The 144,179-nt window shown below is 40.6% G+C and overlaps 2 protein-coding genes across 8 annotated transcripts; both read right to left on the bottom strand.

The window, feature by feature from the left end:
* Positions 1–16,105: 16,105 nt before the first annotated feature.
* Positions 16,106–76,568, bottom strand: pcdh19 (protocadherin 19). 7 transcript variants are annotated; one of them, XM_020706432.2, is made up of 5 exons: positions 73,253–76,568; positions 70,979–71,093; positions 45,791–45,849; positions 43,863–44,035; positions 16,106–18,796 (listed from the first exon to the last, which is right to left on the bottom strand). In XM_020706432.2, exons 1-5 carry the CDS (start codon positions 75,397–75,399, stop codon positions 18,237–18,239), a joined length of 3,054 nt encoding a protein of 1,017 aa, XP_020562091.1. In that variant the 5' UTR covers positions 75,400–76,568; the 3' UTR covers positions 16,106–18,236. The 7 variants fall into 7 exon arrangements, with proteins under 7 accessions (XP_020562091.1, XP_011478205.1, XP_020562090.1 ...); XM_011479903.3 differs by having other exon boundaries at positions 43,863–44,047; positions 70,766–71,093; XM_020706431.2 differs by having other exon boundaries at positions 70,979–71,111.
* A 44,743-nt stretch (positions 76,569–121,311) lies between these two features.
* LOC111948065 (piggyBac transposable element-derived protein 2-like) lies at positions 121,312–122,928 on the bottom strand. Its single transcript, XM_023959452.1, has one exon. It carries the CDS (start codon positions 122,926–122,928, stop codon positions 121,312–121,314), a length of 1,617 nt encoding a protein of 538 aa, XP_023815220.1.
* Between the last annotated feature and the right edge of the window lie 21,251 nt (positions 122,929–144,179).

Raw genomic sequence — 144,179 nt, forward strand, 5'->3', positions numbered from 1 at the left:
GGGCTGGGGCGGCGCTCTCTTTCCCTCTGCGCCTCCCTGCTCTCTGGCTCTGGGGGCCTCGCGGCGGTCCGGCTGGCCCTGGCCTGGGTGGCGGTCTTGGTCGCCCGGGGGGCGGTTGTTCCCTGCCTGTTCCCGTGTGGCGTTGGGGGAATTCCGGCTGCCGCTGCTGCTGCGGCGGGGGTATGGGTGTGGGGGTGGCTGGGCGCTCCTCCTCCTTCTTTTCACATTCCACCATCCATTTTAGAAGAACATAAACACTCACCTGAGCACAGGTGTTAGCTCACCTTTGCACTAATAGTTTGCATGATTGAATGAATGAAAGATTTCACACTAGTTGGTTTAAAGGCATAGGTATGCGTTCGTGAACACTATCTGTTTTGTGTGCATGTTGACATGTGGACATTTTTGCGGCTAGCAGGTGTGTTGATAATATTTGAGTGTGTGTGAACAGGCCCCGCCCTTTTTGTACTACATTTGAACCGTACCGTAACGATAAACAACCAGTAAACCTGTCTGCTCTATGCTGCTTCATGGTCTTACCCCCCTTCCCCTCCTATTATCACCCTCCTACCCCCCCCCTCTCTCTAACGTCCCTCTCTCTTCTTCCCCTCTTTCCTTTTCCGTCCGGTCCAACACCAAAGATTTTCAAACATGATTGAAATTAATAAATTTTGGCCTCAATTACAAAAGGGGTTTATTCAGACATACCTTTGGTTTGTCTGAAGATGAATAACCCCTCTTGTTAAAATAAAATATGTCCAACACAAGAGGCCCTCAGCTCTCATCTGTTAGCCTAGCTGTTGGACAGGACAAGTTAAAAAAAAAAAAAAAAAAAAGATATGCTTGTTTAATAAATGTTTCTTTACTAAAATATTTTTCTGAGTGAAAGTTTTAAATGTGGGTTTAAAAAACATCTTCCCCTCCTAAAGTTACTTTTGATGTACAGTATACTCATTCATGGAACATTTTTTATTTTCCCAATATTACACTATTTTCATTTAGAAAGTGTAATTAGTTATTTTTGTTGTTGTTTTTGGATGTCCTTATTCACCCACACTGATCATTCTCCCAGCTGTCATGAAAAAAAAAAAAAAAAAAAACAGTTTTGCTGATCCACAGACTTCAGTACAGGAGGGCAGATGTTAAAACTAAAAGTGATTCTGAACACATATTTTGTTTTATCAATCTTTTATGACACATCTTTGGTATATTTACTCAGTGTGAGATTATTCTACAAATATCAAAAAAATAATTCAGCAGCTAACAATCAGGCAGAAAGTCAGGCACACTCAAAATCCTTAATTTAAAAAAAATTAAATAAATAAAATCGACAATGTATCTTGTAGTTTGTTGTGCCTTCTGTATGACATAACTGAACATAGAGCATTTATTGATGGTGCACCCTATAATGCAGAACATAAGGTGGTCTAAATTTAAGATTAAAGTAAAGAGGTAATGGTGTGTAAAAACCCATAACCCTTGTAATGTAGTTTCCTTAAAGTCAAACCTGCTCCTGAGAATCATTTATGCCACCAGTTGTTTAAATGACTCTGGTACCAGGCCACTGGTCTGTTTGATTTACTATCAGTGGAATAATAATAGTTGTATGACCACATTATCCAGGGGTCCTGTCATTACAGGAAGAGTTCAGTGATCTGCAGTCTACGAAAGAAGGCGTTCCTATCCAGGTTCATTCACCGATTGGGAGAGATGTATTGTGGGAGTGTAATTAAGGAAAATATTGCCTCAAATTATGCCTGACCTTTTGTCTCCTGGGTAATTTATTTGTGCACTCGCTTTTTGTTGTTTGAGTTAAACAGCAGAGTTTGTGGCTTTTCATGCAGAAGGAGCGATGATTAGTTTGTTGCCCATTCTTCAGGCTTCAGAGTGCAATTTCACACAGACAGACAGGTTGTTGCTTTATAAACAGAAAGAGAAAAGCTTTTATTGAACACCAGGGCAATAATTTGGTGATGTGGGGCAGTCATGGCAATACTTTCACACAATACCGCCTCAATTACTGTCCTTAAATGCTCTGAAAAATATTCAGTAGCATCTCCCTGTCATGCAGAAAATTGATGAAAGTCTGTCCCTTACAAAGGATGTAAAAACCCTGGTGTGAATGCTGTGGCTTAACCCATGAGTTCATTACTTTCAATGGAAATTAGGTTTACTCTCATTGCCAGGATCAGTTCCTGCTTCTTTCCAATATTTTTCTTGTATTTTACTCATCCAGGGACTAGATGAACAGCACCGCTAAAGATCTAATGCAGTTTTCACCAAATCCCTCAAGGAGCCTGCTGCGATGGTGATACATTGTTCAATGAAAAATGCTAGTTTGCTTTGGAAATTGAGGTGCCGGTTCATTAGAATGCAGCCTGTTGAATTTGAAATTAAGTTCCCATGTGTCTTGGGAGGAGGCCATGAGAACCTCTTAAGATGTTGGGGGGGGGGGGGGGGAGGGCTGCAGCTTTTCTCATTGAATAACTGCAAAGATTTCCGTCCCTCCCTCCCTGGCTGTGATGGTGGTATCACCCAGCTCTTCTTCTATTGTTCAGCTGCTTTTGAGGGGGAAACATCACACCAGGCCACTTATTCTTCATGAGGTCACATTAAACAAAGACACGCACTGCCATGGGGGTAACTAACCCTACCAAGTTTCTGGTTTTCAAGGCGAAAGCTACAAACTCAGCGGGCGTGTAATGCACCTTCAAGAACGTGCTAAACTGGCATTCTTGAATGCGCTTTTAGCATATGGTGCTCACACTGGACTTTCATCCCAATACTAGCGCATGTACTCACAGTTGGAAGAGGCTTGGTGAGAAATGTCCAAGTGGTGCAAATCTCATGAATCTCACTCCAGGCTTTTTCTTTCACAGCTCTATTCTTATATATGAAAGGCTTGGCAGAATCAGAATTCTTCCCTTACCCCTACAACTTCTCCCTACCCCTCCAATTGTAGGGGCAATTGAAGCTGTAGTGGTATCGGAACTGGTTTTTAAGGGGAAGCTTAATCTTAAGGGGAAGAAACGCATTTCTTCACATGGGTGTGCTCTTAACAAAGAAGTTTACATTTAAATGTAGGTAATTGCTTTTTGTTTTTGCATGACTTTTTAAAGTTATAAAACTGATGTAATGTATTATCAGAGACCTGGCAGCTACGTGTTAACGAAGATAACTGGCGGATATTGATTACGTCATTGAGTGGTAGTGTTGTTTGAATTTTAAGACACTATTTTTATATAACTCTCCACTTGGAGGGCTAAATGTAAGGTTCGAGAGAAGCCGTAGCGGAAGAATTTGGGTCCGGCCTTGATGTCACATAGATACAACTGGAACAGTGGCTGCACGTTTTGTATGTAGAGCCCAAAAACTGACATCAAAACATACATAGCGATGCACGAACACAATAGCTTTGAACGCAGAAGCCCAAAACACGCAATCATGCGCATTTTTATGGACTTTTCTTCGAAAGTGGTTGCTTGAACGCACCTTTCTGAGCCTGGTGTGAAAGTATCATAAAAGAAAAACAGGAGGCTTTTATAAAATTATCCATACAGAGTACAACAGCTTGATGACTTGGCTATGAATCTGACAAAAGTACTCTTACAAAAACTGATAACAGGCAGAAAAGGGTGGGGGTAGATGGGACAGACAAAAGGATGGACAGAAAAGTTTGCTAATCCATCCATGAGGTCCAGGAGAAGAAGGCAACGTCCATGGCTGAAAATTGGCAGAGAGAGGCAATTATAAGTGGTTCCATCTTTAAATCTTCGGAGAATACAATACAACCACATGGAGATGAACACAATGTTGGACTGGCTGTCCTGTTGTCTTGTAACAAATTACATAAACCACCCACAAGAAAGCTGTGAAGATGCATTTGTGAAGATACAGCTACTCGCTCAGATAGGCTACAATTTCTTCCGCCAGCTCCGCACAAGTTCCACACACCTGCAGACGGCACTCCATTCTCTTGTTCAGAGATTCAAATAGACGGAACAAGAGGAAAGAGGCACGTCAAAACAGTCCAGGTTTAGCTCCCTAATTTGTAATTTTTCTCAAAAATAGGCTTTATAAAATAGATTTAGCAGCACAGCTTTATTCTTTTATCATAATTTTCATTGTTGAAAAGGACTTTCTTACTAAACATAATGCATGTATGTAAAGATACATAAAGAGATTGTAGCTAACGCCAAGAAAAACGTAGTCTAGCTGGTTGTAAAAATGGATATTAGACTAGAATAAGTTTAAGCATCGGTATTGCATTGTACTGGAAAAGCAATCTGTTTCAAACAGATGTTTCTTAGTTTTGCTTTTTGCAGTGGCTCAGTAAAACATTGTCACAATGGGACATCAGAAGGAAATTAATTACCTGACCTTCTGATGAAAACAAGTGTTTGTTTCCACCTTCCAGCTTTTTATCTCTAATGTAGCTCAAATCACTTTGTTTCCTCTGACAGTCGGAAGAAACATTTTTTTCTTAAGAAATATAGGGATTTTCTATTTTTGTGCCAACGACTGTTTTCCTTCTCACAAAGCCACTCAAGAGTCAGATTGATGTGTACAAAAAGTTACAACAAACTGGTGTGCACACATCTCTGGAGCATATTTCACTTTTTGCCTTTCTTTGAACACATTGGAAGAGGAACAGCTGGTATGTCTAAATATCAAATCAAATGCCAGATTTTTTATTGGATTATTAACAAATTTGATATTCGTTAAGAGAGCGGGCTTTTTATTACTCGAAGAGGGATATAAATTCGGTAACGCTTCCTTTTACAGTACAGTACTTACAGTGTACTTAAGTGGTATTTACATGGTACTTATAGTGTAACTACTGGGTACTTTCAGGGTACTTACATGGTACCTTTTTATGGAATTTACTGGGTACTTACAGTGTGTTTACATGGTACTTTCTATGGGACTTTACTAGGTACTTACATGGTACTTTTTGTGTCTACTCTGTACTTACATGGTACATACTGTGTATTTATATGGTACTATTTGGTTCATACCTATGTGGTACATACTGGGTATTTATAATATTCTTACTGGGTATTTACATGTTGTGCAAAGGTGTCTTTTATGGTACTTACCACATGTAAGAACAAGGTAAGTACAAATAAAGTACTTTGACCTTTAGGTCTGCACTCGCTGCATGTTTCATGGTATTTACCATGAATTTACCACAGAAACTACCCCTTAAGTACACTGAAACTGTAACTGTAAAAGAAAGTCAGCCCTATTTCCACTCAGCTACATGGTACTTTCATTACTAAATACCGGGTATGTTCACTTGAATATTACTTGGTACTTACCCCTTAAGTACACTGAAACTGTAACTGTAAAAGAAAGTCAGCCCTATTTCCACTCAACTACATGGTACTTTCAGTAGTAAGTGCTGGGTATGTTCACTTGAATATTACTTGGTACTTACCCCTTAAGTACAATGAAACTGTAACTGTAAAAGAAAGTCAGCCCTATTTCCACTCTATTACATGGTACTTTCAGTAGTAAATGCTGGGTATGTTCACTTGAATATTACTTGGTACTTACCCCTTAAGTACAATGAAACTGTAACTGTAAAAGAAAGTCAGCCCTATTTCCACTCTATTACATGGTACTTTCAGTAGTAAATGCTGGGTATGTTCACTTGAATATTACTTGGTACTTACCCCTTAAGTACAATGAAACTGTAACTGTAAAAGAAAGTCAGCCCTATTTCCACTCTATTACATGGTACTTTCAGTAGTAAATGCTGGGTATGTACACGTATTACCTTCCCGTACAGTGTACATACACACTTGGTCTTCTGACCTCACCACATGAGACAATGCTAACCTGTTGGTAAGGGTAAAGTAACTACATTGTAAAAACATATTCTGGCCTGATTACTTCTTGTAACATGAGGCAAGTTTAAAGAGAAACAAGACAGCAGTGAAAACAACAATCTTTAATATGATACATGTCTGCAGCATACAAAGTGTCATCACAATGAAATAGGTTTTAAGTACAAAACAGTGCAAAGGAGAATTCTAAAAAACACACTATTGGCCTGAGGGTCGTGCTTTTTGTCCATCAAAATTCTTTCAGCAGAGTTTGGTAACGGTGCAGGACTTCTTCAGGGTTTGTAACTGCAAGAAAATTCACAATATGAGCTCAAGTGAACATAAAAAGCAGAACGACTTTGATGAAGTACAAAATATATTTTACTTATTTAATCATTTCTGTAATGAGTTTGATAAATCTCTATGATTTTTTTATCGCTTTGACTGTAATGCTTGAAATTAATCAATTATCCTCATTTAAAAACATGATAATAAATTATTCAAAACTTAACTTTTTTTTAAATATTGTTCTAAAAATGAACTTGTTTTAATATATATTATATAATGTCAGGAAAATATGTAAAACAACAAGGCTAAATATTTACTTTTAATACTAAAAACACCCCGAGTGTGTGTTTTTGTTAACTAGGTCGGGGCAAGTAACGTTGCAAATTCCCAGCGCACTTGAATGCAGCACAACTACCCCCAAAGTGAACGTGCAGATTAATCCGGAGAGCCTCGAGGCGCGCGCAACAGTTTGAATTTCTCTTCATCTGGCAGGTAAACCAGTGTTTTTGTTTTTTTAAAATATTGGATAAATTACATGTAAATATTTAAACTGATCAAACGTTATAAAGAAGCTAACCTCGTGATTTCAAGCCACTATCTCTGTGTTTGAAACGTGACGTAAGAGCATGTCTACCTTACTCCAATAATTTCAGTTATTTCATGTATACATTTTCAAAGTTTGTAATGAAAATCTACAAACATTGTTGTTACTTACCAGGAGAGAGGCACCTGTAAAACAAGCACGTAGCCTAAATGATAAAGTCTGTTGTTCTGTGCTCGTTGACTGAGCGCACGTCTTTCTGGGAAAATCAAAGAAAGGCGTTTATTTAAAATAATGATGACGTACTTCCGTCTTTTTACCGCTTTAGATCAGCTGTGGTGAAGAAGACATTCCAGACGAATCCACAGGAGAGTAAGCTAAAGTAAGTTAAATCCACCAAGTGGACATATTATTTACATTAATGAAGAGTTTAACTGCATTTTCCCCATTTTCTTTTCTTTCGCCGTTTTTATTTTATTTTTATTTATTTATTTTCAAATATGATAGAGACAACAATACCACCCAACACAGTGAATGTAACTGTTTGAAAATTAAAACATATTTTTGTGAATAACTGTGTTGAATTTGAAATTGCCTATTTATTTCTTTTTTCCTTTTCTTTTACACTGCAATGTTTTTCATGCTAATGCAAATTGTAGGTGCGGATAATATTTATAAAGAAGAAATACACACAGCAATTGGCAATTAAAACATTGCTTTTGTCATTCTTTGTCTAAACAAATTAGATTTTTTTATGGCAATTTTGATTTTTTTTCTTTGATTTCTTATTTGTTGTTCTTGTTTATGTAACTAAAATATAAAGTTGTGAATAATTTATTGTCATGTTCATAAATGAGGATAATTGATTAATTTCAAGCATTACAGTCAAAGCGAAAAATAATTCACAGAAATTTATCAAACTCATTACAGAAATGATTAAATAAGTAAAATATATTTTGTACTTCATCAAAGTCGTTCTGCTTTTTATGTTCACTTCAGCTCATATTGTGAATTTTCTTGCAGTTACAAACCCTGAAGAAGTCCTGCACCGTTACCAAACTCTGCTGAAAGAATTTTGATGGACAAAAAGCACGACCCTCAGGCCAATAATGTGTTTTTTAGAATTCTCCTTTGCACTGTTTTGTACTTAAAACCTATTTTATTGTGATGACACTTTGTATGCTGCAGACATGTATCATATTAAAGATTGTTGTTTTCACTGCTGTCTTGTTTCTCTTTAAACTTGCCTCATGTAACAAGAAGTAATCAGGCCAGAATATGTTTTTACAATGTAGTTACTTTACCCTTACCAACAGGTTAGCATTGTCTCATGTGGTGAGGTCAGAAGACCAAGTGTGTATGTACACTGTACGGGATGGTAATACGTGTACATACCCAGCATTTACTACTGAAAGTACCATGTAATAGAGTGGAAATAGGGCTGACTTTCTTTTACAGTTACAGTTTCATTGTACTTAAGGGGTATGTGCCAAGTAATATTCAAGTGAACATACCCAGCATTTACTACTGAAAGTACCATGTAATAGAGTGGAAATAGGGCTGACTTTCTTTTACAGTTACAGTTTCATTGTACTTAAGGGGTAAGTACCAAGTAATATTCAAGTGAACATACCCAGTATTTAGGAATGAAAGTACCATGTAGTTGAGTGGAAATAGGGCTGACTTTCTTTTACAGTTACAGTTTCAGTGTACTTAAGGGGTAGTTTCTGTGGTAAATTCATGGTAAATACCATGAAACATGCAGCGAGTGCAGACCTAAAGGTCAAAGTACTTTATTTGTACTTACCTTCTTCTTACATGTGGTAAGTACCATAAAAGACACCTTTGCACAACATGTAAATACCCAGTAAGAATATTATAAATACCCAGTATGTACCACATAGGTATGAACCAAATTGTACCATATAAATACACAGTAAGTACCATGTAAGTACAGAGTAGACACAAAAAGTACCATGTAAGTACCCAGTAAAGTCCCATAGAAAGTACCATGTAAACACACTGTAAGTACCCAGTAAATTCCATAAAAAGTACCATGTAAGTACCCTGAAAGTACCCAGTAGTTACACTATAAGTACCATGTAAATACCACTTAAGTACACTGTAAGTACTGTACTGTAAAAGGAAGCGTTACCATAAATTCTTAAGCAAAAATGCCAACATTGTCTATTAATTATTTTTTATCTTCCGTACTGAATATGTTTTGAATTTCTAACAGCACAGTTTTTTTCAAACAGGTTTGGAGGATCTAAATAAACCGTGGAAACTAATTCTCTATAAAAGCTTTATGATGCGTTCAGGTGGCTCACCATCTGAAGTTTGTTAAAACTGTGATGTTTTTTACTCCAGAAGGTCACACCTGTGTATGGGCATTACAAATCATAGGAAAGGAGAAACTTTAGGTCAGATAATCGCCCCTTGGTGCATATCCATAGAGAGGCCTCTTGGAATCATTGCTTCCTCTGACAATAATAGTGGCTTTGAAAAGCCACAGTCCTTAATTTTTAGTTCCTACTATCAGCATTTTATCCTCAGGAGAGAAGGGGGGAGGGGGTCAACTGGGCTTGTTTCATGGCCTCAAAGCCAGCATTCTGGACATTAAAGGCTGGGAGGGGTGACCGAGGTCAGGCAGTGATTGCTGCAGGAGATGGCAAGCTGACGGGTCCCGAGGCTCATCGGACAAAGAGGCTTTACAGAGCAGCTCCCAGGTCAGTTCTTATCAGGGCATCACTAATGGTTATGATATGATCTGTCTAGCATCACTTCCAATTAAAGCTTGTTGGGGAAATGTGGAAGACGCTGCCCCCTTTTCAGCAAGAGTTCATCAGTGTTCGCTGTGCCTGACCTATTGTTTGAGCTTCTCACGTCAATGGCGATCAATGTTCTATTGTGACTTCCACAAAGGGAAACGACTATTGGCCAGGCCTTTTAGATATGTAGACATGGACGGGAGATAGAAGAGGGTAATCAGTCATTTTGCTGATAGCAATGACCAATGTGACAGAGACTAACCTCTTCAACACAATATAAAGCTATAACAAAAGCTTATTTTTCTTGCTGAAACCGACAAGCCTTCAGACCTGAAAAAATAAGCTTTGAGAGTCCCAAAATTCTCTGTAAACTTTTACACACCTCACACAATAGTCTCTGAGCTAATATCCTGTTCTTGGAGCTTACCACTAAGAAATCTCAATAACTTCTGCTAAAATATAATGTTGGAAAGGTCCGGACCTGTCAGTCAAACTGCAACTTATTCCACCAAGAATTCAAATCGACAGCCAGACAGAGCTCTGTAACCGACAAAACTAGGAAAACATTCAAGATATAAAGTTGAACACCTGATGCCATTAGCAGAAATAGCAAATAAATGTTATGTAAAGTTGACTTCACTATTTAAAAACATGGAATGAAAAGGTTTTAGCTAAACACACTTCTCTGTCTGCTGATGTCTCTCTCGGTAGCACCAGAAAAAGGTTTAAGATTGAATATTTCATTATAAAAAAAGCATTATTGGTAGTTTAATGAATGTTTTTTAAAATAAATGTATTCTATAACCATCAAGAGAAGTCCTTATAAACCTGAATTGCACCCTTTCTTTGTGATGTTTAGGTTTTCTCTGTGTGTCTGGGTTTCCTCAGTCCAAACAAATGCATGTTAGCTTAATGGAGACTCTAATTTGACTGTGGGACTGAGTGTGAACATGGATGGTTGTTAGCCTCATTTGTCTCTGTGTCAGCTCAGTGACTGATTGGCGATCTGTCCAGAGCGTGCTCCGCCTCTCGCCTGTTGACAGCCGGGATGGATTCCAGCTGACCCCGAACCATAGAAGGTGGCACAAATGATGGATGTATGGATGAATTGAAATCAATCGGACTATATTTAATTTGACTGGTATTGACTTTGTTTAGTAAACGCGCTGGAAGGGATTTATTTGTGAGCCGGTGCAACATAAATAAGTTAAATTGAAGTGAACAGTGGTAAAGTGAGAGATTTGCCCAAACACCAGGGCAATAATTGCAGTTCTGTTTTGTGTATAAAACAAATTTTGGCCACAGCAGGACACTTTAACCTAACTGGGGAGTTCTCAGAAACAGTTGTGCTGTTTGTTTTATGGTTTTATAAAAAAGTCAAATCATGCATAGCAGCAGAAACTGCAGATAAAATAAGACAAGGGAACTTTTGTGCCTTGTGTGTCATAAACATGGTCCCAGTAGGCGTTCTTGTAGTATGGGATCAATTTTTTCCTCCAAATTTTTCATCTAGTGTAACATTTTAAATAAAATCAGTTTTATTAACCTTTCTGACACACTACTGATAGTCATCTGTGCAAAAAAAAAAGCTGCCCCATGATTCACTGAATAGTCTTAGACATTGTGCCTTTTTTCCTAATCCTGTGGTGAACTCTCAACTAGAGGTTGGTGAATGGAGTTGTTGGTCATAATGAGGCAACAGCAGCTGCAAGCCCTTTTGATAGAATGGGGTCACTCGAGCGAGAGCTATCAGTGCGCCTGATTGGGGGTTGGTTGAGGGTGGATCGCACTCAAAAGGACAGACGACAAACAATTTAGTATTGAAGGAATGTCAAGCTGCGGGGTCATCGTCCTGCTCTTCGTCAGCGCGAGCCGATGCTGCAAACACATCATTGGAATTGTTGCGTGTTGCCCCATGTCCCCATTTTACAATGGATAATTGAAACATTAATAGGATTATAATAGGATGCATGTCCTTTCAGCCTTTGATGTAAATCTTTCCATGTTGCAGTAGATGTTCTCCATGACCAGTGTGAATCGAAGGTAATTAAATGTGTGCACAACCTTCATTATGGGGGGGGGGTTGTTTGACCAAAAGGTTTGAGGATGGATGAGGGTAGATATGAAAGACAAAACTACTCACATGAATGTAACATAATGATTTTTTTTATTTCTTTATTTGGTTATTAGTTTAGTAGCAGCTGGGTTATTGGATGGGTGTAGGACTGGCACGCGAGAGTTCGCTTCCCAAGGGTGTTATGAGCTTCATCCAGTTTGGGTTCTTAGTCAAGACCCTTCACGCTACTGCCTAGCTATGTTGCCACAAGGGGGGCCCAAGTCTGTGTCCCCCTGTGCCGGTCCCTAGCCCAGATAAAAATACAGGGTTGCGTCAGGAAGTGCATCCACCGTAATACTATCAGCCAAACCCCTGTGGCGACTCCAACGGGATGTGCCAAAAGGTGAACAACAACTGTTATTCGTTTTGGGGTTTAATGGTTTGTTTGAGACCAGTTTTTAATGAATTTCCCTCATTTAAAGGCAAACCTGCACCTTTGGTTCAAGTAAGTCTGTTATGGAAGCCCAGGGGTCTAAACACCTCTGAAAGGGCATGAGTAATTTATATGAGTGGGGCAGGGCTAGAATAGTGGTATTGCCCATGAGAAGAAGAGTTAGCTGGAAGAAACAAGATCCTCCTTATAGACTAATGGATGTGTTAGCTAGTGCTCTTTCAGCTTTCATGTTGGTTCCACCAGAGGGTATAGAGGGAATGGCAAATTAATTATAGAAAGGAAGCCAGCCTTTTTTTTTTCTTATCGTAGGGCAGCTGTGTGTCAGCTGTGCGCTCCCCCTCTTTTTCTCTCTCTGTTTTTTTCTCTCCCTCCACCTCCTTATACTGATGCTGGAATGTGTCCTGCTCCACATCTTGTATGCTTTTATTCATCAATCCATACAAGCCAACTCATGAGAGATATCTGCTGGCTGTGGGGGAGGAGAAAGAAAGAGTTGTTATTGAGTAAAGATGTCATTAGAAAAAGGTTTTTTCTTTGACTCAGAGAAAGAATCAGGCTCTGTCTTGCTTTTCAACTTATTCCATAAATTTCAGCCCCTTCAGCTCATAGTTGACTAATAAATCAATACTTCAAGCTGGCTTTGGTGTTTTCATGTCATAGTATTGGCTGTGAAAGAACATTAACCAGCAGTGGAATGACAGCCCCTAATGACAGTCAACATGGTCCTGATCAGCAGCTGCATCATATCACATAAAGAAACATTGGGGGAGTTTAGATGTCTGGAAAAAAAAAACGCTATAGGAGATAGTCTCAGCAGATAAGAGGAGCTGTGCTGATGATAAAAAAAAAAAAACTCACTGTAACAGACACTCAACTCACTTGATTCTCAAACATCTGCTTTGGAATTAATGGAGGAGAAAAAAGGTAAGGTCTGTGTCTCATCGAAACACATGAGGTGTCTTTGACGTTGAAGACACTCAGGTTTGCACAGTGGATCGATCGCAGATGTGTTCAGCCAAAATATCTTTTAACATGCCAATTTATGTAGTAATTTATTTCTTTTTTACTTTTGCATGTTTTTATATCTTTACTGATGTTGTTTATGGTGACTTATCAACAGTTGCGACTCATTGTGAACTCAGTCTACATCCACCTGAATTTTTTTTTTCTCATTTCCAAAAAACACTTTTTGATAATCAACTCCACCACATAAAGGTCCATCTGTGATGTGTTTTTATTATTAAAAACAAAATGATCATTAATCAATAGGAAAGTTCACATTGCCTTTGTCATGTCTGGGTCTGACGTCCGTCCCAACTGAAAAGTTACGCAGGAGTTCAGCTTCCTGTCCAGTGAGGCATCAATTTGTGGCAAAAAAATGCAAAAATAGGAATAATTTGTCTGGGTTTTATAGTAAAACTTCTTTTGTACTTTTTGTAAAAAGTACCGGTAGTACTTTTCCCTTATATCAAAGTTGCCAATATGATAATGCTTGTTAACATCATCGATTACACTGGCGTCCATTTTTGCTATGGACAGTGCCGTCAGTGATATATAGATAGATTGAACATCTACAAGATCTGGTAGACCAAACCGATAGCAAGTGAAATAAATCCTTGGGTATGCAGGGTGTGTGCATGGATTTCAATTGGAAGCAGAAGATTGGCAGATTCTACTTTTGGTGACAGACATCTGACGGTTCATTTCAGGACATATTGCGACACATAAGACCCATTCTAAAGCTCTGAGGGTGTGCTCACACAAGACACAGTTACTCTGCAACGTAACTCAAGAGTGTGCTTCTCTCATTACCTGTTTCATCTTATTTTATTCACGGAAACAAGATATAGTGAGTGTACTTTTTTGTTTAGACCTGTATACACTTAAAAACTATGACCCAACTTTTACACACAGAAAAATCTTTCTCATAGAGAGCTAATTAGGCTCCTGATTCCCTGTGACCCTGCACAGGACAATTGAAGGGCAAAGAAGACGGATAAATGGATGGATATTTAGCTAGGTCAATGTGTAAGATGTTTTGAGGTGCAGAGGTAGAGCGATCAACCTCTCTTCTCAAAGTTGCAGGTCCAATTCCTGCCTTACCCCTCACACTCCTAAAGTACCTGTATGCAGGTACTTCAGGTGTGTGTGTGTGTGTGTGTGTGTGTGTGTGTGCGCGCATACATGAATGGAAATCAAACTAGATGAAACTTTTTCTGTGCCTAGCCCATCTTTTGAAGCATCCACTGAATGATATGGATGCTATAAAGTTAAAAAAATAGGTTATGTTGAGTTTTTGTTCTTCTATCACACAATAAACTGTGCTACAATTTGGCATATAACATATGATGTCAACTTGCATCCTTTAAACAAAGTAGAGCAGGAACAACTGGAATGCCAATGTTAGACATCACCCATTGGATTCTGAAAGGTATAACTTTAACGTTAATCCAAAAAATGGGCAATTGCGTAGTATAAAACACAAAAAGACTGACTCCACCCATTACTCCATGCACCTGTCAATTAACCAATCAAAAATAGTGTTGCTTATTGAAATTAAGCTCTTATAAAAAAAATAAAGATGACAAAAAATAGTATTCTAACTGTTGTCGAGAAAAGAAACATTTTTATTGGGAATCATTGCATCATCCCACAACCAGAGCTTAAAAAACTAATGCAAGTGAATGTATTAAGTTTAATAGCTTAGAAGCAGGGTGTATCACGCTTTTGCCCATACAGTATCTTGGTGGGTTTTTAGCATCTTCGTGACCCCACTGAGTACCAAGCAGTCTGGAAAATGAATGGATAGAATGAAATGAGAAATTTGGTTTTGTTCTTTTTAAATTTTTTTTTGCTTAGATGGCACAAATGGTATATATTTCAACTAGCTGTGCATTTTCCAGTACACCTTACTCCTTCCTGAAACAAATGATCCCGGCCACTCACCTCTGAGTTCCCAAGCAGGTCCTTAAATTAGAATGAACACAAACATACATACAGAAATGGCATACATAGAGGCATTGTCATTTGCCCTGTTAAATATGACATCAAGCAGAAAGGAAGACTTTGGTCCGCTGCACAGTAATAGCTGCACAACTGAGTCATTCATCTTTCATTGTGGAAAATCACCCATCGGCCCATTCCGAGCAATTACTGTTTAAGCGGGAGCTGCACGAGTGGCCTTTTAATGGAAAGCTGGAGACAGCCTCCACAGAAACAGTTCATTTGAATTTTATCATGGCATCAATTAGTGTGTTGTCACTGTGTTTTGGGGAAAAGTTTATATTTCCCTCATTTTATGGATAACTGTATCACTGCAAGGCCACATCTTTGTCTTTGTAGATACTTGTCTAATTTCTTAAATTAGGGTAATTCATTGTAGTTTTAATAATACACATTAGATTTACATGAAGAAAATGCAAAAATAAGAAATTTAGAGATGAATGTTTTGTTCTCTCACAACACTTGGTGATCTGAGGCATTAGACTGCACTCCACTGACACATTCACATTGTGTACATTATGCTTTTCAACCCAAAAGCTTCAAGACCCGCTCTGATAAAAATTACGTTTTTGGTGTTTTAAACATGTTCTTGAAGCATTTTTCTCATGTTAAAGAACAAATATAAAGAAAAATGCAACTTTAAATTGCATTTCCAAGTATTCTTTTTATTCAAATCATTGTGAATCAGAAGCAAACCAAAAATATGCAGGTGGAAAAGGCATATAACTGCGACATACATGTTACTAAGGCAGGTCACAAGCTCCCTGCTCTCCAGTTCATTCTAACGCATCCACTTGTAGAAGACTAGCTCCATATGTATTATTTTCCCTCATCCAAGCTGGCATCTGGCTTAAAACTTTACAGCGGTATAGCTCCAATATTGTTGCACTGGTAATGTTAGGTTGGGGTTGTCAGGGGCTGTTAGCTAGAGGGAGAGAGTGTGAAAAGATGGATGACTGGATGTGGCAAATTTTGAACTCTTGCCGTTTTGCAAAAACTATGCACAGAAAACACAGGTTTTGGGGTTTTAGCTAAAAACATCCTAATCATAATTAGAGGACCACTGGGAAGACCTTTACAATAGATCAAAAATTGATCAGAGTAGGATTTTAATTTAAGTTCAGGTTTCATTTGTGTCAAGTAAAGACAAGGAAACAAAGCTGAGAACATTTAATAGTTTAATTATAAGCTGCTGTATACATTCAGTGATTATTCCGATTTTCATGTTGCCAGAAGCCATGGGTGAGACCAGCAAAACATTCAGCTACAAGATCTAGTTTGTTGTATGCAAATTTTTCCATGTTCATTCATATATTTCCACATTGCACATAGTGTTTTTACTGCAAAAGCAACATCAAACCATATTGCAGATGTGCAACATGGTTCTTCTAGGACCTTAGTTTGTTCAAACATGATTCCACCCAGTCTGTTGTGAGGTGCTCGTAGGAGGGGAGAGCCCTGCTGCTACCACTGTGGGCTCTACCTCATCTTTGAGATCAGCTGAACACAGATGGCAGAGGGAGACAGCTGCAGTGAGCAAAGGCAGTACACATCAGGATAACCTCGTCTGAAGCTGAAGAAAATCTTGTTTGAACTTGACTCGGTCCAGTAGGAAAGCTGACCTGTAAGTGGTACATTGTTATAGCCTGAAGAACACTGGAAGCTGCTCTTTCTCCATTCACAGAGATCAAGCAACATCCTGCAGATCTGTACGGTTGTTTTTGCATCTTTTACTTTTTTTTTTGGTTTCTTTTTGCTATCTCACTCTAAGCTCACTGAACGGACACATTAATGTTGGTGCTGACTTTTTTTTTTTTGTTTTTTTTATTTTGTGTAGTTTTTTTGGGGGAGTTTTCTTTACATTTTTCTAGTAGCCCACACAGAAACTGGATGGCACAAGAACTGACCAATAAGAAACTCTTTACAACAAGTTAGACTGCAAGTCAACGGTTGCCAGGGATCACACAGTAAACAAACAAAAAAAAAATTATAATAAAAATCCAAATTCCTTCTTTAGATAAAAAAAAAGTTCAATATAAAAGCAAATGACAAATGAACTGAAGCAAGTTATAACTTACTGATAAAATAACTACACAGCATTAAATATTCTCATTATACACTTTAAATTATTTATAAAATATATTTTGGCATATATGTTTTTTCATTTTTGTGTTTGTGTAACAAACGCTACTGTAGCTTCAGTTGAACACCAATGTTTATTTATTTTTTCTCTTGAAACAAAACATTAAAGGGATTGTCACATAACAACAGGTTATTAAAAATCATAATCGTAAACCCTATACAGAGTTTTACATAGCCATAGACATGAGTGACGATCCCTTCTATCCTAGCCCCATAGTCAAAAGTCAAAAAAAGTACAAGACCAAAGCACAAAGCTCTAATTTGTGCTCCACAGGCTACAATCAAGGTTGGGCACAGGAGATTTCAAAAGCAGGAAGTCTTTTTTTTTTTTTCATACAACTCATTTTGAACACAAAGATTTGTCTGTCCCACTTCCAGTGTTCATAGCAGCTTGGCAGATAGTTCGTTTAGCTCCATCGGTGATGAAATATAAAAACTGAGGACCTTGCAGTCTCATAATGGCAGGATGTCCTCAGAGGAAAGCAGAGAAAAAGCTTCGCTTATTAGTCAGGAAGAGGAGCCAACATGACCGAGAGGCCTCTTCTGCTGCAGGAGTGAACTGACAGTAATTGTAGATGAATCCTGTGTATATCTGTGGTTGTTTCTTACAGTGACAGAGCTCACTATACATACAAAGGAACAAAGAGCCATTTTGACTGCTAAAACCAACTGCAAAACCAAAAAAAGGCAAAAAGTCAGATTCAGATATAAAAGTAGTTCAAAAGGCATAACTATGCGTCAGAATTGGCATTTCAGGTGTCCAAATATGCAGCATCCTGCTTTGGCTCCAAGTCTGAAGAGCTCTGCTGGTCGTGTCTATGCAGTCAACAGTAACCTGCCTGTTCACTCTTTGCAGACTGTTAAAACGAAAACCGAACAAAAGCAAACAAGGGAAAAGTACTGCGACTACAACAAAGCCACATCCACTACCTGGACTTGACCACACAACTTGCTGCAGCGTGCTCCAGTTCCCATCAGCCCAAGCTGATTCTGAGGTTTGCATTCTGCAAATGGGTGTGTCTCTACACGTCCACAGCTGGACTTTTCTGTGTACACACAGATATTGCGAGTGTATATATATATCTATATGTAAATATGTATGTGACTTTACACTGTATATGTGTATACATGTGTGCCATTGAAAAGCTTGCTAAAGCACTATGTCCTTGAGGCGCTTGCTGCTGGGGGATTCCTTGTCTCTGCCATCGTGGAGAAGAGTGTTGATTTCCCGGACAGCCGGCTCACTGTCTTTCCCCTCCGGCTGCCGCAGCAGGCTGTGGTTGGCGATTCGCTCTGCGTCGCGACATTTTAGTGTGTTGTAGGCAGATGATGGCTTAGAAAGGGGGCTCTTCAGGTGCACAGGGGATGTAATGGGACTGACAGCCTCACGCCCATTGCCAGCTTCACGGACTGCCCCTCCGTTGGCCTTGGGACTGCACACCTGAGACTCCTGAGTCCGGTTTCCCTTCATTTCTCCCCGTTCCACATCTTCAGGCCCATCCTTGCCAAAGGTGGCAAAAGTCCTTTTGATGGTGCCATCCTCGTAGTGTGGCACATCCACTGTGGTGGCCTCGATAGATAAAGCAATGACGTTGCGGGCATGCTCAGGCGACTTGGCACGAGCCGGCACTGGAACACGGGGCATCCAGCAGCGATCCGAGTGTCCCAGGATGCGGCATTCGTCCTGGCAGTGAAATCCCTCAGTGGTGTCTTAAAACAGAAAAAAAGAAAAACAAAACGTTAAATCTGCTCTCAGCACCATAATCATTTCCCGATATCCTGAATTCATAACATATGGCCTTCATTTGATTAGTGCACATCAGAACTGGAACATTAAATAATAAAAATAAACATAATTCAAATTTATTCCAATAAACAAGTCTTGACATTTCTAAATCATTTGCTTTTTGCACATTGAAGCCAATCTGCATCCATTCATGGCTGCAACCCCTTTACATCGCTCGCTGATAACTGAAGCTAGATGTTTGGGGCAAATCTAATGTAACAATTAAATTATGCATTGTTAAATCAAAAGTCCATTTGCAGCATTTGTATAAATGGGTTTTCTCGAGCAACATTAGATAAAAGGCAGGCTTAGACAGTGCAATAAGATATCTCAGAGAAAGACACCAGACAAGTTGCGGTGTTGCTGCCTGGTTCATATCTCGCTCCCTCTTTGTCTCTGTCATCTGGCGCCGAGTTATAAATATGTAATGATGTTTAACGCTGGAGTGAAAAAAAGATTTGTCTGAGTCCGTATAAATGTGCTGCACTTTGTTGTGCTGGCAAAGAAACTTTCATGAACATGTTTGCGTCATCATTTCCCAAAAAACAAAACACATTAGTCTCTTCATTTAATTTGGAGGCTGTAAGTTTTGTTTGTTCTTCATTCACATGTGCAAATCTAGACAGCGGCGCTGTGAGCTGAATGAATGAAGGCGCAGATTATTTCATCTGTCTTCTGACGACTTGATAGAAAACGTCGGCGATTTGCGGCACATCAAAAGATGTAATTTAAAAATGATTTCACATAAGAAAATAGAAGCGTTTTTTTCCCCAAAATCCCCTTTTCTGCAATTGTAGTTTTTTCTTCCGGCTTCATTTTGTCAGAGAACCTGCCACACACACATACACACAGACACACTATGACATATTTCGGTGCTCCCCACTGCTTGCTTCCTTCCCAGAAGCAGTTTTCCTCTATTCCAAAGACCCAAGATGACAAGAAGGGATTGTAAGAGGGACCAAGATCGACCCAAATGCATACGCTTACGACGAGCAATCACAGCTTGACAGATCACCTAATTAAAACCACTAATGATCTGTTTTCCTCCCCTCTTTCCTGTGCTTATGAGAGGCACCTCTGCTAAAGCCCTGGGGATCAATATTAAAAAGATTGGAGACAGGCTATGGAGGTTGTTGATATGAGCGAGCTGTCTTTCAAGTACAGTCTGATGAAACTGACCTATAACGTGGTCACTAAATGATGAAATGCGTGAGAAAATTGGATCGGTTTCAACCCACATACACAGTAGTATTTAGTGATAGCAAGTACGAACGGGACCATATCCGTCCCTTTATAACCACAGTGTACCATCTTCTGATGGCTACTTCCAGCAGGATAAGTTGCCATGTCATAGAGCTGGAGTCATCTCAGACTGATTTCTTGAACATAACAATGAGTTCTCTGGATTCAAAAGACCTCCATAGTCACCAGATCTCAATAGATCACCTTTGGGATGTGGTGGAACGGGAAATTGGCATCAAAGATGTGCAGCCTACAAATCTGCAGTAACTGCGTGCTGTCTTCATGTCAATATGGACCAAAATCTCTGAGCTTCCAGTATCTTGTGGAATTGATGCCACCAAGGATTAAGGCAGTTTCGATAGCAAAAAGGGGTCCAACCCGGTCCTAGCAAAGTGATTGGTGAGTGTATTTTGTATTAGTCACATAAGAATCACACCATTTTGGCCACAGAAGACCTTATTCAGCAGCTATAAAGTCATAATCACTTTCTGAACCTGGAAAAATAAATTGGAACAAAGAATCATTATTTTTTTACTTGGAGTGGTTGTACATGATGATGTGAATACTTGCTGATTGGTCCAAGTAACAGCAGTGGCAGCAATCAAGCAGACAAAGGGCATTAAGCCACAGGTTTTGTTTAAAGATATCCAATCAGACTGTGATGATGCTGGGAAATGGGGCTTTATATTATCAAGAATAAAATAAGGGAAAAAAATACTGTAACAAATAGAACCTTGATTAGATGAATCAAAGCAAAAGTACTTTTTATTCTATGCAGCATCATCATACCCTTTTTTCAAGTTTATATCACTATTCTTTATGTATTTTAGTCAGTTAGGGAACTGCTAAAATTTAGCATGTCACCTAAATTCAAATACAGTTATTATGTAATTTTCAACTTTTTTTATCAGGCTAAAAATAATTTCTAAATCATGTTTGACATACTTGACAAAGTGGATCTTTTTCCTCCACTGATTGAAAATTCATAGGTCTCCTGGTAATGAATGCAATTTCCTCTAAATGCTTTGGCATATTTCTACAGCCTAAAGCCCTCTCTGGGGCATGAACAGCCTCCAAGCACAAAGAAATATACACAAGTTGCATGCTCTGCTCTTAGCAGTGCATGCATGGGCTGAAAGGCATTTTCTCTTCTTTCCTTTAGGGGTCTATGGAAGAGCAACTGGGTTGAAAATGACATTGTTGCAAAAGCCAAGTGCTATTAACACGCACACATCCTGCCTCTGCTCAGAGCTTCATAAAAAGCAGATGTTGCTCGAAAAGACTCATAAAGACTGAGAGAATTTGGAAAAAAGGGGAGAAGAAGAAGACAGGCCATCGACCTCTGACTAAACCCGATCTCTTTCAATTTAACAGAAAAGACAACTGAAATGACATGAGATGAATGAGATGCTTTTACAGTACTACTTGGGATTAAAAGTCAAGAAGTACAGAGGAGAAAACAGTCAAGGCACCTCCCGCTGATGACATGCATTCAGAGTTCTCATGAAAACTCAGAAAGATAAGCTTGCCAGTCTTTCAAAGAGCAGAAGTGGAATGTCTTTGGGAACATTTCCGATCCACCGTTTAATAAATATCAATTACTAAAGGAGGTTCATGGGAGGCTGAGGCTGCCTGCGCCTTTGTGCTGTGCACCAGGAAAACAATACAATTTAATGGTGATCGAATCATAAAATTCCAAGCATCTTCAGCAAAACACCACCATCAAATAACACGGGCCGCACTTTAATACTGAAAAAAGGTCAAAAGGCTGCTTTAAAGCATGCTAGAGCACTTTCAATATGTCCATGGCAAAGGCAAATAATAAATATTGCCACTTCACAAGCACCAGCCAAATCCTGCTTACATGGGAGCCCATGTTTTTCTGTTTGTAGTTACCTGAAATAGCATCACTTTGCATCAGCACAGGCGGTGAACCCACACGCTCCGTTCCATTTCCACTTAAACGTGCAGCCTGACAGCAGCAGGTTCAATCCTCTTTCCCTCAATCAAATGAAGGCATCTGAACCTCAAGTTATAGCAGATGGATCTTTAGCCTCAGCGTGTGTATCCCACAAGCTGACCCGCTTTACTCAATTTACCCTGGTGTATTTGATTTAAGGAAGCTTCCATGTTATACAGCTCCGGGTGCTATTTGTTTGTTGCTAACGTCTGAAAGGAAAAGAGGAATCAGCCAGGGGTCTAAATCCTCTGACATAAAAGCAAAAGAAATGAAAAAAGAAGCCAATGTACTTCTCCTCGAGCTCTCAACAGACATTTTGAGTCCTGTTTGGCTAACATGTGAAGCCAGGCTTGGAAAACACAAATGTTTTTCCCTCCAACAGCAGCACATGCAGCCTCAACCTTGATGTAATTCTGGAAAATGAGTTTAAGCAGCCAGATTGGAGAAGAAGAGATGGGGCTGAGTTTAAAAATATATATATTTCTTAAAGTCTTATTTGAAACCACAAGTCTACGGGTGCTTGTGGTTTGACACAATTCAGTCAGTTTGGTTTTAAAGCAGATGAACTAGAGGAAAAAAAAGTGGAACAACAGGGTGGCATTATAAATCTTTCTACAAAGGACGTCTGCCACTTTTGGCTTAAACTACTTTAAATCCTCTATATGCTGACAGTTTTGTTGTAGGAGTAACAAGAAATGTCCCGATTCTTTTTGTCTGCAACTTCTCTGCAGAGAGCCAGACAACACAACGTGCATTTTGGGAAATAAATGCACGTTGTGCAGGGCGTGACTTGTATGCGATTTTTTTTATTTTTTTTTAATAAATAGCAACAATAGGCACTGTAGGTGTGTGCGTCACTATTTGCTACTGACAGTAATGAAGAAGAAGCACTGCTCAGTCTTATGCTACGTTCACACAAGGCTCGGAAGCACACGTTTAAGCGAACGCTGCGTAAATGCACGCATTGGGCTTCCGGCTTCAAAACTCTCTTGTTCATTCACAACTTATTTAGTCAGTTTCAGACTACACGCGGCCATCGAAATGTGCATTGAATGTAAAACCAGGTTAACTCTGACCATTAAAGGACTCGGATTTGGTAGTGATGTATGGGTAGCGTCCTTGTCAAAGCATGGAAGTGCCAACTGTTAGAAAATTGATCCCGAAGGAGAAGTGAATTATTATGGTTGGAATTCTGACTTTACGTCTTTCATACATCCGAATAGAGCTGTGAAAGAAAAAGCCTGAGACTCCAGATTTTCCCCGCTTCGACATTTTGCACCAAGCTCTGAGTACTCACTACACTTGCTAGAATCAGGTAGCGACAGTCCAGTATGAACACCACAATGTGCTGAAAGCACATTCAAAAAGCCACGTTCAGTGCATTCTCAAACTCGCCACATGTACCCGGTGTGTACGTAGCTTCACGCCGAGCTTGGGGGAAATGTTCCAAAGCGACAAAAAAGATTAAAAATTCAATGGATGAATTCAATGGATTTTAGAGATTTGAAGTTTTAAAAAAGAGCTTAGTGGACTTTTCCATTCTTGTTTCCACAATTTTTAAAATTATTTTCTACCAAAATTACGACTTATGTATAATGTTTTTTCTTCTTTATTATGCTTTTTTTTTGTTTTTTTTGGGTGTTGCGACTTCCATTTTCCAAAAAATAGGTATAACAATTTGAAACAAACTGATTCACTTTTTCCTTTCAAAGATTTCCCTGTTTTATACACCAAAACATTTTGCCAAAGAGAACTGACCAGTTCCTATAGAGCAAAATTGGAAAACTAACTCCTCCACTGTGCGGAAAGACATGTTTGAAAATCTGAAGAAACTTCATCCATGGAAAGCCAATATTATCCTGTTTACGTACAGTAAACATTCCCAGTTTCGCCTGGGTGCCCTGCAGAAATTTGTTCCTCTAATGTTGTCTTTCTTGCTTCCATCTCAGTCTTCCAGAGTATCTTTGACTGTGAGATGGCTGTTTTCTAATTGCTCTCCATATTAATTTTCCATCCTGGCAGTCACATGGCAAAGATTGATTAAATCTAAATTGTTGCTACAGAGACTTGATGGAGCTTGTGATGCAGGCGCTGATGAACGCATCACAGGGGAGGAAGGAGTAGAAAAAAAAAAAGGTCTTGAAAAGACAGTGTTTTGCAGAACGGCGTGTCTGTGGCTGATGGTTGGCTGGGCTCAAACACTCAAGGCCGAACATGAGATCCAGTGTGATCGTAACACTGCGAAGAGCGCTCAACATCTGTCCCATCTGAGGACAGCTCTGCGGACAGCTGAGGCTGAAGCCCGGCCAAGCAGCCTCCTACACTACTCACCAGGGAGAGTCCAAGCACTGCTGTCATCCCAGCCAGCCAATTCAGTCTGTGGGCCATAAATCAGCCTGGAGGCTTGGCTCCTGCGGGAGCCGCAAGATGGAGTGTGATGGTCTTGTTTTTACAAACAGTAGAGGGGCACCCTTACCGTGCCACGTAAGCCATCATTCTCTGTGCAGCATCGAGTCCTCTCCTTCTCCCTACAGCATCTGGCTCAGTCACATCACACTACACCCCGCTCTCAGAGACCCCCAGATTCATGCCTTACAGCTCCCTGCACAAGGCCATCCTTTATGCCTCTCCTCCTTCTGTCCTCCTCTCCCATCTCATCAGTGCTGCTGGCTCACGTAATGTATATTGATGTAATTAAACGAATCCCTTTCTCACAAAAAATCCCTTCCTCTCATTTTTGCCAATCTGACCAGAGTTTCTCAGTCTGGTATTACTTGTCAAGACTACTTGACTTGTCAGATCTGTTGCCGGGGGCGGGGTGCACTTTCTCTCTGCCCGACCTTTCCGTCGCTCTGCCTCACGTTTGTTGCCAACCTGACAAAAGCCGATGGTTTAGGAAAGCAGTTTTTGTCTTGTTCAAAGCCAGCAACAGTTGAGCCACGTTCTGCACATATTTACTTTTTTCATTCCCTCACTTGCTGCTTGCCCATCCAGCAGAGCCGCTGCATTCTGCAATGCGCTCCCGGTATAAAGAATGAATTCCCAAACTGCTGTTGACAAACAATGCACTCGCTTCTAAATTGGTACAAACAGCATCTGCTTAACAGCTGTGTAACAGCGGCGGGAGGAATGCTGTTTATAAATCACTGTGTCATCGCAGTGTACCGTTTTACTCGAGAGCAGGACCACTGGCCAATGGACTGTTTGATGCACTGGAAATAATGCAGGCGGCTTGTCCTGATGACATACGTGGGTGGTCTGGTTTCATCGCCCTGGCAACAAACACCATTTGGCTGAGAGGATTCTTTCACCCTGTGGTGCCCCCTTCCCCTTCAACGACTGGCTCCTTGGGGTCACAGTGTCCCAGTAAAGAATTACCCTTGACTCATATCCTGACATATGGGAGAGCTGAAGGGGCAAAGCTTCCACTGGTGATCTGTTGTTGTTTAGAACAGCCATTACCATAATTCATGCCCTGGTTTCCTTACATTACACGAGCCACTGACCGTTTAACTCTCCTAACTGGCACTCTGAACTGGATTTAACCCAGGCAGAAAGGCATGAAGGGATGAGCATGGCTGCACCAGGCTAAACTGTATAAAAGAGGAAAAGGGAGAATTTCTCAGCATAGGCTCAGACACAATACAGCAATGGAAGCACAGCCTGTGGGTCAGCCTGTTTCATCCCTGCTTCAAATGAGCCACGCCGCCGATCCAACAAGAGACTTGAGACACACTCCCAGCCTACATCAACACACCTTATCAGAATAACAAAACAACACCTACAAGTCACACAGATGATGACAAACTGTGGCTGTTTGTGTAAACTGGCTCCTAATTAAAGCTTCTTTTGCTAAAGTTGTTTCTCACGGATCCTGAAGCACATTTAGAAAAACAAAATGTATGACAAAATGGTTATTTAATGAATATTGGTCAGTTTGTAAAAGAAAAAGGATAAATCCCCGTACAATAGTTAAAAAGATCTGCTGCAATAATTCCTGAAATGTCAAAGAAAATGGGGGGGAAAAGAAATCATCCCAATGCATTATACATTTTTCTAGAAAATTGGAAAACTCTGGGGCCACAAATATATAACACTGGGGAGAAAAGCTAATCAGGGATTTAATTCTGTGATGCTTTCCATGAGAGAAACTTCATCTTTGGGCTTGGAGTGTTTTAAACAGATAATTATTTTAAAGCTTGAAAGAAAAAGAGGAAAGCGAATGCAATTATTGAGCAAATTAAACTGAAAGTTGAGTTCACCTTCTCATAATGTGATCCACATTCAGTATAAACTGAGAGGGAGACGTCTTGTAGAACAGACTATTTAGTGTATCTGATGTGTTTTTTTCTCAAAAGGTCGTTAACTAAATAACGACCTTTCCTTTCTTTTTTGCGTGTTACTAACAAGTTTGGGAGTTAGCGCAGTCACTGTAACATTTATTTTAGTGGGATCAGTCTGTTTTTTTACGTGCTGCAAACAAGGTTGGGAGTTACAGGTATTGTGAAAACGTGTAGCATGTTACAATTTCTAGAGTTACTGTTAGTTAGTCTGACTGACAAACTTATCTCTGACTCTCATCTCACTTAAAGCGCTTTATTGCTCAGTACGCCTTACATATTACATAAATGTTAAAAACAGACCATTCATTTATGGTGCCGTTTCTAATCTGGTGAGACCTGTAGAGTGGAAAACCCTGTATATTAGATTATCTCTGCACTTAACTTTTCTCATCTTTAACTTTTTTGACACATAAGATTGTGATGTAAAAAGAATTACCAATACAAATTTCAGACTCTCATATTTCCTGAAATTTGTATACACCTCTGGCCAACCTGCACAACTCCTACTGAACCAAAAGGCCTTCCTGCGTTTTTTTTTTACCCCATCTACAAATATCAGTAGAGGACATTTTTAAACACACTGAAACAAATGCTGTATTTCTGTGTTTAAGCCTGACCGAGCTGGTGAGTTAATTTGCTCCTAAACCCTTGAGTCTGGAAGAAGCAGTGGGGAAAAACATTCCCTTAAATTACATCCACGAGCAGAGCTGGGGAAGACTGAAAGTCTGCGCTGTGAGTCAGGGCGAGGTAGAAGCTTGATGATGGCAGCAGTGTAGATGGAGTTCACTCATTTTAAAAACAGTGAGGGAAAAAAGAAATCAACTGTCACTTCACTTTATTTTCAGGTGAGCTGACAGGTAAAATGAAACCTAAAGGTGGAAGGTGTGCAAATGTAATGCTTAGACTTACATGGGGAAAAGTGCAAATGTGAGTGAAATTTAACAGAGGGCTGCTTTGTGCTGTGTAGGCTTTTTTTTCTTTAAAGACACGTCACATCCACAGGATTTTGTTTTAAAGCAATGCAAAGCATGGCTAAAGCCGCATCCTATCAAACAGGAAGCTGATTCACTACGCGATTCCTGCGGCAAATTTGCATCCTCTGTCTCGGTTTACACATCGCTGCTGGACGCTTATCTAAAAATGTGTTCATAAACCTGCCACATGTGGGAGGAGCTTCTGCCCAAAGTTGTTAGCCTCTTCACTACATGGAAGCACTGACTGTTTATATCTCATTTACAATCCAGGGAAGACATGGATGATGGATGAGATCGGGAATATTTATTTTAAAGTGCACTTTGAAGACATCAGTAATTATGTTGCCATGTTTTTGATTCCTCCAGAGACTCTCCCAGTACGGTGAGCTTCGTCATCTACTGCAGGAGCTGCATCTGACTCCACCCACTGATGTCATCAACACACCAGCACAAGCTGAACTCCTGATTGGTTGAAGTGGAGCAAATTCTTCGCCAAAGTTCAGATATTTGAACTTATACGGCTAAATATTCGCCAGATGTCAGAATTTCTACCTGGTTGTCGTGCCCCCTAAACAATTCCTGATTTCCCACCAAATGAATTGCATTTGGTGTGAACGCAGTTTGAATCCACATTTCAACACTAGGAACTGAACTAAAGAAAAACATTTTATAATGGAAGTGTAGTTTTAATGCATCCTCCGCAAAATCTTAATGTAATTCCTCATTCCACTTTCTCTAACATTAGTTAAATGTTTCCTTAATTTGAGATATGTCTGTATAGCAACTGAACTGTTTCCAACAGACTTTTAGATTTCCCGCACCTTTTTATAGAAAGTTCTTTTTTTCTAGCTGCAAACTGGACCTTTTTTTTTTGCTAAAAGAGTAGTAATGTGTTATACTTTATGGCCTCTCATAGTGGCACTAAACACAAAAATCCAGCATCAACTGAAAATTGAAACCGGAAGTGAGTAGATTGACAGCAACAGTAGGATCTAAGCCAACATCAGGGAATAATGTCTTAAAACTTTCTGTAAAGACACAATTCTTCTTATGGACTTCTCCATATTGCTGAGTTTAAAAAGAAAATAAACGTTTTTTTCTCAAATCGATCTTCATTAATTTCTGTTAATAACCCTAAATCTCTTCTTAAGGATAAAGCCACTTCATTAAAAGAGGATTTGCTGTCACTGTTTTTTAAACCTTTGTTTGGCTTCAAACTTTTTCTTTGTCAAATCTCGAGCAAGGTTGATTTTAGAGTAAAAATTAGAAAAAATGAATCAATATCATACCATGAGCTCATAAACCAGAATCAAGGGGGTGAGCAGTAAAAATCTGCTTTGCTGGTTTACTTCTGAAGTCCACAAGAGTTGATTAACTGCAGATTTGAAGTTGTTGTTTTTTTTTAATAACTCAATCTCAAATATTTAGGCACCCCAATTCCCACCCTTATCTTGACATCACAGCTTGTTATTGACTAGATTGGATTTTCTTAAGACATAGGATCCATTTCTTTAGTTGCAAACTCTGAGACAAACACAGCCGATCTGCAAGTGATAGATTTTTTTGTCATAATTTCAGATCAACCTGCATTCCATTACTTTCTCAGGCCATAAAAAAGTACAATTCCGCTTAACCATCAGAATTAAGCGCTGCACTTCAGCACCCGTCACTGTGTCCAAGCGACTTGGGATGACACACTGTGCTGCAAACTAATGGCTCCCACTGTGAGCCGCTGCTTTGCCTCAAACGTTCGGCCTTACATAATTAATATAATATGGTGTCTTCTTCAGTCATGTTCATTTTGTGTAAGCCACGACTATGTGTTTTAAATTCCTTTTTATCTTGTCACAAAAGCACCAACAGGGAGCCTTCTGTCTCTCTTGTCCTTATTTTCCCTTTTTTTTCTTCCTCCTTTAAAAAGAAATAAAAAACCTCTCCTTTCTTTAAGAATCTCTAGAAATAGGACACTGTAACATGAAGATTGTGATAGCATGAGGAAAGAGGGACGGGTACAGTGAGAGGAAGTCAGCCTTGTTGGGAAACAGATCATGAAAAAAAAAGGCGCAGAGTTTCCGACTGAGACACATGGAAGGCACCACTTATGGATGAAAGGCATATAAAAGAAATAAGAAAAACACAGTGACCCCCTTTACCCGCCCTGTTGTGTGAAGATGCATTAGATTTACACCCACTGGGCCTAACGCGTCCTAACACACTTCCTATTGCCCTGTCACGAAGGCCAATCTGTTTGGCATCTGGGAGGCGTGCTGATTCCCTGCCAGGTTCTCCATTATCCACCACAGTGAGGTCTGTACCACGATACCACTTAATATAACACAGTCAGAACCAATGTGTGTTGCATTAGCCACCCACTAGCCAGTGCCACACTGTGTAGAGGATTGTCAGGGGCGAGTCAGTCCAGGAGAAAAGCTGCAAGCTTATAAAACACATAGATTAAAATGGAGGTGGGAGAGTTTTCCGAAGAAAGGAGAAGGAACTAATAGGGCACATCTTTTCTGATTTAAGGAACATGACTACAGCATGCATAAGGATAGCTGGGCTCTGATGCAGTGGTAGTAATTGGATTTCTCTGACCCTGTGCCCACTCATGATAACATGCTGAGCTGTGACATGAAAAGTCCTTATGCGCGGCGAGGGAGCAAGGTGCAGTCGAGTGGAAGTGACAGGTGTCAAAGATCCAATTCCCTTGCTCTTCTCGAGCCTCCAGTTCCTTTTTCTGGGGAGGCAGCCGAGGAACAACCTGCCCCGTGGTAAAGCCAAACACCAGGCTTGACATTCAGTTGCAAATCCAAGCTGGTTAAAGTCGTGTAGAGTGCAGAAGGGGGGTGGTGGAGGATGAGGTGAAGGAAGGGGGAGTCGGTAAGCACTGTGGACACAAGGGGTCCCGGCCCGATTGTCTGCTCTATTTACAGTATTTTCTGATGCTAATCCGGGCTGAATGCAGAGGGAGCACAGAAGACAACACAAAGAAGCTTGAGACCCCTGCTGAAGATCCTTGAGATAACGTGGGGGGTGGGTGTGCGGCGTCCCCATAGCCGAAGCCTCCCCCCCTGTCCTCTACGCGCATGCTAGCCTCCTCTTTAACAAGGTCTGCATGAGCAGAGGCATCCCATTAAGAAGAGTCATTCTGAGCTTTCCTGTCAGCCATTAAACTTAACAGTCTACATCTCTCATTGCCTTTCGTCCTCCTTTAAAAAAAAAAAAAAAAAAGTGGGTGGGGGACAGGCAGGTTGAAAAGTCCATTTGGTTTGCAAAATGCTACCAAGAATCAAATACAACCCAACTAAATACAAGGAGTCTATTAGTGGATAAAACCGTTTTTTTTTCCTTCGCCCTTTTATGAAACACAATATTATTGATATAATGCTACATAATATGGACATTTTGCTTTTGTGAGGTTAAAGCCCTACTACGATGAAAATCATGTTTTTGAAGTTTTTAACATGTTTTGAACTTGTGGGATTTTTCTCATGATAAAGGACATAAAAAGAAAATTCAACTTAAAATTGCATTTGTATTTCTTTATTCAAATTGTTGTTAATAATAGGCAGATTAAGAATTGGCATAGAAGCTACAATCGGCAGGCCACAAGCTTCCTGCTCCGCTCTGATGCATCCACTTTTAGAAGACTAGATCCATGTACGTCTTTGTTTTCCTCACTTGAGCTGAAGTATGACTACAACTGTACGGCTGGATAGCTCCAGTATTGCTCACCCTTTTTGTTTCACGGCTAATGTTAGGTTGGGGTTGTGAGAGGCTGTAAGCTAGCAGGAGAGCGTGTTAACAGATTGATTACGGGATGTGGGACGAAAACTCAGAGGTGAATTTCTGATGAACTACTGCTGGTCTGCAGAAACTATCTCCTAGAAAACGACACAGGTTCTATGATTTATCTCTAAAAACGACAATCTTAAGTAAAAGACGACTGGGAATGCTTTTACAGTAGATCAATAAAATGATAAGAGTGGGACTTTAAGTTCACAGAGGATCTGTTAACTCTTTTGTAAAGTTGAAATTTGGCAAGGAGGCTTGAAGAAAGTAGAGACTATTATTATATATACTATTATTACATCCATATAGTATGTGTCACACATCAAATCTTGTGATACTAAGTACTCCCTGGCTAAATAAACAACAAAAGCCATTTGAAAATGACTAAACTGTTTCTTTTTACTTCATACATGAAGCAATTCTTGAAGTATTAAAAGTTTTGAAACTTTATCTAATGCACTAATGTTGTGATATTGTAATTAAGTTATTGGCCAGAACAAAAAAGTGGTGGCCTGAAGGAAATATTTTATGAGCCGTAAAAAGTAAAAATTGAGCGCCTTTGTGACTGATTTTTAATGGTGACAAATTTGCTCTAATTTGATTATCCACCACCCCCAGCTATGACACAGTAGTGTCAAATCTTTTCTTTGAATCCTTTTTGGCCCTCGACCTCACAAACGATCCTGCTCCAGACATCATAGTACGTTTATGTGCTGATCAGGATGCGGCAGGTTTCTGATCTTTGAGCAACAAGAAAAATCCAGTTTAGCAGAAATATGGTCCATGCAGTGAAGGACGACACATAACTCATTGGCGAGGAATGAAAAGGAGTGCGGAGGAAGGAAAAAGAAAATAGAAGCTGCGTATGAGGACGCGATGAGAGACAAAATGCAGAGGTGCTGGCCAAGAAAGGGGTTGGGAGGAGGGCTCTGGGGGTCCTTTCATACCTCTGCAGGTCCCTCCTCTCAGTTACTGTGCCCTCACTCTCTCATCAATAGTTCATAATGTGGGTCACTGGCAGACATAAGGTGCCTCCCACTAGTGAGGCTGACTAAAAACAATGAATTACGACATACTGAGCTCATTTTTGCAAGGTCATGTAGGGGACAGTGAGGGGGAACGTTGACACTAATTGGTGAATGAAAGATAGTAATGATGGAGGTGGTTTGGATGACTTCTCTTTAACCCCTTTAACTTCTGCAGAGCACAAAGGCAGCGAGCGCACTCTGCTAGGTTCAGCTTCGCCGTATATTCTGGGGTATCTGGGAGAGAGACGTCCTGCATTTAAACAGCAATAAAATCTTACAGAATAAATCATTCCCACTGAATATACATGGGCTGAGGAAAATATGGAAATATTACAGTACTCTGCCTGAGGTAGTAACCTTTGTTGCCACAGCTGAGGAGGACGACATAGCTCTGCATACTCATGCTTCATATTTCATTTGAGTGATAATGTTGCAGAGATGGGAGAGCCAACGTGATGAGAGCTAATATATTTTTAAAAAGATGTGGATGACAAAAGAAATCTACAATTAGGTATTCTAAACTAATTTTTAAAGGTTTTTCCAAGTGAAATATTTTCTGACATAAACGGGGTGTATGGTGGCCCTGAGGTGCAAATCACACCAACGAATTACTCAACGCAAAAGGTTGCAACATCAATTAAAAAAGCAAAGCAGATCATGGAAATACATCACATATTAGAAATTAAAATGAAATTCCAAATAAGGACATGAAATTAAAACAACAGTAATTTCCAGAAATCAAAATGAAATGTTAAAAAATAAAACAAAATAAGAAACTGAAAAAGGTAGATATAATGAGACATTGCTGATTTGTTGATGACGTTTGTCTATCATTTCAACTGATTTGCCATAAAGCGATACTGGATATGCTCCGAACTAATCATCAAACTTTTCACATTAAAAATCAGACATCATCATCCAGTCAGTGATGTCCCAGAGCACCGTCCTTTTCCGGTTTCTTATTGTGTTTAGTTTTTTAAACTTTTTTGTAGAAATGACTTGTTTTACGAGAGGTTTCATTTTTGTGGAAATGTGTTTTTGTTTCTGTAATTTTGCTTTGATTTCTTTAATGTGATGATTTTTTTTTTTATCATCGGTTTAGCTTTTTTAAATGTTGTGATCTTCAATATGTCTTTGCGCTGAGTGATTTGTTGGTGGGATTTCAGGGCCACCGTAACTATGAAGGGATAAAAACATTTCAGCAGCAAAGGAGGATACCCCAACCCCCACCCCCACCATTCCTTTTTACTACAGCTGCAGTGATAAGTGTCTCTTTGTATTCTGATGGAAAACTGGGGGCTACAATGCACTCATCAGAAGACAGCTGATTTTTTCCCTTTTTAAACAAAGCAGAGTTTATTTTTAATCTCTCTGTTCACAGACATGAAGAAGATAAAACAAACAGCCGGTGCCAAGACCCATAATGCCTAGAAAATCACTCGTCATTCAGCGCAGGTTCGTGCGTTTGCGAATGTGGGTTTTCTGTTTGTGTCTGCAGCAGGTGCAGAAAAGCTGCTGTAACTACACCCTATTTGTACACTTCCTAAAATTTGAAGCCTATTTAATTCCCGCAGTGCACCTATAGTTCCACCATGAGGGCTTCTAAAGAGGCGTCAGTGCTACAGGTAATGGAGCTGCTTGTAGCTTTCTGGGCTGCAGGCCAGCTGCCAGAGTCTGGCCTGCCTGGAGGGAGCCCAGGCTGCCTGGTGTCTGATATCCCAGGATCTCTGTAATACAAGCCCTGCCTTGGCAGTCGCTCTGCAACCGTCCGGACCACCTCTAGCCACAAGTCCTTTAAGCAAGTCTATATGTATAGTGTGTCCTCATCAAGTTGTTTACTCCACATGGTATCAGTCCACAGTTATAGCATTTCATCAACAAAGCTGCAGTAAGTCGTTCTCTTGTAAAGGAGTGGAAAACTTTGAGAGGATCGGGAACTGCTCTGGAGATCTGAGGTGTTGTCTTTCCTCGTGCTGAGCGGTTATATCTTTAAACTGTTGCCACACACCTACACACACACACACAAACACTCTCCAATCCTGACAAAAAGGCCAAAATTAACTTAGTTTAGTGTTTTAAAATGTAAAATGAAATAGGGGTGTAAGGATTGAGATTATCAATACCATTATAAAATCATTTCTAAATGAAATAGTAATTAAATCAATATTGGGAAAAAAACATTTGGATTGTGGCACAGTAGGTGTATTTTACTATAGGGTTAAAAAAACGAGTGACATCACAACAGACAACACACATGTGATAGAAAATGATCAGTCCATCATTCCAGTCCAATGTGTGGAAAGGCTTTGAATTTAGCAAAGACATGCGACCAAACAGTGTTGTAGAATGTTCTAATAATGTTCCCTTTGCATCATTTTGATGTGAATCGATTTTAGGTCAGAAAACTGGATCATTCAAAATGAACCAATATCGACTACAAATTCTCATTGCAACCACAAATTATTATATGAATTGTTGTTAAAATGAATCATTACACCCCTAAAATGAAGATAACCTGATTTCGTCCAGATCCTGTAAGATGTTGCCGGTAAATCAAACCTATTTCAAATCTTTGTGCCAAACTGTAACTTGTAACACATTGGTATGCTATCTGAGAGAGATTGTACCCTTCTTTTAATAGATTGTATTTCAAAAAGTCTTTATACCAAGTCAGTTAAACACTTTGTCAAAAAAAAAAAGCACAAAGAAAGCCTTTCCAGCTCTGCTTTGAGACTGGCACTTAATTAAATGTGCTCTCCTCTCTCTGACAGGGTGTGCCTCTTTTGGAAATGATATTACAGCTTTGTGTTCATTTGTTTCCAAACTACAGCTTTAATGACATATTTTGAAACTGGATTAAAATCAATGCCAAATTACCTTCTTTTTCCTGTTTACACCTGGTCTCCAAATTTATTGAGCAACAACTCATGTAATCAGTTATCGGAACGTTTCTGTGGACAAGCCAAGCTGCAAGAACTGTGCTGCAGAAGAGTGAAGGGCACGGAGGAGAAATGAGTGAGACGTGCTGATGAATTCTTTACACGGTAAGACTTTTGAGTCTTATTTTTAAATCCCATTAAGTTTTAACTTGGCGAACTTCCGTATTCATGTCTGCTCCTTAAATGTAATATTTCCACTCCCTCCAAACCCGCATCTCATCATCTGTAGTTCCAAAAAAAAGATCTTTCATCATGAATATGAAATGTTGCATAATTTCAGATCTCAACCAATCTTCTAATGGGAAAAAGATAGCACGTAAAGTCTGGTTGGTTTAGAAGAAATCGATGTATTTTAGTTCTGGTAATTGAACGTTTGACAAATCCAGATGACTTTTAGCTACACTGACGTCACAGTACCTTGCAAAAATCCCACCACATATTTTGAGATGCAATTCTTATGCTATGTTCAAATCGGCCATGTGGCATGTTCCAACAGCGCTTGTTTAGCACATTCTTAAATGCACATTTAGCCCATGGCGTTCATCTGGACAAACAGGAAGGGACTTCTTTTTTTTTTTTTTCTACTCTTTATTAGCTCATGTGTGCCAGCAGTTGAAAGAGAGGCTAAGAGCAAAATGTCAAAGCGGTGCAAATCCAATTCCCTGATTGGTCAAAGTTCAGCTGGTTTAACTTTTGTTGCACACTCAATCCCAGTACATTTTGTAAGTAGAGCCTGAAAATAGAGCTAAAACCTTGCATATTTCAGGTAGAACCCGAATCCTAAAATTGCGTAGCTTCACAAGAGCTTTGAATGCAGAAGCCCGAAAACGCACATTTGCACACGTTTACATAAGCTTTTCACTGAAAATGGCCGCTTGAAGACGTGTTGCCGAGGGTGGTGTAAACGTATCTTCAAACAGAGGAACCTCCCATCCTTGTGTGACATCAGTCTTTTGGCACAACTCATCTCAAATCTGGAAGTCAGAAGAGCTCCTTTTCCTCACTATAACAGAACATCACTTTGTAAAGAAATATTTCAAGCATTAGATATTTCTGTAGCAGCATCTGAGATTGAAACAAAGTAAGTAAAACATTTCCTTAACCTGCTCAGAGACACTAAAATAAATACAGCACCAAAGGATGACGTAACCTCCAACAGCACCGTCCCCCAAGAACCAGTTTCCTTTGTTTTTTTTGTTTCACAGCCCAGCTAAAAATGAATAACGACACTCTCACCTCTGATTATGCTACCATTAAGGCTCATAAAGATTAGATTATTAAACTAGTTAAGTTAATAGCTTGTCCATGCCAGAACACCTGCATCAGACCGCTGTCGCACAAAAAGCAAGAATGGCAAACAGCTGCACACTGGTGGAACAGATTCAATCCTGCAGCTGCGTTTTCTGCATCGATGCAGCACCTCAACCAGCAAGTGTGTGTGCTGCAGGTCTTTTAAAGCTGTTTTTAAATTTCAGACGATACAGATGCAGCAAAGGATGCGTGGGGAATGTGAGGTAAAGTTGTTGCTTAAGGTGACTTACTGCCTTGTAAGTGACAGAGAAATGGACAACATGTGAAGTGTTTTTAGTTGAGGAACTAATGTTTCAGCAGCCCAATGCAGACCTCCGTTTGTCTTGACACAGTGCTTTGTGCTGCACAGGAAAATCAGGGGGGGTTCCAGCTGCTATCTCAAAGAATTAAAAAGACAATGGTGCGGTTAGAAAAATGGTTGCTGTCTCAGTTCCTCAGACAACGAGCAGAATCAATCAGAGCCACAAAAGAGGAGCAGGCTGGAGACAAAGCTCTAGCTCTAGCTCTTGAATTTCACTCCACCACCACCCCAACTCACAGTATTTCTCTCTCCTGATTCGTCTTTATCGCTCTCCCCGTCTCTTTCTTGCTCACTTCATTTTTGATTAACCTCTGTGAACACGCTCTTGTAAACCACACTCGAGCGCACACACTCCACATCGCGTGTACACACTCTCTGAGACTGATTTACAATTCAGGTACCCTCTCTTTAATACACACTCGGCCCCCATCAACTTCTGCACATTACCTGTTCTTAATCTGCCTCCCTCTGTCTCGGATCATCCTGATCCCCCTGTTTTCCCATCTGCTGCTGATTGGGGCCCAGATTGGCTAGGTGTTCAACAAACAACTGTGATTCTTTTGGTTTCTGAGGAGATTATTAACACACCTAGCATGCCACAGCATCATGAATAAGCAATGGAGATCCGGAGCCCTATTTTCTGCGTGCCTACGTGTTTCCTCCCTTTTTCTCTCTCCCTCTCAGTCGCTGTCTGTCTCTCGCCTTGCCGTGTTGTGAACTGAATGCCAGGATTGTCTGGAAAATGAGCTGTCAGAAGAGGGCCTGCAATGAGATACACCAGACTCATTGTGAGCCCCAGAAAATAATGAACTATTCCCATTTCTCTCTCTGATATGTTCAATGTACTATCCATGACAAGTGTAAAAAGATAAGCCGTCCCCTCTTGAGCTGATTAAATACACTGAGTATATTCAGAAGAGCTTTGGCATATGTGAGGGTTCAAGGGATACTATTATGGCATTATATCATTACTATGTTTTCCGTCTCCACTGGAAATGAAGACCCTTTTATCAAGTTCTGAATGAGCCTTTGTTGGAGCTTCCAGTTAAAGTGGAGGATCTCCTTAAAGATCCACTCTGATGAAAATCACATTTTTGATGCTTTAAACATGTTCTTGTGGCATTTTTCTGATGATGGAGGACACAGGGTTTACATTTCATAGTCATAATTACAAGACCACTGCGAATGATTTTGCGATAGATCAAAATATGAACGGAGTGGGACTTTAAATCTGTTCTTCAAAAGCTTAAATTTAAAGGAGTCTGCACTTTTTTTGTGGTGTTGGAAAAGAAAATTCAAGGAGGAAAAAAGTGGAAAATCTTTCCTTCCAGTGATACAAGCTCAGCTGGTGATACAAGCCTTTTTACTTTTACAAGGTGTGAAAATCAATATCAGTCAGCTCTGTTTTATCATATTACGCACAATTTCAATATAACAGAAGCAGACAGCTTGGAGTGCAACAAAGTCATTCAGAGTTGAGCACAACAAGAAAAGATGAGGCTGCATAATACACCTTGAAATGACATTTTCTTTCTTTCTTTTTTTTCGACATCTTGGAGGCAAAACTCTACATTTCCGGTTGTTTATTACCACTTCACCTTCGAGCAGGCGGTCTCTGAGCGCGGCTTGTGTTCAGCTCTTTGTCACTGTCAGCCATTTTACCTCCACTGATTCCCTATTAAATTAGGCAAATCAAAATCAAAATGGATGATCACTGTATGGAGATAAAAGTGGATCTAATCACAAAGTATCACAGTGCAACACGTGTTGTTACCAGCCAGAATCACAGCCGTTTTGAAGCTTAATTTGATCAAGTAGTGTTTGAGAATCAGTCACTTTCCTCTGGCAAATGCACAGATACTTTGGAGTGAGAGAAGAAGAAGAAGAAAAAAAAAACCTTCTACCTGTCAGAGAAATTGTTTCTTCTTGTCCTCTTTTTATTTTCCCTCGCTAAGACTGCTTACTCTGGGCTTATCTCTCAATCTCTGTCTTCCCTCACGCACAGCCTTCTCTCCTCCTCCCGTGTTGTCAGCACAGCCCCGCTTCTGTTCCTGATTCTGACACCTGTCAGCATTTTCCTCAGTAGATCAGAGAACTGCAAACTAGAAATGTTCCTGCTGTGAATTTAGGGCAGGTCTGTGGAAGAAACATGCAAAGATGCCTTTACGCTTTCTTTAATTCAACAAGGGGTGGGGGAGTGCTCGACTGGCAAAAAGTTGGGAGATGTGGGTTGGAGATGTTTGCATGGAGGAATGAAACAGAGGAGACGGATGGAAGGAAAAAAGAGAATAAGGTGGTAGGGTGGGAAGGGGGGGTATCAATTAGTAACAGTGAAACCCTGTGGATCAGTTGATGGCGGAAGGGAATATGGAGGAATTTGAGGCCCGTGGTGGTTGACTTCCATTCTTGTGCTCCTGCTTCAGGCACACACCCACAGGGAGCTAACAGATAGATGAGAGATATTCTCCAGAGGTGGAGGCCAAGGGATATGTCAGAAATAAAAGAGGACTGTTCCCCGCTCGGGCTAATTGAGCAATCTCAGATCCTTCTGAGCCTAACAGGCCAAAAAGCAGGGATTTCATTCAAGAGCACTTTCACAGTGACCCGGAAAGAATTGCAAAACCACAAACGCACGACAAACAAGCTACAAATTGGATGCCGTAAAATGACACGACGCTCTTCTTTCCCCTCTCACGGGTATATCTGGAGCCATTAACAATGCAAGAATCTTAATCCTGGAAGACCATGGCTCATCCATCTCATAGAGGAATTACAGCGTGAGCTATGACAAAGAAAACCAGGAAAAAAAGAAATAGATTAAAGTCTTTGTCACCCCCCCCCCCCCCCCCCCCCCCCCCCCCTTGGAGACTGCTCCTTTCCTTGTCCTCTGACATGGAGGGCGCCGAGTAACCAAAGCTGGAATGTCACACATTTCAACCAAAGCCCTCTAACTTCACAGACATGCCTGTAAAGATAAAAAAGGAATTTGCTTTATGTAGCTCCTTCACTCAGTTTAAAGCGACACCGATAATATCCATTTTTATTCCATTGGCAGATATGAAGAAGCCATTACATGCTAAAGATATCACTCCCTTTATAGATTTTAAGAGATTTGATATAATTTTGTTCTTCAGATACTTCCCTAATCTAATCCACCGGGCGAAGATGTTTAAGGTCAGGTTTTCAAACGGAGCACACGCCTCTTTAGATTCTTGGCAGGGATTCAACAAAGAGTTTATCCACTCAGATAGAACTTGAAAATCTCTTCCCAAGCTCTTTGCTCCAAGTTACTGTTGGTGGTAGAATAATGAAGAGGGCTGAGTAAACCAGATCACTAGGGAAAGATGTATAACCCGTGGACAGAAACCAAATATCACACTTTAAATTGCTTCAGAAAGAAAAGAAAAAAATTTCAGCTCTGATCTGGAGCTGGGATAGTTAGTGGCTGAATGTTGTCACACACACAGCTTTACCGCATGAAAGTCAACAATACGACGGGAAGGCAGGGTCTTTGTGTAAAGGTAACGACTTGTCTATTGGGCAAACAAAATCTTTACATGGCACTGGGAATGGTAAACATTTGCGCTATAAAGGCTGGAGTTTAACCCTTCCTGCCTTCCAGTTTCCTTTTGATCTCACCACTTCCCAACACAAGAAAGTGGAACAATAAAAGAAAATCACACAAAAACAGAGGCATGCCTACCCGCAGCCTAAACGTTGCTGTTGTCCTTTGGCAATTGCAAGTCTTTTAACTTGTTTTCTGCTTTAGCTGGCAGGACAGGCGCCGCAACAGCAGAGTTCCTCCCCGTAGACAGGTGAGCAGCAGGGTGTTAACATGCCTTTTTGTTTTCTGAAATTCTCCATCTGCTCTTTAGAACGGTGTCCATTGTCTCAAGATCTCTGGTGCTGAGTAAAGCTCATGCTACATTCACACCAGGCTCAGAAATGCACATTTGAAAGACCACTTCCAATAAAAAGTCTATGTAGACACGCATATATGCACCTTTTGGGCTTAAAAATGATTGTGTTCACATGTCGCTATGCAAGATTAAGCCCATTTTTGGGCTCCATGCACAAGACGCACGGCAATGGAACATGCGCTGAAAATTAAACAAATTGAACTTTGACCAATCAGGGACTCTGATAAGAGAGTGATGCATGAATAGCGACATGGAAATTGATTATGGAAGAGAAATTGCAAAAAATTGTGGTTTGTGCCACCAAGTCATTCATATATCCGAATAGAGCTGTGAAAGAAAAAGACTGGAGCAGGATTCGCGAGAATTGCGCCGCTTCCACATTTTGCACCTGTGTGAACACTAAATGCTAAAAGCACATTCAAAAACCCATGTTCAGCATGTTCTTGAATGCAGCAATATTGCATGGACCGAAAAACTTATGTCACTTATGTCATACTGTAATGGCAGGAGACACACACACACACACACACACACATATATATATTTACACATCATACGTCCATCAGTCCCATCCATTTGGGTCATTTTCAGCGTAATTAACCAGTTGGGATGGTTACAGGGCACAATTTCACTCTTGATCTTTGGTCAAATCATTTGAGAGCCACAAATAGCCTCTCTAGTGCGACCTCTGCAGCCGACTGACTTTCCAAACAATGGGAAAAAAGATTCCAGAGAGGCCATTTTGTCAAGTCTTTACTGAAGAAAATTGCTGGCCAAAAGGTGAGTCTGCAGCAGGTTGCCATGAAAAAGACAGAGAAGAAAAGCCAATAAGAAGCACACACATTGTAATTCCAAACAGACACTGTGTTATCATCAGTTTTGTTCCGGTCAAAAGAATGGACAACACTGCCAAACAGCCTCTTGTTCTGTTTACCAGCGGTGTCGAGCTGCATTACCCATTCAGGAAGCATGCATCCATTTTGCTGAAACAGATACAATCATTGGTGGTGTTAATGAAAAACGCACTGCCTCAGAGAGCTCTCCACTTGTAATATTCTTCATGTACATCATCCCTAATTGTCTCCAATAATGAGATCCCACTAGCAGAAGACCTGTCAGCATGCATTTTTTAGAGGCATAGGAATTTTTGTGAAGTAATTACAACTGGCAACCAATGGACAGCCAATTCACTTTTCATTGTTCATTATAGTCCGACGCCTCTGGGGGAACGCCAGGGACAAGTTGATTTTAATGGTCACCATTTTTCCTGACCCTCCACACCTCGATGTCTATCTCTAGACTGAGTCTTTAAAAAAAAAGAGAGCAGGTGTTCGGCAAAGCATTCCGGGGAGCTTGGTCTGCGTCGAACGTAAAATCCATACTATAATACTCCAGACAAACAACATAAAAAAAACGTAATAAATTGCTCCTGAGAGAAGCAGCTGGTTTGTTAAATACGACTCTACGACTATCTACCACTGCTTATTTGGCCCCGCCCACTCACTTCACAGCCTGCTGATAAAAATAGACAGCTGAATAATTTAAATAAATCTCCTAATCTTTATGCATTTTTATAACATAAGATTTTCTTTCTGTTATATCAGGCTCATTAAAATGTAACCCATACCAGCTCTAAAAGCAGGAGAAGTGAGAAAGCAGGCAGTTTTCTAGGGCACCGTTGGAAAGATTGGGGGGCGGGGGATTCTGTTGATTCCAAAGAAAAAACCCTAAATTTGGCAGTAGCTGCCAAAACTACTAAAAATCAAGCTTGGAGCAAATGTATAACTCAGATGGTGATTTTGTGTGAGTTTCCTGTGTAGAGGTGTAACAGTTAATCGATGAATCGATTTATATTCCAACGATCCAACCAGATCAATCTGTCTGAGCCAAGTTGTTAATCGTATCGACCTATACCATTATATAATCGTTTCAACATGAAATATCGATATTGGAAAACACCACTCGGATTGAGAGATGGTAGTTTATTTTACTAAAAGACCAAGTGCATCAACACACATGTGATGCAGCAAAAACTGATCGGTCCATCATTCCAGTCCAATGTGTAAAAATACTTTGAATTTAGCAAAGACATGTGACCATACAACGTGGTACAATGTTCTAATAATATTCCCTTTTGACCATTTTGATGTAGAAAAACAAATGGCTGAACTTGTGAACGGAATTACCATTAATTCTTGTTTACTTGTTTGTACACATTTTTAATAAACACCTAATTTTCTTGCTAGAAACACAAGGAATCTGGAAAACCTCATCTGCACTGTTCAGTACTTAAGTATTGATCTCTGAGTCACACTGGTTGAAGTTTTGACTGAATATGTCCTGGACCGTTTTTGGGTCATCAGATCATTCAAAATGAACCCACATCGACTATGAATTGAATCAGCAACCACACATTATGATGTGAATCAAATTTATAGTATAATAAAATGTTACACCGTTTTTCCAGTGTTTTCGGCAGCATAGTTAACTGCAATTATTCCAACAAGTATGGGATTCCCACACTTGCTGATTCTTGCAGTCCACTGAGCTGTGCACCTGTGCATGCGGTACTTCCTTTGAGCGCAGTAAATCCCCTCAGGTGCATCTAGTAAAGTCCCAGTCTTCTCCAGAAATCTATTCCTTGCTTCCATTCTCCTCTGCAGCCAGAGTAGCAGTGGCTACGAATGAGCATGACCCTTAACACTGACTTCAGCCAACTGACTTTTTGTATAAGGAGACTGAGAAATGAAACATCAACATTAATTCCCTGCTAAATGATCCCACTGAATAATGGATAAGGTCAAACAGAGATATGTAGATTTCCGCTCTTCTACCTCCACCAGGCCGACCGCTGCCATTCAGCACATCTGAAGTCAGCCCGACTTCAAGAGCCAACGCCGCTTCCAGCCATCAATAAAGTTACCTAAGCCAGAATCAAAGTAGCCCTAGCTGTCAGATATCTCTCACATTAGCTGAACAAGGAGGACATCAAAGACAAAAAAAGGTGCTGTCATTCTATTTGAGATCTACAATGGGCATAATGGATCTTAAAAGATGTTCCACGAGCATAAAAAAACATATTGGTTTTATCTTGAAACTGAAAAAAAAAAACACTTCAAAGACTGCAGGAGCCCTCTTAGCACAAACAGGCTAAAAACTCACACAAACAGGTTTCCTTACCTTGGTCTGGCAGCTGGCAAACATTAGGGGGGGCAGTCATGTTCAGCATGTCATTGACAGCCGTGTCAACATAGTGTCCTCTTTGGACATCGTGCTCGCTGTCGGTTTGGTCGCTCTCTTCGTGGCCGCTGTCCTTCAGACTGTTCCCCTCCAGGTCCTTGAATGTTGATGTGCTGCATGGGGGCCAGGAGGAAGCAAAGGGAAATGTTGATTAACCATCACAGTACCTTCTCTGACACGCTGTCCTTCACCTACACGCCTCTAATGGTTTGTGACAAGCTGTCTCTTTATATTCTGCATCCTAAAGATTTTTTTTTTTTGCCCTTTATCTCTGCCAGCCTGCGTGGATTTCCCACCAACTTAAATAGCTCTAATTTTTTAAGCGCTACACCTTCGAATGGAACAAGGACATTCTCCAGCATCTGTTTGTAGGAACCAGAGGTTGCCAAGGAAGTATAAATCCTTTCACAGCTTACTTGGATTAGGTAAACACTTTCAGCCCTCTAAAAGAGAAGCTGTGGGATTTTTCAGCCGGGGACATTTTGGATGGATGCACAGGCGTCAAGGACATCACAACGAACAAAGGGGGAACCACTCACTCACACCAATCAAACACGTAGTGTAGTAATCAGGAATTCCTGCAAGGAAGATGGATTAAAGAAGAGCTGGGAGCACACAAACTGAACATCTGTCTAGCCGGGGCTCACAGTCAATAAAAAGGGTGGGGTGTGTGGGTACAATCAACAGCTGCACAGTAACAGCGTGATTTTCCTTCGTTTGATTTCCATCCCACTGGAACAAACTCGACTTTACAAACAACATTTAATGGGGATGAACTGCTACTGCAACAGAAAAAAAAAGTGCTTTCTTGGATGGATTCATATAGGTAGGAATGGAGGGATGAAGAAAGTCATAAATAATGGTAAACAAAAGACGGCAAACAAGGTAAAGGCAGACGAAGAAGAAAGAGAAGAAGTGAAGGACAGCACAAGGTAGCTGCATTCCTCAACTCCAGACATGCATTCTGCTGCCTGGAAGACGGGACTGCAGAGGAGGCTGTGCCGGCACTCTGATCTTATCGCTGTGATTGCACCTGTCCCATCCCGACCGCAGCCCCCTGGCTCCTGAGGGGATTTCTTTGTATTATCCCATATAGGCCCACACTTGTTTACATTAATGCAAGGAATCTTTTCGGCTGGGAGGGGGGAATTACCATAATGGGTTTAAAAAAAGGCTGCAATAGCCTTAAACAAAGAAAAAGCTGGAATGTTGTACAACTGTGGCTGCAAGCTGAGTGGCGGATTACAAACAAACCTCTGTGGCTGGAGGGAATTACTAAATGACCCCCCCCCCCCCCCCCCATCGTAACCCCAGGCACTGAATTCCTGCAGCCCTATCAGGTAACCACGGTCAGGTGAGCCAGATAAAAACACACAGAAGAAAGAAATCCTTTGCCTAGTTTAACTTTCAACGCGCGTTCAATGGACAGGCTTTTTGTGTGCAGAGCCCATAGCCTGTAGTTTTGAACACAGAAACTCCAAACGTGCATTTACACGCAATTTCAGGAGACTTTTCCTTGGACGTAGCCGCTTTAACCCGCGTTGCAGAGGGTGGTGTGAACGTAGCTTTAAAGTACATGATGACTTTTGATCTTTTTATTGATGATTGGTTTCTCGTATTTTGAGCAACATCACGAAAAATCCATTTTTTTGCAGTTTTGCATAATTAGTATGACATCGTTTCAACCACATGGGCTGCAAAACGATCTTTATCGCCAAATCTTCTCCTCCTAACGCATTTCCTTTGAATGAAAAACATGCAGGTACACATGCAAACTGCAGCAACTGTGGATCTGCACTCATTAGATGAAACAATTACAGATAACAATGGTAATGAGCTGCTTGTAGCAGTTCCTAATAAAGACATACCTTTTAATCAGGTGGGCTCGGCTGTTCACATAACTGGAATCAATGGAATAATTCTCCGTCTGTAATAGAGAATGAAATGGGGGGGGGGCAGGTGGGTTGGGAGTGGGGTGGAATGGGAATGGGAAGGGGGTGGTGCAACAAAGAAAGATACTTTTAATAATGGAAGCAACCAAAATAATGTTAGCAGTAATTGGCTTTCAGTAGAAATGTTATTTTACACAAAAGCCCTGGTGAGCAGCCTCGGCTTTCAAAGGGCTGAATTCTATTCCCTTTTAAAGCACACACACAGAGAGGCTGACTGGGAGCTGAAGAGACTGCTGTTGCGAGCACAGCCTCTCTTCTCCTCCTCGCCCTCCCCACTCTCGATCCTGTGCTCCCTCCCTACGCCGCTGGTCAGCCCACTGTCTTTAAAATGGAGTCATTAGGGAAGACAGACATCATGCAGACGGCAAGAAGAAAAGTTTCCTTCCCCCACTTTGTTTTTCTCAACCCCCTCTGAACTCTTTACTTTGACCATGTTTGAGAAGACATGAATGTGGAGATATTAAATAAATAACTGCAAGAAAAGTAGAGGAAATTAAGAGTGCACCAGGGGAATCTTCACTCCGCAATTGCAGATGAAAAGCTTCTCAAAATATGCCTGCAAAAAGATCTCTGACCCACATTGGCGGAACGTATTTCAAAGGAAATCTCCAGTCATTTTTGTTCAACATTCACTTAGCAGGGAGGAGGGGGGGGGGGGGGGGGGTCTGACAAGATTAGCACACGGACAGAAAAGTCAGTGTTGACTGAGCAGGTAGCCCCTCCACATCTGCCGAGCATCTTCCTGCCCTGCGTGAAACATCAGAGAGCCACAACATATCAAAGCCTCCCCCCGGTCTGGAAAGAGGATATGTATGACCCTTTAGACAAAGTTTGATAAGATGCAGGTGTTTTTGCGGCAGAATCCTCACTTAAAATTCCCCACTGCAGACACAGTCTCCTGATAAAAGCTGCAAGTCAACGCCTGACTTCCCGAGAAAGCCTAGAGTACAAATATCAAAGCCCTGCAGGGGGGGAAAAAAAGAACAACTCAAAAAAATTCACCGTGATGTTAGGAAAGGTTATTGCTGCAGCTAGAAAAACAGTTGCTGATCATCAAATAGGCTAAACATGTGATGCAGCCATGCTGTTGAGGTAGCAGCGGCCCAGCTGTCACACTCTGACCAAACACAGTGTGACCGCACACACGGGCCTCATTAGATGTTAATGGGGTCGAGCATTTTGAACTTCTTTAGTCTGTGATTCGAAGGGAAAAAACCCTAGTCGCCAAATTCAGAAAAAATACATTTAAAATTTTTGTTTAAAGTTCCACTCTGATCATCTATTGTTTTATTTTTTAAAACAGTGGTCTTTTAATGCGATTTTTAGACAAAATGCAAAAAATATAGTTTCTGCAGAACGACGCTAATTCATTGGCCCTCGGCGCAGAAAAAACCCACCATTACTTCACATCATCCATGTGTTTACACTCTGTCCTGCTAGCTTACTGCCCCTCACATCCACAATCTAACATTACCGGTGAAACAAAAATGGTGACAAATATTGGAGCTATCCATCTGTTCAGTTTTGATCCAGATGCCAGCTCAGATGAGGAAAACCAAGATGTAAATGGATCTATTTGTCTGCAAGTGGATGAATCATAATGGAGCGGAGCAGGGAGCGTGTAGCCTGCCAGATAACTTCTATGTCACTAATGCAAGCTTTTCCAAACAACGTGTTTGCGTCTGTTCCTCTCTAAGAACAGTTTGAATAAAGAAATATGCAAAAACGCAATTCTTAAGATTAATTTCCTTTATATGTATCTTCCATCAAGAAAAAAAGAATGTTAAAAACACCAAAAACACCATTTTTTTTGGTCTTCAAATGCGCATGTTTTTGCGGGCTGATGCAAGAAAAATATGGTTATCTTTTCTGCTCACTTGCTAACATAGTTGTCTGTTATTATTCTCAAAAGGGTTTACTTAAAGTGATAAACTTATTTTTAATTCATTTTAGCAATATAATCTATAAATGAGAGCAAATCCCTTTTTTATTTAAAGCTAATGAAGCTTACAGTTAAACACTTGATAACACTATTAAGAAGGAATAAAATTAACATAAATACTGCACCATATTTAGATAAAACTTTTCTTTTTTCATTTTTTCATGAAATCCTGACATTTATGTGAAATAAATTGAACTTAGCAATTCCCCAATGGACAAGCCCACAGATCAACATTCCTATAATAAACACATTTGACTATAGATGGCATAATATTTACATAATCCATATATTAGGCTCTGCATATGCCTAATGTTTTGTGGTGCGTTTGTGCTCCACTTTGATTCTGGTGCACGCAAATTAAAACTGCCTCATCTGCCACAGAGGCTACGCATTCACAGAGACACTAATAGAAATCCAGTAACAAGAGGGAAACTTCATTTGAGAGAGCATTTCTTGTGAAAGTCACTCTGGCTGCAGCTTGTAATTGGTTTTGTTGGCATGTTCTGGGCGAATGTCACCTGCAGAGGAAGGTGGCATGGCCTGATCCCCACTTGCTTCTGAAATAAAAAGGCTCTTTAAGTATTTCTGAGAGTTTTATTTTTTTTTAAGAGGCTCTTTTACCTTTTGCTGCATTATCCTTCAGCTCCTCAGAAGTGCAGCGTTTTAAATAAAAATATATCTTTTTGTTGATTTTTGAAGGATACAAACAAGTCTTTTGGAGCAGTGAGTCACGTAACACTGCCTATTCAGATGAAGAATTGAATGCATTAAGTCAGGCTTCCTGTAAAGAAATGCAATGCCACCTCTCCCATTTTAAACCAACTTCAAACTGGAGGATGTGTCAATAAACCTTGCTGGAAGGTCAAGTTTCAGGCTAGAGGATGAGCGCTGCCTAACTACAGCAAGGATGCCACAAATGGCTCCTTAATCAGATTGGACAATGTGTTGTTGTGCTTTGAGCGGCCCGAGTTTGGTGGCCAGAGCCGCTCAATCCCCATAATCGTTGTTCCGTTTCATCTGGAAAACTGGAGGCAGGAATGTGGTCCCCAGTGTGGACGGGTGACGGATAGGTGCTGTCAGCAAAAGTGGAGGGAGCGTAGAGAGTGAGAGGCGGTGAGGATGGGAGGAAATGGGCGCGATTTTGACCTGGGAGAAAGTTGCGGTCCAGTTGCTGCAGCCCGGTAGCTATCCACTTTTCACCTTTTGCTTCTTTCTCTCCATTAAAACCTGAGGCAAAGGGACCCGTTCCCCCCACCACAGAAAAGAAAATGGTCTCCTTGCCTGCTTTCTGCTGTAAGATTTAAATTGCCTTCCTTCCAGAGAGAAAATTACTTCTGTAGTCTGGATGCAAGTGTATTCATTGTGTGGGGGCATAGAGGAGCACTGCAGAAGGGAAGAGTGTGGAGGGGGGCGGGGGGAGAGGACACCAGTTGTTACACCAGTAAACACCCGACAAGTTCACCAGATGTCACACAGATAGGAAAGAAAAGGAGAGAAAAGATGTCACACAGATGCCCTGCTGGGTGTATTATTTCATGGCTTGCACAGTAAAGAAGTACATTGGGAGGAGAAAAAAGCAAGCTGGGGGAAAAAAAAATGCATTAAGTATTGACAAATGATTTAGCAACATGCTACATAAAAATAAATGCAGCAACCAGCAATACATTTCTTAAGAGCTCAATTTATAGCCAGACTTTATTTTTCTTCTGTAGTCGTTTATTGATGTGCAGAAAATGCATCCATGCCAAAATTTAAAAAGCACATTATCAATCCTTCAACCAAAGTTAATATTTGAAAAGAATCGTATCTAATGCAGCGGGGGGGGGGGGGGCAGCTGGAAAGGAAAACTGATTAGAGGAGATGGTGGCTTGTGTCTGTCATGGGTGCAACTTTTCAGAGTCATCAATTCTGCTGACAGAAAACATCCAACCATGCGTCTTGTGGACAAAGGATGCCGAGCTAAAATCCACTGTTTAAGCACACAGAACAACAGACGAGACAGAATCAATTAAGACTGTCAGATCAAATTTGGCTGCTTCAGTTTGTGTTTGAGCAGCAAGAGAGTGTGCCTCGTGCCTGCAGAGCATGGACCCCCCCCCCAAACCCTCCATCTATGCATCCATCCATCCATCCAGGAAGGAAATGTTGCCCTAATGTTTCTTGTTATGGCTTAACAAGGGGATAAGGAGGAAGAGATCTGAGGGTTCACATGATAAAATCGGTTAAAAAAAAAGGATTCGGGGAAGCCTAGAAGGGGGAGCTGGATCAGAAAACAGCAGGAGAATATTACAGGAAAAAAGGAAATGTGTGCCTTTGTGTACTCCTTTTATCATTTGTTTTCAAACCGTTCCCAGTGGTCTTTTAATTAGAATTCTGTCCTTTTTAGCCAAAATCTGTCTGCACCAGCCAAAATCTAAAAACAAGGTTGTTTTCTAGCACATAGTTTCTGCAGAGCAGCAGTAATTCATTAAAAAAATCACCTCTGAGTGGTGGGTGGGACTGTTGGTGTGTGACCCGCCCACACTTCCCATCATCTCTGTTTACAGTCTCTTCCACCAGCTTACAGCCCCTCCCACCCCCAACCTAACAATACCGGTTCAGCAAAAATGGCGAGCAATATTGTAGCTATCCAACCGTACAGTTTTGAGTGAGACGCCAGCTCAGACGAGGAAAAAAAAGACGTACATGTCAGCGAGTGGATACATCAGAATGGAGAGGAGCAGGAAGCTTTTGGCCCGCCCAGCGTATTTCTACAGATCTTTCACCTTCTCCTGATTCACAACAACTTGAATAAAGAAACACAATCTTAATTTTCTTTATATATGTCCTCCATCGTTGGAAAAATGGTAAAATCACCCAAAACAGGATTTTCATCTAAGTGGGTCTTTAAGTGTCATTTCTTCAGCAAGATTGTGACTGACTGCAGCTATGAACTGAAATGCTTCCCTTTGAGCCTCCTGCACAGTCACGTGGCTCCACACACACATTTTCTCTTTCCTGCTTGCCACAACAATACACCTCTGACTATAAGCCTGCGCCGGCGCCTGGTGTCCTCGCCTCTGGGTCTGCATCCAGCGGCATCTCCGTGCAGCTCACATCATAACACCCACCACCAAGATGCATTTCATCTATCTGCCTAAGTGTTGGGCAGACTCATGCTTTTGTTCTTTTGCAGTTGATGACCACCATCACCACGTTCAAATTGATTAGTAGATTTCCCAAAGTCCTGCTGCCATCTGCTAGATTATAGATTTCCCTCTTCCCTTAGCAAGGGCGAAGTCCCAGAGGGAGGATCAGTGGTAAAAAGGGTGAAAGAGTGCCCGAGGCACAGCCGTAGTTGTGGATGGGATTACATTTTCTATTCCTGCCTCCCAAAAGAGCCCTGGTGTGATGAATAAAGAGAGTTGTTACCATTTAATATCAACCGGCTCCTCTACAAACTCAAATTATATCAATTATGGCAGAAGGCTATGAGTGACAAACAACCTGCCACTTTCTCCGCAATATGCCGCTTCATCACCCAAAAGCTCGGCCCAGTCACACATTTAGAAATCAACCATAGTGTGAATGTGAGGGATCCTGTGAGTCTTTAAAGTGCCACTCCTTTCTTTTGATCTATTGTAACAAGCGTTCCCAGTGGTCTTTTAATTTTGATGATACTGTTTTTAGGCAAAATCAAAAAACCTTTGTGGTTACTTTCTGCAGAGTGGCAAGAGTTTATTTGAAATTTGCGTGGGCGGGACCGTTGTTGTGGAGTAAGCCTGCCCCACTTCCTATGATCCATAAATTTAAAAGCTCTCCTGCCAGCATAAAGCCCTTCACAACCTTACATTAAACAACAAAATTAGCGAGCAATTTTGTAGCTAGCTGTACAGTTTTGAGCTAGACGCCAGCTCAGACGAGGAAAACAAAGACATACGTGGATCTACAGTAGCCATTGTATCAGCATTTAGCAGAGTAGGGAGCTTTTACCAACTCCATTTTTTTTGTCTGTTCTCTGATGATTTCTCTGATTCATGACTATTTGAACAAATAAGTCCCATGAATAATATTTTAATCTTTATTATCTTAAAAAATGTCCCCCATCATTAAAAAATGCCACAAAAACATGTTAAAAACAGCAAAAATATGATTTTCTTTGAAGTGGGTCTTTAAAAACAGATTTTACAGCTCTTTGTTTTCGTCCGACGTTTAAAGATGATCACAACTGGGGGGAAAATGCACTCTGTGAACTAAAAGCTGCTACGAGGTCTCTGGGGTCTCTGAGTACATGTGTTCAGTATTGTATGAGCGCTCTCATTGAGCGCTTTACTTAGATACAATGAAACAGATAAATGAAACTTAACTGCACTTCCTGCTTGCATTTCCTCTCCATTTTCCCTGCCTTCCTGTGTGAAACTGAGCAAAAGTCTTCCCATTCACACGAAAACAATCAGCCCTCCTTCAGTGGGGAGCGCAGCTGAGGTGTGACGTCCGCTCTTTTCGCTCCTCAACCCATGTAGAAATCTGCAGATCATGCTGCCGACTATTATTGTGAAGCCGAGACAACAAGGCAGACCAGTCTCCATGTCACTCAGGACTACAGGCTCCACAGAAGTCCTGTTAGTAGAGATGTGATTAATTATACATACATTGATAGAAACAGCTTTCATTATTCATGAGCTTCTCAACGTCAAAGCTATTTCCTTCTCTTTCAGCATGATGAAAAGATTTTAAATAATAGGGCCCGTTTGCAGACGTCTGCATTCCGCTGGAGACGGCTGACGCTACAGAAGCTTTAGTCTGAGCCGCTCAGGCCCAAACTGCTGTTGGCCACACTGCATTTAGTTTTTTTTGTTGTTGGTGTTTGCTTTGTCTTTGTCTACTGCTTTCAAGTCTTTCTCATACAGCTATAATATCAATCAGAGAAAAATAGTGCTTCAAGCGGAGAGGATAGGGTGTCATTAAACACCTGTTCCAGGTTCAGGCCTGCGCACGCCTTCAGACTGATTCTCACAGCAGATCAAACAGAAGACTTCTGTGTCTCCATGTCATTAGACTTTATGGTTTAACATATCCAAAAGAGGGGCGGGAAGGAAGAGATTTGATTATCCGCTCCGTTTCCTGAAAGAAATCAGCTTACCTTCCTTAAAGCCTGCGGAGCCCAATCAAACTCAAAAGCAGGAACTTCCCCCTCCAGGCGAGCCTTGAGGGATTTACTTTAATTTGGATGTCAGAGTCAAAAGTTTTCATGCTCCTCTCATCCCAAAATCCGTTAATGTGCATATGGCGCCACATGAGAGGTAGATGGTCAAATGCTTTTTTCTTGAAAAAAACTCTGAAATGCCAAGAAGAGAATCTAATCTAGGAAGGTTTTGTGGAGTAACACAGACGTTTTTAGCAACAGACAAAATTACTAGATAGTCATTTTTTTAATTTTAGTTGTGGCCTACATTAGCCAGTGTTGAGGGAGGGGGGTGTTAAATTGGAGCAGAAGATATTCCCAAAGGTTTCTCTTGGATCCCTTGGGCCGGGCCTTAAAAATAAACACTCCGAAACAGTGCAGATTATGTAAACACATTCCCCTTAAATTGCTTACACGAGAGCAGCGACTGAATAAACAGCATGACTTTCAGTTACTTTTGAAATCAGTAAGCAAGGAATTAATTTTTAATAAACTCGGCACACACCAGGAAAATAAAAATTAAAAAGGAGATGAAATAAGCCGTGCGGAGAGCTGATCTTCTCACCCTCTGCAGCACGGAGGAGTGCGGCTCTGTGAAATTTGTCTCAGCAGCTTAAAGGTGGCTGCCACTCACACCCGAGCAGCTGCAGTCTCTCCCCGTCGCCTGTCTCTGTTTTTCCTCTCCTACTCTCTGTGACAAGGCATCTTTCCAGACATTTTAGTTGGATGAAGATTTGCAGCAGCTCATTACAGACTAGGAAGCTCTGTGAACGGATGCAGTCACTCGGAGATGGATTGAGTGGGTCTGTTTATTGACATGCCTTAATCTGACACTGGGTAAAGGGAATGAGTCACCGCCTCCAGACACACAACCGCATCTCAGCCACTCCAGCAAATAGGGAGGCAGCACCTTGGATACGAGTGGAACTTCATCAGCGCTCATTAATCCAACAGCCCCAGGCCACTCGCTCAAACAAACCATGTTTGCACTGCGTGTTGACTGGATGGAGGGGTGATGGAGCTTTTCATAGGGCATGTGTGCAGGTGCTCACATCTGCAGCACACACATGCAAGGCTGGCCTGCAGGCCCGCAATCATCAAAAACTCCCCTGCAACCCCCTTAAACACAACAGCGGCTACTAATGCAAATCAAAGCTCGGTTTCAGGGCTGGATGATGTAGCTTGATGCCAAAGAATGCACCATAAATCAGTCCCTTTTGCTTAAGAGAGCCTCTAGCTTACATCACAAGACCCAGACTCAGAAACCTGGTGATTTGTTTTTTTTGTATCCTGTTTGCTGGTGCTTTCATGTGCAGCACATCTGCTGCTAGTATTTAGGACGAACCTTTCAGGCTGTTGTTGGTGGGATTGGCAGTAGAGTATTAGCTGCTCACAGATAACTACAGCATCTGTAAAGACGGCTTATTAACAGGAATGTGCCATCAAACAGCATTCACTGCTTTTGGAAGCAAAACAGATGCCACCACTGCTACCCGAATCCAAATTTACATGGAAAGAAGGCTAAAATGCAGTTTCAGAGAAAACGAAATTCACAGGGAGAGATTTTTTTTGCACACAGAGACGTTTGCGTGGTCACAGCGGGGCAGAAAGTCTGAGGGCGGCCGGCTGTTGTCTCGGTCAGGGACTGGGAGTCTGGCAGCTTGGGAGCAGGGCCAGTGGAGAGGAGAGGGGTCCAGATGCACTCATTCGTAAGGGAGGGTGGGGGGGTTTCAGCTGCTGAAACACACAGGGATTAACCGCTCTGACATTATTTAATTTAATTTGTTGTAGTAGGCCTGTCTTTAGGGGGGAAACATGGTTTTTCACTGCGGGGCGATAAGCAGGGTCACACAACAAAAAAAAAAAAAACACACAAATGAGGGATCTCTGTTTCTCCACAAGGGAGAACAAAGCACTGCACTTCTACATCTCATTCAACCAATGAAAACACTGACACAGACACACACACAAACACTCACTTGAGCAGATATCTTGTTTCTCCATAATTGCAGCCATATCATCAAGTCACATCCATCTAATTGACATTCATTTCAGATCCTGGATCCACCTTTTCACAACCTGATTTCTTGAAATGAAGACCCTGAATCCTTTTGTTCTGCCTCCATAAACAACATGTAGTAATTTCTGGTGCTTATCAAAGCTCTGCTCTGTGAGCTTGTCTGCCTGCACTGCTGTGTGCTGCTAACACTCACGCTAAGCTGTTATCTACCAAGAACATATCTCAGGGCTGGATGTTTATCTGTTCTGATGCAGATTGGTGGGGTTGTCTTTGTCTCAGTGCTGTGGTACATAATATTATTTGTCTTTAGTTATTTCATCATTTCTGTCTCAAAGCATGATGCAGTTTGATGTCTTACATTCGGAAAAATGCCTTTTTTCTCTGTGTAGCCCGAGGCATTTATTGTGCTTTTATAGTAATCTGGAAAAATTCAAAACACAATCCAATAATTTGGGTATTTCTAGAAAAAGGGTTTCCAGCAATCCTGCTTACATGACAGCCAAATATCAATCTTTATCTATTTTTGTTTGTTGTAACATGTTTTAAAGCACTGTGTAAACAAAATAACACAATCCACTAAGCCAGTAATGAGAAATAGAACAAACGTGTATCAGATTTTGCCTTAAAAACACAATATTTTTCTAACATATTTCATGTTCGTCTAAATGATTTATTATGGTTGAACATCTGCACATGTGTAAAGGTAATTTATGTAACAGAAGTCATGTAATCAAGGCGTGGGACCCAGGGGAGTGTGGGGTATTTAAGGAAATCCCCATTTCTTTTTTTTTCCAGAGTAAAATAGGGGAGGATCGTAACAAAAGTTAGTCTATTTTGGGAATACATTTTTAGATGGGTGCATTTGCAAAACTTGTGTCTAAGTTTGTGCTCTTCATCCAGCAAAGGCTTTAAAGTCCCACTACGACGATAGGAAAAGCGTTACAGTTGTCTTTTAAAATGTTTGTCATTTTTAGGCAAAATCCAAAAATATTTGTTGTTTTCAAGGTTAAAGTTTCTACAGTGCGGCTGTAGTCCATTGTGGGCGAGACTGTGGGCGTGGAGTAAGCCTGCCCCCACTTTCCATCATCTATCTGTTTACACTCTCTTCCGTTAGGTAACAGCCCCTCACAACCTCAACCTAACATTAGCAGTGCAACAAAAATGAACACTATAAGACTAATCCAACTGTACAGTTTAGAGCCAGATGCCAGCTTATACAAGGAAAACAAAGACATAGATGGATTTATTTGTCTGCAAGTAGATGAATCACATCTGCAAGCTTCTTCCAACTGCATGTTTTCATCTGCTCCTGATTCACAATTATTTGAATAAAGAAATTCTCAGAAATGCAATTTTAAGCCTAATTCTTTTTATACATGCCCTCCATCATCTGAAAAATGCCACAAGAACATGTTAATAACACGATTTTCATCAGAGTGGGGCTTTAAAGTACCATAACAGAAAGTAAGAGTTACATTCAAACACAAAGATCCATCATGATGATTGTAGTTTTAAAGTCAATTTACAATTTATCCTATTATACCTAGTCATTCGTTTATTTTATGGACAGGTAAACAGGTTTGATGCTGGATGGGGAAAAGGGGACTTTGAGTGAGTGCTTTCAGTCCATTTACTGCAGCTCTATGAAAAATATGTCAGCCATCAGGCGTCAAGTTTTTTAGCCAGAGCCTGCGGTCATGAGAAAGCGTCCTTCCTGTCTTGAGCAATTGGCATACTGTGAAAGAAGCATAATGCATCATTCACCGGAACAGGTACTTTTATTACGAAATACAAGCAAAGCACAGAAAGAGAAGAACAATAAAAATGTGAGTGAAAGCTTATGCTTGTGTCTGCGAGACAGAAACCACTGTACAGCTGCAGCCTGTTCAACACTATCAGGCTCTCGCTGGCAGTCGTTTTATTCCGTTCTCCCCCAGCCCCCTATCAAAAGATGTTACAGTATAAAATGTCAACGAAAAAAAAAGAAGAGGCAAGTGAAGTAATCTCCGTCTCCGTTTTGATCGCACGTGGAATAATTGGATACCTCTTAGGCTCATTACACGAGTTGCCTGCCAGCCAAAAGACGGCTCCAACTGCCCCTCTTTATTCATGCGGAAGCTTTGAAAATACTGTTTCCTCTCGTTACAACTCTTTATGAGATGCGATGACTAGAGGTTCTGGTCCCTACATTAATGGAAAGTACCACAATGCCTTTGAAAATCCAATCTTTTTCAGCCACCACTGTCAAACATCGATTGGCAACTGTGGCGAGGAAACAGCAACAATGTGGCCCGGTGATAATGTCATCATGCTTTATCTCTCACACTTTTCTGGCAAAGCCATTTCACTCAACTATTAAAGGTATGGCATATGTGCAACGGGTTCATTTGGATCACTATTACTAATGGGCTTGTCTTTATAGCTACTATGCCTGTAATTACCGAGACTCTAATTACAATTACCATATTACCCAAATTAACCTTATTCTTGGTTTAAATCACCCGCACTGACAGTAGCCAAGACACGCCTATGAAGAATGGCACCAATGTCCCTTCAGATAAATCCAGCATAATTAGCCGTGTGCCTTACAGGGCTTGTGTGATGGTAATAATTAGAACTGCTAAAGCAAAGGTCATGCAAAACAATTTATGGAGGATGCTGACTGCATGGATAATGGGAAAAGAAGAGAGGCAGGGCTCAGAGGAACATGACAAACCTTTTCCCTCTTAGAGATGGAAGATGTATAGCAGTTATTTCACCCTTACTTGGCTCATTTTTTACCTGATGCACTCAAAAATATTGGAAAATGAGAGCCCATCTCAGTGGCAAGTAGACTCCCCGCTAACGCAGTTTAAATGGATCCATGATTAGATTTGAGGAAAGTGCTACAGGGTTTATGTGTGAACTGGTATCAGCTGAAATCGATTCGCTGCCTTTGAGGTGCGATAGCTGCTGCATCGCTCCGCTCTTTCATGTGTTCATCCGCTGAAGTTCACTGCATTCGTTCAAACATTAGGCCATTGCCAATAATTGTGAAAAACATCGAGACGGAGCGCTTGAGATGGTTTGATCCACCCAGCTGCACAGGTTAATGAGCTGAGTCAAAAATGTTGACATGCAGGTAAACAAGTGCTCACACAAAGGTGCTTCTATTTCTAAGCTGGCCCCATGTGGCTCGACTCTATCTGCAACTCCCAGATTGCTCCTAAGCTGAGAGCTCAGGGTTTGCAGTCTGGTTCCACCAGGGATTGGCTGCGCTCCCTCACCTCACCACCATTGCACCCTGATGAGATAAGTAACAACCTCACACTCAAATATAGCATCTCCAACAACACATATTCTTATGTGAGCTTGTAGATTGTTCTTTGTTCCCCGCTGCAGCACAACACCGCTCCCAAACTCCCAGCACTCAATACAACACTTTTGCAGTGGTGACTGATACAAACAACTATAAACTGGTAGGATGAAGTCTCTCTGCAGCTCCCTAGCTGTTTTTTGTGTTATATATTTTCACTAATTTTTTTTAACTACAATTTTTATAAAATGTTTACATATCTAATGATTTTTTTGAGCATTTAAAGTCCCACTCCGATCATCTTTTGATCTATTTTCCAAGCGTTCCGAGTGGTCTTTTAATTATGATTTTGCCGTTTTAAGCCCAAATCAGAAAACCTGTGTCGTTTCTATAGCTTCTGCAGAGCTACAGGAATTCATAAGTAAATTCTCCTCTGAGTTGTGGGCAGAACTGTTGGCACAGAGTAAATCCGCCCCATTTCCCATCAGATGCATCAGAATGGAGTGGAGCAGGAAACATTATTTTTCGTCCGCTCCTAATTCACAAGGATTTGAATAAAGACATACTCAGATATGCAATTTTTAAGTTAAATTTTCTTTTTATACAGTATGTCCTGCATTGTTAGAAAAAAGACACAATTACATTTTAAAAACACTAAAAGCAGCATTTTCATTAGAGGGGGGTCTTTAAATCAAAGTTCGATAAATACAAGGTTTTTATTTCAATATTTGATTTGAGACAGGAAAAGAAAAAAAGAAGAGAAAAAATATGATTACATTTGTACAGTAATCTTTTAAATATGAATCTCTAACCACTAGACAGCTAGTTTTTAAAGATTGTTTTTCTTTTACTGCTAAAATCCTAGGAACAGGGGGTAAAATGTAGCCTGAATCTGTCAAAAAAAAGGAAAACATCCCCCATAGACTTTCCTAAATCTTCCTAATCCCATGTTATGCTTTTTTTTTTCTGCAAAAACGATGGGAGCGAGAAGATGCCACTGATCCTGGGCAGCTACAGATTATCAAAAACCCAAATAAAACCAACTCAAATATAAAATTCAGGAACAAAATGTAAAACCATTATTTCGACCTGCACTTAATTGTCACAGAGGGATTCCCTTGTTTTGAGTTGATTGCCTTTAAATAAGGTTAATATCATATTCGTGTTACTTTGATCACTTAATCTTGACTGGAGCTCAGATTTGGATGCTCTCGCAGCATTAAATGCACATTTTCCAATCGCCTTCAGCAGCAAAAGCCTCAGTGAAACAGCGGTTCACAAATGAAAGTGATTCTTGCAAACAAGAACCTCCTGTTTGTCACATAGTGCTGTTAATTTAGCTGTTCTCCTTCACTCATGCTCAGCCTGCTGACGGCATTCACCGGGTGGGGGCTGAGGCAAATGCAAGGATCCATATGTCTTTGTGACTGCCGGGTTCAAAAACCGTAAACTCTGATTATCACTGATCTACAGTCGTCAAATGCCTAATCTCCGTGACTCATAGCTGTTCACACTGGGTGATGGTGACGGACCGTCCTGCCCCCACATCTCTGAAGTCCCAAGCAAGTGTTGAGGGAAGCAGTTATAAGAAGGCCCTTATCCTTTTAAATACACTCCCATAATCCAACAGCTGGGGGAGGAGGAGGGAGGCTTCAACTTTAAGGGATTTAGTCTGGATTATAGCTAGCCCTCCAAATTAAACCAAAAGTCCGTTTTCTGCAGTTGCTCATGGAAGCTGACAACTGGCTTGTTACCAGCACTACAAACAAGGCGAACGCTAAAGGTCTATAATTAGAACGTTTTCAAATCCAGCCACCACACGATTGCTCAAAGGAGCCCACAGCTAAACCCGAGCAACACCTACACATATTCCATCATTCTCTCCCCTTTCACTTTCCAGCTGACCTCCTGTGATTACACTCAAACTGTCTTCCATGTTGTGTACCTGCGGTGCGCTGCCAACCAGCTTAGAGGCAGACAAGCTTCTCAGCCAGAGCAAGGCTGCTCTGTCCCTGTTGATGCTGCTTCCTGCAGCAAAACAAGGCCAAATCTGGGGCTTAGAGACTAAAATAATCATTACTGGGTAGGGAACAAATGAAAAGTCAGAATGTGACTCCCATGCAACCCCCTACCCCCTTACATTATTACTGCTTTGTCTGCGGTCCTCCTGCACACTTAACATTTACACACATAAAAAAAGTTTGGTTCAAGACTTACACTAAACAAAGAAAAAGAAAATCGGGTTATTTTCTGGAGAAATGAATGTGTCAGTGCTCAGTGTCAGACTTGCAACCTGTGCAGGGTATACCTCGCCTTTACTCAACAGTAGACAGGACAGGCTCCAGCAACCCTGCTGTGAGGGATGTAAGGTGTGCAGCGGGATTAGAAAATGGATGGTAAATGAAGGCATTTAGAAAATAATGAAATGAGGGAATTTGAGGTATTTTTTGGGGGGAAAGTGGTTTAATTATAAAGTCCCGCTCTTGTATCCGTGCTAGTGACTTTACCGACTTAAATTTTATGGTAAGGAATGACGAAAACACTTTTGCATGTGTTGATGAGTACAAACTCCAAAATCTCCCTTTTTTTCTACAATTTTTAAATAGACAAGAGAAAATGTAAACTAATAAGCTAAAACCATCCCTTTTGTGTGCAAGCATGTGCAATAAACGCGTGTATTACCGTACACATGCTGATACATTACAGCTCGTAGTGATGTAACAGTCCCTGAACGAGATAAAAGCATTATGAGCTCAGCTCCTTGGTGACCTTTCTGCTTTGCTCCCCAAAGGAGAAGTCAATCTATGTTATTAAAGCACAAAGATTACAAGAAATCTTCACTTTAACAAGCACAGACACAATGCCGTCCCCGCTCGCCTACAAACCTGTGCGGGGAACAGCTAATCTCGCACTGCAGAGGATGCTGGGGAATGTGCTGCTCAGAGGCCGAGCACTTTTCATTCATTAACATGGATCCCCGTGATTCGGTATGTCAAGACACAGACGTGAGGTGCAAGTCAAGGACTGATATCTTTTTGTGCACCGCAGACAGACAACCTCTGTTGTTTTCTGATCTTTCAAGGGGGCGCCGTGATACGGGTGAAGTCTTTATCAATCCGCTGGCAGAGCAATAATAAATCCTATCTCTTATAGTGTTTTTAGATTCCAAGCCCAATCCAGAGTACATGTAATCTATTCTCCAGCACGCGTTCTTGTCTTTCTATCTTGACCTGGTATTACAGAAGCAAAGAAATGCTTTCCCACCTCTCTGAAAACTAGAGATGAGTGTAAATAACATGCTTGCGTCCTCTGTGAAAAGCCGTAATCCCGGGAAACAAACCTGAGAAAAAAATACAGCCCTCCTGAATTGTTCCCAGGAAAACTACATAATCAAAATGCAAAATAGCCCTTGATAGAAAAATGAGCTAGGTTCCAACAACAAATCCCCCACAATGAACATCAGCAAATTTCTCCCCTGAACTTTTATTTGTATTCAGTGTTTTCAGGGTTTTAAACGCAATCACAGAGCAGCCGGGGTCCCATCAATGAGCTATTCTGATTCCTGTCAGGCCGAATCAGACTTACTGCTCAGAGGTTTACGGACATCATGAATGCCAAAAGGAGCCACACACTGAAGCCATTAAGGGGTCCCACCGTCTCCTCAGACAGGGGGACAATGGGGACGGGAGAGGAGATAAAGGGGGCCAATAACAGGGGTGAAGGAATGGCTGATGCTGATGGGGCAGAGAAGAATGGGATAAAAGTAGAAAGGAAAGGCTCAGGCCCAAGACACTGGCCACACAGGGGCACAGTGAACAGGAAGGGGGGGCTCGGAGAGGCCTCCACTCAGTCATAGCCCATTAGGCTGGCTGGGTGAAAATGCTACAGCTCATTACATGCTTGCCTCTGTTCTGTGGATGAACAATGCACAATTATGCTGCCCTGCTGCTCCACTAGCTATAGTGCTGCATGCGGCTGAGGCGGCAGATATCGCTGCCGGCCTGCCCGCCGTGCTCATCAAACAGAGCAGACATGCACTTCCTAATGCAAATCCAGGTTTATGTCTGGAAACAAAAGCACTGTATGAAAGCTGGAATGAAAGGTGAGGAGAAGCGGGGAGACTACCCTGCTGCTAGAGTGAAGAAAACAAAGGTATAATGCAGTATTTGGGCTATTCACACAATGACGTTTGCTCTCTTTTGTCTGCAGCGCTCTCTTTAGAAAAAGGTAGACACGGAACAAACAGAGGATTCTTTTGTTTTCCGGACGGATTAAATTTAACTCAACATTATAAACAGGTGCCGCCCAAATTTACAGATCTAAGCATAGCCAGCCTGAAAGCATGGAGCACAGTAGGATTCTGAACCCAGGATTCCTCAATCCTAAAGCAAACTGGTGCCCCTCCCTTGTTTTCCATACTTACACATGCAGAAGTTGACATTTATTCTGATGGGGGAAATGCTAACTAACATGCTCCTGCTCCCTCTTAGTTTTAAGCAAAAGGCAAGACACTTTGAAAGGTCACGGCTCCCCCGTGTCAGAGCAAGCTGCTTAAAAAAAGTTTCTGTTAACAACAAGGATTGTTAGCTCTCCGAGACTCCCTCCCCCATTGCTTTTGCAGAGAGCTCCCTCGGCTACAATGTGGTATGAAATTTGGCAACCCCATGTGCAGCTATGGCAGGACAGAGAAACATAATTATAGGCCTGATATCCACAGATTCTAATTAATACCTTTTCTCTCTGCACATTTGGATGAAATTAGTTTTCGGTGCACATTGTTGTCATCAAAAGAAAATTGTAATTACTTTTCTCTCATTTTGTTTGTTCTTCTTGCATGTGTGTGTTGGGGGGGGGGGGGGGGGGGGGCATAGATGCACACAAGGAAAAAAATAGTCCTCCCCAAAAAAAGGAGGTAATTCCCTTTCTTACAATTATCCACAAAAAGGGACAAACATACAGGAAAGGCAGCTATGTTTTCTTTTACTGCATGTCAGTGGAAATTATACAAATGCTCCTTTTGTAATTTTACAAAGCCACTGGAAGACAGGAGGGAACATTCCTCTTGACATCCGCTGACTGTACCACAGATACAAGCACTGTGAGCCTCCACTGCAAATAGATTTCACTCGCGGTCATAACAAGTCCCGGGTTTGAGTTTTGAAATGTGCAAGCTGACCTTTTCTTTTCTGCATTATTGTAAATACAGACATTTCCAGCACATGCGGGGGGGGGGGGGGGGGGGGGACCTGCATTAATGAAGGATGCTTTTTTCTTGGTTTTCATTTTTCCAAGGTTGCAATTTTTATATTGTCTACCCTTATTTTCCACCTCCTTTTCAATGTTAAAGAAACTTTTTAGCAAAATGTTTGAAGAGAACGTTTGTGTTAGCACTTATTCCTGAAAGAAACCTTTAAGGTCATACTCCAATCATCTTTTGATCTATTGTAAAAGCGTTCCAAGTGGTATTTCGACTATATTTATGCCATTTTAGCCCCCTAAAAAACAAACTCTTGTTTTCCAGGACAAACTTTGTGAAAAGGGCAGTAGTTCATTAGAAATTCACCTCTGAGTTGTATTTCTAGCAGCTCCGACCCCACATGCCCTTGCTTACACGCTGTACCTTACAGCCCCTCAACCCCCACCCTAACATTAGTGACGCAACAAAGATGGCGAGTAACATTGGACCTATGCAACCGTACAGTTTTGAGCCAAGTGCCAAGTTGATGCATCAGAATGGAGAAATGTAGGGTGTGGCCCATTCAGCGTATTATCACAAATAAACTCTTTTTCAGGTGGATTTTTTTATCTGTTCCTGATTCAGCACGATTTGAATGAAGAAACTCAGAAATGCAATTCTAAGCCTAAATTTCTAAATATTTTTCCTCTTTCATCAAAACGTTGCCATAAGAACATGTTAAAAATGCCAAAATCATCATTTTTATCAGAGTGACATATTTGTGTCAAAGAGTTTGATTAAGAGAGAAAGAAGTGGAAGGAAATCTAATTTAAATGGCTGATTATGGTCATGTAGTACTTCCACGGTTTAACAAGGTACGTAATGATGTTCCCTCATCCAGTGATAAGCATCATCACTGTGTCCATTTTCTTCAGTCCATTTAGCCTTTTCTCATTTACTGGTGGACCCATGATTCTGTCAGGCCGAAGCCATTACAGCCATTTCTAAACTGTGTTCAACATCGTGAGACCTTCATCATCGAGGAAAGTTCTCATTAGAGTTTTATAGTGGTTTTCTAAAAACTTTTTACTTCAGTTTCATTTTGTTTTGAAGTTTTCTTTTTTTATCTGTGCTTTCTTGTCATTTTAAAATCTTTAAAGTGTTATTGGACGTTTCCTAGCAATATTTGCGTAGCTTTTTGAACCCCTCTAGCAACTATTAAGAGGGCAGCTAGCAATAAAACAGCAAACGTTTTAAATTAGTTATTGGAAAATGATTAAAACATTTTGCACAGAGGAAAACTGGTCATAGAAAAGTTGTGGTCTTTACATCAATTTTTCACAGATGTATCACAAATGAACTACGTTAAAACCACAGAAGTATGAATAAACCACACAACAAACATGTAAAAACCAACATAAAAGCCAAAATTTGTGAGTCAATTATGTAATTTTAATGTGATACCTGTGCGCCATATACACAATTTAAAAATTAAACATTGATAAATTCATACGTGAAAAGTCCATTAGACATACATGGAATGGTCGTGGAAAGCCACAAACAAGGCATATTTGCAAGCCATAACTTTATATCAATATATATGAATATATATGGATCTGTTAAAGTACATGAAAATAATCTGATTTATTTTTTTGTGGATTTGAGCATCTTCCAAAAGCAATTTAATTGCGAGACAGCTGTTTCCCTTCGAGGTGAGCTTGATTTGTAGAAAGCCAACAAAGAAAAATATGTTTCAGGCAGAAGCCACACAGCTTGACTAAAAGTACTGACACTCTGTAAAGAAATCTTACCCCCCCCCACCCCACCCCCCCTCTCCAAATCTTCAACCATTACTCCCCCTGATTTGCCAATTTCCTACCACAATACTCCCAGTCTTACAACGCGTACAAGTCAAATGTGGTTAGAGACGCACACAGTGAGATGTGCATGTCAGACGCTGTCACTTGTGCGTTTTGTCCGTTAAGTGTTTTTGGCTGGGTGCTGCGATCCTAATGAGAAGGTGGCGCCCCAGCGGATGTGGGGGCTTCATGTCACTTTGTTCTCCCCCTGCAACATCAAGAATGACATGCAGTGATGGGGCGTTGCAGATTAGGGTCAAGGCCAAACAAATCAGAGTGTTAAACCAGCACCTGGATGAGCAGGAGCCGAAAACCATCTTGTTGAGTTATGTCAGTCCATCACTCACAGCCACACCAGCGTCGCGTGTTGAAGCTGATTGGTTGAGCCAACTAAGGGGTTTATCATTGTCACGCGGTTAATTTTCTTTTGACAGACACAGCTTTATTTCCCCGTCTGACACTTGAAAAGCGCAGCGATTCGGAAACCTTTGCCTCACAAATAACGTCTCTAAATAATTAAAAGGTTCATCTGCCACTCAATCAGTGCACATCTGAAGCTTTTAGAGACGAAGTGGTTCTCTTTGAAGTGCTCCAGAAAAGATTTCCAGCAAACACCTTCCCATGTTTTCGAAGAATAAATTAGAAAATAAAAAATAAAAAAAAACACTGACTTTACAAGATTAAGCACTCATGTCTTCTTGTGCAATATAAATGTTGTCAATATTTTCTTCCAACTAAGATTATTTTTACAAAATGTTAGGGGGTGAGGACATACATTTCAATGAAATCTTAAACTGTTCTCTTCCTTAAGCATTTGTTTATTTATTGTTTGTTTGTTTGTTTGTCACTTTAATGACCATTTGCAGTTACATTTTTTTTTGTTTTTCAAGATGAATTTATTAAAAATGAATACTTTTAACTTCACTTCATGCCAAAAAACTGTTTTTTTAATTCTCCTACATTGATCTTCTTGTACACTGTAGCAAATGATGACTCAGTGGACTTTCTAAAATGTCCAAGTCATTGATTTTCCTTACATCCAAGCTGATACAAAACTGAATAAAACACATTTATATTCATATTTTTGTAAAGAATTTCTCCAGTTGCCAAAACGTGTGCATCCAGCCACAACATTGGTGCTGATTCAAGAAAAAGGAAGAGGATTTGCGTTTTATTTGTGCCTAACTGCTATCGTTGCTGACTCTCAGTTACACTTTTCGCCAGCAGCGACGTCCTCAGCTTGCTGTCAGTTAGTTTTATTTGTTGGTTGTCCAGGGCAACAAACAAATGACGCTGATGTTTCCAGATGCAATCTGTAGAAATGTAATTTCTAATTTTCTGGCCTGTCCTTTTGACTTCTTTAGAATGCTAATTCATTATTTATAGAGACTGGGAATAGCTGCTGAAATAAGAGAAAAATGCTAACTTTTTTATACCAAGACCGTAACAGTGATTCAAACTGACATCTTTATTAACGGCAAAAATAAAAAAGCGGACATTTCAGCAGGATGCATGCAGCATCTCAAACCCAGTGCCAGCATCACTGCATCAAAGGTCCCACCAATGTTTGATTACTAAACGGGTTCGATTATGCTTCTCTATCTTGAAATGCTCGCTCATAATGATGTAAGTGGTTGTGTCCCAGCGCATATTTCAATTAAATGTGACAGTAAAAAAAGAAACAGTGTCTCCTCGTGTCTAAGGGGGAAGATTGGCATTTTCAGCAGACGTGTAAGATGCAGTGACAGCATGACATCTATTTTGCATGCTCAATATGACACGTTTGAATGCTCGCATGCGTATTGTCCTGATGTGAAGTGATAGAAAGGAATGTGCAGCCTCACTGGAACCACTCCCCGTTGCTTTTTCCTACATCAGCATCAAAAAAGACTTCCGAACCAGCAGAGAAAAACAGCTCGGCCGTTTCACAGAGATCTTCTGTCACTTTTTTATGTTTTCGTTTTTCATATTCAGTTCTCTTTGATTGGCTTGACGAGATGGACATTTTCCTTCTATCTTTATTTGTTTGTCAGGATTTGGAGCCGTCACTGCGGCGGAGAATGCGCTCCAGCATCATTAGGGCTTATGTAACACCAAGACACAGAAACTGGGAGCATATTGAGCATCTGGACGATGAATGCTGCAGTTATCAAATAGCTTTAGCCTGTGGGACACGCTAAGTTCGGCCTCCTTTTTTCATAATGTCACATCTTAAAGCGGATCAATAAAGTGAGATAACTCATTTTTCTGCTGTTCTCATTACACGGCACAGGTCTGAGAGGCACAATTTGAAAATCCAGAAATGCACTCCAGCCAAAGGCTACACCCTTACTGTATAATTATCTACCTCACCAATTAAACCATGGAAGACAGCTCCATTCTCCTGTAGGGATTTGTATTAGTGTGACCACAGACAGGCCTAACAAACACCCTTTCAAAACAACAGATAGCGATGTTCGAGGAGTTATATTCTTACGCACATTCACACCAGGGATGATCCAAAATACACAATGCAACTGTAAGCATGAGGCCTTTGGGGAGACCTGTCACCGTTATCTCGGTCGAGTCTGCTGCGTTTGCGTGCGTGTTTTATCTGCAGGAGACGCTCAACGCTCTGACATAAGCAGGATGCTCACTGCTGAACAGAAACCGACAACAGTAGACGCTCATTGATCAAAGAGGTAAAGTACAAATAAACACGAACTCATATCCTCCTTCATGATAGTAGCAAATCAAATCAGACGGCGGCGTGATGAACTTTTTTAAAGGCGGCGTTTTAGCAAACTCACAGGGAACTCAGTGGTGGAAAACAGCAAACGGCCACTCTGCTGAGGATAAATGAATAATGGATAGTTATGAGATTGTCCTCAGGATGAAAATAACTTTTGAGGAAACAGAGCAGCCTCAGTAATCACAACAGTGCAGCCACTCGTGTGTTCTAACAGTCAATGGGATTCGGGTGTGAGGACTTGTGGAGTCAAGTGGTTTCAAGCCCATGCTTGCTCATTGTAACCAAGCAATTATCAGTCGTTACACCATGGTTTGTTTGCGCTATAAATGGAATTATAATTAAAGCAAACACATTTTTTATTTAGGAACAACATCTGTATGCACTGGATAGCTTCTGTCTCTCGCAAATGTCACAATGGGAGGGAAAGAAAAACAAAGACAACTGTTGTGCTGGGTCGCTCTGCTGGAGGACCAGATACGTTCCTGCTGTGGTTTTTCCGTGAACTGCCAGTTGTAGCTCACACACACACAAAAACACACACACACACACGCGTGCGCTCGTTAGGTTTATCAGTCCAGCGAAGAAGAGCAAAGAGCGGGTCAAAGAGATGTTTGTCACCATCAAATGCAAGAAGAAGAGAGGTGGAGGTTGCATGCTAAGCAGCTCTGGCATCTATCAAGCCAATCTACTGCCTCCAAGAAAAAAAAAAAAGAAATAAGGAAATGCGGTCAGGGCTCAGACACCTGGCACCGAGATTCCAGATTCAACCTCCTTATCTGCCCTCACAACGCTCCATCAACTCTATAGTTGCATAGTGATTCCTCAAAATCAATCTGCCTCTTTTTCATTAGCTGAAACAAATAAAGGCTGTCCTAATCCAGCAGCTAAGGCACTTTTATTGGATGCTTCAGACACAGATGCTTCAGGAGCAGTGGCGGAGCTGGAACATTCTATATGGTGGGGGCGAATACTTTGGAAGGCTGGCAAATGAGATCAGTGGAGAAGAAGGTCATTACGGAAAGGATCAAAGGGGCAAAGCCAAAGATTTGAGAGGTTCAACGTTTTATTTACAAAAATACTGCTTTTGTTATTTTTGCAGTGCTTAAGGAAGCTTGTAGTTATTATTTCTTAATTGTTGTCAATAACTATTCTAATATTGACTCAATATTGGCGTTTTGTTAAGGGGGTAGCTGCCCCCCCTAGACCCCCAGTAGCTTTGCCCCTGCTCAAGAGATTTTCTTCTTTTTTTTTTACTTTTTTTTTTCATATCTGCAATTCTCTGTGACTGAGAGAGTGGTAGTGACCTGCAAAGCACCACCTATAGCAGTAATCCCAGCACATGGGTCACTGCGTGTTCCTGCTGAACCTCCCACATCTGAGAGCGTACCACCACAAGGCATTTCCCTTTCTTTCCACTGGTGTTTTTTTTCCTCATACACTCTTTCATCAAGCAGCGAGGATGGGTCCGGTAAATCAGCATGCCTGTAAGTGGGTCTCATTGACCCCTCAGTATCCAGTTGTGCCCGGCTCTCTCTGAATCATCCAGTCAATATATCAATACCCATCTTGCGTTTTGCGTTTCAAGACCTTCAACCCCTCCCCAGAGCCTGCACCCCCATCTTGTCCTCTCTGAATGTCAAGCAGACATGGGACTCATCAATTACAAGAGAGTGTTTGGACCTCTGCTTTATTTTGCTGCTTTTACGAGCGAGCGCCACACACATTCTCACGCAAATACACACAACTCCCGCCATCTCTCTCTGTCTGTGTCACACGCAAACATAAATGTCCCTTTCTCCCATGAGGGAAGTGGGTCGTGAACAAAAAAGAGAGGGGTTTTCAGAAGAATCCAAAAGAAGGGTGAATCCAAAAGAAGGGTTCATGCGCAAAAAAAAAATCTATAAACTAAAGATCAGCAGGTGGGCATACACCTGTCAGCTCAAATAGTCCTTCAAGTCAAACCCTCATGGCTCCACTGGAGCCACGCATGGCATGTCAGGATAACTCAGCAGCTGGCTGAGCAGAGTGGCCACGCAGCAGCGCTGCAGCCAAATGGACGACATACAGATTTAAGCAATGATTATTCTTTCTGTTAGCGCCTGCAATGATGTGTGGTGCAGCTGATTAGCCGAGTCAATACATCTGGCAGGTGCACAAGCTCCTGTTCATTTTGCAGTGCACACACACACACACAAACACACACAACAAAGAAAAAAGGGAAGCGAGTGCAGTGAGAGGGGCTAAATAATCCACTCTGTCAGGCCTCCAAATTCTGCTTGGCAAAGCTCTCTCATCACAGGTCAGCTTCAGAGTCTGGACACCTTGAAATGCCTTGAAGGATTCCACTCGACTGGCACTCCTCTGCCATTTCAAATAGCTCAGCTTTTCCATCAACAACAGAGTGAAATTTCCCTGACACAATGTACTTTGGTGCAGTGGAATGCTACATACCAGTAGGCCCTGAGATGTGCTGAAAAGAGCTCCTCCACTCTACTTTGATAAGATTTAGCTGGATCAAAGAACCCGAACAATGGTCATTAATGGGGGAGTAAATCCACAGAGGTAAGTGTGTCTTTGTGGCTACGCTGCATTAAATTATGGAAATCAATTTATAAATCAATCTCCCCACTTTTTCCTTTCCTCCTGACAGCCAAGGCAGCCCGGCATTTGGATGAAGCACGGAGCACACTGGATTGTATCTCACCTCAGGCAGTGGCATGCCGTTGATGATGAGGTCTGGCTGCTGGTGACTCTGCCCTGTGAACGGGTGCTGATAGCCATGGTTGGGAGCTGCATTGCGTGAGTTCTGGTTCTCCACGTTGAGGAAGGTGCTCTCGGAGCGCCTGCAGCCCAGCGGCAGGCTCTGCTGGTGGTAGTCGAAGTAGTTGAGCGGGGAGGTGAGAGACGAGCAACTCACCACGTTCATCTTGTCCGTCTCCTCGACGTCTCGTGGCACCAGCCGGATGTCGTTCTTGCTCAGCTTCTTCTTCTTGCTGGACTTCTTCTGGTTACCGTATGAGTACTCTGCCACCCTGCGCAAGTAGAAGAAACTGAACAGACTCAATAAAGCAGTGCTCTGCCTTGCCCTCCCCTGCCCACACGGTCAAAAAAGCTCAACCATCATGCCAGATGGGGTGCTCTCCAACCATAGCTGCCAGGGAGAGAACGCCACACCTTGGTGACTTCCCACACCCGGCTCGCCATGGAGCTGGTCAGCCCCGGCTCGGTTGCATTTGCGTGCTGAACAATTGACATGTCACAAACAGGCTGACGATATTCAAACATGCCAAAACCACAGAGGCGAAGCAAAAGAGCTGCAACTCAACAACACTACCTGTGTCATGTTCAAAACAATCACCCAAGACTAATTCACTGTTTTCCTTTAAGTTGCAAGCAAGCCCATACAGTCCAGTAATAAAGGAGAACTGCAGATTCAGATCAGTTTAGCTGCTCTCAGTGACTTCTGCAAACTTAAAGTGAGTATTTTGACTGTAATATGAGCAAATGAGCAGCACAGCCATGCTTTATCAAAGGAGCCTCAGATTGGGGTAAATGTGCAGTCGTTGCACAGCTTTGCATGCTTTTTGCAGGAGAGTGGATGCTAAGCATTCTATTGATCTCTACAAACCTCACTAGACAGATTTCATATCACTTGAGTGTTTGCATGTGTCCGTTGTATCTCTATATTAACTAGAACTCAAGAAGGGGCCAAATTTAGCCTTCATTGCAGAAAAAAAAGTGTTTTTTTTATTTCTTTCATAAGGAGAAAATGAACTTGCAACACAAGTTCTTCACTAAAAAGCTGCGAAAATCCTCTGTCGCACCTGAAATCTCCATTTATCACTTTTCTTAGAGGTTGCATCTTTAGAGCTGCTACATTTTCCTTCCCTGGATTCAGGGGAAAGAAACCGGGCAGCTGCAAGAAAGAAGGAAATACTTGATCTCCTTTTTATTCAGCATTTTAATGCTCAACCCTGAGCTGGTGTAGAAGTCTGGGATGGGGGGGACTTCAGAGTAAGACAGACTGACAGAGGACAAGCAATAAATTGGAGATAACTGCTCCTGGTACTCGAGGTGGCGACAGAAAAACCGAGCACATCCGAACTAATTAAAGCTCCCTGCAGTGAGACAGGCTCACACAAGGAGAGCAAAGAACTGGGAGCAGCTCCGAATTTACTGTTGTCTGTCACTACTTCTCTGCACTGAACGTTTGACTGACAAGAAAAACAGAGGATAAAAAAATCGCTTTGATCAGAAACTCATATTTTCAAATGAAACGCGCCAAAGAACTTTTTCAAAAAGACATAATGGCTTCACAGGTCAGTAATTTAACTACTGAGGCCTTGAAATGTTATGAATCAATGGTAAATGTGACAACTGCAAATGAATCTTACACATTTGAATGGCAATAAATAAATATGGAGAAAATATCGACAGTTTTCCTATTTTTGTATGATCACTACTGCTGCCAAAATGACCTCAAATCAACAAAATTAAGTCAAGAGAAAAATATGATTGTAGCTTCAGGTTAAATTCTCAAATCCAATCTATATGTAAATGTACAGTGGAAATGTGGCACATGCGGGGGGTGAAAGCTAGAAGTGATGCTGATGAGTAAAAAGAGAATCACCATTCATGCCAAATCAGAAAAAAGAATCTGCTCCTTGACAAAAAACCACAACAAATCTGGCTTTCACTTTGTGGATGAAAATCTATGATTCTGATGCACCTAAAACGACAAATATAGGAGGAATGTCCATCATCCCAGCAGATTAAGGATGATAACAGCCAATCAACCGTAAAACAATAAATGTCTGAGACTGCCATTCAGTCAAGGGGCGCGCGGGGGGGGGGGGGGGGGGGGGGGGGGGGGGGGGCGTTAATTGTCCGGCAACACAACTGCAAATTGAACATGACAGTTGAACCGTCGCGTTTATGAGTCAATTCGTCACAATGGAAGGATTAAATCCATCAATCAGGCCCCCCCCTAGTGCTGGAGCGTGGGCCTCAGCAGCTGATTTAAAGCAGCCGGGTTCATTTAAGTCTACCTCAAAGGAAAAAGAAGGATCTGCAGTTCCTCTCTTACATGCTGAATGATAGAAGCAGTTCATGGAGCAAACACACACACACACACACACGCACACACATTTATGCGTGCATGCGCACGCGCGCGCGGGGAGTGTGTCAGTACCTGCAGTTGTATGTCCGGATCTCCTTGTTGTCCCTCTTGCACTTGACTGCCACAAAAATCATGGTGATGAAGAGGATGGCTGCGATGGAGCCCAGCGCGATGATGAAGATGAGGGAAAGGTTGACAGATCCGATAGGCTCCTGCGCGTTCAGGTCTGGAGAGAGGTACACCATGATGTAGGCCGAGGCGGACAGGGAGGGCTTGCCGTGATCCCTCGCCACCACCGTGATCTCGTATGAGGATTTGGCGTTTTCTCCAAACATCCGGGTGGAGCGCACCTCTCCGTTCACCTGGTCGATCTCAAAGAAAGCCCTGTCCCCCTCCGAGATGGTGTACGTCAGGCGCCCATTCTCCCCCTCATCATAGTCATCTGCTTTGACCTGGGTCACCATGTAACCCACCCCCGCGTTTCTCGGGATGGAGACCTCCGCTGTCCCGTTAACCAGCGGCGGGTTTGTCATCACGGGGGTATTGTCGTTCACGTCGAGCACGACAATGCGCACGGTGGCGTTACTGGATAGGGAGGGGTTGCCGTTGTCTCGTGCCAAAACTTTAAAATCAAAAGTTCTAGTGTACTCGTGGTCGAAGGATCTCATGGAGTAAATGCGGCCTGATGGGTTGATGCTGACATATGTGTTTACATCCATGTGCTTAATCTCACCGGGGACTATGGAGTAGGAAACAGTGCCGTTCATGCCCAGATCCGGGTCTTCTGCTGACACAGCGAGCAGACACGAACCAGGCAGGTTGTTCTCCATCACCATCTCCTGATAGTGGGGCTTCAGAAAATGGGGCGGGTTGTCATTTTCATCCGTGACTTTGACAACCAGAGATTTGGTGGCGCGTAAAGGAGGAGTGCCACTGTCCTCCGCCTGGATGGTCAGGTTAAACGTGTCTTTCTGCTCTCTGTCCAGCTTCCCATCAACAAGTATGGTGGAGAAGCTCTCATATTCTTGCAGTCTGAACGGAACATTGCCCTGCAGCCTGCACTGCACTTTCCCGTTTGCGCCAGAATCCTTATCTGACACCCTCACGAGCGCGATGACATATCCACGCTGTGCGTTCTCGCTGACTTCCACCATCTCTGTGTTGAGTGAGAGCAGACTGATGACAGGTGGATTATCGTTCGTATCCATCACATTCACTGTGACTTTGCAGTGGGCTGGGATGGAGTTGGGACCTAAATCTTTGGCTTGGACGTCAATCTCATAAATTTGTGAGGTTTCATAATCCAAAACGCCGTTGACTGTGATGATCCCGGTTCTGGGGTCAATTTTGAAAGCCTCCCTCGTTTTCTCGGTGACGTAGCTGTTGAAGGAGTATACAACCTCTCCATTGGTTCCCTCGTCAGGATCTGTTGCGTTTAGGTCTATGACTAAAGTATTGATGGGAGAATTCTCCATCACATTAACGGTATAAACGGACTCGTCAAAAACAGGATTGTTGTCATTAGAGTCAATCACCTTGATATTTAACTGAACCGCGCCTATCTTCGGAGGGTCTCCTCCGTCCTCTGCGCTGATCTCATACGTGTAATGAGACTGGGTCTCTCTGTCTAAAGATTTTTGCACAACAAGCTCAGCAATTTTTGACCCATCACCCCTGGTTTTAATTTCTAAACCGAAAAGCTCGTTTGGAGTGATTGAATATGACTGCACTCCAAAGATCCCCGAGTCAGGATCGCTTGCCCCCTCTAGGGGAAACCTGGTACCAGGGGAGGCATTCTCGGAGATTTCAATGTCAATGTGGCTCGTTGGGAACTTGGGCGCGTTGTCATTCAAATCCTCGATTTCGACTTTGATCACACAGATCTCCATCGAGTTTGACATCACTTCTAGGGAAATAATGCACTTTGGGTTTTGTCGGCAAACTACATCCCGATCTATTTTCATCTGGGTTGTAAGGATACCAGCAGGACTCAGTTCCACCCATCGTGGTTCCGAATTAGAAATCACCCTTAAATAGGGGGGCTGCGGTGCAATCTGAAAGCCTTGCTTGAGCGCGTCCTTTGTCACGTTTCCAATCACGGACCCGGGCTTCATCTCCTCATTTATTCCGTATTTTAGGTTAATTACAGCCTCGGTTACGACCCAAGACAGGAGGAATACAGTAGTTATTTGTATTAATTCCATCTCCTTGCCCTGCATTGTTACCTGTTGAGTTATTTCTCTGCCTAATAAAAGTCTTAAAAATTACGCAAACGGATGCGCGTCAGAGAAATCTGGCAAAATTACGCACGCCAGTCATCTTAATACAACATCCAGGAAAACAAAAAATTTGTGTAGATGACGGATACCTCTTCTGCGTGTAGATCATATCATGGTCGGGAAGCTTTGATTTGAACAAGTGATTTAGCTTATTTCACTCTTCTGCCATCCTTTTTCCTGTCTACTGCAGCGGGCGCAACATTGAGGTCGACAGCTTCACAAAAACATGCTGAATCCTCTCACAGTAGAGTATTTGACCGAGTAAATCCGCTCAGCTCCTAACAAGCAGCAAACTGGACTTACACTTGACTCGTTTGATGAACTGTGCATTTTCAAGTTGCAGCTGAGGGGAGGGAAGGAGCTGGAAGTGCGTGGAGTGGGAGATGAGAATTCCTCTGAGCAAGTCCACCAAAAATGTGAACCTTCCGCGCAGGATTAGAAGTGAAAGTTCCCGTTAAATTCTCCTCCCTGGTGATCATTCAGTGTTTAACTCGCAGTTTGGATGCACATCTTGTTCTGAGTGATTCATCTACAAGCTGGGGCTATATTTCCTTCTCAGTAAAGAAGCTGAGCATGTCTTTTTCTTTTAAAGAAAACATTGGACATCTGCTGAAGAAAAAGCAGAAAACCTCTGCAGCCAAAGTCCGAATGTTTTATTTTTCTTTTGGGAAGAATGCAGAAGCAGGAATGTCTCATCACATCTCTTAAGTCCCGGACACCTTTTTATTTCCAGCAGATTTCGTCCCCATAGGAGGTCTTCAAGCTTTACGTACTAATTAAATCCTCAGTGTCTCACTTGAAAAAAAAAAAGATTCTGTATCCCTATGTTCAGTAAGAAAACAAAAAACACTTTAAAAAAAGAAAACAAAAATATCCTGTGTGTGAACATGGAGCCAAAAGGAGATGATGAAGCGGTGCCGGAGCCTACTGTGCGTTTAAAGCGCATTTCATGATGATCTGCAGCAAACTCAAGCGCACCACCTTATATCCAGCCGGGCAGATGCAGAAAAAGAAATGTCCATTCCTTGCCAGTAGGTTGTCTAGTTGACTCCAACAAGCGCTCCTCTCGCTCCGCTGGTGCACACTGGCAGGCGCGCAGCTCAGAGCTGAGCGCTCAGTCTCAGGACCCGCAATCCTTCCAGCCAATCAGGGGTTACACAGGGGGGCTGGAGCTGCTGGTGGGTGGGGCAAAGTACAGCAATGAAACCCGGCCAACTACCTGTTCTCTTGCAGACAAGAGTCAACGCGCAGCATCTGTGCTGTAGACAGTCGCTCCAAAAAACAAAACAAAAACGAGGGTCTTGGGTGCTCCAAAAAATAGAGAGTAGGTGGGTGTTCTTTGCGCACAGATTTCATTGGAGCAACTTTTTTTTTAATAAGAAATGTTCTTTTTCCAGACATACTTTGCAGCTCTCTTGCGTTTTCTGCCTAGCGTTCCGCATTTAACCAAATGTTAACCCGGTGATCCAGATGCGCTCCGACTCAAATCAACCGGAAGTTCCACTGACGCGTTTAAGGGCTTCTTGAACATCAGCTTCTATTCAACACAGAAACCAACACTGCAGGTGTGAGGATGGTTGGGATGGAGCAATGTGAAGACATGTTAATCCAAGACAGGATGTTTTTTATTTCCCTTTGCAACTAATTTAAGGGGAATTAATTCTATCCAAACTTTTTAGATGAACACATCACTTACAGACAGATACAGCTTTAATTAAAGAGGCAATTAGTTTGTATCCTATGAAAGATAACACAACTTTGTGTCACTGAATAAAATCTTTTGGTAATAGGGTTAATCATGACATGGGATCTGACCCCCCCATCATCACAACAAAAGGAACAACACATCAATAATGCTTTTATCTCTGCTCTCTTGTCTCCATGTAATTCAAAGCGACATTAGTTCAAACCGACCCTCGCCGCGGAAAAGTATGGCCCCCCGAATATGAAGCTCCTCAGTGCGCTCGCAGACTGCCCCCCCCCCCCCACCCCCATGGCTGAAATCTCAGTTCGCTTATTCAGATAAGGGAGAGCTGCTTCAAGATGTCCCCACCCTCTTTTTTCTGTCTTCTTCATATGCTCAGACTCCCCCATCACCACCACCAGCAGCCAGTCAGCCCGACTCTCACCGGCTAAGCCTCCATACTCCATCGGGGGAAAGGAATAGAAGGGAAGGAGTTGTGTGTGTGTGTGGGGGGGAGGCCGATTTCAAAGTCACAAGGGTGACACCTAGCGTCGGCAGGCGCCTCTCCGTTTCTGCTGTGGCCTCACACTGTTGCATCCTGAAGGGAAACAAAAAAAAAACAAAAAAACAGGAAATATGATCATTCCCCCTTCTCTTTTACCAGAACGCAACTTTACAGTTTGGCCTTAATTCATATTCTCTCCACGACATGAATAATTCCCGAGTGAAATCCAATCAATCTTAATAATCAGAAATGATGAACTCTCATATGTGAAGGAGAACTACAGCAGTGGAGAGTTCATACATCATTTCTTTATATCTGAACTGCCTGATCTTAAAGTACTTTCTTTCGATTACCTTGCTGACATAAAACGTGAAAAAAAAGAACAGGTTTTGAAACACTTAAAGTTGCACTCTGATCAACTTCTGATCTATATCTGTAAAAAAATCCCAGTGGTCTTTTACTTATGATTATGCAAAATGTTGGCAAAATCATAAAACCTGTGTCATTTTCTAGGACATAGTTTCTGTAGAGTAGCAGGAGTTCTTTTGAAATTTAACTCTGAGTTGTGGGCGGGACTGCTGGCAAAGAGCAAACCAGTCCACCCCTTCTTCCCATCATCCATTTGTTTACACTCTCTTATGCTAGCTTACAGCCCGTCACAACCCCAACCTAACATTACTGCTGCAACAATAATGGTGAGCAACATTGGAGCTGTCCAGCAGTCCAGTTTTGATCCAGATTCGAGCTCAGACGAGGAAAACAAAGACGTACATGGATCTATTTGTCTGCAAGTTGATGCATCAGAATAAAGAAGAGCAGGGAGCTTGTGTATTTTCTACATCACAAATAGGGTCTTTTTCAAACAACATTTTATGTTCTACTCCTGTTTCAGAACAAACTGAATAAAGAAATACTCAGAAATACAATTTTTTGTTAATTTTCTTTATATATGTCCTCCATCATCAGAAAAATGCCACAAGAACATGTAAAAAACCCAAAAAACACTACGTATGGGCCACATTATCAATATTTATTAAAAACTAAAGAGTTTTTATAAATGTGCTGCCACACTGTCTTCATTACTGGATGCATCTATGTGTAAATGAAAATATTTTCTCTTCCCTTCCTTTATGCAGTCACGTCTTGAAAAACAAGCCAGTATAAACAAAGCCACTTGTTTGCTTTGCCACAACGCTTTCCAAGACATATTGCAGTCGCATAAGAAGCGCCAGAAGAATCTTTAAGCTCATAAATTCTTAATGTCAGCAAGTTAAGCAACGATAGACAGTGACAAGGGAATTTTCTTGTCCTCGGGGCTTTCTTGCGGCCATGTGTACACCCGGGTGCATCGTACTTTTTACTTTTTTTCTCTGCCTGAAAAGATGTTGCTCAGGCTTGAATTGCCGGCTGGTTTTCACAAACAGGTGGCACTTGAGAGCAACAGTTCCCAGCAAATGTGAAAATGGACTTTTACTGCTTTGTTTGTCTTATATTTTTATTTTTTACAACCTTGACACAGATTGTTTCGAAGAGTAATGGGGAAAAGGCGAGGGTCTCGTCAGGTTTCAACAGTCTTTTTCTGTGGAGGATGACATCCAAGAATGTTGCAGAAATGCTTCTGCAAGGCAGCTGAGTGCCCCCAGCAGAAAGGTTGGTCATAAACTACAGCAGTAATTTAAACCCATTGTGTTTCTTTCTCTCAGAGTGCTGCAATATTTCATTTATGAGCTACAGTCCACCTTGATATAACTCTTGATGCTGACATTCTTCCGTTGTCCTTTCATTGATTTTATCACTATGTTAAAATCCCTAAATTTTCTGCTGTGAGTGGTGTGGCATTGAGTGTTGAGCCTCATGTTCGCTTGTCCACTGTTTCATTAAGCTGTCAGTCAGCAGGCCTCTGCAGCTTCCTGCTGGACATACTTTGTCCTTGTCTCCTTTATGCCTTTTATCATCTGACACTTTATTTATTTGGTGTTCGTACTTCTGAAGAACCCATGATGTATTGCTAAAACAAAACCTGTCTATCTCTCATTTCGTCGGAGCAGCAACACGCTAGTCCTCGTTTCCTGACACGTGGAGCTTTGAGTTAAAAGCTGGAGACAGAGCTATTTAGGTCCATGGGAATTTCACTACCTCGCATCAGCGTGGAGCGTACTTGAAGCTGTTGCGGTGGGAAGCTTGAACCAGTGAGGTTGAAAGTACACAGAGAATGACTTATTCTATTTCATTTCATTTTTTTTTTTCCTCTGCTGCCAAGGAATGGCACACGTCTCTAGTCTATCCCTGCTGCTTGCTTGCAAAGGAATATCTAAGCCTCTCTGACAGATGCTGCCGTTATCATCTCTAAGTCTTGCCTGGCTCCAGATCTTGGCCTGTGCACAGACATGGACTTACAGGAGTAGAATAAGACAGCCGAGAGAGTGGCACACTGATTCTGAATGTCCACCACGGTCATACTTCTTTCAGTTGGAGCAGAGGATGACTTTATTTTTGTGTTCCTCACCCATTCAGCATCTCAAAAAAATTGATTCCTCTTGAACGCCCCTTGGCAGGAGCATACAAAGGAAGGGTAACTGACAGCTTTAATCTACGGGCTTTTCTTCAATGACGAAACGCCCTCTGCTCCATTCCATACTTTTGACAATACAGCAATTGGTAAGAATTGCCACCGTCCATCTCAGGCTTCTATGAGGGCTTATCAACTGAAAATGAATTGGCTTTTCAGCAACCATTTTGCTGAAATTCTGGCATCTGTTGTGTGACTTTGAATTCAATCATGTTTTAATCCTAATTTCACCACAGCAACACTCTAAGACCCATGTGTGAGCTGATGAAGGATGAGAGGGCACAGCTAAGCTTTCTTTTAATACGTCTTGTGCCGTTTCGGCTTCAATTTTGCTCTTGTTCATGAGTAGAAGTCAAGTGTGTAATGTTTATGCCTATTTAACCCTTTAACACCAAACAATGTTGGCATTCTTTCAACTACTGTAACTCTTGAAGCGTTTACACAAGTTACATAATTCCAGTGGATTCTGAAGCAAGGAAAAGCAAATTTGCCCTGATATGCAACACTTTGCAGTAGTGAATTGTTTATCCTATCAATAAAAATTCTCTGTTTCTGTCGCAGAGAAAAGTGACTTTGCGCCGTTATGCAGGACTTTATGTTAGTGTTAGTGCAAAGGCGATATGAAAAGCCACTTTTCTCTGTGTCAGAATGTGCTGATTCAAGTTGATCGCGTAAGCAGACGAAGAGTTACGGTAGGTCAGAGTGCCACATCGCCCGCTGGAACGCGCACTACAGTCGCAATTTTCAAAGAAAAGTCTGTGTAAATGCATATAAATATGCGTTTTGGACTTCTGCGGTCAAATCGCTCATGTTCACGCACATCATTATTGTTTTCAGGCTCCACTTACAAATCGCAGGACCACTGAATGCGTGTTGCAAGTCAAATCAGGTTGAACTTTGACCAGATGGCTGCTTTTTATTACCCGCTGAAAACTTAGGAAGCATCGAACTTTTTGACCATTCCTGCAATCCCTCCAGGTCCTCAAGATGGACACATGACATGACACATGAGGTTGTGTTTTTTTTTTTGCATTTCCATGCTTGTTCGCTGATATCTGAAATGTCACGTTAAAGTCAACATCAGTGGTAAAATGGTGCTGATCTTGCTTTGAGGCAGCACATATTGACAGTTCAGATTTGCATAAAAACAAAACAGTTCTGCTTTTGAGCACACCAAGTCTGAGCAGAGGTCATTCACATGTTTACTGTTGAAATACAAGTTTATTTCTTCACATCAATGAAAGAAGGGATTCTGCTTCACTGCGTCTTGAACAGTCAAAAAACGATGCAGATGGTCTCATATCAGATCGGATGTGGTCTTTGTTACATACAGATGCAAATGAAAGAACCCTTCAATGCCGCTGTTTGAAGTTACACGGGTGGTGGGGCTCCTGATCATCAAAAGCGCCACGGATTTAATATGCAGTTTGTTGATGTTTAAACAATTAATAATTTGTAACCCAATGACCCATTTGCCTCTGAAATGAAATATGTTTAAGAAAAGCCTGTTCTATTTATTCGTAATTGCTTCTGCTGTTTATACTGTTTGATTGCAATTAACAGACTGTGTACAGTCCTGCGCCGTTTAAAGCCAAATGTGCCCTCACTGTTTATTTTTTTAAGCATCTGTGCGATAAATAACCATTTAATGCGTAAAGTGGTGTTTGGATAAGTTGCTGAACTTTAAGAATCGACCGCGGTGCATGTTTGTGTAATTATCTTAATTTGAAATTACTGTACAATTAAAAAGATAGAGCGTTTATAATTGTGTCAGCATGCCAAATCAGTTTTTTTTCTGATTAAATTTCACAAACAGGCATGTAATCAGACTTGCAACAAGAGAAAGAGGGAGAAATGTTGAAGAGGTGGAGGAAAAAAAAACTTGTCACTAGTAGGGCTGTCACGATACTGGATGGGAAACTGAACCGTAGGTTACACCATTGAACCGAATCATGCGGAAATTAAATTATTGCATCTCTACTGCATACCAGAATGTTTATGTTGAAAATGTCAAACAATTGCGGTGCTAAATTGATAGACTCACTCTAATGACGATGGGCATTTTAATGTTTTTTAACATGTTTTTGTGGGCATTTTTCTCATGATGAAGGAAATTCATAAAAATTGAGTTTAAAATTGCTTTTCTGAGTACTTCTTTGTTCAAATCATTGTGAATCAGGAGCAGACGAAAAAATACAGTATGAAAAAGATTGTTTCATAGAAAATACGCTGGGTGGGCTAGAAGCTCCCTACTCCGAGCTCTTAGAATTGGGGAGGGGAATTGGGGACGGAATTGTACCGTGCCAATAGTTCCACCCACAACTCAAAGGCGAATCTCCAATAAACTACTGCCTCACTGCTGAAACTGTGTTCTAGAAAACAACCCAGATGACGGCATAATTGCAATTAAAAGACCACTAGAAATGCTTTTACAATAAATCAGAAGATGATCTGAGTGGGTCAATAAGAAAGGATTTATTATTGTTGAATTACATTTCACTAGGCTTAATATAAGCCAACTGAAACGCTTTTCTTCACTGGTCCTTGAATATTTATTAAATAAATACATATTTTTTTGTTTTGCACATATTGAACTAGACAAAACTGTGTCCCAAAAGCTGAGGTTTGAACCAAATCATGGAGAAAGTAAATGGTTGCATCCCTAGTAAATATACCTTTGGACATTAATTCTGCTCTACTTAAATGAGTTTTTCCTTAAAAGCGCGGGAAAAGTAAAGAACAGGTCATCTTTGTTGCGCTCCATACTATCCCTGGTATAAACTATTTTCCACATAGCCTAAAACAAAGCTCTCTATTTAACACATATTGATTTCCTCTCTTTAGGTCAGACCTCAAAGCAGCATCTTTTAAACACCCAAGAATTGGTAAAAATGTAATATTTCACTCTAGCTTGAGCTGCTTTAGGCAACATGAGCTGGTCAAAATAAAATAAAAAATCTTTGAGTCAAGGTGGTCTGCTACACTGACTGCAAATCTTGCAGGTGCATGTTGTCTAGTTCTTGGCTTGTTAAAATCATGACATTTGAAACGTTTTCTATAGCATGAAGCACAATACATTTAATCACCGGCAAAATCCTCCACTTGAGATTTCAATTTGATCTGATCATCTTGGTTGCGCAAAAATCAGTTGTCTTTGTCAGGAGACAAGCAGACGACTGAACCGACAGCTACGTTTCCTCTAACCGGGTCATGGAGCTTTGAGATGTTTTTTTCACTGTCAGCTCTGATTAATAGGCACACGTCGGATAAAACACCTGAAAATGTAGTGTGGTGCCTGGGTGGGACACTGTTGCCATCTGATACCATCTCCACAACATGGCACTTATCTTGTGTGTCCCTGGTGGGGGGGTGTTTACAGCTGTTTTCTCGTCAAGACAAATTAGTGGAGCGGCGTGCCTTTTTTCCCCTCTCAGAGGGGAGACTTGTGGTCACTGCTTCTCTCTGGGTTGATGCGCCTTTGCTTTACCCACGTTGACATGTGGCAGTTTTAAATAAATGTGTGTTAGTGGAGCTGTGTATTCATGACCCGGGATGCCAAGAAGATGAAAACATATTGTCAGGATTTTACCTCCTCCCTAATCTGTCCATCTAATCTAATATCCAAAAATGTTTTTTGAGTGGATGGGTCTGGTTTAGCCGTAGTAATACTCTAAATCCTTACTAGCCTGACTGGACTGTAGACTTTTAAAGCGCTGAACGAGGTTAGATTCTCATCCCGCCACACACAAGCACACTCCACCAATCCTCTTTGCCTACCAGTGACACTTTTTTATTACCTAAAACAACAAATGCTCATTTCTTAACTAACAGAAAGACCTCAGGGAGATGGTTGCAGTGTCACCATAATCAAAGCACTGCTTTTTTTGTTTGTTCTTTCTTTTTTTTTTACTCTGAAGATGATAGTGCAGTTAGCAAACCCCAGGAGGGTAAGCACAGCCACCCCTGTGGGCAGTCATGTGCCATATGTGGGATGGGAGCATGAGGGAAGGTCGCGTTTATTGCTTTTAATATAATTTGCCACCAGTGCATTGGTGGTAATGAGGACGATGCCCTGTGAACATGCCAGTTGAAAATGTTACACTTCATCACCCTAATACCAGGCCTCAGGAACATTTGTTGGCACCAACTCCATAAGGCAGACTGCAAATTATTGGGTCTAGTTATTTCAGCATTAGCTTGTCAACACCTCATCTTAATTTCACAGCTGAACCATATAAATGGAGACCCTGAATGCCACGGCTGCTTGTGTTGGAGGCAGATAGGAAGTGGGAGTGTGTGGGTGTAAGCACATCGGTGTTTTTATTTTATTTTTTTTGTCTGCACCACTGCGTGTGGTTGTGCGTTTGCATGTGTGAGCATCAGCATGTGTCGAAGAGACATTCTCCTCAGATAGATATGAATTCAAAATAACAGACACAAAGATAGAAATAGAGGAAGAGAGGCAGCAGGCATGAGCGGGAGAGAGGCAGGAAATAATCTCATGCTATGTTATCCCCTGCAAAACCTGACAAACCACCCCCGAGACTGATCTGGCTTAGCATTCAGTGTGGTTAGGGGCTTGTTTGTGCTCCTATGATTGGAGCAGGCTGGCTAAGTTGGCCTCATAACAGTCCAGTCACAGTGGAGCCCCAGTGGAGTCACTGCCTGAGAATGGCAGTCCCGTCTCTATCTGCTGAGAGATATCAATAAAGGCAGCAGTGCAGTCTTCCCTGAGGCTGGATAGTTCAAATTCTCCCCCCTGAAGGACAATTATTAATTGTCTCCATGTTCCATGTGGTCAGCTTGCGCTACATGCTGTTTCTTGTTGAAAATTTGGAATTCCAGGCATGTATCCCAGAATGCAATTAGTCCTCTGCCATTAGATCAAGCGACACATGTCTTCTTGCCTCGTGCCTGGTCCGGAATTATGGTGAGGGGAAGGGGAAAAAAAGGGAAAGAATTAGCATGGAAATGAGCTGTCGTCAATGCCTTTGGCGTTAAAGGTGGTGTAAAGTGCTACGGGAGGTTTGCAGCTCCTGTAGCAAAAATCTAAAATCCAACAAAAAGCACGAGGATACATGCAGATTGACTTGGGGGACTAAAATCCCTCTTTGCAATGAATGATTAAGGAGATGAGACTCGAAAGGCGCATCATGCTGTTTAGTATACCCTAATTGTGCGTTCAGTACAGTGCAGTCTGGGTTAAGCAGATTGTATTCTCGCTCGCAGACACACACACTTTATTTTTTAATCCATAGCAATTGCCGATCTTTTATATTTTTAAAAATAAACATATAAGCATTTGTAATCTAATAAAACAAGGCAAGCTTCTCTCCACACTTTTCTGGACTTCAGAACAAGAATGTATTTCCATGCTGCACAGAGTTTTTTATTAGTTTTCATCTTTTAGAAGCTGGCAGATTGTTTGGAGTTTCCCTTTGGTATCTTAAGTGAGTGACAACCTCATCCTTTTATTCTGTGGCGGCACCCAGGGTAGATGGTGACAGTTGACACACAAGTGGAAGTAAGCTCTTAAATGTTAGCAAATTACCAAACCAGGTATTGAACCCATAAGGTAATGTTAAGAAAAGCTGAAATTTTTTAACTCCTCATCACAAGAGCTCCCTCTATGGGCAGCTGCAAGAGAGTCATGTTGTGGTTACAGCAACACACCTCTATTTTATACATACTGTTCACACCACAGCATAAAAGAGCTCTCTTCCTTATTCACCCACACCTCTCCAGCATCTCGTACACGACCCTTGAACAAACACTCTCTGTCTCCAATGCTTGACTGGCAAACGGTGACTTATAACATAAACAGGTTCATGGTGTCTGTATTGATAACTGACATAACATAAATAGGGACTGGCAGGACGGGTCAGTTGAAAGACTGCATTGCTCTCAGATGAGAGGTGTTTTGCTGATTGCAGCATGTTCATCATTTAAAATATTAGCCAATCCCATCTCAGAGGACACACCTTCCAAACAACAGTCAAGTAAAAGTAAACAAAGTACTAAATGCACAAAAAAATGTGTTCCCTGCAATCAAAAGTAAAAAATATTCAAGAACCAAACAGCAAATATATGAGAATGGCTCTGACTCATATATTGATAATGAATTTAATTTTGTCTTCGTCATTTTAGCAGGGGCTGGAGAATCTTGATCTAAAACAATACACATAGATGCATGTAGATAACAAATCCTTTGTGGAAATTAAATCAGCCAGTTGCACATTTAACTTTTGCATCTCAAGTAAGGCAGAGGGTGTTCCTTCATGCCAATGGTCCCGCCCACAACTAGGAGGTTAATTTCTGAAGAACTACTGCAACTCTGCAGAAGCTATGTCCTAGAAAATTACAGTTTAAAAAAAAAATTGGCTAACATGGCATAATTATAATTAAAAGACCACTGGCAATGCCTCAAAATAAATAAAAAAACGATCAGAGGTCTTTGAGACAATCAATGACCTAGAACTAAAAAAGCACAAAGAAGACCCAATAGTATTGTTGCTAATTCTCAGTTAATAGTACATCAATACGCTCCAAACCAAATACATTTACCTAGTTTGCTACAGACACATCATCAAACTTTTTGTGGTTTGTCCTTGTTTACATTTGGGCTGATTCCATGCGTTATTTTCTCAAATGACCAAAGTTTGTGTTGCAAATCTCCTTTGGTGCAGGTAAGCTTTTACAATGACAATCTTTATTATGGACCAAACAGGCTAATATCAATGTGACATTATAGTCATTTTGTGATCTTGTATGATAAAGCTTTGCATGGTGCTGACAGTGGTTTGTGAGATTTTTACTGGAGTGGTCAAGGTGGGCTGCAGAGCTAGACTGTGGTGGCTATGTTTGGAAATCCTAGTGGGCAGGTGATCATTAGGTGTACATGAACTTAGTTGCTTTATTAGTGTTGCTAAAACCAGACAGAAAAAAGTAAGTTAAAGTCTTGGTCCATCATTTACAGTATGACTCCACTATACTGTGACATTTAATGATGTCAAGGTTGTTTTCAAATTCTCCAGTGAGCTTATAATAGAGATAATGCACGAGGTTGTTTATTTATTCAAATGTATTGCTCCTGCATTAATTTGATATGATGTGGATACAATTTCCCACTTTACTTTTCTAGGCAAATGGTTCATTTTAACCTTTGATGATGCACTCATTTTTTTCTGTTTGTTGTTTTTAAAAAGTGCCCAGCACCACTTAGTTACAGCCACGACACCTGTTACATTTAATCCACTCTGATGATACGCTCACACCAGGCATGTGATGTTCACACTGGACTGTTGTCACCTGATACTAGTGCATGTCCGTCACCAGTACAGTTGAAGGAGGCTTAGTGGGAAATTTTGAAGCAGTACAAAGTTTTCAAATCTTACACCAGACTTTTTCTTTTACAGCTCGATTCCGATACATGAAAGACTTGATCCATCATGATCGATTTTCAAATGGTTGGCACTTCCGTAAATTCAAAGGGACACCATCCATTCGTCAGTACCAAATCTGAGTCCCAGATTGGTCATAGTTAGACCTGGTTTAACTTTCAACACTCGTTCAATTAATGCGCAATTGGTATATCAAAAACGGTCTAAGATATAGGTAGTGACGTGTGAGCGCAAGAATTTTAGACAGGACGCGTGTTTACATAGACTTTTCATTGAAAGTGGTCGCTTGAATGCGCGTTGTCAAGGGCAGTGAGACCGTACCTTCAGTAGAAAATGATTCACACCCCTAAAACACGTCACGATTCCTGTAGTTTTGGATCCTAAAATGGTCATTTCTCCTAAACTGTTTGTGTTAGGCAGTATTCATGTGATGAAAATAGAAAAGTAAACACTGAGAAGAACATTCCAGCATCTGTGCATTTTTAAACCCTAGCCTTATTCTTACATAGCCCTTCACATTCAAGACTAACAACTAAATATAAAATGAAGGGATGGCGGAAAAGAGATCTACAAGACAGAGTCCCTGGATAATACTGCGTATGTAGGATGTATGTGGGATATAATGTGAGTCTCGCCACCTGTTTCATTGGAGTGTTCTGTCACCGTCTCCTTTTTTTCTCAGAAGTGCTTGAGACCAGTCAGTATCGTCATTAGTGAACATTTTTAATTAAAGAAGCATTGAATGTGATGATGAAGACACTGAGAATCAATGTCATTTAATAGAGACAGTCTCTAAAAGGGAATGAATATTGAAAATACCTTTATGCTACTAGTTGTGTGCATTTAAGCTGAATTTGCAGGATGTCCTCCATGATATAAACAATGCTTGCAAAGGATTATGATTGTTTCCTGGTCTAATGTTTAACTACGGTTAACCCTGGGCTCCAGGATATGTTGCTGTGAATTACAAGGAGATTTTAAAACACAACCATCCATCCATCCATCCCTCCATCCCTTCATCCATCCATCCATCCATCCATCCATCCATCCATTCATCCATCCCTCCATTCCTTCATCCATCCATCCATTCATCCATCCATCCATCCCTCCATCCCTTCATCCATCCATCCATCCATCCATCCATCCATTCATCCATCCATCCATCCCTCCATCCCTTCATCCATCCATCTATTCATCCATCCATCCATCCATCCCTCCATCCCTCCATCCCTTCATCCATCCATCCATCCCTCCATCCCTTCATCCATCCATCCATCCATCCATCCATCCATCCATCCATCCATCCATCCATCCATCCATCCATCCATCCATCCACCTTCTTTCCCACGGCCATCAAACTGCTTAACTCATCTGGCTGACAAGGTCATCAGGAATTGAAGAAATAGAGGGCATGTTTATTTCAATTTCCTCTATTGTTACACGATTTTGTGATTTGTAACACAGATTGATTAGGAAAAAGAAGACAATTCGTTGACAAGGCAGCCACAAACTACTCGACACGAGGGTGGCAGGACAAACCACTCCTCTGAAATCCAGGAGGGTGGGAGGGATGTATTGGAGACAACAGACACAATTTCAACTAACGGATGGTTGTGAGGCGGACACCCCACACAACACAAGGGAGACACACTGCAGACGGACCAATGAAAATTCAGCATAAAGATTGCATTAAACTGTAAGGGATCTCGAATGGTTGGAGCTAAAAATTGAGAAAAAAGTGTGCCTTGCAGCATAAGCTTTTACCACAAAACAAATCGAGTTGATACTGAACTAATATTGCAATAACTCAGAGAATTATATGGGATAAAATGTCTTTGAAATCTTGTAAAGAAATTGCCCCTCCAGAACATCCTATTCTCATTTTAGTCTCATTTATGTCTCGGTTTAGTTTAATCAGTTGTCCAGCTGTCAAAATGCAGGTGGAAACTAAGGGAGAAAAATAAAAAAGATGATATAAGTTTGTTACGCAACATTGTGAATTTGTTATTTGTTTTGAGTCTGTGATGCTTTAAAAGTAAGGAGAAAAAAAAAGCCTGTTTTTAAACACCCTGGTAACATCATTGCTGTTTCAAATTTCTCAACAGATGCATGGGGAGATACAGTAAAACCCCAAGTTTCTCCTTTAATCTACTCTGTTTGTGTTTGCCCTTCATGTGCATGACTCCAAGACAGTAGGGATGCTTATTTTTGGCTGGAGGCAAAGTGGCCCAGAGGCATTGAGGATTCCTTTCCTCCCATGTGTCAGGTAATGTTTACCAAAGCCCAAGTACCTGGGATTTCATAATCCATGGTCTGCACAGAAAAAAAAGGGTTAAAAAATGTCTTTGTGTTAACAGTTGTTTTATTCGTGGGTAATTTCCCCACATCCAGCTTCAGTCAGAGCTAGGGGGAGACAGAAAGAGGTAGCAGTACAGGTCTGCCTCAGTCAAGTCCTCTGCTTCCCTGGAAACCACTTTATGATTCGGCTGAAATGCTTTGCCATCCACCCTCCTCTTCGGTTCTTCCTCCTCATTCATGTCCCTTAACCAACCATGTATTTTAATTTACGAGAAAGCCGCGAGTGCAGAGATGCAGATGGTGCCAGCAATTCTTTTCTGAGGGGTGGCATCTCTGGAATCACTACTCAACAGCTTCCCCCCCCTTGCTCTTTGGGCTCTGGCTGTTTTCCAATATGTTGTCCAGGATCAATGTGCTGTGGAAGTGAACTCTGAATGGCGTCAGTGAAAAAACTCACTCAGACAAGAGAATTGACTGTGGAAATTAGAAAAAAAGGATTTGATGTTTTTGTGACTCCTATGGAAGTGCTTTCCCAGTAAGTTTAATCACATAGTGAAGACCTTCTGAAGAAAAGCGGCTTTTGATTCTCTGAAAATTACAAGTGCTGTGCAAATATTCAGTGTTTGTTTATCCTTGACACCAAGCAAATGTGTTCAATGCATCCTCTCCTCATCAGTTGCTTGGACTCTTATTTCCAGAATGAGTAAGATTCTCTGTGTCCTTGTCCATTAGACTAGACTTTTCCTTTTTCTTCCCTTTTTAATTCTTTGCAAAGTAGTTTTATAACGAAACGTGCAGCAATTAAACCTTGTCTCCAAGCAGGATACAAGGTTTGGAGAGTAGCGCTAAGGCATCACACTTCCTTCTGCCTTTCCTGCAGCCGCGCCGCTAACCTTTCCCATCAATATGTGTTTATGCTGCTGTCAGTACGCCAGCCTTGTAATCACAATGGTGGAACAACCCTGCAGAGTTTATAGGCGAGCCATCACAGCCCTCTGCAGACCCCAGGATGTACATTCAATGTATAACCGTGCACTTTTTCTCCCCTCGGCTCTGGGCTGCTATCAGGCCTGCACAGCACTGCTAAAGCAGGATCATCTTTAGGTGGATAAAGCAGAACTTTCACTATCATAACCCCCTGGATTAACTGGTCCCTCCGCTATGCTGATATGAAAGTGCACTACTTTGTAGGCATGAGTATTGCACACAGACTTATACAGTGTAAGTCAAAGGTGAATGATTTGGCATTGTATCACAATGAATGGATAACTGATTTTTTGGATAGCTGCACAGTCATTTCTTTTGGTAGAACTGTACACAAAAAATGCAAATTTAAAAGCACAATGAACAATAACTCAAATAAAAGTTTATTTTTGTCAACATTTTCAAACTGCTTTAATGATTTAGGCTATATTTGAATCCGTCAGCTCTTAATTTACAGCACATACAGTACAACCAACGATAACTTCAGATGCATTTGACCGAAAGTTAAAAGCTTTTCCTTTGCCAAAGAGATGCCAAAACACGAAAAGCATTACTTTTGATTAAGAACACTGTCTGCAACTCAGCTTCACTAGAATCCAATATTAACACATTCATAAATGATTTTGTTAATTTAAATGGAGCCTCATGTGTGCTTAAATGTCTTTCAACTTGTCAATAAACATGTTTAACTCCATTATGGTTGCTAACTTCATCTTTATCAGCATTTAAACTGCGAGGGCATTGGTTCTGCTTCAGTTTGAAACTGTAGCGTTTTGTAAAGTTTATTTTACTCAGTTTGACGTAAAAAATAATCATTAGGGATGCTGAAATTCTCAATTGAAAGCTCAACAGAATGTTACACCACTGAACTGAATCGTGGGTTAAGTGAACCATTGCATCCCTTTGTGTCTTTGTTGAAAGTGTCAAACAATTGTGCTAAATTTAGGAGGGATTTAGTATTTATTGTTTTATTACATTACATCAAGCTTTAGTGTGAGCCAACTGAAAGGTTTTTTGTCATTGTTACTTTATTTTTAGAAAATAAAAAAGTATTTTTCTAAACACACAATTGAATCCCGAAAAAAATGCGACCTAAAAATTGAGGTTTGAGCCGAATCGGGAGGGAAGTGAATCTCTGCATACCTAGTAGTCATTCAAGTAATTAATTGAGTTTGAGTAAAATAAATAAACTAATATAAATACTACTTAAAAAATATAAGTAACAGTTTATCAATGAGATTTATAGTCCAAAATATATGTAATCAGATAAATTAAATTAAATGGACATTCTGGGATTTCCAGATAAATGTGGATTTTTGTGATTACATAATAACATAAAAAAATCCTACTGTATACATTCCTTCTATATACAGGTTTTATTCGTTTATTGAGAAATATAGGGTCCCTTGGCAAAAAGTAGATCACCTGAAGTTCATTTTACTAGCCATACTTGAGTATAGCAAGTATATTGTAGATGTGGAAGTATACTAACTGAATCCTTTTTCAGTCTAACTTGAAACATTTTAAGTTTACAATATAAAGATAGTTTATAAAAAGCAAAAAATACTGCCTCACTTTTAGTATGGACTTAGTATATTTGTAGTACACTCAACCCCTTGAAGCCTGAATGTATTTTCGCCTATGAAAAAAGAGTTTCACGTTTGTTTATGCTTTCCAGAAAATGGCAAATTATGGTCATTTTGGAGCCGAAGTGGTTTGATGCATATTGCATATTTGCATCAGTAAGCGTCAAGGGGTTAAATAGACTACATTTTGCTAGAGAGAGGCACAGTAACACGCTATTATGCTCATATTTTGAAGTCTATAGTATCAGATATTTGACCCCCCCCCCCCCCCCCACCACCACCACCACTGTTTTTTGGAAATATAACACCAATTCCCTCCCATTATTGAGACAATAATAAAAGCATATTTTGTTAAATAAATACTTTAACCCCTCCACAAATTCCTGCTGATTTAGAGAGAATACAAAGAGACTTGATGAAGCTCTTTAAATACATGATATGTTAAAGTTTAATGTATTCATCATGATGGTACCTTCAAAGTTAAAGTATTTTACTGAGATTTACTAGGAGATAATTATCTTGCTATGGAATGACCCAATATCATGCTGATATAATCAGACATTCCTTACATAAATGGAGCACACATTACAAATATAAAAATTAACTACATAAAAAAAAGCCCATAGTGTTTAAATATGAGTTTTGGCTATTCATTATAAATCTACTTAAATTAAAGAAAAAAAAATATCGAATGAAACTCCTTCCAGACATTTTCTACACCCACTTGTTCCTTTTTAGGGTTGCTGGAGCCTACCCAGCTACTGTGGTGCGAAGGTGGACGGTACACCCTGGACAGTTCACTAGTCCATCACAGGGTACTTACTCACCATTAACTGCTATTTGTACAATTGCTTTTTTTTAGCGCCCACAGTCACAATCCCACTCACCCACAAACAGACATTCACACACTGATGGTGGCTGCTCAACACTGGTGCCAACCTATGTATGTAGAGTTCAGTGTCTTGCCCAAGGACACTCCGACAAATGGCTGAGCAAGGCAGGAACCATACCGGTGATCAGAGGTCAACCGCTCTACCTCTGCACCACGGCTGCTCCTACATGAATAGGAAAGTCCTGTTGAAGTTTATCAGATGGCAGAGAACCATCTATGCCATCTACAACTGGCATTTCAGTGATGCTCTCTACAAAGATAACACATTTTGGTATTGCTGTTGCAACAGAGACCTAGAACGCAACTCATAATCTTAAATTAAGATGAATAAATTGTAATATTTAGTTCCCCTTTTTGATTCCAGTGGAAGACCAAACTCAGAATGCAGGAGTGAAGGTGGAGCATTTCTATTTGATACTTTAGGTCAAAGTTATGTAACATCTAACATTTGGACTTTTTTAGCCTTTTGTAAGGCAGATTTCTCTTTTCCTATTTGTCTCTCTGCCCCAGAAAGACTTCCTGTTTGCTCGATCCTTTTTGAGTAAATTGAAACAGTACAGAGATAGAAGCAACAACTGTCTTTAGTGCAACAACGCAGCCTTTTTCTGGGATATTACAGAAATGCTTATCTTGCGTGACTCCTCTCATTGACTAGAATACATCACTCATTGACCAAAATGTGTCCTAATTACAGCATGTCCAGGCCTTAAGATTGATTCGTAGCATTAGAAATCTGCACAATTGTTATTTTTGCTTTATTTTTCAGATTTCATTGTATCCCCAGCATTGGGTGCAAACACTGTCAACAGCAACACAGTTTTGCCTTTTTTTCTTTTTTTAAATAAATATTTGTGAAGAATACATCTGGTAAATGGCATCACAGGCTCTGGGAGGAGAACAACTTCATTGATTTCACTCCTCTGTTCTCATATGTTTCATTAAATTCTGTAACAAAATGATTGATTTCACCAGTATGAGATCTAGTTCAGCTGGGGGCAGTGCTGAAATTGAATTTGGGTCTCGGGTTGATAGACTATTTGTTTATAGCATTTACACTAAGTGTAAATTATCACATGGGTGTATGCGGGCATGCACAAACACACTTAAACATGTCAGCATCAACCAACATCACATTTTCTGAAGAAATTCTCTCACAGGTAATCACTAGAGGGGGGGAAAGTGACAAAGCTTCACTCTTACAAGATCGACTGTAAATTACATTTTCTGCTGCTGACACCGGGACTTATGCCATTTAAGAAGAAATGACTCCTAACATTATAGTGGGATCAAAACGGGCTGCAAATGAGCAGGCTGGCAGACCAATTATCCATTTGAGTTCTTAAAAAATAGACAAAGGCTTGATTTATGTGTTTTCAAAGCAAATCACAGCAGGGCCAGAACCTAGAACAGATACTACCCCCCCTGGTAGCTTGAAAGCTTTCACTTTTAGATAAGGTTGTAATAAGATATAGTCAAAGCCTGGCAACTAATTTGATATTTCACCTCTGTGAGAGATAGCAAAGATATAAAAACGTATTAGGAGTGGGCACTAAGAGGATTAGAGTATGGAAACGGATGTGTGCCAGCGTTTTAATCCACTCACGCTTAACCCTTTTCAGCTGCCCAATATGCTGCACACAAACAACGATGATTTGGTTTTGCTTTTGATAAAACCGATGCTCTTGTTTCAGATTGTCTTAACACACCCACACACACCCACGCACACACACTTCCAGACTGACATTTGATTTGATTCTATGTGAAAAAATGTGGGCAGTGAACTGACAGAGCTCAGGTTTGATTAAGATTCTCTGTCCTGTGACAACACTGCACGGGTCTGTCTCCAGTGAATTACTCTGGATTTGGTGGATGGTTTAGCAGCTGAGTGTGTGTGTGTGTGTGTGTGTGCTGTGATGTGTGCATGTGCTGTGTGTAACATCCATTAGAGTAGAACCTGTTTACATGTGGGTGTAGAGACAAAGGTGTGTGCATTATATATTCTCACTTATCATCACCTTAGAATTGCATTCCTCTATATTTCCATTTTGAATTATTCAGATTATTGTTTTGAACTACTTGCACAAATCATTTTATGACATCCAAACTTGACAAGTCTGTTATTACATTTTGCTTTTATCTCACTTGATGCATTTCTAGCAAATTGCAACAAAACTTAAAAATGTTTCTTTTTTTCCAGACATAACTAAATAGATGAGTGGAAAACATAGATGCAAAAATGACCAACATGTAAGTACCAGCTCCAGAGTTAATACTTCCACCAATAGACAGGGTGGGGCTGCCTTCATTCACCCATTGCATTTTTTGTTAAAACTGAAAGACTTTATACTCAGATACCTTACATTAGTTAAAAAATTGCTCAAGACTGTCCCCATCCCCTTCTCATAACTACAAGAGCATGTTGGTTTCATATTTAGGCTTGAACATAGCCTAAACGCTTTTTGAGTTGCTAAAAATGCTATAAGTCTGTTCTCCAGATGATGAATTTAAAGGGGTCCATTAATAATGAACAGTATATTGAATGGTAAATTGATGACTGATGCTTCCTCTTGAACCTTTTTTTTAAGATTTTGCTGTTAAATTTATATTTCTTTAAAGGTGAATTTAATTAAAAAAGAGAGCTTGTATGTAATATTTGAAGACAGTCTACATGAATCAATGTCCAAAGCCATAAACTGACCTGAAAAAACACAGCATTCAAATATGTTCTGTTGATGATTTGCAGAAAATTATTTCAAATCTTGTTGACTCAACCACCAGATTTAAAAGAAGAAAAAGTCTACAAAATTTTGTTCTAAGGGGAATAAAATATATAAACAAAATATTACATTTAGACTTCATGTTCATTTAGCAGATGTTTTTGCCTGTGCGACTTGAAAATAGAGGACAAATTGAAAAACCAAGTCAAAGCCAAAACATTAAGAGTTAGGTGCTTTAAGAAAAACAGAAGATCCTGAGGGGAAGATGGTATTTTAGGCGTTTGAAGTGAGTTAAACTTTTAACTTTTGATCGTTTGCATTGCAGTGACCAGTTCCTGTTGGATGGCAGACTGAAATAAGTGAGACTGATCGCGCGTGTTCAGCATTGAGGTAAGAGGGTTTGTCGTTGAGTTGACGCCTCAACAACAAAGTGTCAGTGCCCTAAATCGGATAAAAGCAGTTACACGGAGCAAGTGCATTCTGGTTTTACGCATGGAAGTTGCTTTGCAAGCTGTCAGCATTATATGAGATCAACAATTTCCACTGACTTCATTCAAGCTTGTGGTTGGAAACAGGTTGTAGTTGTTACTACAGTCGGAGGGCTAAAAGATCCCTGCTCCGCTCCATTCTGATGCATCCACATGTAGACAAATGGATACATTAACGTCTTTGTTTTCCTCGTCTGAGCTGGCATCTGCCTCAAAACTGTATGGCTAGATAGATCATATATTTCTCGCCATTTTTGTTGCATCAATAATATTAGCTTGGGGTTGTGCGGGGCTCTGGGCTAGTGGGAGAGAGTGTAAACAAAGGGATGATGGGAAATTAGCATAGGCTTACTTCCAGCCAAGAGTCTCACCTACAACCCAGAGCCAAATTACGGATCAGATTTCTTTCTACTGCTGCCCATCAGAAACTATGTCCTAGTAAACGACACAGGTTTTTTTTTTTTTTTTTTAATTTTGGCTAAAAACAGCATAATCATAAAAGACACTGGGAACACTTTGAAAACAGATCAAAAGATGATTGGAGTGGGACTTTAAAAATATTCAATAGATATAAATGCTGAAAATGTAACATGAGGAATGGTGAATCCCCTTAAAAAATGGCAAATGAACCCATCTTGTTTGAGCGTCTTGTCTCGTATTTGTTCCCATTTAATGCTCATTGGCTAATCTCTTCCACAATTTGAGCAGAACAGTGTGGGTATAACAAGACAAAAGAGAGCAGTTAATCTTCTCTCCCCATCCTGGCTGCAGCTTTTATATCTGTGTGGGCTGATCATTGCCAGAGTTCATGAAAGGTGAAAACACACATATTTGACCTTTTGACACGCTACGGCCGATATTGGTTGGTGGGGCAATAATGTTGAGGAGCTTTTGAGAAGGCATTCCTTACAGCCAAAATGAAGTCATCAGTCAAGGAGAGACAGCCGTTCCACAGGATATGAGGGGCCAAGAACAAGAGCACTCGTATTCTGTCATCCAGGTCTGCTCTGGAGGGTGGCACCCTCCCAGCCCACCAATCCTCAACGTGTGTTGAAACATGACCCCTTTGACAGTCAGCCCTGTGGAAGGCGCTGCACTTCACAGAAGGCCACGACCATTAATAAACTGCAGTCAGTGGTGGGTGGCAGAGAGAAATAACAGGTGCCAATCTTCATTAAATCCGATCTGCAGCCCTTCAAATTTCCAAATTACTCCTCAATTAAGAAGAAAAATGAAGGCGAGGATGCTCCTTGAATTTGACATCCTAATTAATTACTTCCTTCAGATGAAGAATTGAGTCATACTTTATGTCACCTTGAAATTGTTCTGTGCTGTAAGATTAGTCAAGACAGATAAAATCAAAGTTTTGAAAGAAGATAGGAGCTTTAAAAGGGGTTGACAATTTCCACAATCAATGATGCAATCTGTGTTTTTCTCTTTAGTTCTGTGCACGGCGGAGCAGTGGTTTAAACTCTCACACCAAGAAGGCCCTGGTTTAAATCCCAGCTGGAAACCCTTCTGTGTGGAGTTAGCATGTTCTCTGGGCACACCGGCTTCCTCCCACAGTCCAAATTTGCCCTGCGACAGACTGGCAACCTGTCCAGGGTGTAGACCACCTTCAACCAACAGTAATCAGGAAAATGCTCCAGAAACCCCAATGACCCCGAAAGGGATACAACGGGTTCAGAAAATGGATGGATTATGAAGTGACAGACAACTGTCTAGTTGTCTGTGAATATTGTGAAAATCGATTGTTAGGCATAAAACTTCAACCGGCGTGTCTGAAGACATAATTGGCCGCACTGTGAAATGGGCCTGAGTTTCATTATCAAATCAGTATTGGTAAATTAAAGCAGTGTCTTTCATCATGTACTCTCATTTGTTATTTAGTTCCCCTGTGCAATCCCTCCAAAATAAAATTCATCCAAGATTGTAAGAAGCAATTTTATTCTTACAATCAGTCGCAGGTTGACTGTAAATGCTTTATTGGGAGGGGGGGACATTTACAAAAAAAAAAGATTGGGTTTAGGATTTGACTTGTAAGGCTTACTGTCGCACTATGTATTAAAAGAAACGCTTTAACGACTGCCTCTACACGTCTTCCCTCCTCTCACACACTAATCAGCACAAATGTGGCCGTCTTCACAGGGAACACAACAGATTTTTGCATAAATTGAACTTTTCAGAGTAACTAGTGTCCTTGTGAGTGGAATGGTGATAGTTTGCAGCATTACAGATGGCTTGATAGGAAGCACTTGGGAAAAATAAAAAATAAAAACTTCCCTTATAATCACTTCTGCAACATGATGAGTGGAGGGGAACATTGAGCATCATTAGAGGACTTGGTGCTTTCCACGTACATCAGTCGAACCATTTCATGCATGCTGGAACTATGTAATTCTAGCTTCTAGCCAGCATACCCCTTTGGTGAGATTTTTTACACTTGGCAAGGTGATTAACTTGTGTGATGCGCTAAATCTGGGTTACCCAGAAAGCTCTGTGCTAACAGAGTGAGACTCAAAAATCTCTTTTCTTTCCTTTTTTCCTTTTGCCTTCTGGACTCTGCATATTTGTTGGATGTTTTTCATTTAATCATAGCTAAACAAATATCTAAACAACAAGCACAATCATTATTTGAAATGAGACTTTTCCTGTGGGTGCATGCACAGCGAAGTGCTTTGCTGTTTGAAATTAGAGTTCACTATTTCCAGTATTATTAAGACTGTTAATGAAATTGAAATGATTCACATAGCCTTGCAGAAATTCTGCAGAAAGTCATTGATGTCATGGTAAGCTACAGCACTTCTCAGTCTTCCTGTGTCCCTGACTCAACTGCTTAGGAAATTGTCAGAAGAGCCACAAAGAGAATTATTTGCCCTGAGGGATCTGAAAAAAATCGCACCACAGGCAGTTTTATCAGTGGGAGTTTCAGGGCTTAGACAATGCTTCCCTTAAGTATGATGACAGACTAGAGGGGATGTACCCAGGCCCATTCTATAAACCTAACAAACCCCCTCTGTGCTGAAAATGTATAATTTGAGAGATCTATTGCCCAAGTTATCGCCTTGGGGCAAAAGCCATCCACCACAACTGCAGCGTCTCAACTCATCTAAAGACACAAAGCTCACAACTATTTTTGATCTGTCCTACTAACAAAACAATCAATTTTTTTGTCACTTTATATTGTTACAACAAATCTAATTAACCACTCATTTGCATTGCGACAAGTAAACCTTTTGACAGCATTGATGAATGCTGCGAGTGGAAATCATCCATCATGCATGTGGACTTTTAAATTAGGACAAATCAAGCTAATACTAATAGGAGAGCACCTTTGGTATTTTTGCTTTCAGTTTGCTTCAGGGCTTCTTAGGAGTAGACAGTAACGGTAGGTGTCTATGCATAAACAGCCCTATAATTTAAGATTAAAGTGGTTTTTAAAGCCAAATATTCCAGCAGGAATCGAGACAAGACCCCACAAAGATGCAGCGACACGCTGCCTCTGTGTCCGTGGAAGCTCATTTTTCTTCTTTGCAAGGCTAACATGATAGGTTCATATTTTTGCTGCTTCCATGTAATTAGAATTTAACAGTTATGATGGCAATAGACAGCGGTAAGGAATACATTTTCACTGCAGCGGTAGTGTTTCGGCCTGCTTATGAATGTGTTTCTCTCATGTCCCATCACTCGCCACATTTGTTACGAAGCTTCACCTGAATCACTTCGGGTGTTATGTGCGGCAGAGATTTCTTATTAGAACCCACTAATGAAAAATAGGCAAGGTATTTCATCACAATCAGGAGAGAGGACGTACACCCAGCAACTCTGGGAAGCGGTGACTAAAGAGAACTTAGTACGTTTCCTCTTATTTTTAGTAGTAAGAGCCAGAGATGTTCACAGGAATAAGGCTGGAGTGTATGAAGAACTAGAGGAGCCTCTTATTGCCTGACCCGTCCAGGGTGATGAATAATGAATGAGGACCGGAGCAGTTACTGTTTGGAGACAGTTTCCTGATGAATGATTACCGGCTCCATTGGGTCTGTATTTGCATAGGAGATGAAAATGTACAGAGGAAGACTCATGGGTCTTACAGTTGTGGAGGCTGTACCACTTTTGCCTTGCTGAGCATGCAGCTTCTTTAATGTAATAATCAACCAGTTCGGCAGGTGATTTGAGACCGCACAGAAAAACGAATAACTTAGAATGAGAGAGAAGTGCATGAGGTGACAGTGAAAAAAAGCTGGATTTGCCTTTTGTGCAGTTAAAAAGGTTGTACGCTGCAGCAGTGATTTTAATTTATACTGTTCTGTATAGCTGTTCCTTAAGAGACCATATTCATTATGGCAAAGGGGAGGGAGACTTCTCTGAAAGTCTTCATTTATTTTAAAGGAACAATGCAGAGAGTGATTATTATTCTTTAAACAAAAAAACAAGTGCTTTGCTTTTTCAGCACCATTTATTGTAGTACAGCAGCCATGCCACCATGTAGCAACATGTGCTTGTGCTGAAGTGAGAAAGATAAGGACTTCATGGTCGTGCAGTCGCCTCGCAAGGTGGCTGCGGTGCCGCATGGCCTCTGTGTGGCCCTGCAGGGTGACACAAGAAGTGTCCCTGTCAAAGTCAGAGCTCTGTTTACACCTCAGAGGAGCCACCTATGCCCCCACTTCTCGCCTCGCCACACAGAATCTCACTCAGTTTATATCAGCTTTTTGACTTGGCTTGACAATGGTGCTGATTTCCTCAGTTCTTTCAAGAATTCTTTAGAATCTTTAAAAATGTCTTATAAGTCTCACTCCGATCATCTTTTAGTCTTTTATAAAAGCGTCACTAGTTGCCTTTTAGTTAGGATTATGCCGTTTTTAGCCAAAATAAGAAAGCCCCAACCTAACATTATTGACAAAAAGCAGCCGAGCAGCCGCACAGTTTTGAGTGAGATGCCCTCTTGACAAGGAAAACAAAGATGTACATGGATCTATTCGTCTACAAGTGGATGTATCCGAATAGAGCGGAGCAGGGAGCTTTTGGCTTGCCGTATTAGCTTCTATATCACCACTACAGGTTTTTTGTAACTGCTAGTTAGAAAGTCTATATTTTTTTGACTTCTCCTGATTTACAAGGATTTGGATAAAGACAAACTCAGAAATGTCATTTTAAGCTAAATTTTCCTTATATCTGTCCTCCTTCATCAGAAAAATGCCACAAGAACATGTTAAAAACACCCAAAACATGATTTTCTCCAGAGTGGATCTATCAGGCTTTTTAAAGACAAAACATAGATTTCAAAGCTTTTTTAACATTTATCTGGATGAATACTAAATGGAATTGCTAGTTTCTGACGTGAGGGATTTAAGGAGAAATCAGGGAGTGAAGGTGGGAGCCATCACAAGGCTACCTACTTAAAAATCTTCCTCTGAGGGCACTTAACCATTGTAATAGAGGCCTCCTTTCAGCGTGGAATCTTTCTGCAAAGTAAGAGATGCTCGACATGTGGGCGGCTGAGTGTAAAGAGAAAACAGAGTAAATGTTCTCGCTCCCAGATGTTTGCCATCTTAGACAGTAGAACATATTTTTTTTACACTGAAAAGTTTCATTTCTGACTTTTTTCTATCATGCCATATATCTTGAAGAAGCACGAATCCAAGCTTTTATCTGATTCATGGGTGGAAACGTGCCAGCGTTCAGTAATAACCCTGCCAAATCAAGGAAAATATTTGCTTCAACTCGTCCCTTAAACATCGTATCAAGTAAAAGATGTAGCACCAGAAACACAAATAGATTTGGGGCCAAAATATTATTTTCAGAATTATCTTCAGTGCATCCTGCTGCCTCTAAGTTTTCCTTAAAACCAATGGGAGATGAGAAAGAATCAGAATACACAACACATATGTGCAAACACAACATTGACCTGTCTTTGCCTGCTTGACTGAAGAGATACATGCTAAGGGACAGAATACAGCAATCTCTTTATCAAACTGGCTTTATTAGAGCTACTTTGCTCCAACGGAGGACAATAGAAACAATAAGATTTAATCTTTTCATCTTTAAAACTCCCAATAAAAGATCAGCTCAGACTGTTAAGATGTTAAGGATCAAATATCAGCCAAAATAATAGATTTCCTAAAAATATTTAACACTGACGGTTTAGTGGCCCACACATCTGGTCAAAATTAATCATAACTTACCTTTTTTGTGTGCAGCTATTTTATGTATGCTATGCTATATATGCTGCCTTGATTGCGTTGTCACCTAGCTTGTTATTTCTAGCATAGAGCTTACCTTGTGTTTGCTTTTATGTTACATCTGAATGCTAAAAAAAACCAAGATGGTGTGATTTTAGTTGCAAGAACAATAATAAAAATAATAATAATAATGGATTGGATTTATCTGCGCTTTTCCAGACGCTCAAAGCGCTTACAATGTATCCATTATTCATTCACTCCTCATTCATACTTGGTGATGGTAACTACTGATGTTGCCACAGCTGCCCTGGGGCAGACTGACAGAAGGGCAGACTGACTACGGCCCCTCTGACCCTGACCGGTCATCACCATCTCAGAAGCAGACGTATCTTATAAGAAACAGAACTAGTGTCAAAGTAAAAGGTTCACTGAAAGCAAGTAGCCTGTTGTTGTCAACATAAAAAAAAATGATTGCAAAACTCCAAATAATATTTTTATGCATATTTTCTCTATCTCATTAGATGGCATCCAGCCAGAGACGACTGACCAACAACCTGCCTTGAAAGATAATTGTTGGTGACATTTAAACTATTACAGCTGCATTCCCAGCTATGGCTAATAGACATATGAGTAAGAAGGGCTCCTGACCAAGTGAAATGACCTGAAAAATATTAAAGCATTTCTCTGGTATTAGCTAGTGGAATTCTCTAACTGCTAAAAAAATGCAGGGACTGTGTATCTTTTGTATCCTATATCCCCATGTATAATGTATATAGTGGATGGTTTTTTTTAGAAAAAAAATGGAAGGAATTTATTCATGTTGCTAACCCATTAAAGATTTATGTAAACAGGCAAAAGAAGTAAGTAATTACCACCAAATATATCATGTATAAAACACTAAACTTCTGACACTTTTTCTACATTATTTTTCTAAAGTACCAACCCCAATTATAAAGATTTTATGTTATTTTTAAACTGGATTTTAAGATGTATGGGGTTTGAACATACCAGGTGAATTATTGAGGGTAAATTCCTATAGGCTTCAATCAATTTAACATAAAGATTACATAAAACCCGTGTTATTTATCAACATTGTTTTGATCTGTGGAATATGTTTACTTTTTTTTGATGCTCCAGAGATGGATTAACTGTTTTGTTGTGTAAAGAAAGCACAGAGCTGACATTGCGTGAAATCGTTTGCTACACTTTTCATTAAGGCCATGTCACACAGCCATTACATACATTTAGCATATTTTCCATGTATGACATTACGATATTTCGCGATACATGTTTGATATACACATAAGTGTTTCTTGCATTCATCTTTTGTCGATGTGTGCAGATGTCAATCGGTTTTGCCCGACGGGTTTTTGGGCTGTCCAAAATTTTTGGTCGGATTTATGCATATTTGACATAGTTTACGTGCAATTATTATGCAAATCTTACACTATTGTGCGTGATTTTTGTGAGATGTATTTGCAAATTTGTGGCATTCCACAACCGTAACTGACTTTTAACCACGGATGTATAACTTTTGTATCGTCTATGCAGCACAGATATCTCTTTAAAATTACATAATTGCCGCACAAATCACTAATGCATTGCATATAAACAGCACAATAATCATGCATGGTTCATGGATTACGTTGATTTACGTGTTCTTTACGTGGTTTATTCGTACTTCTTTCGTAGTTTTAACGTAGTTCATTCATGATACATCTGCATAAATTTCTCATAAAGACCACAACTTTTTCCACGTATATTCACGTATGCCCAATTTTCATCCATGTGATATGCGCAAAACATACATAGTGGCTGTGTGACACGGCCTTTAAAATGGAGCAGTTTTCCCTACTATCCTAGCAATGTGTATTAAACAAGTTTTCTTGAAAATGTTTTACTGATCATTTGGCACTTTTAATTAGAAACCTCCAACAGACTTGAAGCCGCATGAATTTAGAGCTCAAAAACTGGAAGAACTTGTTGGAGTTAACTGTTGACAAACACTGTTTACTTCCAATCAAATGTAAAGTGCAGGAATGTAAGTATTCCAGTGACTATCAGTTCAACTGGGAAGTATGATACACGATTACCGGCATGAAGCCCATTGAGACGACTATTGTTGTAATATTGGGCTATATAAATAAAATTGAATTGAATTAAATTAAAAAGCAAATGCATTGTTTTGCATTGGTTCTGTAATTTTCTTATTTTATTTGTCTTGCTCCTACCATTTTGATTAGCTTGAAAATATACATTTAATACAAAGATGTTCAGTAAAATTGATAAGGTGGTTGAACAATGTTTTAAGTTAATAAAAGTTAGACATGTTGATTTTGGCATTTTATTCTACAAGAAAAAAAATATAGATCAGTATTGGTTGATGTCATTCAGTCTTAAAGTAGAATATTCAATGGTGAAACCATTGGAGCTATTTGTGGAGTGTTGGTGATATACTTAAATTAATAGGCAAATGTTAATTGGTTGGCGCCTATATCAGGATGGCTACATTTTTTTGACTTTTTAAAATGGGTCCACTTTTAAAAACATGTTTTCAGTCTCCTCTAGGCTAGACTATTAATCTCTAACAGATGGTCACAAAAACTTCATTAGGCTTTATGAATAAAGTAAAACAGCATTTTGAGCTTGGCCACGAGTCCATCCTTGCAGGACTACGGTCTCTTCCATCTCATATAATTTCATTTACATAAAAACACATGCTGCTGCACATTACCAACAAAGGCAATAATAAGCTGCTCACATTTCACATTATGTTCAATGCCAGCACTCCTGCAGCAATTAGACTGCTCCTTGACCAACTAAATAGAGAGCAATAACACGAAGGTCAATTTGGTGACTTTCATTCAGCAGTACAGAATATGCATCCAATACTAAGACCTTCAATAAATAGCTCTATTCATTTTAGTCAACACAGCCTTCCCTAACCTCAAGCGAGAGTTTTAGCTATTAAAACCTTCTGTAGATGCTAATTACTTTGAACAGACGCAACAAAAAAGCAGCAGTTTTCATTAAAATGGTGGCATTGGAAGTAAAACTTGCACAATCCTGAAATACTTTGCTGTTTACTGATCGTTTTTCCAACGGTGCTGTTTTATAAGGAAAAAGAAAATGCATGTGGAGTTTCATTAAAAGCTGCCATACAAACTCAAAAAAGGCTTCATACAAACCAAAAACAATAAAACACCTTTTTTGACAGTGTTAGATTTTTTTTTTTCTGTCAATCAAGGTCAGTTAGAACCTGAACCAAGTTTTTTTGAAGTAGTTTTTCTGTTTTGTGTTCAATTAGGTCACATTTGTGGAACCTGGATTTCATTCAAGCCTGCTCAGAACAACCTGGATAAATTTGATTTAAAAAGAAGAAATTACAAAACAAAGAAACTTGTATTTTTTATTATATGTGCCTGTACTTTACAATTCTAGGTCAAAAGAAGAGCAACATTCTGGTACTTTCCTTGGTGGTCTTGACCATTTTGGACTAATGTATGGAGCTTTGAAAGAAAAGCTTTCCAATTGTCATGTGATGACATGGATTCACTCATCTTTAAAAAGTGCTTAGGCAAATCATTAATAAAAATAAAAAAAAGAATATATTTTAATGTGGATTATAAAATTCTGCAAGGCAATAAGAGAAACTCACACAACAGATTTCCCAGAAACTGTAAATACAGCATTGGTCATTTTTTGAGGAAACACAAGTAGTCCAAAATTGTACAAGTGAGCAAATATGTTCTGTGATTACAGAGTTTTTGTGTGTTCATGATTCAACAAAACTTTGCACCTGTTCAAAAATGAGCACACAAAACTGGGAAAATAAAAGTTGGATGTGAGTAAGATCACCAAGTTTTTCTTGATCTGTATTCACTCAACATGAAAAGACAAAAAAATGTCATGTTAGGTTTACACTAACTTACATATGACGCGCGTTTAGCATGGTGTTCACAATGGACTGTCGCAACTCGATACTAATGCATGTGTGCCTCTTGCAGTTGGAAGAGACTTGGTGTGAAATGTTGTAGTGGTGCAAATCTTGCTCCAGGCTTTTTCTTTCACAGCACTATTCTGATATATGAAAGACATTCTGGCCAGGCAAAAACTGCAATTATTCATTTCTCCTCCGTAATCAATTTTCAAACAGTTGGTACTTTTGTGAATGTAAGGGGACATCACTACCAAATCTGAGTCCTTGATTTGTCAGAGTTTAAATGGTTTAACTTCCAACACATGTTCAATGGCCGTTTTGTATGTAGAGCCAGAAAACAGTCGTAGAAACTCGCATAATGACAAAACGTGCATAAACGTACGTTTACATGGACTTTTCATTAAAAGTGGTCGCTTGAACACATGAGGGCGGAGAGAACTTTAGAATTGTAGTAGTCACACAAAAACACAACACTGATGGAGAATGCAAACCCCGCCTTATAATCACATCAATCAAACATTTGTGGTTTGCTTAGGGGCAACAAGTAAAATGCAGAAACAGCTGCTGCTATCACCAATAAAAACAAAGTAAAAAGCTAAAGTTTTATCAGGTTAAGTTAAAAATAGAAAATAAATCATTACTGTGTCACAATTATGTGCACTAAAAGTTACTTAATTATGGTCTATAAACCGAGAACATTTCCTTTGACTATGACATGGGTTTGAACAAGCTCCTTCTTGTGCAACTGCTTTTCTTGAAGTTAAAACTCTTTCTCACAGGCATCAGAGGAAGAAAAGGACAAGCCACAGGTGATTATTGAGCTAAGGGGAGTGTCGGCGGATCTGCTTCAACTTTAACCCTACTTCTGAAGCAGACAGCTGAGGCAGCAAGCAGTAGCTGGCTCCACAGGTTGAGAACAGGGGTTAGATGTCGGAAGTGCCGGGCTCGTCTGGCTTAGAGGCGTAGGTCTGCACAACCATGCAAAATTGGCAGTGAGTTCAAACAGAATCGGTGAGAGCAGGGAGATAAGGTGAACCCTGTTATTTCTCTCTTTCTCCCCCTCTCTTCGTTTGATTTCAACAAACTCTCGCTCAAGCATTTTCTAATGATGACTCCATCTGCCTCCCACTAGAAGGCATAGGAGCTTTGGCCTCAGGGCCTGAAGCACTAAAGTATAAGCAGCTCATCCTATCTATCTTTAGCTCTTCTATCCACATTGCCTCTTATTTAGCTATTTAGCATTTAATATGCACAAATTGAATAATTTAAGAATATTTACAGATTGAAAATTTTTACATTTCTATACTACTTTTCAGCTCTCTGATGAATATAAAATAAAGCATCAGATCCTTTGGCTGACTAATGAACCAAACAACAAGAGCAGAATGAGATTTTCTCTGACAATCTGACAAGTTTGTTTGTCAAGATTAAACAAGTCAGGGACAAACAATGATCTAAAAGTGGTCTTGCATGGTTGAGAAAAAAAAAAAAAACAAACTTTATCTGCATAGCAATTTGTGATGCAGGATTGGATAAGAAGTTTCCTTAGAGATTTGTTTCACCTAATCCCCCAACTTCCATTCACAAATTTTACGCAAACCAGGGCGTAACACATGTTGCTGTTTCTTTAAAGACCATTGAAGGCAAGTGGCAGAGGGTAGCAATTCTCTTCTGATTTCTTTGTAAAGATTTTACTTCTTTATTTCCTTTTTTAAGATATCTCTGGAGGGAGTGGATTTGAAAACAGCAAGTCATTTTTACTTTGGTGTAGCTCGAATTTGATTTGTAATCTGATTTTTTTTTTTTTTTTTTTTTTGGATAAGCAGTTGTTTGGATCAGTAAGTATCAGAGCTTCAAATTGATGTTTCCTCCTCCAATTAACTCAATTTTGATTGTTAAGCTACGTTCCCACTGCCCTCTGCAACGTGCATTAAAGCCGTTGCTTCCAATGAAAAGTAGATGTTCACACACGTGTTTCGGGCTTCTTTGACCTCTAGCTTTCACTCAGCATTTTCGGGCTTTACAGACAAAACTTGTGGCCATTGAATGTGCTTTCAAAGTTAAACTAGTAGTGTGGAATCCCATGAGAGGGATCAGAGGTTTAAGTCCAGTCACATAGATGTCTATGATGTCATCCTTAAATTAGTTTATACTAAGCGATGCAGATAAAAAAATGATAATAATAAAACAACTTTCCATTTATAATTCTTTAATCTATGCAAGGAACTTTTCCGCTGAAATGTACAAAACATGCAGGCCAACTTCAAACATGAATTTAAGCTTTTTTCAATTTTCAAACAATTTTGGGTCACACCTTAAACATTTAAAACAATTGTTGGCCAACATCCAGTATCTAAACCTAGAATTTTGATACTACAGCAGGTAAAAATAGAAAAAAGAAAGACGAAAAAAGCCCAAAATTCAAATGAGACTGCCAAAAGCAGTTTTAATAAGTAAACCAAGAAAGGCCGTTCTGTTCCATATAAACTTAATTAAATCTCAAACAAAGCTCAAAACTCTCCTCAGTCACTTATGCATCATAATTGGTGATCAAAGTTGGAAACAAGTTTGAAACTGTTAACATATTGTCTTTTACCATAAGGATTGCCAATTTTCTTGCTTTGGTTTTATTTGATTCAATGTTTTTTTTATTTTAATTTTGGTTTTGTTACATTCCTCCAGGTTTAAGTCGTCAATTGTCCACAGCTGTTGCTGTTTCAGTCAATTAACCCATAGTATATTTAGGATTCATGGTTTTCAAAGAGTTTTTGTTTGGCCATCTGTTTGAAAACCCTTTTGTTTTGTCGCTTCAGGGTTTTTCACTTTAGTTTTATCATGTTTTAGCTCTTGTTTTAGGCATGTTTGTGAATTTATTAAAGTTTCAGAGTTACCACCACACATCAAATCTATTGCATTGGTTTCTTCTCCACCATTTCATGACATGCACAAGTTCACACCATAGATTCGATAACATACGCCTTTGAATAGAGGTTAAATCCTAGCTAGAACCTTTCTGTGTGGAGTTTTCATGTTATCCCCATGCATGAGTGGGTCTTCTCGGGGGACTCCGGCTTCCTCCCACAAAAAATGCCTCACTTCTTGCTCCAGCAAAATGAAGTCAATTCAGTCACCATTTTTCTGTGATACAGACTTCGCCATGTTGGAGCCAGACAACAGTGACTGGTCAGAGTGGTCTGTAACTGGGTCAAGTTCTCTGTCATACTGTGTTGTGTTCCGATGCTGATCGAAGACAACTCCGGGTTGGTGTCAGTGGGTCTTTTTCAGGGGTTTTATTCAGTTCGACACAAAATTAAAACAGTCCATAGCTGTCCTGAGCTCGATTAGCTTCTTTTTCTCTGCCACAGCCACCAGCATATTGCTTGTATGATCATTTGTGCATGTTACCTGAACGTGGTGCGTTCAAGTACCATCGGAGAGACTGACAAACATACAAGTGCAAGAGGTGACCAAATAACTATTTACATATAATTTGGTGGAATTTAAGCAACCACCCAAGCCAAAACATTTGTTACCTTCACAGTCGCTCTAGAACTTGTTTTTAAAACGCTACACATTAGCTACGTTTGCAGAGTCTCTGCTTTAGTATGTATATTCACAATATTGGTAACTCCCAACCTTGTTTGCAACACATAAAAGAACAGACTAATACAGCTAAAACAAACAGTACCGTGAATACACAAATTCCCAACGTTGTTGGTAACATATTAAAAATAAAAACAGTCTAAGGTCAATACACATTAGCCGCATTAGCTTGTTTACAAAAACACCCACAAACATTTTGACTGAGCACCGTGTACCTCTAAAAATTTCTTAGTGGTATAGAAATGCATGTGCAAAACCTGCCCTAAAGAAGAGTATTTACAGAAGATTATTCGACCACGGGTTAAGCCTTTTCATAATTTTTGACTTGTGCCCTAAATTGGATATTTTTTTAAGTTAATAAACAGATTACAGTGTTGAAATTGAATGAAAAAAAACCTCATCCAAAACTATTTGTATTTCATGAATTTGTATTTGTTGCGAATTATTTTGTTCCTGTAGTTTGAAAACAGTTTGTTGTCCGTTTGAAAATGCAGCAATTAAGACTTACTTGCCAAAAAGTCAAGAGGAACTGTTGGAACAGCTGCAAATCCTCATAAAAGCTTGTTCAGCACTGAAAAATGCTCAGTTAACATCTGCACCTGCAGCACACACTGGCAGGGATTCAAACAATCATCCACATCATGTTTCTTAGTTCACACAAAGCAGATCGGACACTTTAAAATACCAGTTTACTGCTTACCGTTGCATTTCTGCGTTTGTTCTATTTAGCATTTTAATTTACTGCATTTACGTTTATTTTATCTTGTGTGTGTGTCGGCACATGGTGGGCACATGGTAGACAACAAAGCAAGAATTTCATTGAACTGAGAACTTTGCTTCCAATAAACACTGAATCTGGAAACAGACAATAATATATTTGTACTTTGCATTTGAAAAGATATAAAGATATAAGTATATATGATAAAGAAAGTTTGGGGGGGTGTTATTAAACAGCAGACTGTTCCTGTAAAGGGCTGTTCCTCAATTATCTACGTCACAATGTGAGGACCGTCTCGTTTTCATGGATTAGGATGGGCTGGTGCTCAGCGAACAGGTTTTCTGAGAAATACTCAGAAATGCATGAATGGATCAAAATACTGCATTGGGGTTGTTTTTTGTGAGGAATGAACACTATAATACACTTAAAAGACCAAAAAAGTTGATTTTGCATGAATGCATGAAGATTTTAATTTGTTTGCACCCAAAAGAAGATCAAAAACAAACAGTTAACATGTTTGACCTTCATTGGTATTGACACGAAAAGAATTTCAGCTTTTTTTCTTTTCACTTCTTATTGAAATATTACAACCTGAAGAAAGTAAAGAAAGACAATTATGCTTCTGTTCTTAAATACGGTGTGATAATAAGATGTGTGCCAGATTACCTAAAACGTCCTTCATTGAAGGCTTTATCGCTCGAAGGGAACCTTTTTTTTAAAAAAAGATAAAGATAAACAGAGATTAAAAAAAAAAAAGTTCTGCAAAGTAAACAAAAAAAGGGTGCAAGTTAGATTGTTATGGCTCTGTGCCAGCAGGATTTGCCTTCTGGCAACAATATCTACACCTAATAGCTCAAGAATGCTCTGTCTTCCACATTAAAACTTAATTGGATTGTTCTCTTCTACAAACAATTTAAAAGTACTCAGACAAAGTATGTGAGCCTAGGTGATAGAACAGCTTAAAAAAAGAGAAAAAAAAGAATCAAATGACAAATATTTGATTTTGCATTACTGATTCACATTCAGGTCGGAAAAAAAGCCATGTAATAATGACCTTATATCCTATAATTGGTTTATTATTACAAAAATTGCATGGCATGGAAATATGACTATTATTTGTGCCCTTATTTGATGCTCAGCCAAAGACTGCTCTAGCCTATTACCAACTTTAGTTGCAAAATGCTTTTGGGTCTTAGTTTAATTGGAACTCAATTAAAATCACAGCATGAAAGCTCTAAAAATAATCGAGGGCTTGTTTTCAAGAATTTAAGTTTATAGAAAATGCCTCATTCTTTCTACACTTGCTATTTAGTCTCCATTCATTTAATAGAGGCTGCGTGACATGTGGAAGTGGAGGACACAACAGCATGATGATGATGAGCGACACAAAAGTGCAGCTCGGTACAACTTTGAAAGCATAATCAGGTATGTATGAATCATCGGAAAATCTTTGTGACAATGACCTTGCCAAAGTGACAGGCGAACTAAATAGCAGATTCTTGCTTTTGGTAGATTTTATATAAAAAAAAGGACCTCTAAGGTCACGGTCTTTTAAGGACTCCCAGCTGGGCAAAGAGGGTGTTCATTTCACTCAAGACTTCTGACCAACTCAAGCCTTCAATGGAAATAAATAGAGCCAACAAAAACTAGAACACAGCTTGTGGAAGTACTTTAACAACTTCCAGATTTAAAAAAAAACATTTATTTGAAGACGTACTCCAATAAAAAGTGTTTTAACATTCTTGTAGCATAAGATTAAAACTGCATTTCTGAGTATTTGATCATTCCAATCATGATGGATTAGGAGCAGATAAAAAAAAATGCTGTTTAAAAAGGCTCTCAGTTTTGAAACAGCAACTGAAATGGGTGGGGCCAAAGTCTCCCTGCTCCGCTCCATTCTGATGCATCCACTTGCAGACAAATAGATCCATGAACGTTTTTGTTTTCCTCTTCTTAGCTGGCATCTGGATCAAAACTGTATGGCTGCGTAGCTCCAATAATGCTCATTTTGGTTGCACCGGTAAAGCTAGGTTGGGGTTGTTACAGGTTGTAAGCTAGCAAGAGAGAGCATAAACAAAGTGATCATGGGAAATGGGGCCAAGCTCATTACGCCAACAACTCAGAGGCAAACTTCCTGCTGTTCTGCAGAAACAATGTCCTAAAAAAAAGACATTTTTATTTTTGTTGCTTTTGGCAAAAAACTGCATAACCATAATGAAAAGACCACTGGAAACACTTTAAGGTGGATCAAAAGATGATTGGAGTGGGACTTTAAATTGGATCTACTTTCAACAATCTCAATAGTAGCAGTCTTTATACTTTATGTAATTCTTCTATAGCTAAAACATAATAACAAATATGTAATAATCTACAATGTTTGCTGTGGAAGAATGCTAAAAAACACATTTCTGATCCATATTTTAGGATGGTTGTTTTGTGGGCATTAAGTGCTCACATTATGAATGGTAAAGAGCTTTTGCTGCAGGTGGTGGGCAACCTGAAACAAGACCAGACATAACATTCTAAAAAACAAAATCCAGGCCTTGGGGGAAGCTGTCTGAATCCCTTTGTGCTTTATATTTTTAAACATTGTTGCCCAAAGACCTACCGTGTACAGCTGTCCTTTCAGCTAAGCTGAAGCTCTGATGGAGGTATAGCCCCATTCCTTTTCCTGTTAAGAAAACTGTATGTTGTTGCCAGAAAGAGTTTGCACAATCAACACAAACCGAGTACTCCCCCCAAAAAAATGTTAAAAGAAAAAAAAGATCAACAAACTAATGGGCAGTTGTTGAGAGTCACTAAGCCCTCCAACTCACCACAAACTGTGGAGAAGATTCTAGATCTTGTCTTATTACAGGGTTTGGGGAAGAAAAAGTTTCTTTTAGGAGACAGTTTTGAAGTATTACTTTTTTTCCCCTGTGTTTGTACTGTAATCTGATGTATAAAATCGGGGGTACCCTATCAGAATCGAGAGGTCTTGGTAAAGTTCTTGGCTGTTGCACAGTAAGGCTTGTAATCATAAGATGACTGGTTTGTGTCCAGGGTCTGGCTTTGTCGGGAAAGGCAAATAAATCCACCTTAAATAATGCTAAAACTTGGACAAAAAAGTATGATAGAGGAAGTGATGCCAATGTTAGTGATAAATTCTGCCCTTTCACATAAACAGTATGGTCCAACCTTCACATACTTCACGGCAGATTCATTGTAGATAATTTCTAAAGGAACAGTTTGGCGAAATTCACCAATGTGATGATGAACAAGAGTTTTGTTTTAATGATAACCTACAACTTTCAAAAGAAAGGTCTCAGTTTACATGCAGTCAACTTTCAAATCATTGTTTCAAAACCAGTTATGCCATTGAAGTTAGACAACATTGAATATAAGAAATCAAACAACTTAAATAAAAAAAAATAATAATAAAAAAATGTTGCTTTTTTCCAACTAATAAACATGATGACAAGACTAGGCAATATAAAATTGCTCAGACATAATTTAGCATTAGGTTGTAACTAATATTTAGCACTACGGCAATCAGGATTATTATTTGACTTTACCTTGGAGACGTTATCTTCCACATGCACTGAATGGCTAACAGTGAAGCATAAAATAGTGGATAACTCTTGCAACATGCTAGTATTATTTTCCATTACTACATTGCTAGTAGTGATCGCTATGGGTAGATATCAGGCACTACTTATCCTTAATTCGTTGACCTTATCTTACTATTGTTCCGTTTTGGGTCTTTTTTTTTTTTTATTTTTTTATTTTTTTTTTTAACTTGTCCTGTCCAACAGCTGGGCAGGCAGATGAGAGCTGACGGCTTCTTGTGTTGGACATATTTTACTTTAACAAGAGGGGTTATTAATCTTCAGACAAACCAAAGGTCTGTCTGAATAAACCCCTTTTGTAATTGAGGCAAAACTTTATTAATTTCAACCATGTTTGAAAGTCTTTGGTGTTGGACCGGACGGAAAAGGAAAGAAGGGAAAAAGAGAGAGGGATGTTAGAGAGATGGGGGGGGGGGGTAGGAGGGTGATAATAGGAGGAAAGGGGGGAAAAGACAATGAAGCAGCATAAAGCAACAAGTTTACTGGTTGTTTATCATTACGGTAAGGTTCAAATGTAGTACAAAAAGGGCGGGGCCTGTCCACACACACTCAAATGTTATCAACACACCTGCTAGCCGCAAAAAAGCCCACATGTCAACATGCACACTAAACAGATAGTTTTCACACACGCATACTTATGCCTTAAAACCAACTAGTGTGAAATATTTCATTCATTCTATCACGCAAACTATTAGTGCAAAGGTGAGCTATTACTGTGCTCAGGTGAGTGTTTATCTTCTTCTAAAATGGATGGAGGAATGTGTAAAGAAGGAAGGAGAGTGCCCAACCATCCCCACACCAAGACTCCCGCCGGAGCAGCAGCGGCAGCCGGTACCCCCCCCCAACGCCACACGGGAGCAGGCAGGGAACAATTTGCCCCCCGGGCGACCAAACCCACCACCCAGGCCAGGGCCAGCCGGACCGCCGCGAGGCCCCCAGAGCCAGAGAGCAGGGAGGCACGGAGGGAAAGAGAGCGCCGCACCAGCCCAACCAGGAGAGCAGCCCCCCCACCGCGCCAGGAGAGCCCAGCGCAGGGCCCCACCGGAGAAGGGCGCCCACAGCCCCAGACAAGCACCCCATCACCACCCAGGAGTTCCGGCCACCCCCCCGCCCCAACCCCAGGTACGAGCCCGGACCCCCCAAGGGAGACCCGCTCCGCACTCCAGGCAGCCACCCACCCGGCCCACGGTTGGACCAGGGAGGAGCAAGGCAGGGGCCCGCCGCCCCCGCCCAGGAGGGGGACACCCCGGGGAAAAAGGGGGGCCCACAAGGGGTGTTGTAAACATGGCCCGACCAGGCTTGGCCACAATTGGAAATTTGGCGGGGCAGAGCGCCTACGGGCAAGGACCCGAATCCACCCCCCAGGGACACGAACACCCCCGGCTCAGGTGTAATGTGAACCCCCCGCACGGAGAGAGCACTACCGGGCCCAGGAAACCGGCACCCAAGGGACACAGCCGCCGTTGCCGAGGGCCCCGTACCCCCCACCAGGGAAGGGGCAGGGGACAGATGGTCATAGATCCCACCTTCCTTGCAGAATGTGTGTGCGTGTGTTGGAGAGGATGTGTGTGTGCGTGTGTGTGTTTATGTTGGGATGTATATATTGAGGGGGGAGGGGTGTGTGTACTAAGGGGGGTGCAGTTAAAATTGGCGAGTCGGGCACTAAGGGGACATCTCCTGATTACTCACAGTGATGTCCCCTCACCCTCCCCACCAGGGGGCCCTAAATGTCTAAGGTGCGGTTAAAATTGGCGGGTAGGGTGCCAGGAGGACATCTGCTGCTTGCTGGCAGTGATGTCCAAGCACCCCCCCTACCAAGGGCCCTACATGTCTAAGGTGCAAATAAAACCGAAAGAGGGGGGGCCCACTCCATACGGCAACCATAGGAGGGGGGCCACTGCCAAGTAGCTCCCCCCCCAGGCTTATCGCAGGCTAAACCCCCCACCCCCTCACCCTAATATGAGGTTATATGAGGAAGGGGGTAAGTTGGGCACAGCTGGTAGACTGTCCCCCGGTGGTCGAACAGCAGTGCCCCAGCCCCCCCCCAGCATAGGGGCCAGGTCCACCCAGCCCAGGGGCCCCATCCCCGGAGGCGCCGACACCCCAGGCCCAGCACCACCCACCCCACACAGAGAGAGAGGAGCCAGAAAGCGCCGCCCCCTCCCGGAGCAAGTCCAGGCCCCCACCCCAAACGCCGGCCCTAGAAGAGCTCTGGTCAGGCCTCGACGGGACTGAGGCAGCCAACCGGCCAGGGCAACCGCCGATTGCCTCAGCGGAGACCCCGACCCGTCAACCCCCCTATGTCCCGTACAAAAAGTGGGCCCCCCCTCCCCCCCAGAACGCACCCCCCAGGACAGGGCCGATTAATTTCTCAATGAAAAAAACTCTCTCCAAAATATACAAACTTTTATGTAATTTAGATAATAATATTTCACTTCCGACAACAAAATGGGATGCGGATTTGAGCATCAGCACAGCACAGATGAAAGCTTCTGGTCAGAACTTTGTCTAAACACCTTTAAACTGACAAAAAGTCCAAATCTGCAGCTAATCCATTTCAAAACTCTTCACAGAATTTACTACACTGGACAGAGGATGGTCAAGATGGGTTTCAGTAACTCAGACATTTGTGAGCACTGTGAAAGTAATCTACCCGACAGTTACATGCACGCACTGTGGTTCTGCACGCCTGTCCAGGCTCTCTGGCAGCAGCTATGTGCCGATCTATCAGTCTGGCTAAAAGTTTCAATCACGGCTTCACCATCACTTTGTGTGCTTGGTGACATGAGTGCCATCGATGTAGAAAGAGGATTAGTATCTATCATTTTCATAACTCTTTGTATTGCTAAAAAAAACTATTTTATTAAATTGGAAAAACAAGAAAAATATAAATATAAGTCAACACAGAAATCTGCTGCTTGATCATATCAGCTTGGAAAAACGTCAGCCCAAAGTTCAAGTAACTTTGAAAGAATTCAGTCTCTCTGGTCTCCCATAGCTAACTCCGTGATTTAGGGGGTGGGAGGGCCTGGTCGTCGCTGCTCCTTGCCCTTCTGCTGCTTTTCGGGGTGGGGGCCGGGGCCTCCGGTAACTGGCAGGGGGTGGTGGGGGCTCCGTTGGTCGGGGGGTCGGGTCCGGTGCCTGGGTTGGGCGGGCTGGGGCGCTGCGTGGTCCTCTGGGCTTGGGTGTGGGGCTGCGTGGGGGGGTGGTGGGGTGGTGGTCTGGCTTGGCTTGGGGGGGTGGTCCCTTTGCCTGTGCTGGGGGGGGTTGGTTTAGGGGCCCTGCTGGGGGGGGGGCCCAGCAGCGCTGGATGGGCCCATCTACACCTGGGGCTGGGATCAGCCCTTCCCTGGCTCTGGGACGGGACGGGACAACCCTCTTGGGACCCCCGGTTTGCTCTGGGTGTCATCCGCTTCGGCTGCGGGGTCTGGGGTGGGGTGGGGTGGAGGGCTTTTCAGCCGTTTTGGGTCTGTTAATCTAATGGTCAGGAAGAGTAAAAGGAAAAGAATCTGTAAAGTTTTTTCCAGTTCAACTGAATTATACTGGCTTTTAGTTACTGACCATTCAAAGCCATGGAACTTCGATTGATAGGCCTTTACGATAATGTTTTAGAAAATAGATGTTTAAGCATTAGACTTGTCTTTTCGCAAGAGCAATGGTTTTACACTGACCCCCAGCGGCATTCACTGTCATACTGGATTGATATAGGACTTCTCTCTGAAAAATAATCTGTCTTGAAAAACCTTGGACAAAACGCTGGAACTCAAATCCTTCCTTAGATTTTGTAGACTACGTGCCAAATAAAAAGGTATGGGAAAGGGACGCAAAGCTAATCAAGCTCTGGCAACAGACGACATGCATAGCTAATTAGCTAGTTGATGCCAAGATGATCGGTTAGTTGGGTTTTTAATTGTAAATGTAAGTACTTGTGATCAGTAACTGTAACAGTAATAAAAGCACATTTAGAAGATAATCTTGTATATTACCAAACTGCTACATATATCTGTATGCGGTATCTCAGTTTGTTTACAGCGGGACACATTTCCTCTTTTGGTATTTTCAACACTACTACGCATGCCAGAATGATTTGTTCCGACCGAAAGTGTGACCATGTGAACGTTTGTTATAATCGGAAAAAGTTTTTCTGGGCCCATGTACACAGTTGAATTCTAATCAAGCTATTTTGCCCATGTAACAGCGGCTAATGATTACAGGACTGGTTAACTTTCAGCCAATGTTTAAGGTGGGTTTGGAAAGTCTGTAGTGTTGGACATTATCTAACAGAGGGAGGGAGGTTGTTCCAAAATATACTGGCCCGCACAGACAGAGCATTTGTCCTAATGCTGTTTTTCTGTAGGGGACATCATAGTCATCTTTAGAGCCAGCTCTTGTCTTGAGACCACTATGAGTTATTTTCTTAAAGAAATCAGGCATTGGAGGTGAGGCAAGTCCATGCAACACTGTGTACAATAAACAACGACACTTAAAACATCAAAAGTTCTCAAAACTCTATAGATGTTTTATGTTTTAAAAATATTGCAAAAGTAAAAGGACACTGGTTTTCTATCATAAACCTTCAATGATTTTTGTATAACGTGATCCCACAGTTTTACTGGTGTTTACACGTGTCAACGACCAACATGTTATACAGTATTCAATGTGTGACAAAACCATATATGTAAGAATAGTCTAGCTGTGCCAAGTGTTATATACGCAGTTTGGAATTGTTTAGGTTTCACTGATTTTGAAAATCTTCTATTGTAAGTTACTTGACTTTGATTGACAAAATAGTGTCTAAATCCAACCAAAAAAAAAAATTGAGATTGTGTGAAAGGACTTGTCGCTGTTGTCCCATGGCAGATTAAATTATGAACCTATAATGTTTTTCTTTTACAGTCATAAAAAGAAAAAAAAAAGATCTGAACAGTTTCCACTCAATGAAGACGTTTCTACTCTATCTTTGTTATGAAACCCATTGTGTGCAAAGAACAAACATGCACAAAAACACTCATTTAATGTATTTTCTCTGATCATCTTTAACAGTTTGTTCAAAGCTTTTGCATTGTAAATTAAAAGCATAAAAATGGCCTGTTTTGGTCTTGTGGTAGCCATGTTTAACTGGATACAATAGTTTTTTTTTGTTTTTTATAGGTTACGGATTAGGTAGGTCATTACTTTTAAGGACATTATTTATTGATAAAGAGACATATTATATGTAAATTGCCTCCATTGTTGTTGCCTTATTTTTCAGTGGAAAATGTGATGGGAGAAAACCCAATTTTCTTCTACGTAAAAGTCAAAACATTCTGTAGTATATTGTCAAACTTTCTTTAGCTAATTGTCAGCAGGTGTAGGATGGTGCAGCCATGTGTTATTTAGGATGATGCTGAGAAGTGGAGAGCATAAAAGGTTTTGAGCTGTAGACATGATTTAATAGTGTTTTTCTGAAGCTCCCCTTCCTCCTGAAAACAAAAGTCACACGCCACAAAAAGAGCCTGCATAGTTTGTCTTTGTTTGAATGGAAATAGATCCTAGAACATCCATTTTAGGCCTAATTTAGTAAAACTTTTAATGAACATCTTAAGATTGGATGCACACACAAATGAACTACAAGTGTTGTTTATCTACGGACTGATTGCACAATTGGTAAAATAGACAGCTTTTAAAAAGGGGCTTTGACCGCGCGTTTCTTTTTTTTTGCGCACATTGCTATTAATTTATCAGAAGGGAGAAATGTGCCTTCCTTTGAAGGTGTTCTGACATCTATTCTGCACAAATGTCTTTTTTACGCGCTCTGGAAAGCGGGATGCTAATGCAGCTGCAGCCCTAACTCTGCAGCCAGTCAGATCACCATTAGCCGCGGTTACATGGGCAGATTATCTTGATCGGATCAATGGTCGGGTTAAAATTCACCCGTGCACATGGGCACAGAAAACCTTTTTCCGATTAGAACAAACGTTCCCATGGCTCACACTTTCGGTCGGAATGAATAATTTCGGCATGCGCAGTAGTGTAAAATCACCCGGATGAGGAAATAGGTCCTGTTGTAAACAAACCGCTGCCACAGACAGACAGCATGTGCAGCAGCTCCGTAATACTAAACGATCTTCCAAACGTGCTTTTATCAATGTTATGAATATTATGAAGCGCCTGTTCGTTCATCGTTATATTTAATCTGTGTGGTCAGTGCTGTTTTGTGGAAAGATTAAGCTGGAAAAAGGGTTAGCCCTCTATGGCATGAATTTTTATTTTTTGAGGAAAAAAATATTTCACCCCAGTTTTGGGACCTTGGGGGGGTCCTTGTAATATATCAATCAGAAAATGTGCCCCCCCACAGCCCCCCCACCAGATTTTGGTTTGTTGCCTCAGAGCAACAAGATGCTATGAAGGTACTAAAACGCCAAGGTTTTCTATATTATTTAATAAGTGGAATGAGGAACAAAAAAGCATTAAATACATTACAAGAAGTTTTTTTTCAACAACAACAACAATTTCAAAAGTTTTCTTTCAGTAACAACAATTTGAAAAAGTTTCTTTCAACAACAATTTCAAAGTTTTCTTTCAACAAACAGCCACAAATGGTTTATCAATGAGTACATTACAGATTAGCTGCAGTGTGTGTTTATGTTTATGAACGTGTGTTCCTGTGGGGTACTGATTTTTGACAAAACACAGTCTGCATTATTCTGTATGGAACCTCAGGAAGCAGTTGCTGGTGGATGTGAAACAGAGGCGGACGTCACATTTTTGGCACTTGGCTTTTGGTGTACCTTTGCATCCTGGTACCTTGCATCTCCCTTTCTTTTCATCCATGACCATCCAGTGGGCTGTGGCATCCAGACGCACCTCAGGGACTGGAATAGGTGTAGCGGGTCCTCTTCTCCTCTTTTCTTTGTACTCCCCAGCAATTGTGGAACTGGGACGACCTCTCTTATGCTCCAGATTCTTGCCACTTTTGCATAAGCTTTCTCCAATATATGACTTGAACGTATAAAGCCTGATCTGTTCCTCTTTACTCATCCCAGTGCTGCTGCAGTCTCTCTTGTAGAGCAGCCAGGCAGTCACGGTGGTCATGTCAATAAAGTGGAACATCAGTCGGTGGTACCACTTATTTGACCTGATTTTGGTGCGGTACAGTGCAATGAGAGAGTCCAGCAGATCCACTCCACCCATATTCTTGTTGTACTCTCTCACCACGGCAGGACAGGGAACTCTGATGACTTTTTTTTGCTTGCCATCCCACCTATCAACATCAGTGACCGGGTGTGCTCCAATGTAATCACTGAGAAGACTGACTGGACGGTTATCATACCACTTCACAGCATGCAAGGTGGTTTCTCCAACCATGGCCGTCTTCTGGTCAAAAGATCCACGTCCAGTTCTCTTCAACTCAGCATCACACATCATGCTCACACCTGGTAGTCTGTTGCTACGGACAGTGCCAGCACAGTGAATTCCCTGCTGAGCAAGTGTGAGAATGAGAGGAACACTCGTGAACCAGTTGTCAAAGAAAAGCTTATGTTTCTGGTGTTTAGGTATTGGCTGGGCCAGGCGGAGGACAACGTTGCCACTTGCTCCTACATCTGGCAGCTCAGGGGGTTGCACAACTCTCCCTGTATAGATCTCAAAATTGTGCGGGACACCATCAGAGCCAGCCAAGACAAGTATCTTGTAGCCCCATTTTTTTGGTTTTGCTGGCAGGTATTGCTTGAGTCTGTTTCTTCCCTTGAAAGGGACCATCTGCTCATCTACAGCCAACTTCTCACCCATTGGGATTGTCTGCAGCTTTGAGGTGAGATGAGTGACCAGTGGTCTGATTTTATGGAGATGATCAACATTTTCTCCTTGTCTCACTTCATTGTTGTTGAAGTGCAGACATTTTTTGATGAACTCCCATCTATTCAGTGACATGGTGTCAGCTACCTGGGAAACTCGGGTGGCTTTGTTCCAAAACATCCGGGTGCCTGGTAATCCAAACAATGACATGTACACTGCTGTACCCATGAATTGCTCCAGCTCTTTAGTGGTGAGGTTAAGGGGCTTGTTGGTGTTACACTGAATGGCATACAAATTTGACTGCTCTACAACTACTTCCAGAATGTCTTCAGAAAAAAACATCTTAAAGTATTCATAGGGGGACTTGATATCGTCTGATTTTGGAAGGCCGGCCTGCCATTCTGGGTAATTAGTGATGTTGGCATTGTGGGGTGTTCTCCAACGGGGTAAGCGTGGAACATCTTCCTGTGATGCTTCAGCCTCATTTTCCTCTTCATCCAGTGACTCATTGTCATCAGGCATGCCAGCTATATGTTTTCAAAAGAAACCAGTAAGCATAAAATTAGAATAAGTCATATATACCTCTCTAAACGCACAAACACACACACGCATGCACACATGCGCACACACACCCACACATATTTTCATTCCATACAGTATATTACTCTGCTGACTGAACCCTGATCTCCTAACTCTCCCTCAAACCTGATTCTGGAGTCCACTCTTCCTCACTGTCAATCTCCTCGAGCTCACTATCCTCACTGTCGGAAGGGATGAGCCTAACCTCTTGATCATGTTTCTTAGACCGATAAAATGTTTGTGCATCCATTTCCTGTGAATAATAGTAGATAGTACAGCAAAAAAATGATTATGTTGATAACTATGCATCCCTGCACATCTCCATCCATTAGCATGTTATAGTTCACACAAAAGTGATCTAACTGCACAATGTTGCCCTGAGGCAACGAAGGAAAAACTGCCATTTTAGTGTATAAATGAAGACAAAAAGTATCTTTACTCAATCAAATATGGTTCTCTACTTATTCATGCACATCATAGATATTTTTATACCAAGTAATTTAAATGTAAACATGTTAAAAAGTGAAATTTATCTTACCTTCTGCTAGCAGTGTGTCCAAGTCGGCTGTGGTCCCAAAAAAGACTGTTTCACCCCAAGACGAAAGGTCAAAGCCACACCCAGCTCAAATTTCATTGGTCACAGACATATCAGCAGACTTTCAGTGTAGTGTTTTGATTTAAAAAAATTAAAGGGGTGGAGGGTGGGCCAAAATAGTGGTTTGTTGCCTGAGGGCAACGCCATGCCATAGAGGGTTAAGGCAGGCTAACACGGGCTAACCTCATTAGCCTTGATGGAAACAAAATCCAGAATCGTGCGAGAAACGCTGCAATCTGCATCTTGGCTGCACGTAAATGTGTGGGAATAACATCAGCCTTTATTTTGTCGGGACGCAACTGGAAACACAAATCCACGTGATTGTTTGAACAATTTTTAAGGACTGAGCGACACTTATTTCTGCTCTGAAAAGTTCACACAGACCGCCCCAAAGCCACTCTGTGAGCTAGCGGCCCGAGCTCTGTTCGAACACGGTTCCTGCTGAGTCCTGCAGCCGCTAACCCGGAGCGGCGGGACGGCTCGCAGTCTGAATTCTCCCACACATAACAAAACAACAAAACGCACACGTAAAAAAGCATCCTCCCCCCCCTCAGTCACAAAATTATTAATCTGGCTGCTCTGCTCACTCGGGTGCCAGTGGACCAAGTGAGCGTCAGGGGGCACGAAGCGCTCCTGCCCCGCATCTCCCTCGTGAGGGGTGTAAGAGAGGGGAGAGCCAGCGGGGCGAGAGCGGAGCGGCGCTTTTCACGGGGCGTCCGCAGAGCAGCTGGTTGGTCCCGTATGCGCTCCAAAGCTTTCTCACAGCGAAACACCATCTATGCATGACGTAACCCAGAGCAGTAGTGACACATGATCGGAATGACCGTTTACATGCTCCACGATTGGATAAACGATCGGTATAACCCACCTATCTCGATCGGAAAGAAATTCTGATCCGAACGAGTCTGATCGGGGCAGAGTATTCCGAACGGCGCGTTTACATGACACATTTTCTTTCCGATCAGGCGTTCATTCCGATTACTTTTGCCCATGTAAACGCGGCTATTGAACGCCTGATGAGACAGAATAAAAATGAACTATGGGCCATGGTAAGGGGTCTCCTGCCAACCTGGTGCTTGTGTTGGAGTGGCATGGACAGTACACCAAAGAAATGCTGTATGGTAGGAAAGTGACACCGGCAAAAAAAAAGCAAATAGAAAAGCATAAATATTGTCAGATTTAATAACTTTATACGATTCCATATCTGTCTTTAACTCCTTGAGAAGCTTTAGAAGTGCAACACTAGTTATTTGCATCAACAATCTTTGCCTTTGGCCTTCCAACGTATTTAGTTATGTGTAAGCAAAAAAGTCATGCTCTCTTTGTTGCCTTTTGTTGAGTCTACGCCATTCTCAAAAGAAAAGACTGCAGTGACTGCAAACCTGTTTCAAATTGAATGTTGCTCTATTTGCATTAACCTCTCCTAGTTCTTTTGCATGTTATGCCAGAAACGTCTTTGTTGTATGTTATTTAAAGGCAATGGAGAAAAACAATACATTGTGTTCACAATACTCAGTTTATCAAGTGCGATATATTTTTGCACATCATGTGTTTGCTATCAAGCTTGCATAGCACAAATGCAAGTGGGTTAATCAGGCCGTCGGATTCAAACTTAGCGTAAGAAAAGTTGACCTTCAACAGACTAATAAAACTACCTCATACTGCATGCAAGAATGCATTCTCCCCTTAGTTCAAAGAGACACACTTCCAATTAGATCACAAAGTTCAAGGATCCTCAGGAATTGTAAAGTAGGACAGTAGTTGGGAGCATTTCCATAATGCTATAAGTTTGGTTCTACACTGAAAAACAAACAATGTAAGGTATGTATGTAATCAAAATGTGTCAAAATCAACTTCAATTTTTACAAATACTCTGTAGATCTTACTTTATGGTAGGAGGAAGTTTTGTAGTTGTCCATACATCAGTCATGGCTTCATATAGTTCTAGACAACAAAGTGAAGAAACATTTTTTCCCTTCTGTTCACAGTTTTCTGATTGATGTAGTAATTAAAAGAAATGTCCAAGACCAATTTTGTGAAGCCTTTTAACCGTCAATGTAAGTAATCATCTGAGGAAGTTTCATGATGCAGGCTGAAAGTAGAGGATTTCACCCCATAAATAACACATTAACATTATAAAGTGCTTGTGCATTACACAAAGCAGTAGCAAGTCTGCTGAGACAAAAGCAATTAATTCAAGGTTTCATACATGATGAAGGGCAGATACGTTTATTATGTGTGATAGATAGAGACACGGACAAAATGGTTAGTTCTTCTCTGATAGAAAAAAAAAAGTCACTGAAATAAATTGAAACGGGCTAAAGTGATGTAAAAAAATGTGATAAACCAATAAAAAATAAAGTTTTCTTTTGAAATGTAGTGTAAAGAAAACATTTTGATAATGAAACAGGCCTGGATACAAATATTTTTACCTTTAAGTTAACCTTTTCAGGAGATCACAACAATAAAAAAAAAATGCTGTAAGTGATAGTGATCAACTTCTTGTAATACCCACACATCGGCCATGTAATGCTGAACACAGGTCTTTGAGCGTGTTTTTAGCATACGGTGTTCACATTGTACTGTTGCAATACCCCGATACTAGCACAGTTGGAAGAGGCTTTATGCAAAATGTCAAAGTGGTGAAAATGTGGCGAATCTTGCTCCAGCTTTTTTCTTTCACAGCTTCCATTCAGATGTATGACAGACACGGTGTCAAAGAATTCCAGATAGACACAGACCACAATAATTAATTTCTCCTTTATGATCGATTTTTAAACGGTTGGCATTTCTGTAAATTAAAAGGGATGCCATCCACACATCACTTCCTAATCAGAGAACCTGATTGGTCAGAGTTCAACTGGTTTAATTTTCAATGTACATTAAATGGTCGTGCATTTTGCATATAGAGCCAAAAAACTGACTGTAAAACATACGTAGCAATGCATGATCGTGAGGGATTTTTAAATGGAAACATGCACATATGTGCATTTCCATGGACTTTTTGATGAAGTGGCTGCTTGAACCCAGATTTCCAAGCCCGGTGTAAACAGAGCAAAAGAAAACTATTCCAAGTGTCTCAGGTCTGACGGGTCTTTTGTGCAGACTATTTCAGCATCTTCCAGGGTTGTGCAAAGAGATTTGGAACAGAGCTTGTAAAGGTGCTTTTAAGAAAATAGTGATGTTTTTGCTTTTAGTCATTCTTGACCATTGAAATTATTTGTGTTCTGGGTTAAGATCCTGTTGGAAGACCTATGACCTCCAATCTTCAAAAGATTAAATTGTGAATTTTAGGGCTGGGTATCACCAATAATTTCCAGAATCAATTGGATTTACACAGTTTACACATTTATACATATTAGTCTAGAAATACATCAATGATCTATATATGTTTTGAAGATATTCATAATTATCTGATACAGTTCACATACTGTAAAAATTATTAGTGAAGTAAAAAAAACAATGCGTTTGTTAACACCATACAGTGTTACGTTCTCAAAAGGAGAGTCTTCAACAAAAATGAGCATATTGTTCATATTACAAAAATAAATGTTCGGCCTCTTCTGGAGGGTGTTTCAGTTTGAACACTTGGTGGAGCTTATGCTGTAGCATTACACGAAGATTTGAGCAAAAAGCTGTGTTTCAGAACAAAAATGGTTACTTTAAAACAAAACTGTCCTTTAAGAGGTTGGAAAATGCATGCCTTTGAGTATATAAATCTGTTTATTTAGTCAGCAAATTATGTTTAGGTCGGCAGAGCATTACCATTAGCCGTACTACGAAAATTTCTTCATAGCATCAAGCTAGCGGACTTTGGTTTACTGCTGTTATGCGTTAGTTCACCGGAAAAGGAAAGGCATAAAAGATCGATCTCTACTTGAATGGATCAGTCATTCATTTATTAAGCTTGGATCAATTCAGATTGATTAATCTATTTAATCAACCCAGCCCTAGTAAATTTTGATCTAAAAGTTTTGATAACTTGATCACCCTACACAGAGTCAATACAGCATGTGCCAGATGAAGCAAAGCAGCCCAAAAACTCACACCTCCTTCATTTTTCACATTAGAGACTGTGTGAAATGGTTTATTTTTGCTTCTGTAAACATGGATCTGATATGTCTTGCCAAAAAGTCATCAATGCAAAGAACATCCATCCAGATCCTTTTTTCCCCGCAGTGGATTCCAATTTGGTTTCAAGAGACATGATCTCCATGTTTGACTCCCATATCATCCACTTTTGCTCAAATAGCAACAGATGGTGTGATCTGACACTGATAAACCTTGACCTTGGAGTTCACCTGTAATGTCTTTAAAAGCTGTTCGGGGCTCATATATTACCATTTATATTCTTCATTTTTTTTCTATTTATCTGTTTTTTTCCTCTTCCTGACACGCCCAGGGAGGTTAGTTACACTCTTTTGGGCCTTAAACTTCTACATGATATATATTTCTGCAGTCACAAAAACATCAAGCTGGTTGGGGAAGGTGTGAAGACCTACACATGCTTATTTATGATTTTCTTTCTACTGTAATCTCCTAAGTAGGCTCTCTTACTCCCATCCTGTTTGATATGTTCAGTGGGGTACAAACCATGTCACCAAACAGTATCTGCAATGATAATTAGAGGACACACCTTAGTTAACATCATGCCATGGTCAGATTTTTTCAATCTCTTGTAACCCTTGTGCTATCTTAGGCACTTTAACATTGGGAGTTGGGTCATCTAGATCCACTAGACAGTGCACTGAACCTTTTTTCTTCAATGATTTGTGATCTTCACTGGTGTCAATGGATTACATGAAATCTTTCCATCTTTATCCATCTTTGTCATAATAGGGAGAACACGTCAATGTAAGGGTGGGGTCATAGGATAGCACAAGGGTTAAAGTGCAAACCTTTTTATCCAGGCCTTTGAAATGATTCTCTAAAAAAAAAAAAAGAAAAACAACATTTTAATTGGATGTTTTATTTATTTATTTTTTTGTACACTCCCGTACAGTGCAATATAACTTCCATTACAGTGGTTTGCATTAATCAATTGTCTGGCGCCATTACTAAAACTAATAGTTCTGGCCTTCTACCAGATCAGGGTAGATTTTCTAACAATTTAACATATATATTTAGTCGTTTATATAAATATTTAGAAACAGATCAACCCTTCCAGGCATTATAAAACACAGTGTGTGATGTGCCTCATTGTACCAATGCCTGAGACGGTAGCTGAAGCATATATTTATGACTCCACTACAAGGTGCTTCCAGCATGATTTCAAACAGACCATTTCTGCTACATAACAAATATGTCAAAGTACCTGATCACACTGGTCTTCATTACATTTATATTCACAAACATACTAAACCACAAAGCACTTGATTTTTCAAGACATCTGAGGTTACGTACTCCAGTCAAGCAGCTGCCTTGAGGAAGACCTCCTTGACAAACATGTTTTTCAACATCTTCTGTTCTAAACAACATGACAACTGATGGGACTTTAACTAAACAAAGGACACTACAACACATATTTTGGGCTGCAAAGGCTGAATGGTTTTCGCAGTTGGTGTAGAGTTTGAAATGAGTTCCATGTATTTTTATGAGGCAGCCAGTGAAAATGAGGCCTAGCGCTAAAGTCAGGAGAGGGGATGTTTTGCTTTGAAGCACAGCAGCGTAGCTGTCAGAGTCAGTCATGGATGGGATGTTCCCATCCTCAGCCAATTAGAGAGCTGTTTACCAATGCAGCTGCCAATCAGACCAACTTCTGGTTTGCTAGTCTAATCTGGAATTTATGAGTCTTTGCATATAGGCAAGTTCTGTTCATTATGGCAGCGTGCACCACCCAATCGCTTTCTTAATGCTATCGCAGACAAGCTGCATGCATTCTTTCGTCTGCATGGTTGGTTGCCAGTGTATGTTTATATCAATGAGACTAGAATGAGGAAGAGGCTCAAAGTATCAATTACTGCATAAAAATACGGTGCTACACACACTGACCTTGGCTAAAGTGTGTTCATGTTAATAACTGCTTTTTTCCATTGGGCTTTAAATACGTAGGTAAATGTTTTTCAGTTCTGTTTATTTTAGTGATTGTCTCACATAAGCATGGTCACATTTTCATGTTAGTCATTGTGAGTTTCTTAAATCCCAAACTGCATCATTCACACTTCCCAGTCAGAAAAGTCATGTCCTCTGAAGGCCACAGGGGGTGAATGGACAGCTGGTGAAGTAAGGTGGTGTAACCTACCAGCACTGCCTGTTTGTGTCACCAGATGTGCACTGAGCCATCAAGGCAAGTGCTATATGAACATGACACAAGACAGTCATACTCAGGTTACATAGGATATTTGCTCAAACCCATCTAAAATGTTGAACCACAGCAATTAAAAAGCAGCCAGCTAACTGTTTGCTAGTGGGTTTTTAATGCTAGAGTCAACTTAAGTTTGAAACGAGCAGAAGTGACACGGTGCTTGTTAAATTAAAGCATTCATGGTAAATCAAATGACACTTTTCTGTCAGAAAACTACTGATTTTACTAATTTGTCCTGCTGAGGTTTACTGCAACGCATCAGAATGCATTAAATTTCATGACCCAACGACGTGTTGCTCAAGTTGTATACAGAAGTTGCAATTGGCAATTGCTGCGAGGACACTGTTGTATTCTTTGGTGTAACTGTTGGTGACAAAAACCCTGAAAAACACCTCAAAGTTGGCAAATGCTACAGCAAATATTATTTATTATTGCCTCTTTACTAGGGTCATTCATACCAACGCTAATGATGCAAATGAGTAAACAAGAATTGATGTCAAATCAATTCACATTTTTGTGTTCTAAAGTTCAGCCCACTGTTGTTTTTCCACATCCAAATAATCCAAAGGGAACATTATTTGAACATTGTACCAAACTATATGGTTACATGTCTTTGCTATAATTCAAAGTGTCTCCACACATTGGACTGGAATGATGGACAAATCACTTTTTTTTGCCGTAACAGGTGTGTTGTCTACTGTGATGCACTTGGTCGTTTTTATGTTATAATGAAATAAACCTACATTTCTCAATCCAAATGGGATTTTCCAATATAGATAATAATCGATTTATTACATTTATGAAAATGATTTTATAATGGTATAGGTCGATTCAATTACCAACTTGTCTCAGGCAGATTGATCTGGCTGGATTGTAGGAATACCCTTTGTCTTTACCGTGTTCATTTTTCTCTTTCACCTTTACCTTAAACCAAACAAGGCCTCTGCTGCAAAACACACCTGACTGCATGTGTACAAAAGTATTTTTTTAACCAGCAGGAGACACAGCTTTGCTTCAGTAGGGAGGTCTGCCAGAAATGAAGACAGATGTGCTTGCGGGGCAGATATCCTGCCCTCATCGGAGACTGAAGTATAGTACAGGGTGGTCTCTCTAGTGCTTAGGGTATCTTGTTCCCATGTCTACTGCACTGTTCTCATTCACCTGGCAGGTTGAGGCCATTCTTCACTCTCTGAATTCTAAGGAATACAAAGACACAGAGCTTTCTGAGGAGCCGTAGAAGACAGTCCCCATATCTAATACTCTGATTGGTGCCAAGGATGCCCTACAGGATGAAGAAAATAGAAACTAAATAGCAGTGCTGTGGCCAACAATCAAATACATGGTCATATAAAATAAAAAGAATACGTTTTACCCCTTCTACCATGGCACTTAGACCTACTTATCAGTAACCTCGAGTTCAAGCTGGCAAAACAAAATAATTCACATTGCTCATATAGCTTTACTTTCATGCAACCTGTTTGTGTCCTTGTAAATAATCATTCTAACATCTGTTCCGGAAAATTGCAGTTTTACAAGTACATGTGAATACTTTTGTAATTTCCAGCAGAAGCTGCCTCTTTAGAAGAAAATCCAGAGTTTTCACTATTTGTTTATCCTAAAGTTTATCCTAAACATTGACATTCAGTAAGATTAAGTATTTTAAAGTATATTAAAATTTCTCACCCCAACCCATTAGTGTTACAAAGGTTTAAGGAAAAAAACATTTTATTTTCAAGATAAACCCACATTTCATAACTTCTTAGCCTCAAAAACGAACTGTTTGAACTCTTCTGTTTAGCCGTAACTTATGCAGTCAAGCTGCAGTAAGGGAAGAAAGGTCATGTTCTTAAAATTTTTTTGTACAACTTCAACTTTTAGGCTCCGTTTGTCTTTCACCATTTTGAAAAGGCTTAAAGCCAAACCTTTACATTAAGCTGTTAAATATTTTCACTGCTTCTGCCACATCCGCAGTCATTGTTGTCCCACAGCAAATCCAGGGATTTGAAGGGCTGCAAAGTATCCACTTTAAACAGCTTTCTAAGCCTGAGAAAAGAAGGGTGCACTTGTTGACCATATTCAGACTGAGCATCAAAACACAAAAAAATGCCTTGTGTGTATGTGTCATTGCAATTCATTCAAAGCAACAAAAAAAGTCCTTAAAATGCATTTAAAGGAGGCTGCACTCCAGTTAAGGTATTTGAATGACAAAATATGAGAGATTTTCACTCTAAACAGAATTATGTTCATTCAAAACAATCGGAAACAAATCTGTCTCATAAAATCTGAGGACATGAAGCCTTAATTGTGAGTCTTCATTGACATAGAACTCCACTTTATTCCTACTGCCATTATGAGTCCCAATCCCATCTGAACCAAATTCTCAAACACCATTCCAGTTCATCAAATGTATCCCCCGTCTTTCCTCCACCCCATGATAGAGTTGTGCCGTCTGATTACAGAAGGGCCAGAGGACTACCTCTGTCTGTGGAGCACTTCAGAGACAAGACTCTTACACATAGAGCTTTTTTTTTCAGTAAATACAGAAGGTGCGTGGTGGTGTCCATGGTGGAGCAGAACTTGGCCAGCATTTTCTGCTCTGTGACCGTCTCCACAGCTTAGTCCTGTGATCTAAGCAATGCTTTCATTATGCTGTTGAGGTGGCTGATTTTCCTCTTGCTGCTGCAGCTTTCCCTAGCTGACCACAGCGAACAGGAGCTCACCAGCAACCACCGACTGATAGAACATCAGGAACACCTTTCTGCAGATGGGAAATGATGCCATCCTCTGCAGGAAGTACAGCCTCACTTGCCTCTTTCTGGAGAGCAGATCAGTGTTAGGCATCCAGACCAGTTTGATGTCAAGGTTGGGCCCCAGGTATGTGGTTGTAGTAGCTGTTGGAATGACTCTTCTCTTCACACAGATGTTGTGGAGTAGCTGGCTGCTTCAGAAGTCAATGACGAGTTTTGATTTTTTAAACAGCTGCTCCTTCTCTTCCTAATCTCAGCCTCCCCTCCACACCCTTGATGCAAGCAACAATAGCTGTGTCATCAGAGTATTTCTGCATGAGATTACATAGTTGGTTTGCAAAGAAATAGTATGCAAGGCAAGGGGTAACTCCTTAATTAAGACATTTTAATTTTTTAAAGGCACAATCGCAGATTAAAAAAAAATGATTACCGTATTTTCAGGACTATAAGCCGCTACATGTGTCACACGCTTTCGACCCTGCAGCTTATTCAATGATGCGGCTAATTTATGCATTTTTTTGACAGCCGCTAGGGCTGACAGAGAAAAGTGGGATTGACGCCTAAGTTATAATGGAGGTTTCTAAGGAAGAACAAAAGGTGATCAGAGCAGCCTCTTATCTGGCCTTTGCTGAAATAAATGATTTTCTTTTTTAAAGGAATTTTACTTTTTACCAATTCAGTATGATGTCTACTTCTGTTCTTTAACCTCCAGAACTCTTTCTCAATTGAGAAACAAATAATCTCTTAAAGCTAGTTTTAACCACTGGATAGTATTAAATGATATTGCAATGCTTGAGTCTGGCTGTGATGTGTTCCTGTAGAAACTGAAACCAGTCTCACTGGCTCAAGATGTAATTGTTTTTTGTTTTTTTATCAATCATGCATCTGTTTTTTTGCACCTAGCTGTGTGTGGTGAGTACTAGGGCTGTACATTTAATCACAGATGGACATTGGACTTGGGTTGCAGTTGTTAATAATTCAGTTTATAAGCTTGAGGCTTGAACTGAGGTGAGCTATGAAGCAGTCTTGTTAAACATTCATGTTTTTAGCTATGCCTGACTCCTAGAAGGCATTTGACCACTGGAGCGATAACTCAGAAGGTAAAGGCTTCTCTTGGATATTAATATCAATTTGATGTCTGTAGTGTCAACTCTCCCATTGCTTAATAATAGAGCTATGTAACTGTGTTGGTCTTGTAAAAACAGTTCTTGTTTTTACCAGTTTGTGTTGCATGATATTAACCCTTGAAAAAATTATTTAGAGCCATATCTGTACTTGACAAAAGAGGGGTGGGTTACATATCAGCTAATACAGTGCTAATACAGTGTGCTGCGGCACACTAGTGTGCTGTGAGATATGGTCAGATGTGCCGTGTGAAATTATTTCACTGATCAATAAAGATTTACCATCGCCAGGATATCAGCTCTGTGTTCATCCAAACGGACCCTGATAAGTAGTTAGGAATATGAAAGATCATAAAAGACTTTTTTCTTTGTGTTTATTTGATTCTATTAAAGACACTTTGATAAGAATGACGGTACCGCGATTTAGCCGCAGCTTTAGCTCTGTCTTCGGAAAAGTCCCGCCCCTTCAACTGTCTCTGCCAATCATTCTTGGACCCCTAATCATACGTCATACGTCATCAGTCTGACCAATCAGAAGTGGCTAAAGTCTTCACTTCCTTGTTCTGATTTAGCTCGTAAAGTCTCTCAGTCCCAACAAAAATATCAGCTAAAGCTCGTCTTCAGCGGTGTAGCTTTCCACGGGATCCGGTATCAGACCGTGGAACAAGTGAACAAAACAATGAAGCTCAGAGACGCTAGTCTGTCTGACATCACTACATTTCCCATGATGCATTGTGTTAAAGTGACAGCATCTCTGCGCTACTATGAGTCTTCCCTGTTAATCGTATTGAAACCACAACGAACACACATTAAACAGTTTTTAAATTTTCTTGATGAAATCAGAGGTCAAAGGTACAAATTCGCTTTCAAACTTCAGTCACTTTTGAAAAATGAAAAATTAAACCTTAGTAGAAGTAATAACAAAATTTTAGAAACAGGATTAAGGTTAAGTGGCCAAGAAACACAATTAGACTCAATTGAAACAATTTAATCATTTAAAAAGAAATAATTTTCGTTTAAGTCTTCAAAGAATTCATCTTTGATTAAGACAAAAGAAAGACAAATAAAACTTCCACATGTTTACTTTTTGTGTGGTGCAGCGTTCTGTGAGTTATATTTTCTTCAGTGGCTACAGAAAACATAAATACTTAGTTTTTTGGTGTACAATTTATCAGACATATTGTGATCATATTGCTCAAAAATTACAGTTACCTTTGCACCAACATTTAAAAAGAATCTTTAAAAATAAAATGACTTAATAAAATGGAGGGAAAAACAACTACCTGACTAAAATTTCAAATAATTCAGTTAAAAATTATTACTGAAAACTAACTTAACTTTTATTACAACTTTAGAAAAAACAGCTGCAACTTTTTTTTACAGCTTTTTCTGCCACAATTATCACAAAAATGCACATGAGATTGTGGGTGGACATCAATACAGACTATAGATTATCTCCTTTTTTAAATTTTTGGATGCTGGTGTGCCGCGGGATTTTTGTCAAGGATAAAGTGTGCCTTGGCTCAAAAAAGGTTTAAAAACACTGACCTCATACACATTAGATTTAAGTTTATTTTTTATCCTAACCACTCACTGTGAACTTAAACTGAACAAAGCGTCCCCACCCCTTCATGTTGCAAATAGGAAGTGCCCACTGGCTCAATAGACTTCTATTGAGGAATTAACAACTATTACTCAGTCATTCTAATCCTTATACTGTTTTATAATGTTTTTTCTGCAGTGCAAATTATTCAAGTTATAAACTGACCAATCAATAAAAGAAGGTGGTCTTACTTCAGGCGTTCCAAGCATTTGATTGACAGATTCTCTTGAGCCTACTTAGTAGAGGGGTGGACTTCCAACAAGCTTACACCTGAATGACGACAATGGTTGTCATAAACTGCATTTCCATTGACTTAAATGAAATTGCGCAAATTAGATTTGTGACAATAAATTTACCAAATGGAAACACGACAATTTATGAGGGCAACTAGAGGCGGAAACATGAAGGTCCTGCACTTTGCAGTCCTTGTCAAGACAGTTTACTGATTTAAACTTTATATTGTGTTTTAATGCCTGTATCAACATCAGGTACAATACTTTTTACTCACTTTTTTTTGGTACGGTGGAGGCATCCTGCAGGGTGGTTACTGGCAAGAAGATGTCTGAGAAGGTATGCTGATAAGTGTTAATGACATATAGATTATTGTGAAAACCGTGGTGGTGGCTCCTATCTTCCCATTGGGAGGGGGCCTTGGTTGCGGGGCTGGACGGCTGCTCTGTCTGCTGTGCAGGGTTCGTACGGTCAAAAGTTTTGGAAATTGAAAATGCAATTTCTTGGTCCTTGAAAAAGTTGTGAAAAACGAAATATTCTGTACAGTTTTGGAAATGTCATGAAATTTTAATATTTTTGATGCAAAAAACATAAAAATAAAAAAGTTTAAGATGCAATTTGAATTTACATCGTGACAGAAGTCCAACCTCATGCTGTCAGTGATGGGAGTTCACATTGCCGTAAAGCAGTTGAGTTGTCAGTTTAGCGCAGGGGTCGGGAACCTATGGCTCGCGAGCCATATATGGCTCTTTTGATGGTCACATGTGGCTCGCAGACAAATCTTTAATTATACTTTTTTTTATCATTAGTCCAGTCCTTCTCGGGCGCGATGCGATGCCAGAGGCGCGCAGTAGTAGCGGTGCTTGGAGAGAAAAATCTGCGCCAGCGCTATAAGTTTACAATTATCTATAATTTCACAGAGTTTGTACCAACTGGAAACCTGTGAATTGCCGTGCCTAAAAGTGCGCGCTCCCGTCTCTGAGAAAGAGCGCGCAGTTGCGGGGACGGGATGTGTGAGGAAGAAAGCAGGGGGGTGGGGCTGAGGTGTTGTGGGGACAGGCAGCAGGTCAATCGCGCAGGGATTGTAAAAATGTAAAACCCGCTGCCTTTCACTCACTGCGGCGTGTGAGTGTGTGTTTGTCTCCCCGTCTGCATGTGAGCAGTCTGTCTCACATCTACAGAACATTCAGACCTAAGATCACGTTAAAGTCTCAACGCCTGCATGAAGCAGAAACTCACCACGTATCAACCAGACTAGACCATCAGCAAAACTACCACGAGAAATACTCATCATTTATTAGCAATAGCATAACAATGTTATTAAAAAGAATCCACAGACTTATTGTACTTTAAAAATGTTGAAATTACATCAAATGCACACATTCACTTGTATATTTAGTTTTAAACATATTGTCGCGGACTGAGTTGGATGGCTGTTGGGCCGCGTTAAAAGTTCTGGAGTTCATTGACCGCATCAAGCAGAGATCTGATTGGCCCTCAGTTCTGTCGCTCAGCCTGTTGTTAGGTAGTTTGGACCAATGGGGTTCAGCTATGGGCCGAATAAGGGAAATGGGAGGGCTGGAGCGGGAGCAGGTGAATATAAAGTTGGTAGAAGCGCTCTCTCTCGTCTCGTGTCGACAGGAGAGATTCAGGAGTTGCTGAATTAATTTTACGGCGTTTGTTGTGGTCTACAGTAACCAGAATAAAGAACCTTAAAAGAGGTTAAGTCTCCGTGCCTCAGTGTGGGAAAGGGACGCTACATTATTATATGGCTCTTTCGAAATTACATTTAAAAATATGTGGCGTTTATGGCTCTCTTGGCCAAAAAGGTTCCCGACCCCTGGTTTAGCGTATGGCGTTTTCAGCTTGCTATCGTGAAATGTTACAAAATGCCAGGAAATGCAGCTTAAACAACGAGTGTCTTTTCAAGGAGAGCGATCAACTGCGGCTACTGAAAGACCCTGAAATTAATTTTACATCAAGAACGTGCAATAAACAAACAATAAATATCATGTAAATCAAAACATTTGTTGATTTACATGATCCAAGAATCAGTGAGTTCTTAGAAATTTTAGAACCAAAATCACGAAAGAAATGTGATCATAGATCAACTGTGTTCTATTTTCAATTTCAATTCAGTACGCTTCCATACTTTACTGCAGTTTCCTCCATAGCAACAGAAATGGCCATTGATATGGCGGCTACAATTTTAATGGCAAGGCAGACAAACTTGGATGTATCAATGTGTGTCTTGGTTTGATTTAACGGCACAGACTACAATAGTGTTGTTCATCCTCTGATGTATCAAATCACTGGATTCAAACCTGCTCTGTATTCCCATTAAATTGTCTGTTGTTCCTACTGGTGAGACATAAAAAGAGATAAAGTACACTTGAGCCTAATAAACTTTACCCTACTAAACTCTTTGATTCTACTGAGGATGTCTTCTTTTGAGGTTCAGCAACAGATCCTGACACAATCAGCCATTTTTGGCTATAGTCCTGGAGTGGAAGAAGTATACTTCCCACTTCAGGGTTTACTTTTGCTGTTCAGATTCTCTTGGGTGACATCAGACTTCATCTGTCGTTGTTTACATGTTCACAGCATTGAGGTAACTGATGCATCTGTGTTACAGTTATGTGATGAACAAGCCTCATAATGTGTGAGGTAAAATTTAGTTTGGTTTTTCAGCTGTTTCTGTTGTGTTTTTAGGTTTTGTGTGTGTCAGTCACACCATTTTCAAGTTGTTAATTATCCACAGCTGTCTTTATTTAGATAATGATCCTCGGTGTATTTAGGTTTCGCATTTTCAATTCCTCCCTGTCAGGTTGTCTGCTTTGTCGCCTTTTTGTTTCACCCATAGTTTTATGGTTTTGCCATGTTAACGTTTATTTATTAAACATTTGACACAAACTTGGTCTCCTGGATTCTGGGTCCATTTACCATTTGTTCCTGACATGATGTTCTTGAAAAGGCTGTTTGAACATGCCAAAGTCTCTAAAAAAAAACAATAATCACATCATATTTTGGCTCATATGTTTTCCCCTTACGTGCCTCCAGATGTGAGTGAGGGGAAGACACACACACCAGTCACAGATTACATCCCCTCATAGATCAATGTAAAATCTTTAAACTTTGAAGGGAATGCTTACCTTTTCAGTTTTTCTGCCCCCTGAAGCACTTTATCAAAAGGTGTTTTATGAATGAGCCGAGTGCTACTAACTGGATAATACATGGGTGTGAAGACTTTTTATTTATATTTAACAGATGTCATAAACCTGTTCTCTCACCTTGGGTGGTGCTGTTTTTTAACCAAAGAATCAATTGAAGCAGGAATAGCTAACATGAGCCAAAGAAAGGTTTACTGTCTGTCTGTCTGTCTGTCTGTCTGTCTGTCTGTCTGTCTGTCTGTCTGTCTGTCTGTCTGTCTGTCTGTCTGTCTGTCTGTCTGTCTGTCTGTCTGTCTGTCTGTCTGTCTGTCTGTCTGTCTGTCTGTCTGTCTGTCTGTCTGTCTGTCTGTCTGTCTCTCTCTCTCTCTCTCTCTCTCTCTCTCTCTCTCTCTCTCTCTCTCTCTCTCTCGCTATCTATCTATCCTTTGAGCCTTAATATAGTCGATATTAGTAGTGGTACTGCTTGTTTTGGGTCATATTGGACATCCAAAAAATGCAATTGAGGTATGTGGACTTTTTTAACTTTACCCAGCAACAAGGACACAAGAGGAGATATCTATCAGGGAGATGACGCCTCGGGATTGTCTTTAAGCTTTCTTGGCATTGCGCACATAAATTAGCCTGAGCCAAACTCTGATCAGTCAATTATGCTGGGAGCTGTGATTAGTGTTTGAACACAACCGTTTTTAAGAGGGATTATCCCTGTCAGCCAAGAGAGAACAGCAACCTTCACCTTCACGAGGTGAAAATCTTGAACAAAAGGTGAAATTTCAACTTTAGTTTGCATCAATAGCTGTTTGTTAAATAGTATAACTATACATGGTGAGCAACCTCATACATGTAGAATTGTGTTTTATTTGTATTATTAGACGAAAATATAGTTTTAATAACATATAAAATATAAGAACTTATCGTTGTCTTCAAGGCAAAAATGTCATCTTAAAATTTGTACTAAATTACCTTCCAAATTAATGGTACATGCTTAAACCGATCTAATCAACTGCATCCAAATATTAAAAAATGTTTAAATACGCTATGAACTTGGTTCCACTGCTATTCTAAAGTCTTGAAAGGAATGGCATCTGCGCTCAACTTTAAAAATGACTGCAAAACGTAAGAACTTTGCATGAGGCTGTTACACTGTGGATCAATCAGATGTATTACAAATAATAAACTGTATTGGAATTCCTTGTTCCATTTCCCAAACTAAATCTCCAATTGCTCACAGTAAGTCTTTTTTCTCAAGCCTCCCCATCCACCATCAAATGTGCCACAAGGCTCAACTCTTGATGTATAGAATGGACGGATGGGTTGAGACACCATCTATTGTTTTAAGGATCACAAATTTATAATGTTTGACTTATTATTTTTCTCAAAAGTGGATTCTGTTCTGATGGACTCTGTTTTCTCACCACACATTCAATGGCAAATATATTTTTATGTATAAAAATGTATTGAAATACAGTCCAATTATCATCTCTACTGCTTTTTCTTTAACTAGCTACAAAATTAGATTTAAATCCTATGGTTCCAGTATATTTTATTTTTTTATACTCACCTTTTTGGTTTCACAATGTTAACTTTAAAATTTTCATCATGTTGTAGTTAGGTTACATTTCAGTTCCAGTAACGTTTTTTTTAAGACACACAGCGATCATTATGATTATGCTGTTGTTAGCCAAAATCAAAAAAACTTGTTTCATTTCCTAGTTTCTGCAGAGCGGGAGTAGTTCATAAGAAATTTGTCACTGATTTGTTGGCAGGACCCCCCTTCCATTCCTCGTCTGTTTACACTCGCTCCCATTAGTTTACAGCTCCTCAGCGCCTCAACCTAACATCAGCGGTGTAAATGGAAATATCTGGCTGTACAGTTTTGATCAACTTTCCAACTCAAACGAGGAAAACAAAGACGTACATGGATCTATTCGTCTATAAGTGGCTGCATCAGAGTGGAGAAGAGCAGGGAGCTTGTAGCCCCGCCATGGCTAGGGGACCCGCCCATTTCTTCATCTGCTCCTGATTCTGTCTAATTTTCCAAACGTCATCAGAAGAATGCCACAAAAATGTGATAAAACACAATTTTTATCGGAGTGAGTCTTTAAGGTCATGTTTGATATGATTGACTTTTTTTAAAAATTTACTGTCTGCTATTCTGACCCATCGAAGTGTCATTTATTTATATTTGTTTCGTTGTATCTGTTTCAACTGTCAAAATGTGACAAAATTAGGCATTTATAGCAAAACAGAGAATACGAAATGAAAAAAATCAAATCACATTAATAATTTTGATTTTTGTAGGTTCTTTTTTATTATCTTATTAATTATTATAAAAATAGGGAAAATTAAGAAAGTCCTTCACAATAGATAAACCTTACAAAACTCCCATGCATGTTCATTCTTTCTCTCATCCAAGTTCACCCGTACTCTCCTCTCTTCTTCCAGTCATGTTCATTTGTGGTCTTCCATCCTTGACTGACAAAAGGCAAGGTAGCTCCTGGAGGGATCAACAGGTGAGCCTCAAACTCTGCCATGCTCGCCACAGCAGCCGACGCACATACCTGGACTATACAGTTCTCACACACTATAAACAAGAAGTTAATACTGTGTGATTAAGTTTCACAGACATTGCAGGACAAACCCTACATTACAGAGGAAAAGAGGGAGTTAAGCGTCTTTCCTCATAACTCCAGAGGATTAAGGTAATGACACAGAGAGACGGGCCTAGACAGGTGGTCTGTGACTTCTCCTCCGATTTCATACAGTAATGAAACTGAATTATAAAGTTCCGCTGATCTCTCTCAAAAAGGTGCAGAAACCTGGAGGTGTGTAAAAGCCCCCCTCCCAAGCAGCACAAGTTATAAAGAAAAAAATTATCTGCCCCATCAAAGTATAGTACTTTCTGCAGCAAAGATAAAACCTCAGTCAGTCTGAGGAAATTCTTTACTATGTAAAGGAGAATTGGTTCGATTTAAAGCATCTGTGCGTCAAATTACCTCTAAATGTGAATTATCTTTGGGTAGATCTCCACGTTCAAAATTAAAAGTCTCATGAGGGCTCAACATATTATTCTGCACATCATTATATCCCCTAGCAACAGGTGACAGAGCCGCTAACTATTACTAATTTAGGCCCTTATTATTCACTATGATCTGTACTTTTGGTAACCTTCTGTAAGGTGAAGAACATGTTTTTATGCTCTATAATTCACTTTATTCTCTTTGAATCTATGTTGGAATGGGGTGTCAGTCGTTGCAGCTCTAAATATAGTTCAAGGCCATGCCAGTCAAGGAGCAAAACTGTCAGAGCTTGTGAAAGAGAGGTGGAAGGAGACAGGAGAGCACACAGCAGCCTGCAGATGCCGTTTGCATTATTATGTATGGAGGACCCCTTCAGCATGTTTATACTCATTCAGTGAGACAGCTTTAGGCATCTCCAGCCTGCCTGTGTATGTTTCTCAGAGGCTCTCTGAGCCAGCCCCATTCATCACTCTCCAACAGCCCTGTTCTAATTGGGCTGTATCCCCACCTGCTGTCATTCACACCTCCTCCACGCTGCGCCAGAAGAGATACAGATGTACCTGGTCCGGCACAGCCCTGTCGCAGCGCACATTTGAATCGCATTTGAATCGCATGGGGGTAGCTGAGCCCCAGCAGCTACGCTGAGCGGATCTGAGCACAGCGCTTTCTCTGTACTCACTTTGCACCTGCCTCCCCCTCTGCACCGGTGGTGAAGAGGCCCGGTAATGATGTGGCCGATCTGTTAAATTGAGATCGGGTTTTAACACTTCGGGGCTATAGGCGTAATCATTTGTAACTCTGTCCTCCAGTTTGGCAAGGACATTAAATATTTCTCCATCATTGGGCAACATGTATTTTAAGGCTTGGCATGGACTAGTTTTATAATAGCTTCTGTCTTATTTCAGTGGAGCCTGCCACTTCAGATAAGAAGTGCAGAAACCCTTTAGCTACCAAGCATGGCTAGGGGACATCTAATGAGCCTTTGAGATTTCCTTCCCAAACCAACTCTAAAATGTCTCGCGTGCTGTGAGGCATGACTACAATTTGTTTAAAAAGAAATCTCCAGTTTAAAGTTCAAGCATAATAAACAGGGAGGAAACCAAAAGTCTAATTTTGATTTTATTAATAAATAAAGGATTACAACCAAGAGAAAGATTTGTATTTGTTCACCAGGTTCTGCTTTTCACTCTGCATTCTTTGCACTTAAATCCCCTGTCAAACATTTCAAATATTCCTGTCCTTTCCCATTAATTGCTGACAGAGCAAAACGGGCAGAACTTTATGCAAATACAACATTGATTCTTTAGCACACAGGCAGATGCCTATTGCTCAAGCATGCTCATGCATCATTTTATAATACACGATCCATCCATCTTTTACATCTTATCACTTATAGTATACCTCAGACATAGGAACCGACTCGTCTTTGCATGCAAACATTACGTACAATTATTTTAAGAACTTTTCACATCCGTTGAACTAAGAGCTTTGAGATCCACCCTGCTTAAGTTGAATTCTGCCAGGGTTTACACAAGCTTTCTTCCTCATTCCAAAAAAATCTAGATTTTAAAATATGAATCAAATTATGTAGAAATGAGTAAATTTGGTTGGTGTTCTAAAGACATGACCTTGCTTTGTCCTTCCCAAATGAGGTTGGAAAATTCTCCAGATGGACCGGAGATGCAACAAAGACAATGTGAACTGGCGGTAAGACAGGCTCTTCATGCAACGCAAGAGAGATGCAGAGGACTAGTTTAAATCCAGGACCACTGATAATTTCATCCAGATCCAAAATTGGCTCATGCTCTGTTAAATCTCAGGAGCGCTGTTATCATAAAAAGGCAAAAAGTGACTAAGAGCTTGATGAGTTACGTGTGTGGATATTCATCCATTTATCACTACTCCTTATCTTGTAGGTCAAGTGTATTTTAAAGTTAATATAGAATTTGTTACACTAAAAAGCAAATTATTGCAAACAAAGTGCTTTCAATATGAACAAAGCTCTGTATAGTCTCTGTGTTACACAACTGTGGACTCAATATCAGTGACGTGCAATCAGCCGAGGCATTACCTGCAAAATGAAGCTTTCAAATATCAAATTATATAAAATAAATACATAATTTTTTTGTTAAAAATAAAAATTGAATATTATATTTTAGACATGTCATTTAGAATTGATGTCTATTCTAAGATTACTTTTTTCTGTGTGGGTTTTCATTGTTTCTTTGTCACAAAAGTAACACATTTACAAATTTCCTGTTTAAATACACAGGAAACCAACAAGTGAGGCACTGCCCTCACGTGCCTCCCCTCTGCTGCACACATTAATAATTTGGTCTTTATATCATCATAAAAGACAGTTTATTTGTAATTACTTCATTTGCTTATATGGGGCCAGTTTGT

The sequence above is a fragment of the Oryzias latipes genome, chromosome 10 (assembly GCF_002234675.1).
Source record: "Oryzias latipes chromosome 10, ASM223467v1".
Lineage (NCBI taxonomy): Eukaryota > Metazoa > Chordata > Actinopteri > Beloniformes > Adrianichthyidae > Oryzias > Oryzias latipes.

Excerpts from the sequence above, each read along its gene's own strand:
- pcdh19 (XM_011479901.3), bottom strand. The coding sequence starts at position 75,399 with ATGCAGGGCAAGGAGATGGAATTAATACAAATAACTACTGTATTCCTC. Across the intron at positions 71,112-73,252 it reads ATCCGGACATACAACTGCAG|TTTCTTCTACTTGCGCAGGG; the intron begins GTACTGACACAC and ends GAGTCTGTTCAG. Across the intron at positions 44,048-45,790 it reads CGAGCCCACCTGATTAAAAG|GCCCCCATGCAGCACATCAA; the intron begins GTATGTCTTTAT and ends TGCTTCCTCCTG.
- LOC111948065 (XM_023959452.1), bottom strand. The coding sequence starts at position 122,928 with ATGCCTGATGACAATGAGTCACTGGATGAAGAGGAAAATGAGGCTGAA.